Source organism: Triturus cristatus, chromosome 1_1, assembly GCF_964204655.1.
Source record: "Triturus cristatus chromosome 1_1, aTriCri1.1, whole genome shotgun sequence".
NCBI lineage: Eukaryota > Metazoa > Chordata > Amphibia > Caudata > Salamandridae > Triturus > Triturus cristatus.
In genome coordinates, this window is record NC_140579.1 from 108,899,087 (window position 1) to 109,043,265 (window position 144,179).

At 48.4% G+C, this 144,179-nt stretch overlaps 1 protein-coding gene across 1 annotated transcript; it reads right to left on the bottom strand.

Annotated features, from left to right (window-relative positions):
- Positions 1–43,601: 43,601 nt before the first annotated feature.
- On the bottom strand, positions 43,602–112,400 carry LOC146869679 (natural cytotoxicity triggering receptor 3-like). The gene is made up of 3 exons (XM_085640194.1): positions 112,370–112,400; positions 78,081–78,194; positions 43,602–43,993 (listed from the first exon to the last, which is right to left on the bottom strand). Exons 1-3 carry the CDS (start codon positions 112,398–112,400, stop codon positions 43,602–43,604), a joined length of 537 nt encoding a protein of 178 aa, XP_085496320.1.
- Positions 112,401–144,179: the final 31,779 nt, after the last annotated feature.

Consider the following 144,179-nt stretch of genomic DNA (forward strand, 5'->3'; position numbering starts at 1 on the left):
ACCAGCCACTCAACCACCGCCACAACTGTTTCCCTCTGGCAATGAGGATGATTCTGCCTTGGATGAGGACATACATACCACATTCCGGGCTGCTCGCAGTCCATCGGAGCTTTTCATAAAATGTCAAGATTTCGATGATGAGGACCAGGAGGACCATTATTATCAGGAGGAAGAAGAGGAACCTCCTGCGCAGATTCCGATGGCACAGTTGCCATTATCCCTCATTTCTAATCTCCAATTTATGCTGGAGGATTACAACCGCTGTTTCCCATCTTCTTCCCACGGCTCTCCGCGAGAAGCGCCTCCGAATACTCCAGCACTTCCTCTGCCGCCGGCGGCACCAACACCATCCGTCCCTTTACAAGTTCCTCCTACAGAGGGTGACGCTGACGTCCTTCCGGTTACAGAAGAAGGTGAACTCCTGGGTGATGATGATGATACTATGGCTGACTGGGACGATTACCAGATCAATTCGCCGTCTCCGCCTCCGGGGTCACCAGTGAATTCTCCTCCTGTTGATATTACAGGTTTCCATCAATTGATGGAAAGGGCGGCACAGCGTTTTCATCTCCCAATGGTAGTGAGAGAGGAGGATTGCTTTCTATATGATTTTAAAACTCAGCCGCAGAAGCAGGTTCGGGCTGTGCCCATAGTTGAATTCATATGGAACGAGGGTATGAAATTGATGATAACACCAAATTCAATTCCTGCAGTTCTCCCGCGGTTGGAGAAAAAATATAAGGCTCCAGACTCTTCTCCTGTTTGCCTAGTATCCCAGCCAAAGCCGGATTCTGTGATCACCCAGGCGGCACAACGTCACTCAAAGAATCCCTCTTCTCCGCTTACCTCTCCACCTGACCGTGATGGGCGTCGCTTGGATGCCATTGGGAAAAAAATTTCAACCATGGCCTCTACAACTGTCAGAGCAGCGAATTTAGTGGCCATCTGGGTCGCTACGACCACCAAATGTGGTCCGACATGGCTGCTTTCATCAACCTCATCCCGGAGCCCTCTAGAGCGGACGCTCTCAAGATTCTTCAGGAGGGAGAAAGAGCATCTTCAGAGATCATAGATTGCTCTGTGGATATTGCCTCAACTGGTTTTCGCCAGCTAGCTGGGGCAGCTGTTCTAAGGAGGCAAGGGTGGCTTTGCTCTACTTCTTTTCGACAGGAAGTCCAGGTGAAAATCCTTGACATGCCCTTTGATGGGGAGTCGCTGTTTGACCAGCACGTAGATGAGGCGCTCCAAACAATAAAAAATGGCACAGAAACAGCTCGTTCCCTTGGCACGCTGCAGTTTAAAAGACAGCCTTTTCGGGGTGCTCATGGACACAGCACCACCTCCTCCTTTCGTGGCGGATCAACCCAATACCATTCATACCATCAAGGAAATTAGCGTTTTTCCTCCCAGAGTCCACAGTCTTATAGACAACAGACTAACAAGTCCTACAGGGGAAAGTCTAACTATCGAGGAAACACTTCCAAAAAACAATGACTTTCTTTGCTTACACCCCCCTCCTCTCAAGGCCCCCCCCTATCAAAGTTGGAGGACGAATCTCGAAATTCTTTTCAAATTGGTCACTAATAACTTCAGACCGTTGGGTATTGGACATTGTTTCAAAAGGCCACGCTCTGGAATTCGTCAAATTCCCTCGGAACACCCCCAACCAGTCCTCCTCCCGCTCATCTCAAGGAGCTTTTCCAACAGATCAAACTCATGCTCAAAAAAGGGGCCATCGAAGTGGTTCCAAAGACTCAGAAGGGGCTGGGTTTCTATTCCTGTTTTTTCCTCATGCTAAAGAAGTCTGGAGAGTGGCGTCCTATCCTCGACCTGAGGGCTCTGAACACATTTCTAAAGGATCAGACTTTCCGCATGCTAACACTGAGGGAAATTCTTCAGCTCCTCTCTCAAGACGACTTAATGTCGACAATCGATCTACAGGATGCCTATTTCCATGTGCCGATTCTACCACGCCACACAAAATACCTGCGCTTCCGTGTAGGCCAGAGAGACTTTCAATTCAAAGTCCTGCCCTTTGGGCCCTGCTCCGCCCCCCAGGTCTTTACGAAGGTCCTCGCCCCGGTGGTGGCCTATCTACGATTGTGGGGCATTCAAATCTTCCCATATTTGGACGATTGTCTCATCAAGTCTCAGTCTTACCATCAGGCATCCTTAGACACTCAGTTTTGTCGTACTTTGTTCCACTCTCTGGGACTGTCAGTCAACACACAAAAATCTCAGGTCACGCCAGCTCTTCACAGAACTTTCCTAGGCGCTACTCTCCATACCTCCATGGCCATGGCCTTTGTTTCCGACGACCGGCAGAAACAGATCCTGCAGCTCGCAGCTCACATCAGATCAAAACGGTCCATTTCAGTCCGCATCTTGAAGTCCTTTCTGGGGATGGCGTCCTCCTGCATTTCTTTGATCCCACATTGCAGACTGAAGAGTCGTCCAATTCAGGATGAACTGGACAAGCAGTGGCGTCAGGTCTCCGGTTCATTCAGCGACCGGATCTTCGTAACCGCTCGCATGGAACGAGCTCTGCGCTGGTGGACGCAACCTCACAACATCGCAGCCGGCACTTCTTTCTTGGCAAAGGCTCCAGTACTCGTCCTTACCACGGATGCCTCCCTGGAAGGATGGGGCGGTCACCTTCAAGGATTGTCCATCAAAGGCAAGTGGAATCTGTCCCAACTTTCTTGGCACATCAACAGGCTAGAACTGATGGCGATCTTCCTTGTACTCAAATCGTTCCGACTGCTGCTTCAAGGGGAATCAGTGCTCATTCAAACGGACAACACCACCAGCATGCACTATCTAAATAAGCAGGGCGGTACCAAATCTCCGCTGCTTTCCCAGCTAGCTCAGAGGATCTGGGATTGGGCCATGCTCCATCAGATCACGCTCACAGCAGTCCACCTACCAGGCATTTCCAACATTCTGGCGGATTCTCTCAGCCGATCCGCATCATCGACCCACGAGTGGGAGTTGCATCAGCCGACTCTGGACTTCGTCTTCAGCCTCTGGGGTCACCCGGGCTTGAATCTCTTTGCAACTCCACAGAACAGCAAATGCCAGTCTTACGCAAGTTGGCTTCCCCACAGCGGGTCGTGAGGCAATGCCCTTTCGATGGACTGGTGCAAGATATTTGCCTACGCTTTTCCGCCGATCCCGCTGGTACATCGAGTGTTGTGGAAAATGCGGAGACAACCATGTCACATATCTTGATTGCTCCCCGGTGGCCTCGACAGGCATGGTTCTCAGAGTTACTGCTCCTCTCACAATGCGAGCCCATCCTTCTTCGCCCCCGGCCGGACCTTCTCACGATGAACAACGGTCTGATCTGCCATCCGAATCCCAGTTCGCTCAAATTGTCGGCCTGGAACCTGAGCACCTTGAATTTGCTCACTTGAATATTTCGCCTGCCTGCAGAGAGGTTCTTGCCAGGGCGCGAGCGCCTTCCACGGTGAAGACCTACAAACTAAAGTTGAAACGTTTCTGCCATTGGTGTTCGTCTGCTAACATCCACCCAGTGCACGCCTCTCCGGCACAAATTCTGCCTTTCTTTTTGCAGTTGGCAGAGTCAGGACTTTCTCATTCCACTCTAAAAGTCATTTTGGCCGCAATTTATCGTTTTCGCCAGGACGGCTCTTCCTCTCTCTATTCGTCTAGAGTGATTCAGCAGTTCTTTATGGGACTGTTCCAGATGTTTCCACCCATTCGGCGTCCTCCGCCCACATTGCGTCTTAACATCGTATTGGCGCAACTTATGAAGGTGCCCTTTGAGCCAATCCACTCAGCAGATTTTAAATTCTTAACCTGGAAGGTTGCCCTCCTGCTTGCTCTGACTTCCTCACGTCGAGTAAGTGATATTCACGCCTTCACAATCCAGCCTCCTTTCCTCCAATTTAATTCAGACTGTGTTATCTGTGTTATATGTGTTGAACTAACCCAGCTTTCATGCCGAAGGTACCATCCGACTTCCATCTTAACGAGCCTGTGATTTTAAAAACCTTTTTTCCTCATCCGCAATCTCCAGCGGAACAGAGTCTGCATTCTTTGGACTTAAAGAGGTGCCTCAAATTTTATATCAGCAGAACGGCACCCTTTCGCAAATCTGACCAACTGTTCATTGCCTATTGGCGAATATGTAAGGGACATTCTGTTACCAAACCAACAATTGCACATTGGATTTCTTCAGCGATATCGTTCTGCCATCAGAAGGCTGGCAAGCCTCTTCCTTCTGGAGTGCGGGCGCATTCTACAAGGGCAATGTCCTCCTCCATTGCCTTATCGCGGGTGTGCCCATTCATCAGATCTGGCGGGCAGCTACGTGGTCCAGCAGGCACAGCAGTGGGCCAAGCAGTTCTTCGCAATCTTTTCAAATAAGGTGAGCCTCTGTTGCTTCCCTCCTCCTTTGGTTGTTATCAGTTTTGTGATTCTATGATGCTATGTCATTGTATCTCATGCAACTTTGATACTGCCTCTTCAGGCTGCAGAATACTGCTCACTAGTCTATTCAAGCATGTGAATCTATGAAAGACACCCCAATACTGGAGAAGAACAAATGTTACTTACCTGTAAACTATGGTTCTCCAGTATTGGTGACTTGTAAACTTAAGAAACGTGAATTTCAGAAGGAAAACATTAAGGGCATATTTACAAATAACTGGTGAAGCGCATTGTTACCCCAAAATGGGTAACGCTGCACTCCAACAGTTTTAAAATGCAGGGTTGCACCGTATTTACAAAAGTATGGTGGACCCTTGCATTTCCCCTAGCGCTGGCACAAAAAAAGATGCCTAGTGCCAGCGCAGGCACCCTAGCACCATTTTCCTAGGGTGCCTTTGCTGCAGGGGCGATTCCTTCCTGCACATAAACAATCTTAACAGGTAAGCAGCACACATGGAGAGAGCAATATACGAGGAGAAATAAAACATTTCTCTTTGTATCACCTGTTTAAGACCAGGTATTTCCTGGTCTTATTTTTGGTGCTGCCCCAAACCTTGTAAATATGAGACAGCGTCAAAAATCAATAGGTGTTGCAGAGGAACACACACTGCAACACCTATTTCCTTTCATGCTCCTTTCATGCTAAGTGCTACATGAATAGGGGCATTATTTACAAAGCGGCGTTAAGCCACGTTAAGTGGCTTAACCCCGCCTTCTAAATGAGGTGAAGGAGTAAACGCCACCAGAATGTCACTAAAAGTGATATCATGGTGGTGTTAAGTCCTTGTCAATATCCCCTGAGTATTTTGTATTTATATAGAATGCTTCTGGTCTATCTCTCAGTCCAACAAAGATATTAGCTATTTATGATTGCGCTTTATCTACTAATGGTAAGGAGACTCAAAGCTGCCTTAGATTTAAGAATCAATCAATCAATCGATCAGGGTTTGTGAAGCACGGCTACTCACCCGTGAGGATCTCAAGGCACTGGTGGGGGCTGAAAATGGGCTGCTGATCCATCTGAATGCTGGGGTTCAATCGAAGAGCCAGGTCTTGAGGTCCTTCCTGAATTGGGTCAGTGATGAGGATTGTCTGAGGTGGAGAGGCAGGGTGTTCCGGGTCTTGGTGGTAAGGTAGGAGAACGACCTTCCTCTGTTTCTGGACTTGTGGATCCGAGGAAGGGTGGTGAGGACTAGTTGGGTGGAGCGGAGGTGTCTGCTGGGTTCTTGGAATGAGAGGCAGTGGCTCAAGTATGCTGGCCCTGCTTCGTGGAGGGATTTGTAGGCATGAGTGAGGAGCTTGTTAGTGATTCTTTTGTTGACTGAGAGCCAGTGGAGTTCTTGGACGTGTTCGGTGATATGTCTGTGGCTGGGAATGTCAAGGACTAGTCTGGCTGTGGCATTTTGGACGTGCTGTAGTTTTCTCAGGAGTTTCTGGGTGACGCAGGCATAGAGTGCGTTGGCGTTGTCGAGTCTGCTGCTGATGAGTGCGTGGGTGACAGTTTTTCTGGATTCGGTGGGGATCCGTATGAATGTCTTTTGAAGCAGGCAAAGCGTGTGGAAGCATGATGAGGATACAGCGTTGATCTGACAGTTCATTGTGAGCGAGGAGTCCAGTATGATATCGAGGTTTAGTGCATGGTCCGTGGGGGCCGGCAGGGTTCCCAATGCAAAAGGCCACGAGGAGTCGTCCCAAGCTGAGGGGGTGGGTCCCAAGATGAGGACCTCAGTCTTGTCTGAGTAATGTAAAAATGTAATGTAATGATCCATTTATAGAGCGCAAGCTATCACTCCGAGGAGCATCATGGCGCTAAACGGAAACCAGGGATAGGAACGTCGAAACCTGGTTGACTGCTGATGGTTTTGATAGGGACCTCAGATCAGAGTTTTGCAGAGAGAATCAGATGCGCTGAAAATCCACGTTTTCAGAACTTTCCTGAACTGGGACTCGGAAGTAAACTGGCAAAGCTGTGGAGGGAGTTTGTTCCATGCCTTTGAGCCCAGCACTATGAGTCACTTTCCTCCCTTCGTTGCCAGTCTAAAATCCGGTATTTTTAGCAGATTGGCCTTTGATTTTTCTTAAACTTCGGGAAGGAACGTATCGTTTAAAACGTGTGTGAAGGTATTGAGGGCCCGAGGAGTGGAAGGCCATAAAGGTGATGAGGAGGACCATGAAAAGAACACGTGAATTGTCAGCCAATAAAGTGTGTTTAGAGCCGCTGATGCAGATGATTTCCTGGGCCACCTCAGTACTAGTCGTGCTGCAGCATGCTGGACCATTTGTAGCCTGTGCAGGACTGACTTATTGGTACCTGCATAAAGGCTATTACAGTAATCTAGCCTCGATGTAATAAGGGCTACGGCCACTGTTTGCCTTGCTGAAAAGGGGATCAGATCAAAGAATCTCGTTAAAGTTTTAATAATATGGAAGCAAGTTCCAGCAACTGCCAGCGACTGCTGTTTAAATGACAGAGTAGTGTCAAATTTGATTCCCAAATTCCTAACCACATTTACTGTATTTGGAGGAGGGGTGGAGTTTGAGGGATCTGTTTTTCATCCAGGTGGCAATGTCCTTCATCCCGCTGTGGAATTTCTGGCGGTTGTAGGTTCGTTGGTGAGGGAGAGGATCAGTTGGGTGTCGTCGGTGTAGGAGATGATGTTTAGTCCCTAGTTCCTGACAATGGCCGCAAGAGGGGCCATGTAGACATTGAAGAGTGTGGGGCTCAGGGAACAGAGGTAGTCTGACTCGCTGTGTTCAACCGGTGAGGAAGGAGTGGATCCAGTCCACGGCCTTGTCGCAGATGCCAGCATCGTGGAGTCTTGTGATTAGGGTGTGGTTGGAGACAGTGTTGAATGCAGCCGAAAGGTCCAGGAGGATGAGGGCTGCAGTTTCACCCCAGTCTAGTAGGGATCGGATGTCATCGGTGGCAGCGACAAGTGTGGTCTCAGTGCTGTGGTTGCTTCTGTCAGGAGTGGAATACTTACTTTAACTTTATCATAAACATTCATACATGAAAGAAGAACACACCTAAACACGCCTCGGAGGGGTGATTCCCCCACCCTCTGCATCGGGGACTAGTGACATGGCGCTTCTCTCAAACTCTGGAGGTGCCTGGCCCTCGTGGCTGGCTGTGCAAACCATGTTGCGGCACCACAGAGACCACGTAGACGCGTGGCCTTGGAGGGGTGTTTCCCCCACTCCCTGTACTGGGGACTAGCGGAGGAGCACTTCTTTTAGACGTCCTGTGGTGGTTTACGGAGAATGGACCACGGAGCTGGTGCCGCTGACTGGAGAGCGCTAGTTCCTGCTGGCAGGTGAGCGACGCTGGGCTCGGCTGCTCTGCAGTTCTGGGAGGCCGCCTGATCACCCACGGCTGGTTCGCTGCTGTCCTGGGCCGAGGTGGGCTGAAGAGTAGGGACGGGTGAGAGAGAGCCCTTGCTTCTCGGTCTGGGCTCTAAACTCATTACGCGGACTTTGCCCGGGGCTGCCAGCTCGAGTCGGGCCATGCGGTTGTTAGCCGGGGTGTAGGGCTGATGGGGAAGCAGAGCTCCTGCTACCTGTCCATATGTTCGGAGGTGTCTTGCAGCTTTGGAGGTTGACTGTGGGTCTCTGGGGCGGCTTTACTGTTGTCATCTCCACCCCTCCGGGGGGTGTTTATGGCAGGATGGCCATGAGAGGAGCAGCCGGTTGTTGACTGTATCTTATGAGGACCTTCCTCCTGCCTAAACCGACTGCCTGATTGCCTGCTTTGGAGCCATCGTGATTTTACTTATGATGTTGATTCTGGTGTCAGAAATCCCTCTCCATCTGCCTGCTCTACATTTGGCAATGCCCGGTAAGGCTTGAGTGCCTGCAATGAAAGTGTATAAGGCTGCTTGCGGCAGTCTGCCCGCATCGCTGATCTCTGTGACTTGAACTCTTGGGCTCCATTTTAGGGGTCCCTCATTCTGCTCCTTGCTTCCCTGGCCTCCTCAAGAAGTTGATTAAGATGGCCTCCAGGGCAGCCGAAAGGAACATAGGACTCTGTACCTGTGAAGTCCACTACGGAAATAGAAGTAGGACTAAGTCTACCTCTGGCATTCTAGGATCCCAGTGAGGATCCCAGTGAAAATAATAATAGGACTAAGGCTGCCTCAGGCATTCTAGGAACCTTTTTTTAAATTATTAATTCCAACCCTCTGCTCACTTTTAAGTGCTCTCCTTTAATCCAACCCTTTGCTCACTTTTGAGCGCTCTCCTTTAATTTGACCTCTCTTCCTCCTCTTTCTCTGAGTTTTCTCCTCTAACAGGTCCATTTCACCTCCTCTCTCTGTCCACTACCCTCATCATTACCCAACACATCTCTTGCTCCTCTGACCACCTTGCACAAGTAGGTCTGAATTCTTTTAGGATTGTCTACCCCTCCAACTTGTCAAAGAATGCGAAAAAGACCTTCAAACACAAACGATGGCCTAAAAACATTATCTCTGACACATATATCTCTGCTAAGGGCACTGTGGTGACAGACTTCATTTTCTACAGAGCCCAGTGGAGAAAGTCTCTAACTTCTAAGCTTCGATCCAAACAGCAGACCAAAATACCACACAGTTTCCGTTTAACCATACTACCTTCACCTGCCCTTAAAGCTGAATTGACCATTTTTCTTTATAATAATGGGAAAATCCTTATTCAAGCTTCGGACCTGAACCTCAAGCGCTTTGACTCTATCTTTCTGAGGATTAAGAATTCACTTAATAACCACAACCCGGCCACTCTCCATCTTAGCTGTCTACACACATTATCTGCACCCGCTGTGCCTTTCGCCTCTTCTTCACCCAACTCTGGGTCCTCATCTTTGTCTACTCTTTCCAACTCCACGGAGGATGTGTATATAACCCACACACCCATCCCGGATAAACTTGTTAGTCCTAACCTGGACTCTGAGATTTCCTACTTGAGTGACTACCACAAAGTTGCTGTCCCTAATACCTCTCCTCCTTTCCCACTGCTACCGTCAAATCTGACCTCATCCTTGTCTCCCACTGTTCGCTCCGTGATCTCCAACAACAGTGGGTTTGGGCTCTACACCAGCACTAACATCCATGATTACCCTGCTATTGTACCCCTGGGAGCAGATGTTTCCAATTTGTGGGCCTTGGACCCGGTTGCTGTCTCCAGTCCGTCGCCTTGTAATCCACACACTCCCTCCTCTTCCTTCTGTGCATCACCTATCTCCTCTATTAAATCCCCCTTGCCCATCACTACTCCCAATCCTGGAACTGCTCAGCTCGCCTGTGCATCTAATCTTAAACCCCACCAGGCTAATCCTTCTTCCTGAAGGGAGCTCGAAGTCCTTAGCAAGCGGGATTCTATCTTTCCATGTAACTGTGGTTTGGGACGTACTCTACCCTCTAATAACCCTCCCACAGTGGGTTCAGACCCATTGTCTCATTCAGGGTCTGCTGCGAAGCGACTTTCCGCCCTTGCCTTGAGGAAAAGATTGCTGACCTCAAGCAGGATCTCCTTGCTGTAGAAGAGATCATGCAGACCCTTCTGCAGTTCTCCATGAAGATGGAGAAGCACTGGAATACACACCCCTCCCAGTGGACCGATCACCACAAGCCATGGAAAATGTTCTACGCTGATGACAATCAAGCCTCTATCCACTCACCTGTTAGCTCTAGCTGGAGGTCTAGACCTCTCCCTAACCACCATTCAAGGCCCCATAGATTCCAGCCTCAGCTGTCGGAAGAGGACACTCTCGCTCTTTTATTCTCGTAGAGCCACTATAAGATTCTCTCCTCCCCTATCTCTACTATCAACATCCCTACTGTTACCTCGGACCCTGACAGGGAACCTAGTGTCAACCACAGATCGGTTAACAAGGAAAACCTACTTTAAATAACTACCTCTCATCATGAAGTGGTCACTACCAACCCTCACATCAAATCGATGCAACTCAACTGCAGATCGGCTGTGAAACATGCAGCGGATATTTCAGAACTCATCATTTCCCAAGACTTGGATCTACTGATTCTCACTGAAACCTGACTCAATGATGCCTTCTCCCCTGTCCTCGACATCTTAATCCCTCCTGATTACGCCATTATCCGACGCGATCGACTTGCTAAAATGGGTTGAGGGGCATTGCATGCATTCATCGCACTAGCCTCATTATTAAGTAACCGCAAAGTGTTTTGATGTCTACTTTTGAGTAACTAATCGTCGAAATTTGGAATAAGGGCAAGATTGCCTGTGTGCTGCACTCGATTTAACATCCTCCTGGTCATAATCTCATCTTCATAGAACAAATCATAGAGGTCATTAGCTCAAGCTCGGACCAACTCAGCCATATTTTCCTTGGAGACTTTAACCTCTACTGGAATGACACAAATTATTCTTTTGTCTGCTCCTTTAAGGTTTTCCTCTTCGATCTCAACTTCTCACAGGTCTGTAAGGGACAATAGCTCACAACTGGGTGACATCCTACCCTGTGACTGGTCAGATCATCATCAAATTTCCTTCCACATATTGGAAAAGGTATCGTGCAGACAGGGCCAACCTATTAAAGCTAAACAACTGTCTCGCAATTTGAGAGACATCAACATCAATGCTCTAACATCCATCACCAAAAATAGGCTTCAGCCTCCTCCGAACACGACCAACATTGACGATCTCTCTGATCACTACATTAACACTATGGCTAACATTTTTTATACGATTGCACCGAAGAAACTCAAAAAGATTCCAGTCAAACAATCCAAACCTTGGTTTAGTGATACCCTAAATGAGTGACGTATTCTTAGACATGCAGAGAGACGTTGAAGAAACACACCCTCCTCATAAAGCCTCTTTCAGGTAAGGAAGGTGAGAAGTACTTACAACAAACACATCCGCATTACTAAAACAGACTACCTCAGGGCTCAGCTGGATGGCGCCAAGAATAGACCCAAAAAGCTCTTTGAAATCATCAAGCAACAAGCTTGGGTTCCAACTCAATCTTGACTCCCTTCACCCTGCTTTCTAGTGGGGAGGACTTCTCAGTACACTTCGCTCAAAATAATAAGAACATTGAACTGGAGCTGCTTCCTGACATTCCCACTTTGTGACCTCTGAACCTCACTGCATCATCAGCTGAGTGGGCAGAACCTTCAGCAGTGTCCTTACTCATTGGTTGTTCTCTCAAAAACAGCACCGCCTGGAATTCCTTTCTCCTTCCAGATGTCACGGAGCTGCTCCACAACATGGCGTCCCTTAAATCTTCCAACCATTCCACTACCTGCTAAGTTTTTTAAAGATCTCAATTTGGCCATTCTTCCTATGTGATCCCTGATCATTCATGAATCTCTCTTACGGGGAAAGATCCCTGATTGTGCCACAAGATGGGGCAAGCTACTCCCATCCCTAAGAAGCCCAATTCTGATTTATCTAATCATAACAATTTCTGACCTATCACCATCATCATGACTAGCTATATTGCTCGAGAAATGTGTCCATTCACAGTTATGCAACCACATTGAGAAATTTCAACTCCTTGACCTGTACCAGTCGGGTTTCAGAGCAGGGCACAGTACTGAGACAGCACTAACGCACATTGTGGACGACGCCTTAAGATCCCTTGATCAAAATGTCCCTTGTCTCCTGATCCTTCTTGACCTGTCCTCAGCATTTGATACCATCAAACATCAACACTTGATTGATCTTCTTCAACATAGGATGAGTCTCTCTGTCCTAAATTGGTTTGCTTTTTCTTACATAACTGCTCACAAAGGATCAAAGTTAATCATGCCCTTGCAACCAGTACCCCTGTTACGATTGGAGTTCCACAAGGATCCGCACTCTCCCCCACTCTCTTCAACCCTTTTATGGAACCACATACCGTCATTCTGAACCACTCTAACATTCATTACTACATGTATATGGATGACACACAACTGTACTTGACGATCTCCTCTCAAAAGAACATAAAAATGCTAAAGGATGCTCTATCACAAACTCAACAATGGTTATCCCAGAGCTATCTTCTGGTAAATACTCTCAAAACTGAATTCCTTCTGATTGCTCCAGCCAACCACTATGAACCTACCCTGCTCTGGCTTAGTCAACTCACTGCTCTTAACTGCCCCCTCATATGGTTGACTCTGCTAAATCGTTAGGCATCATCTTGGACAAATATCTAAATATGCAAGCGCACATCAGTGCAACTATCAGGGGAGCCAACTTTCAACTCAACACCCTTAGGAAAATCAAGCCTTTCCTGCCTCCCGAAGACATCAGGCCTGCTGAATAATCCCTTGTTATCTGGTGGGCTTCCCAAAACTAGCTTGGCCCCTCTCAGATCATCGGCCAGGCTCATCACTGGCTCTAGAAAACATGACCAAATTTCCATTCTGTCGAGATTGGACTATGCCAGCTCACTCTATCTGGGGTCTGACAAGACTGAAATCTTGAGACTGCAAAGGGTTCAGAATGCTGCGGCCAGAACTCTCCTTGGCCTACCTATGACTTGCTCTGCGTCTAGTGCTATTCGTCGGCTTCATTAGCTGCCTGTGGCCAAACGTATAGAGATAAAGTCCCTCTGTATTTCTTTTAAAATCTTGAACTCCTCTTCCCCAGGTATTCTGGCCAAACTGCTTGCACCATACACCCTTTCCCGTCAACTTCGGTCGATGGGGCAGCATTTGGCAGTTATCCCTCAGGTGAGGAGGATGTGTGCCGGGGGGAGTCCCTTTCGCACTCTGGCAGCCAAACTTTGGAAAGCACTTCTTATTTCCATCCGCAGCTTGAAGAATTATTAGGCATTTCGTAAAGCAATTAAAACGTACCTCTTCCCTCCGTTGTAGGCCTCTTCCCTGTTAGTGGCTGTGCAGTTTTCTGCTATCAGCGCTGGGACGCCCCTTTGCTGGGGCAGCTGTGTGCTTTACAAAACCACATAGCATGACATAACATTTCCCCCGACCTTTTGCAGCTAAATTGGTAACTATCTATCGAAGCTAGAATACATTTCAAGATAGCTTGCTTGACGCATAAAGCCTTACATCACAACAACCCGGTATGCTTGGCAAACAAGCTTGAACTATCGGGCTCTTGTCAGATCTTAAGAAGTACGTCCAACCTACTTTTGAAACCTCCCAAATTCAAAAAGAAAAGATCTTACAACCGGACCTTCACCGGTCTTGCTCCAAGAATATGGAACGCTCTACCTCCTGAGATCAGATCAAATCCTTACATGGCATCTTTCAAGAAACAGGTCAAACTTTCTATCCTTGATTGAACACTGACATCATCATCCTGTTCTCATGCACTGTCTGCAAATGTGACCCTTATTTTACACAGTTGTTTCGATTTATTGTATGCTTGTCAGTTAAATGGGTATCTTGCTCTAGGGCAATTCTGATAATGTTCGGGCGGGCCATCTCTCCAACCCCTGACCTTGATTGTTTTCCCCTTTGATTGTGATTTTGTGAACTCGACTACACCTTTTGTAACATTGTGCTTGGTTTTATTTGTGCTTTCACCACATCTGTACAGCGCTCTGATAGCCGTAAGGGTCTTGTTCGCGCTTTATAAAACTTTTCAAATAAATACATACAAAATTGATGTAATCAAGAGGAATAGTATTAGTAACTTAATACATTTTTCTTTTTACAATTTGCTCTGGTTGTAACGTAGTCAAGCTGTCACAGAAAACAAAACGTTATTGGAAAACAACGCAAACTAAACTAATCTTTGATAAGGTGATCTAGAAGTGACAAAGGGGCATATGCATTAACATTAGCATTTGCGATTCCTTATTAGCGAAAAATAAGGATTCGCTAATAAGGAATAGCAAAAGGCTATGCATGTAGGAATCGCTATTCAAATAGCGATTCCTTAACTTTCCTTAATTGCTACTAGCAAATAGCGAGTAGCAATTAAGGAATGCCGTCCCAATCATTCCTATGGGCCTCCAGGCCCATAGGAATGAATCGGAGATTGCATGAGCAAATAGCGAGTACCAGTAGGTTCTCGCTAATTGCTCATGCAATTTCAAGGGTGCAAGGGTGTCAAAATGACACCCTATAGCACCCCTGAAAATGATATGTGCACATATGTTGCACACACACATGCTCTAAGGGCATGTGTGTGCGCAACATGAAACTTTGAAAAATGCACAAAAGTGCATTTTTCAAAGTTTTTGCAAATTACCATGCAGTTCATCTTCATGGTAATTTGCTCCCCCTATTAGCGAAATCGCTAATTTTTTAACTTTTATGCATTGCATTTAAGGAATCTCACTTTGGGATTCCTTAAATGCAATCGCTATTTAAGGAATCGGTACTTAAGGAATCCCTATTTAAGGAATCGGTATTTAAGGAATCCCTATTTAAAGAATCGCTATTTAAGGATTCCTTAAATAGCGATTTCTGCTTTTGGGTTGATGCATTGGGATTGGGTATTTTTAACTTAATACCGGGAGCTATTAGCGAATCGGTATTTTACCGACTGGATTTTGGGTTGATGCATGAGGCTGAAAGTGCCTTATGTGAATAAACTATGTACAGTGCTGTACAAAACGTATCTAAAATGTTCATTCAGTAAACATCAATCCCTATACACTTGAATCTCCAATCCATACACAGTTCTGCTTTTCACGTGGCGTGGAGAGAGTAGGGAATGGATTGTATAGGCACATCGACGTTTCGACCCAGAAGGTGCATGATTCAAGAGGAGTCACAGCGGGTCTTCTTCAGGACAAGGGGGGACAGCCAGTGAGGATAACAATCAAAGGCCTGATGAGTGCTTTAATTGATCAATCCACCAGGGGTTGGATTCTTGTCAAAGATGATGAACTGTATCAATGTTGAACCATCAGGGGTTGGACTGCGGGAGCATGAGTCAGATTCTTGGAGCAGCAATGTAGGTGAGTCACATCAGCTGCGGCGTGAATCAAAGGGCTGTTCACTCCTTCGCCGGCCATGTATAAATGTTTATGATAAAGTTTAAGTAATTATTCCACTCCCGACCAAACCTACTTTACCTTAGATTTCAGATACCCACATTCTGAGGGTCACTGGGTAACCCCATTATACTTGATGATGCGGTTGCTTCTGAAGCCGGATTGGGAGATGTACAGGATAAGGTTGGCTTCAATGAACTCGGAGAGTTGGGAGTTGGTGGTCTTCTCGATGACCCTGGCTAGGAGACGGAGCAGGGAGATGGGTCTGAAGTTCTTGAAGTCTGTCAGGTCGGCAGATTGTTTCTTTAGCAGAGTATTGATTTTTGTGTGTTTACAGTCTTAGGTGAAGGTGGCGGTGTTGAAGGACCAGTTAATGGTGCAGCCAAGCTCGGGACGATGGCAGTGGATGCTCTATGGAAGATGTGGTATGGGCATTGGTCCGAGGGAGCTCCGAAGTGGATGCTCTTCATGGTCTTCAGAGTGTTGTCTGTGGTGAATGGGGCCAGTTGGGCAGGATCTGTTGGGGTGTGGCATGGTTGGGTGGGGTGGTGTCGGGCTTGTTGGGAGGGTCTTGCGTGTCGAAGCTGTCGTAGATCTGCCTAAGTTTGTAGTGAAAGAAGGTGCCGAGTTTGTTGCAGAGGTCTTGGGAGGGTGAGATGTCCGTGGTCTCACTACTTGGTCTGGCAAACTCCTTAACAATGGCGAAAATTCTTTGCTGTTGTGTGCATTAGCGTTTATTCTGTCCTTGAGGGCCGTTTTCTTTGTCTTTTTTAGGAGGAAGTGGTGTGCGATGATTATGTTTTTCAAGGGCATGTGGGTTTCTGGGGTTTTGTTGTTCCTCCATTTCATCTCCAGTCGTCTGTAGGTGCGTCTGGACTCGTGGAGGGCAGGAGTAAACCAGCTGTCTTTCTTGCAAAGTTGCTTGCCGGGTGCCTTCTTGCGGGTGCCAGAGTGCCCGATTGGTTGCAGATCCATCAGTGGAGGTTGCGTGCTGCGGTATTGGAGTCAGCAGCTGTCGGCAGTGTGGTGATGCTGAGGGATGAGGTGAGCTGGTCTTCGGTGACCTTGTTCCAGCTGCAGCCGGGGGTAAAGAGGCAGGGAGGGTTTTGATTTACACTCTTTTAACATTTTACGTTTTACACCTGCCTTTAGGAGATCCCTCAAACCTGTTCATTCACTAATGGTTGCCTCTGTCATGACCTTTCCTTGTTGCAAGCACCCGTGTGGACATGTGTGTAAATGTTAGCACTATATATATGGAGACATTTCCAAGTGAAGAGTGCATCATAACACATTTGTTCTCTTATTCTTTGTGGCTTTCATCCCACCGTTGTTACAATTATTGTCTCTGATATGTGCTCGTTGCAGTTGGGTCTTTCTGTTGGCTCTACTTCTGTAGACCACTGTTTGGCTCTTTCCTCCTTTCTGATGCGAGAAGGAGTTTGGTGCCTTGTTATTCTCTTCAGTATTAATCTTCATCTTCAATCAAGACATACCTACTACTCTCCTAGCTGGGACCCTCTCAAATAGACATTAGGACTCTGGCTAGGAAGTAGCTATGGTCTTCATGTGATATGTAGTATAATAATAATAATAATCAAATTTATAAAGCGCATGTTTACACTAGACTAGTGTGTCCTCGCGCTGCGGTGCAATCTGAAAGGCACTCATCCCGAAAAAGACAGTAAAGAAGCTGGCCAGTAGACAGGTTAGCTTAATCAGAGGGAAAGAGGTGAGTTTTCAGCTCCTTACGGAAGATAGTCTCAGAAGCCTCCAGCTGGAGCCCCCTTGGGAGTTTATTCCACTGCTGTGCTGTCAGAAAACGAAAGGAACGATCACCAATCCTTGCTCTCCTGATGGTGGGAATGCTCACCTGCCCCGTCCCGCTTGATCTTAGTTGGCGGGTCGGGGAGTAGGGAGTTAGTAGGTCATGCAGGTAGGTGGGCCCCTTCCTTTGTAGGATCTGATGACTAACACAGAGAGCCTTGAACAGAATTCGCTCGATGATCGGAAGCCAGTGAAGGGAGGCTAAGGCCCTCTTAGAAGGGGCTCTCTTTGGTAACATCAGAACGAGGCGCGCTGCTGCGTTCTGGATACGTTGGAGTCTCTGTATAGATTTGACATTCGCTCCCAAATAAAGTACGTTTCCGTAGTCCAGACGCGATGTCACCAGGGCATGGACCATGGTTTTCCTGGCGGTTGCAGGTAGCACATCTAAAGTTTTCCGGAGTCCTCGCAGGACTCCAAAGCATGTACCAGCCACTCACCTGGTATGATGCTCAAATGAGAGCTTGGTGTCCAGCCACACCCCTAAGTTCCTCACCTGTTCACAGGGAGTAGGTCCCAGTGTCTGAGGCCACCAAGTGTAACGCCCTGAACGTCTCAGGATCGTTTAACAGACACGATAATGAGAACGCAACCACTTGTGAAGGTTTAGTTATTTTAATGAAGGCAAAAATAATACAAGGAATAAACAAAGGTTATAGTCACTGGAATCCTCCAGGCTAAGTACGTTACCAGCCCACAGCACGGATGGTCCTAGCCGTCCTCTGCATATACGCCGATCCCGGCGTATGCCAACAGAGGGCAGAAATGAAATGGCCGACAATGCCAATCGGTAGGCTGTGAGGGGCACGAAGAGTGTTGGGGAGAATCGAGGAGTCAGGGAAACACCCAGCCTGGGTCTCTACCTGAAGGGAGCAGCCGCTCAACCTCTTCCTCAGACTGCACCGGGACGCGGAGTCACCTCCTGGTGATGCGTCACCGATACCCCAATCACAAGCAAAGAAGACTGAACCGAGAGCAGCCGCTCGATCGATCCTGTGGACTTCCGAGTCTGTAACGCGGCAAACACCTCCTGGTGTGCGTTACAGCTGGCAGTCCCTGTATCTCTGGTTGGGCTGGGAGTTACGACTCCAACCAGCAAAAGCGCCACTGCGCTTTGACTCAGCCGAGTCAAAAAGCGAAGCTCAATGGTTATCCGGTAGAGCTTCCGGGTCCTTCACAGGTGACGATGGGGCAAGACACGGCCCAGGGAGTAACGACTCGACCTACCTCCGTTCTTGCCTTACTGGAGCACCACTCCGGAACACTGCTCTTCACTAAGCAGGTACGTCGGTGTAAACACAATATCCGACAGCGTTGTACCTCCCGGTTCCTCCCTTTATAGGGCGTGTTTTCCTTGAGTTATGTAACAGCTCTCCTGTTTACATAAGGGCGTGTTTTCCTTGAGTTATGTAACAGCTCTCCTGTTTACATAAGGGCGTGTTTTCCTTGAGTTATGTAACAGCTCTCCTGTTTACATAACCTCTCAACCGCTAAGCATCCTGGGAGATGTAGTCCGTTTTCGCTGGTTACCGTTTTCCTCCCCTCGCATGACAGGAATTCTTGACAGTACATCCTCCCTCTCAGCGGCTCCCCACGGGTCCAGCGCTGGCAGGAAAACGCCGATGGAACAAGGAGACCAAGCGCGGAGCATGAACCCCTTCAGCCGGTTCCCATGACTGCTCCTCCGGGCCATAGCCTTTCCATGCAACCAGGTACCACAGCTTCCCCCTGCGCCATTTGGACGCCCGTATGCCCGACACTTCATACTCCACCTCCGACTCCACGCATACCGGCCTAGGTGTCCCAGACGGCTTGGAGGGCGCTGGTTTGAGCAATGATACATGAAAGACAGGGTGTATCCGCAATGACTGGGGCAAGCACACCTTCACGTTCACGGGACCCATACACTTGGTAATTCGATAGGGGCCCATGTACTTGGGATGGAACACACTGTTCTTTCGAAACCTCATGTTTCTTGTGGATATCCAGACGTAGTCTCCAGTGCGGTACAGTGGCCCGGGCCTTCTCTTCCTGTCTGCCGCAGCCTTGTATTTTCTCTTGGCCTCTATTAGGACAGCCCTTGAGCGCATCAACGTGTCTTTTATGTGTGCCACCCTGTCCGCTGTGGCGGGAATCCTGTCCTCTCTGAACGAATGTAGAAATGGCAAGAACCTGGGATGTTGGCCATAGTTGCTATAGAACGGAGATGCCTGTGTGGAGCTGTGAGTGGCGTTGTTATAGGCTATCTCTGCAACCCATAGCAAGTCGACCCATTCTTCCCTGCCCTGGTCCACAAAACATCGCAGATACTGTTTGAGCGTTTGGTTCAGGCGCTCGGTTTGGCTGTCCGTTTGAGGGTGGTAGCTGGTGGACAGGGCGGTCTTAACATGCAGCGCAGTGCACCAAGTCTTCCAGAATTGCGCAGTAAACTGCGACCCCCGGTCCGACACGATCACCCCAGGTAATCCATGCAGTCGTACCACATTCTTTTGGAGTAGTGACGCCAATTCCCCGGCCGTAGGGACTCTCTTGCAGGGGATGAAGTGCCCCATTTTCGTCAAGTAATCCACCACCACCAGTATTGCCGTCATCCCCTGGTCTACCGGTAGGCCCACCACGAAGTCCAGTGATATGCTATCCCATGGTCTATCCGGGGTCGGAAGTGGATGTAAGAGCCCTTGGGTTCGGCCATGGTCGGCCTTCATGGTAGCACACGTAGGACACTCCTGTCCCCACCTCCTGACATCCACTCTCATGGTTGGCCACCAGAAATGCCGTCCCATGCTAGCCACCGTTTTTTCAAAGCCCAAATGACCTGCGCATGGAGAGTCATGGCACCAGATGAATGCTTGTTTCCTTAGCCTAGGCGTGGGTATCAATAGGCACCTACCCTTCAGGGGTATCCCGTCCTTCAGTTGCCATTCTCTGTGACTGAGGAGCCACCTCCGCCATGCGAATGACCTGATCCCTCTCTTTATTCCCCTCAGGAAAGTATCCGGTTGGATAACCCCCAATACCATCCTCGGGGAAATGATGGAATGCTCGGTCGCAGGCAATGGTTCCTTAACTGCAGATTGACGGGACAGGGCGTCCGCCTTCCGGTTTTCCGTCCCCGGCCGATATGTGATGCGGAAGTTGAACCCCGCAAAGAAGATCATCCACCGCAGCTGTCTGGGAGAAAGGTGTCTTGTGGCCGTCATGAACTGTAGGTTCCGATGGTCCGTGTACACCGATACCACATGTCTTGCCCCCATCAACCAATGCCTCCATTCGGTGAAGGCGTCCTTGATTGCGAGAAGCTCCTTCTCCGCAATATGGTAGTTGCGTTCGGCGTCGTTGAGTTTGCGGGACATGTACGCAACGGGATGAAGCACCCCTGTGTCGTGGTTGCGTTGGGACAAGATAGCCCCCAGCGCCACATCCGATGCGTCCGCTTCCACCACGTAGGGGAGATCCGGATCGGGGTGAGCCAACACCGGCGCCTTACCAAAGGCGCTTTTCAGGGCCTCAAAGGCTTTGTTCGCTTCAGGGGACCAGACAAACTCCTTGGACTTCCTCAGTAGCTGTGTGATTGGGGCCACCAATCCTGAAAATCCATCTATAAACCGCCTGTAAAAGTTGGCGAAGCCAATGAAACTTTGGACGTCCTTCACGCTTTGGGGCACCGGCCATTCTTTCACCGCCTTGATCTTTCGTTCTGCCATCTCCTGTCCCTCTGGACTCAGCATCACTCCGAGGAATTCCACGGATGTGACGTGGAAGTCACACTTGCTGAGTTTACAAAACAGCATGTTTTCCCTCAGCTTTTGGAGCACAGCTTTGACGTGGTGTACGTGCTCCTCCACACTGGACGAATAGATGAGGATGTCGTCGATATATACGACCACGTAGATATCCAACTCCTCTCTGAATACCTCATTCAAAAAGTACTGAAAGGCTGCCGGGGCGTTGCACAGACCGAACGGCATGACGAGGTACTCAAAAAGGCCGAACCTGGTCTTAAAGGCGGTCTTCCACTCGTCTCCGTCCCTCATGCGCACCAGATGGTATGCCCCTTTCAAATCCAACTTGGTGTAGATACGAGCTTTCTTGACCTGTTCCAGAAGTACACTGATGAGAGGCAAGGGGTACCGATTCTTTACGGTTATCGCATTCAATGCCCTAAAGTCCACACAGGCTCTCAGCTCCCCATTAGCCTTCGGGATGAAGAAGAGTGGCGAGGCGGCCGGAGACTTGGACGGGCGGATGAATCCTAGCTTGAGGAGTTTATCCAGGTACCCCCGGAGATGCACGTTTTCAGGCTCCGTCAGGGCATACAGCCTGCCGCTGGGAACGCTGGCCCCTGGCACCAGGTCGATCTGGCAGTCAAACTGTCTATGTGGTGGTAGCACTTCCGCCTTCAACTCATCAAATACATCCTCAAAACTGTGATAAGCCTGGGGGAGAGCCACATCTTTTTCTGCCGCTGTAGCCACCGTCTGACTCCCGCTCTCATCTGCGTCAAGGGATTCCGTTCTTATTCCACAATGCAGGATGCAATACGGTGACGTCAGTTCGATGCGATGTGTTGGCCAATCCACAGAGGGGTTGTGTTTCTGTAGCCACGGTAATCCCAATATGACGCCATATTGGGGCGCTCGGATGATGTTAAAATCGATTTGTTCCAAATGGTTCCTCCCACATCTCATCGGAAGGACCCCCGTGTGCTGCCCGATGGGCCCCGTCACCAATCGCCTTCCGTCTACAGCATAGACGTCTTCGGGTACAGCTTTGGGAAGAAGCACTAGCCCTAGCCTGCATGCCTCGTTGTGGTCCATAAACATGCCAGTGGCCCCTGAATCCACCATGGCCACAACGGGTATCCACTGGTCATGCACTCCCACGTGCACCGTGAGAAACAGGTGTCGTTGTCCCTTAGTGACCGAGTTGGAAAGTGAAGGGATGGATGAGTGACTCCGAGATGCCCCTTCTTTGGTCTGGGAGTCCTATAGTTTTCCGCCGGTACGTCCACCACGGCTGTTACCGACCGGTTGGCCCGATAACGTGACGTCTTCGGTTTGGCAGGGCATTCACGTACGTAGTGGCCTTTTTTGCCACAATATAGGCACAATCCTTGTTTACGGCGTGACTCTTTCTCCGTGGCTGTGAGGCTCGCTCGTATTGCGCCGATGTCCATGGGTTCTCCCTTGGATGCGGTGGAAGTTTCAGGACTTCCCACTGTCACATAGGATGGAAGGGAGTTTCCTTTTCTCCCATGATCCCCCTTTCTTTCACTTAGCCTATGTTCCAGCCGTAATACCAGGTTGATAAGGCCCTCACATGTCTTGGGTTGTGGGTCAATATGAGCCACGGCGTCCTTGAGCTCATCGCACAGCCCGTGATGGAAGAGCGCCGTCTGTTTAGCAACAGGTCACTTGGTTTCCGCAACCAGCCTTCGGAACGCGTTGAGATACTGCACCAGGTCGTTGGATCCCTGTCTCAACTCAAGCATTTCACGGTCCGCCGTGTACGAGTCAGCCCTTCTGTCGAAGACTTTCAGGAATTCCTCGCGAAAAGCACCCCAATCACATAAGATGGGGTCGTCCCTGCTCACCAGAGGTACGGCCCATTGTGCCGCGTTTCCAGCCAAATAGGATATAAGGAAAGCCACACGAGCCTGACTCGTGGGGAACGCCCTTGGTTTGCACGATAAATGTAGCGCCACTTGTGTGAGGAATACCTGCACTGTGTTAGGATCCCCACTGTACCTCTCTGGTGTTGCCAAGGGGACGGCTACCGGCATTTCCACTACTACCGCAGGGGTCTGGTTCGTGAGGGAGGTGCTGGGCGTGAGCGGGTCCAATTGGATAGCATCCAGTCTGGCTTTTACATCGGCTGTTTCTTGCCTGGAGGCAGCCAATTCAATTTGCACGGTCGCTAAAGCAGCCAGCACATCATCAAGTGTTGCCATGTCTGTTATCGACCGGGAGACAGTTAGTGTTATTAAGGTCGGATATTTTGTAACGCCCTGAACGTCTCAGGATCGTTTAACAGACACGATAATGAGAACGCAACCACTTGTGAAGGTTTAGTTATTTTAATGAAGGCAAAAATAATACAAGGAATAAACAAAGGTTATAGTCACTGTAATCCTCCAGGCTAAGTACGTTACCAGCCCACAGCACGGATGGTCCTAGCCGTCCTCTGCATATACGCCGATCCCGGCGTATGCCAACAGAGGGCAGAAATGAAATGGCCGACAATGCCAATCGGTATGCTGTGAGGGGCACGAAGAGTGTTGGGGAGAATCGAGGAGTCAGGGAAACACCCAGCCGGGGTCTCTACCTGAAGGGAGCAGCCGCTCAACCTCTTCCTCAGACTGCACCGGGACGCGGAGTCACCTCCTGGTGATGCGTCACCGATACCCCAATCACAAGCAAAGAAGACTGAACCGAGAGCAGACGCTCGATCGATCCTGTGGACTTCCGAGTCTGTAACGCGGCAAACACCTCCTGGTGTGCGTTACAGCTGGCAGTCCCTGTATCTCTGGTCGGGCTGGGAGTTACGACTCCAACCAGCAAAAGCGCCACTGCGCTTTGACTCAGCCGAGTCAAAAAGCGAAGCTCAATGGTTATCCGGTAGAGCTTCCGGGTCCTTCACAGGTGACGATGGGGCAAGACACGGCCCAGGGAGTAACGACTCGACCTACCTCCGTTCTTGCCTTACTGGAGCACCACTCCGGAACACTGCTCTTCACTAAGCAGGTACGTCGGTGTAAACACAATATCCGACAGCGTTGTACCTCCCGGTTCCTCCCTTTATAGGGCGTGTTTTCCTTGAGTTATGTAACAGCTCTCCTGTTTACATAAGGGCGTGTTTTCCTTGAGTTATGTAACAGCTCTCCTGTTTACATAAGGGCGTGTTTTCCTTGAGTTATGTAACAGCTCTCCTGTTTACATAACCTCTCAACCGCTAAGCATCCTGGGAGATGTAGTCCGTTTTCGCTGGTTACCGTTTTCCTCCCCTCGCATGACAGGAATTCTTGACACCAAGCTGATGACCATACTGATGGTGCAAGCACTTTGGTTTTGTTGCCATTCAATTTGAGGCAGTTATTAGCCATCCAGGACGTCATTTCTTGAAGGCATGTCAGAAAATTGATGGCTGCCATCTCATGTGCTTGTGTTAGGGACACCACCAGTTGAGTGTCGTCAGCATAGGACACGACATTGACCCCAAATTTTTCAGTAATCCCTGCCAAAGGAGTGACATAGAGATTAAACAGGGTCGGGCTGAGGGTGGACCCTTGTGGCACCCCTTGTTTCAGCTTAATATTTTTAGAATGGTAGGGTCCCTGCGCCACCTGGAAACTGCGATCATGCCGAAAGGATTCCAACCATTTCAAAGCACTGCCAGCCACACCTCCCTTTCTGAGACACTGTAGCAAAGTATGATGGGCAACAGTGTCGAATGCGGCACTTAGATCTAATAAAATTAAGGCCGCCGTCTGTCCCTCATCTACATGTTTCCGAATGGTCTCCGTAGAAAGGAGCAGAGCCGATTTGGTAGAGTCAGATGCCCAGAAACCAGACTGGGTAGGATGAAGTAGGCTGTGTTTACTGATGTGGACCATTAGTTGGATATTAACTACCTTCTCTGCAACTTTAGCAAAGTATGGTAGCAATGAAATAGGGCGCAAATTGTCCAGTTGGTCCATACTAACATTAGGCTTCTTTTTTAACGGGAGAACAACCGCCTCTTTCCATTTTTTGGGACCGTTCCTGAGATGAAGGAGAGCTTTAGTCTAATACAGGGCTCGAGGGTCTCGATACTCCCTCTTAGTATTCTTCTTTATGTGTAATAAAGCGCTATTCTTTTTATAAAGTAAAGCACTGGCTGAAGCTGTGAGCTTTTAGCTAGATATTACTGTGTGTGATGAGTTATGAGCATCTAACCCTTATCAGCTCTCCGAGTAAGCCTAGGACTGCCCTCCCGTCACTATTCAGGAAACAAGTGGTCAAGTGCTGTATCTGGTAGTCAGTATGAGGTCCAATAGTAAGGTCGCATTCCGAAAACCCAGATTGCCTAGGGACATCCAGACCAGGTGTTAGAGTTACTAAAACCGCTATCTACAGGAATAGAAAGCTGTGGTGGACAGTTGTCTGACAGCCAGTAAAACGTCCATCACCTCCGATAGAAGTCCCTACTTGGGCAAAGCTTGTTTCTCACGTTCCACATAAACATATTTAATCTCCGGATATTTGAATGCAATATTCAACCTTTTTTCAGAGTTTTTCCATGGGTGGAGAAGAAGAAGGCTCTCGGCTGAGCCATTAAGTGGGTCGCACACCGCTCGTCATACTAGCAAGTAGCCCCATAGGATTCTGGACAATGAAGTAGCAGCGGCGAGTACACCTATGCTACGAGTGTTAAATAAATGCCATCCCTGGACACGTGTTTCGAGGTAGTTGCCTCTCGTCAGCAGGGAGCAGGTCTGTATGTGGGGTGCCGGTAGACTGCCGAATATACAAGGTTAAATACCTTTCACGGCGCGCGGGTGCGGGATCCTGACTCGTCAGCCGTTTAGCTCGAGGGAGCCTTAAATTCAACCATTAAGTGGGTCGCACACCGCTCGTCATACTAGCAAGTAGCCCCATAGGATTCTGGACAATGAAGTAGCAGCGGCGAGTACACCTATGCTACGAGTGTTAAATAAATGCCATCCCTGGACACGTGTTTCGAGGTAGTTGCCTCTCGTCAGCAGGGAGCAGGTCTGTATGTGGGGTGCCGGTAGACTGCCAAATATACAAGGTTAAATACCTTTCACGGCGCGCGGGTGCGGGATCCTGACTCGTCAGCCGTTTAGCTCGAGGGAGCCTTATATTCAACCATTAAGTGGGTCGCACACTGCTCGTCATACTAGCAAGTAGCCCCATAGGATTCTGGACAATGAAGTAGCAGCGGCGAGTACACCTATGCTACGAGTGTTAAATAAATGCCATCCCTGGACACGTGTTTCGAGGTAGTTGCCTCTCGTCAGCAGGGAGCAGGTCTGTATGTGGGGTGCCGGTAGACTGCCAAATATACAAGGTTAAATACCTTTCACGGCGCGCGGGTGCGGGATCCTGACTCGTCAGCCGTTTAGCTCGAGGGAGCCTTAAATTCAACCATTAAGTGGGTCGCACACCGCTCGTCATACTAGCAAGTAGCCCCATAGGATTCTGGACAATGAAGTAGCAGCGGCGAGTACACCTATGCTACGAGTGTTAAATAAATGCCATCCCTGGACACGTGTTTCGAGGTAGTTGCCTCTCGTCAGCAGGGAGCAGGTCTGTATGTGGGGTGCCGGTAGACTGCCAAATATACAAGGTTAAATACCTTTCACGGCGAGCGGGTGCGGGATCCTGACTCGTCAGCCGTTTAGCTCGAGGGAGCCTTAAATTCAACCATTAAGTGGGTCGCACACCGCTCGTCATACTAGCAAGTAGCCCCATAGGATTCTGGACAATGAAGTAGCAGCGGCGAGTACACCTATGCTACGAGTGTTAAATAAATGCCATCCCTGGACACGTGTTTCGAGGTAGTTGCCTCTCGTCAGCAGGGAGCAGGTCTGTATGTGGGGTGCCGGTAGACTGCCAAATATACAAGGTTAAATACCTTTCACGGCGCGCAGGTGCGGGATCCTGACTCGTCAGCCGTTTAGCTCGAGGGAGCCTTAAATTCAACCATTAAGTGGGTCGCACACCGCTCGTCATACTAGCAAGTAGCCCCATAGGATTCTGGACAATGAAGTAGCAGCGGCGAGTACACCTATGCTACGAGTGTTAAATAAATGCCATCCCTGGACACGTGTTTCGAGGTAGTTGCCTCTCATCAGCAGGGAGCAGGTCTGTATGTGGGGTGCCGGTAGACTGCCAAATATACAAGGTTAAATACCTTTCACGGCGCGCGGGTGCGGGATCCTGACTCGTCAGCCGTTTAGCTCGAGGGAGCCTTAAATTCAACTATTAAGTGGGTCGCACACCGCTCGTCATACTAGCAAGTAGCCCCATAGGATTCTGGACAATGAAGTAGCAGCGGCGAGTACACCTATGCTACGAGTGTTAAATAAATGCCATCCCTGGACACGTGTTTCGAGGTAGTTGCCTCTCGTCAGCAGGGAGCAGGTCTGTATGTGGGGTGCCGGTAGACTGCCAAATATACAAGGTTAAATACCTTTCACGGCGCGCGGGTGCGGGATCCTGACTCGTCAGCCGTTTAGCTCGGGGGAGCCTAAATTCAACCATTAAGTGGGTCGCACACCGCTCGTCATACTAGCAAGTAGCCCCATAGGATTCTGGACAATGAAGTAGCAGCGGCGAGTACACCTATGCTACGAGTGTTAAATAAATGCCATCCCTGGACACGTGTTTCGAGGTAGTTGCCTCTCGTCAGCAGGGAGCAGGTCTGTATGTGGGGTGCCGGTAGACTGCCAAATATACAAGGTTAAATACCTTTCACGGCGCGCGGGTGCGGGATCCTGACTCGTCAGCCGTTTAGCTCGAGGGAGCCTTAAATTCAACCATTAAGTGGGTCGCACACCGCTCGTCATACTAGCAAGTAGCCCCATAGGATTCTGGACAATGAAGTAGCAGCGGCGAGTACACCTATGCTACGAGTGTTAAATAAATGCCATCCCTGGACACGTGTTTCGAGGTAGTTGCCTCTCGTCAGCAGGGAGCAGGTCTGTATGTGGGGTGCCGGTAGACTGCCAAATATACAAGGTTAAATACCTTTCACGGCGCGCGGGTGCGGGATCCTGACTCGTCAGCCGTTTAGCTCGAGGGAGCCTTAAATTCAACCATTAAGTGGGTCGCACACCGCTCGTCATACTAGCAAGTAGCCCCATAGGATTCTGGACAATGAAGTAGCAGCGGCGAGTACACCTATGCTACGAGTGTTAAATAAATGCCATCCCTGGACACGTGTTTCGAGGTAGTTGCCTCTCGTCAGCAGGGAGCAGGTCTGTATGTGGGGTGCCGGTAGACTGCCAAATATACAAGGTTAAATACCTTTCACGGCGCGCGGGTGCGGGATCCTGACTCGTCAGCCGTTTAGCTCGAGGGAGCCTTAAATTCAACCATTAAGTGGGTCGCACACCGCTCGTCATACTAGCAAGTAGCCCCATAGGATTCTGGACAATGAAGTAGCAGCGGCGAGTACACCTATGCTACGAGTGTTAAATAAATGCCATCCCTGGACACGTGTTTCGAGGTAGTTGCCTCTCGTCAGCAGGGAGCAGGTCTGTATGTGGGGTGCCGGTAGACTGCCAAATATACAAGGTTAAATACCTTTCACGGCGCGCGGGTGCGGGATCCTGACTCGTCAGCCGTTTAGCTCGAGGGAGCCTTAAATTCAACCATTAAGTGGGGAGCCTTGGTTCCGCACCTGCGCGCCGGTAGAGGTATTTTACCTTTAATATTTTGGCAGTCTACTTGGCACCCCACATACCTACCTGCTCCCTGCTGACGAGAGGCAATTACCTCAAAACACGTGTCCAGGGATGGCATTATAGTGGCATACTCCTGGCATAGGCGTACTCACCGTTGCTACTACATTATCCAGAGTTCTATGGGGCTATTTGCGGGTATGACGAGCAGTGTGCGACCTACTTTGTTAATGTATCTAAGCTCCTTCGAGCGATTTGGGCTGACGAGCCTTGGTTCCGCACCTGCGCGCCGGTAGAGGTATTTTACCTTTAATATTTTGGCAGTCTACTTGGCACCCCACTTACCTACCTGCTCCCTGCTGACGAGAGGCAATTACCTCAAAACACGTGTCCAGGGATGGCATTATAGTGGCATACTCGTGGCATAGGCGTACTCACCGTTGCTACTACATTATCCAGACTTCTATGGGGCTATTTGCGGGTATGACGAGCAGTGTGCGACCTACTTTGTTAATGTATTTAAGCTCCTTCGAGCAATTTGGGCTGACGAGCCTTGGTTCCGCACCTGCGCGCCGGTAGAGGTATTTTACCTTTAATATTTTGGCAGTCTACTTGGCACCCCACATACCTACCTGCTCCCTGCTGACGAGAGGCAATTACCTCAAAACACGTGTCCAGGGATGGCATTACAGTGGCATACTCGTGGCATAGGCGTACTCACCGTTGCTACTACATTATCCAGAGTTCTATGGGGCTATTTGCGGGTATGACGAGCAGTGTGCGACGGGATCGAACGCCAGGGCGCTCGCCGCATGGCTGTCTCACTGGACGCTCACCGACCTGTGGCGGAATGCCCATCCGGGCGACCGAGTGTACTCCTACTACTCCGCGGTCCACGGCCTCCATGTTCGGTTGGATAGGGTGGTGGGCACCCATTTGGTGCTTCCGTGGGTGACCCGGGCGGAATACATGGGTCGGACGCACTCAGACCACAATCCACTTATTCTGGGGCTTCGCTGGAGGCCCGATAGGCCCCCGGTGCCGACGTGGCGTCTTCAGACAGCGGCGCTGGAGGACCCGGAATTTCGGGCCTCCCTGGGCACTGCAATCGAACAGTATTTTGATCTCAATGAGGGCTCCACGGATAGTGAGCTGATAGAGTGGGACGCGCATAAGGTGTACATCAGGGGCCATTGCATAGGTGCGACCTGGAATATTCGGAAGCAGTTGGCGGGGGCTCTCGCCTCCTTGGAATCTCGCCTCCTCTCATGGGAGGTGCGTGGTGAGGGGGGGGGGCTCGGACGCGAGCCATCTATCTGACCTCCGGGCGCAACATGCCGATCTCCTTGAGCGGCTCCGCTGCCTTAATTATGCGGCGCACTCGGCCCGGGTACACGCCACATCAGACAGGGCAGGGAGGCTTCTGGCCTGGCTCATCCGGCAGGATGCGACTCGTACCCCCGTGGGTGCGATCGCGGGGCCGGACGGAGTGCTGGTTCACACGCAGTGGGAAATCCACCGGGCGTTCACGGCACATTACACCTCTCTGTACCGGTCAACGGGCAGGAGGAATGCGTGTGATCTGGATGAGTTCCTGGAAGCGGTGGAATTACCGGTGGTTCCGGAGGAGTACCATGAGAGCCTGGAATGCCCCCCCACGATGGAGGAGATAGGGGACGCTATTTCCTCTTTAGCCTCAGGAAAAATGCCGGGACCGGACGGACTCCCGGCGGAATACTACAAAACTCACCGTGAGTCCCTTATCCCTAAGCTTCATAGTCTCTACTTGGCTGCCCTAGAGGAAGGCACATTGCCAGCGTCGCTGAAGGAGGCTTATCTGATCTCCCTGCTTAAGCCGGGGCGAGACGCCACGCAGCTGGGGTCCTATCGCCCGCTCGCCCTACTCAACACGGACTATAAAATATTGGCGAAGGTGCTGGCGGAGAGACTGGCGCCGGTGGTGCCTACGCTGGTGCACGGCGACCAAAATGGTTTCGTGCCCAAGCGCAGCACTTCGCTTAATTTACGGCGGTTCTTTAGGGTGATGGGGGAGAGCACCCGACCATGGCCCAGGGCGGGCTGTTTGGTCCTGGACCTCGAGAAAGCCTTTGATTGCTTGGAATGGGGATACCTAGTGTCGACACTGTCGAGGTTCGGATTGGGGCTGGGCTTCCTGCAACTTGCGGCTCTGCTGTACAAAGGACCCACGGTGCGGGTGCGCACGGGCCCATATGTCTCGGATCCCATCGTAATTGGCCGGGGCACTAGGCAGGGGTGTCCGTTGTCGCCCCTCCTGTTTGCGCTTGCAATGGAGCCGTTGGCGGCGACGCTCCGTGGGGAACTTGCGGATGGCATCCCGCTGGGGGACGCAACCCATCAGGTGTCCCTTTATGCGGATGACCTCCTAGTATATGTCAGGGATGTATCTTCCATTCCTGAGGGGCTGGATCGCATCCTACACACCTTTGAGCGGCTCTCAGGCCTCCGAGTGAACGCGGCCAAATCCTGTCTGTACGCCTTTGGGGGCGACGTCCAGGACCCCGGCTACTGCCTTGGAGGAGTGCGGGTACAGTGGCAGCCGGACACCTTTCGCTATCTGGGTGTCCAGATCTATCGCCGCCCGGCGGACCTAGTGGAGGGTAATCTGGGACGCGCGGTGACCGCGATCCGGACCCAGATGGCGTTTTGGAGCACGCTTACCCTTTCGGTGACTGGCCGAATAGCGCTCGTTAAAATGGTGGTACTGCCCCGTCTGCTGTACTATTTTGCCAACTTGCCGGTGTACCTACCGGTGTCCTTCTTTGTGCCCCTCACGCGCTCCCTCCGCGACTTCATTTGGGGAACGGCGCGCCACAGAGTTGCGCTGCCAAAATTGTGCCTTCCCGTGGGTGGGGGCGGGCTCGGGATGCCCTGCCTGGAGCATTACTATCTGGCCGCACAGCTGCAGTGGGTGGCTCGCTGGCTGGCTGACAGGTGTCGAGAGGATACGGCGACAGCGGAGAATCCGCCGCTGTCATTGACCGAGCTCCTCAAGATTTTTCACCCGACGACGGGAGCGCTGAAGCCTAAACCGTTGCTGTTAGTGGTGGCTTGTAAAAGCTACCGAAGAAGCCTCCGGCTGACGAGGGCCACGCTCCCATACGCCCCGGCCATCCCACTGGAGGGTTCCCCTTGTGGGCGAGACACGTTGGGAGCTGCGGAGTTACGGGATTGGCATGCGGTTGATATTCACACCATGGAGGACCTATACCATGAAGGGGGCCTCTTGCCGTTTGCGACCCTTGCAGAAGAGACGAGGCTGGCGCAGGGCCAGTTTCTCCGTCACCGGGCCCTGATAGAGACTCTGGTGGGTCACTGGGGGGACCTGCAGGTGGAACCGGAGCAGCATTTAGTGCTGCAGTATCTCCATGTTATGGGCCGAGGAGGACACCTGATTAAGTGGTTCGCTGGGGCCTTGCGGATTCATGCGGCGCCGAGTCTGGAGACATTGCGCGAGAAGTGGGAGGGGGACCTTGCCCGCTCTATGGTAGACAGGGAATGGGAGGGAGCGCTGAGGGGGCCAGGGAGGGTGCCCCGAAATATGAGATTCCGTCAAATACAGTTTTTTGTCCTACACAGGGCCTACCTCACACCGGGCGCCATCAATAAGTATTTTTGCAGAACGGACGCGTGCTGCCCCCGTTGTGCGACGCTTGGCGCCGACCTGATCCACATGCTGTGGGGCTGCCCCACACTGCAGATATACTGGCAGGCGATACATGGGGAACTCCGCAGGTGTACGGGCCGGGAGATTCCAAAGGAGTGGTCCACATACCTGCTGCATCTCTTTCCCCGACCGCCACCGGCTAAGATGGCCTGTCGTTTCCTTGATCTGGGGATAATAGTGGCTAAGCGGCTCATCACCAAGCGCTGGAAGGCAGATAACGCACCGCATGTGCGAGCGTGGCGTAGCTCTTTTATGGTGTGGGCAAAGGCTGAAGAGGTGGCGCTTCGGCGGGAAGAGACACTGGGCCTTAGGACGACGCCCGTCGCCGCCCAGTGGGGGGAAATGAGGCAGCTCCTGTCACAATCGGAGGAGGTGGCCCTGGGGGAGGGCACGGCTGCGCTATAGGAGCCGCGTTAGGCGATGGGGCACTGTTCACTTGACTGGGACTCCGCGCTGGTGGGTGCGACTGGCTGGCTGGCGAAGATAGTGCAAGCCGCAGATAGGATATCAGCGCCTGATTCCCTTTTTGAGTGGTGGGGGCCAGGGAGGGTGGAGCCTGTTGGGAGAGGGGTCAGCGAAGTGGGGGCCGACTAGACTAGAAGACGCAAGCTGCTGTTGTACATTGTTTTAGTTGTTAGATTGTTGGAAGGACAGCTGCCCAGCTACAGAATGGGGAGTATAGCACTGTTTGTATAATTATTCGGGGAAGCACTGAGAATAGCACACAATTGGCATCAACGCTGGTGAGCGGATGCTCTCCACTAGGGCTGGGGCCATAACGATACGAATGGAGATGGATTTACTTATGACCTGACAGGTTATACCTTGGGACACAACCGGTTACAGTACACTTAATGTAACGCACCATGTTTGTATCAGTTATACATTGACGCCTGACTACAAGATTTATGTAACAATGCTATTTGATGAAGTATGATGTATTGTGTGGTTTTACTTGCAACGAAAACTCTAATAAACAGATTTCTAAATAAAAAAATGACGAGCAGTGTGCGACCTACTTTGTTAATGTATTTAAGCTCCTTCGAGCGATTTGGGCTGACGAGCCTTGGTTCCGCACCTGCGCGCCGGTAGAGGTATTTTACCTTTAATATTTTGGCAGTCTACTTGGCACCCCACATACCTACCTGCTCCCTGCTGACGAGAGGCAATTACCTCAAAACACGTGTCCAGGGATGGCATTATAGTGGCATACTCGTGGCATAGGCGTACTCACCGTTGCTACTACATTATCCAGAGTTCTATGGGGCTATTTGCGGGTATGACGAGCAGTGTGCGACCTACTTTGTTAATGTATTTAAGCTCCTTCGAGCGATTTGGGCTGACGAGCCTTGGTTCCGCACCTGCGCGCCGGTAGAGGTATTTTACCTTTAATATTTTGGCAGTCTACTTGGCACCCCACATACCTACCTGCTCCCTGCTGACGAGAGGCAATTACCTCAAAACACGTGTCCAGGGATGGCATTATAGTGGCATACTCGTGGCATAGGCGTACTCACCGTTGCTACTACATTATCCAGAGTTCTATGGGGCTATTTGCGGGTATGACGAGCAGTGTGCGACCTACTTTGTTAATGTATTTAAGCTCCTTCGAGCGATTTGGGCTGACGAGCCTTGGTTCCGCACCTGCGCGCCGGTAGAGGTATTTTACCTTTAATATTTTGGCAGTCTACTTGGCACCCCACATACCTACCTGCTCCCTGCTGACGAGAGGCAATTACCTCAAAACACGTGTCCAGGGATGGCATTATAGTGGCATACTCGTGGCATAGGCGTACTCACCGTTGCTACTACATTATCCAGAGTTCTATGGGGCTATTTGCGGGTATGACGAGCAGTGTGCGACCTACTTTGTTAATGTATTTAAGCTCCTTCGAGCGATTTGGGCTGACGAGCCTTGGTTCCGCACCTGCGCGCCGGTAGAGGTATTTTACCTTTAATATTTTGGCAGTCTACTTGGCACCCCACATACCTACCTGCTCCCTGCTGACGAGAGGCAATTACCTCAAAACACGTGTCCAGGGATGGCATTATAGTGGCATACTTGTGGCATAGGCGTACTCACCGTTGCTACTACATTATCCAGAGTTCTATGGGGCTATTCGCGGGTATGACGAGCAGTGTGCGACCTACTTTGTTAATGTATTTAAGCTCCTTCGAGCGATTTGGGCTGACGAGCCTTGGTTCCGCACCTGCGCGCCGGTAGAGGTATTTTACCTTTAATATTTTGGCAGTCTACTTGGCACCCCACATACCTACCTGCTCCCTGCTGACGAGAGGCAATTACCTCAAAACACGTGTCCAGGGATGGCATTATAGTGGCATACTCGTGGCATAGGCGTACTCACCGTTGCTACTACATTATCCAGAGTTCTATGGGGCTATTTGCGGGTATGACGAGCAGTGTGCGACCTACTTTGTTAATGTATTTAAGCTCCTTCGAGCGATTTGGGCTGACGAGCCTTGGTTCCGCACCTGCGCGCCGGTAGAGGTATTTTACCTTTAATATTTTGGCAGTCTACTTGGCACCCCACATACCTACCTGCTCCCTGCTGACGAGAGGCAATTACCTCAAAACACGTGTCCAGGGATGGCATTATAGTGGCATTCTCGTGGCATAGGCGTACTCACCGTTGCTACTACATTATCCAGAGTTCTATGGGGCTACTTGCGGGTATGACGAGCAGTGTGCGACCTACTTTGTTAATGTATTTAAGCTCCTTCGAGCGATTTGGGCTGACGAGCCTTGGTTCCGCACCTGCGCGCCGGTAGAGGTATTTTACCTTTAATATTTTGGCAGTCTACTTGGCACCCCACATACCTACCTGCTCCCTGCTGACGAGAGGCAATTACCTCAAAACACGTGTCCAGGGATGGCATTATAGTGGCATACTCGTGGCATAGGCGTACTCACCGTTGCTACTACATTATCCAGAGTTCTATGGGGCTATTCGCGGGTATGACGAGCAGTGTGCGACCTACTTTGTTAATGTATTTAAGCTCCTTCGAGCGATTTGGGCTGACGAGCCTTGGTTCCGCACCTGCGCGCCGGGAGAGGTATTTTACCTTTAATATTTTGGCAGTCTACTTGGCACCCCACATACCTACCTGCTCCCTGCTGACGAGAGGCAATTACCTCAAAACACGTGTCCAGGGATGGCATTATAGTGGCATACTCGTGGCATAGGCGTACTCACCGTTGCTACTACATTATCCAGAGTTCTATGGGGCTATTTGCGGGTATGACGAGCAGTGTGCGACCTACTTTGTTAATGTATTTAAGCTCCTTCGAGCGATTTGGGCTGACGAGCCTTGGTTCCGCACCTGCGCGCCGGTAGAGGTATTTTACCTTTAATATTTTGGCAGTCTACTTGGCACCCCACATACCTACCTGCTCCCTGCTGACGAGAGGCAATTACCTCAAAACACGTGTCCAGGGATGGCATTATAGTGGCATACTCGTGGCATAGGCGTACTCACCGTTGCTACTACATTATCCAGAGTTCTATGGGGCTATTTGCGGGTATGACGAGCAGTGTGCGACCTACTTTGTTAATGTATTTAAGCTCCTTCGAGCGATTTGGGCTGACGAGCCTTGGTTCCGCACCTGCGCGCCGGTAGAGGTATTTTTACCTTTAATATTTTGGCAGTCTACTTTGCACCCCACATACCTACCTGCTCCCTGCTGACGAGAGGCAATTACCTCAAAACACGTGTCCAGGGATGGCATTATAGTGGCATACTCGTGGCATAGGCGTACTCACCGTTGCTACTACATTATCCAGAGTTCTATGGGGCTATTTGCGGGTATGACGAGCAGTGTGCGACCTACTTTGTTAATGTATTTAAGCTCCTTCGAGCGATTTGGGCTGACGAGCCTTGGTTCCGCACCTGCGCGCCGGTAGAGGTATTTTACCTTTAATATTTTGGCAGTCTACTTGGCACCCCACATACCTACCTGCTCCCTGCTGACGAGAGGCAATTACCTCAAAACACGTGTCCAGGGATGGCATTATAGTGGCATACTCGTGGCATTGGCGTACTCACCGTTGCTACTACATTATCCAGAGTTCTATGGGGCTATTTGCGGGTATGACGAGCAGTGTGCGACCTACTTTGTTAATGTATTTAAGCTCCTTCGAGCGATTTGGGCTGACGAGCCTTGGTTCCGCACCTGCGCGCCGGTAGAGGTATTTTACCTATAATATTTTGGCAGTCTACTTGGCACCCCACATACCTACCTGCTCCCTGCTGACGAGAGGCAATTACCTCAAAACACGTGTCCAGGGATGGCATTATAGTGGCATACTCGTGGCATAGGCGTACTCACCGTTGCTACTACATTATCCAGAGTTCTATGGGGCTATTTGCGGGTATGACGAGCAGTGTGCGACCTACTTTGTTAATGTATTTAAGCTCCTTCGAGCGATTTGGGCTGACGAGCCTTGGTTCCGCACCTGCGTGCTGGTAGAGGTATTTTACCTTTAAAATTTTGGCAGTCTACTTGGCACCCCACATACCTACCTGCTCCCAGCTGACGAGAGGCAATTACCTCAAAACACGTGTCCAGGGGTGGCATACTCGTGGCATAGGCGTACTCACCGTTGCTACTACATTATCCAGAGTTCTATGGGGCTATTTGCGGGTATGACGAGCAGTGTGCGACCTACTTTGTTAATGTATTTAAGCTCCTTCGAGCGATTTGGGCTGACGAGCCTTGGTTCCGCACCTGCGCGCCGGTAGAGGTATTTTACCTTTAATATTTTGGCAGTCTACTTGGCACCCCACATACCTACCTGCTCCCTGCTGACGAGAGGCAATTACCTCAAAACACGTGTCCAGGGATGGCATTATAGTGGCATACTCGTGGCATAGGCGTACTCACCGTTGCTACTACATTATCCAGAGTTCTATGGGGCTATTTGCGGGTATGACGAGCAGTGTGCGACCTACTTTGTTAATGTATTTAAGCTCCTTCGAGCGATTTGGGCTGACGAGCCTTGGTTCCGCACCTGCACGCCGGTAGAGGTATTTTACCTTTAATATTTTGGCAGTCTACTTGGCACCCCACATACCTACCTGCTCCCTGCTGACGAGAGGCAATTACCTCAAAACACGTGTCCAGGGATGGCATTATAGTGGCATACTCGTGGCATAGGCTTACTCACCGTTGCTACTACATTATCCAGAGTTCTATGGGGCTATTTGCGGGTATGATGAGCAGTGTGCGACCTACTTTGTTAATGTATTTAAGCTCCTTCGAGCGATTTGGGCTGACAAGCCTTGGTTCCGCACCTGCGCACCGGTAGAGGTATTTTACCTTTAATATTTTGGCAGTCTACTTGGCACCCCACATACCTACCTGCTCCCTGCTGACGAGAGGCAATTACCTCAAAACACGTGTCCAGGGATGGCATTATAGTGGCATACTCGTGGCATAGGCGTACTCACCGTTGCTACTACATTATCCAGAGTTCTATGGGGCTATTTGCGGGTATGACGAGCAGTGTGCGACCTACTTTGTTAATGTATTTAAGCTCCTTCGAGCGATTTGGGCTGACGAGTCTTGGTTCCGCACCTGCGCGCCGGTAGAGGTATTTTACCTTTAATACTTTGGCAGTCTACTTGGCACCCCACATACCTACCTGCTCCCTGCTGACGAGAGGCAATTACCTCAAAACACGTGTCCAGGGATGGCATTATAGTGGCATACTCGTGGCATAGGCGTACTCACCGTTGCTACTACATTATCCAGAGTTCTATGGGGCTATTTGCGGGTATGACGAGCAGTGTGCGACCTACTTTGTTAATGTATTTAAGCTCCTTCGAGCGATTTGGGCTGACGAGCCTTGATTCCGCACCTGCGCGCCGGTAGAGGTATTTTACCTTTAATATTTTGGCAGTCTACTTGGTACCCCACATACCTACCTGCTCCCTGCTGACGAGAGGCAATTACCTCAAAACACGTGTCCAGGGATGGCATTATAGTGGCATACTCGTGGCATAGGCGTACTCACCGTTGCTACTACATTATCCAGAGTTCTATGGGGCTATTTGCGGGTATGACGAGCAGTGTGCGACCTACTTTGTTAATGTATTTAAGCTCCTTCGAGCGATTTGGGCTGACGAGCCTTGGTTCCGCACCTGCACGCCGGTAGAGGTATTTTACCTTTAATATTTTGGCAGTCTACTTGGCACCCCACATACCTACCTGCTCCCTGCTGACGAGAGGCAATTACCTCAAAACACGTGTCCAGGGATGGCATTATAGTGGCATACTCGTGGCATAGGCGTACTCACCGTTGCTACTACATTATCCATAGTTCTATGGTTCTATTTGCGGGTATGACGAGCAGTGTGCGACCTACTTTGTTAATGTATTTAAGCTCCTTCGAGCGATTTGGGCTGACGAGCCTTGGTTCCGCACCTGCGCGCCGGTAGAGGTATTTTACCTTTAATATTTTGGCAGTCTACTTGGCACCCCACATACCTACCTGCTCCCTGCTGACGAGAGGCAATTACCTCAAAACACGTGTCCAGGGATGGCATTATAGTGGCATACTCGTGGCATAGGCGTACTCACCGTTGCTACTACATTATCCAGAGTTCTATGGGGCTATTTGCGGGTATGACGAGCAGTGTGCGACCTACTTTGTTAATGTATTTAAGCTCCTTCGAGCGATTTGGGCTGACGAGCCTTGGTTCCGCACCTGCGCACCGGTAGAGGTATTTTACCTTTAATATTTTGGCAGTCTACTTGGCACCCCACATACCTACCTGCTCCCTGGTGACGAGAGGCAATTACCTCAAAACACGTGTCCAGGGATGGCATTATAGTGGCATACTCGTGGCATCGGCGTACTCACCGTTGCTACTACATTATCCAGAGTTCTATGGGGCTATTTGCGGGTATGACGAGCAGTGTGCGACCTACTTTGTTAATGTATTTAAGCTCCTTCGAGCGATTTGGGCTGACGAGCCTTGGTTCCGCACCTGCGCGCCGGTAGAGGTATTTTACCTTTAATATTTTGGCAGTCTACTTGGCACCCCACATACCTACCTGCTCCCTGCTGACGAGAGGCAATTACCTCAAAACACGTGTCCAGGGATGGCATTATAGTGGCATACTCGTGGCATAGGCGTACTCACCGTTGCTACTACATTATCCAGAGTTCTATGGGGCTATTTGCGGGTATGACGAGCAGTGTGCGACCTACTTTGTTAATGGCTCTCAGCTGAGGTTTATCAGGTCCACATGCCCAGTGCATTCATGGCCCGCCCATGGTGATAAGATCGAGTGAGACGACTTTTAGCTGTACCTCAGGGCACCTCCACTATTATTGTTCATGACGAACTGGGTATGGGCTATCTCACTGATTTGTTGGCTTTCCGCTCCTTTTCATTATGGTAAAAAATTTGGACCAGCAATGGGTCGTCATTGAATAAATAGATCTTAAAGGACTGTGTGACCGTTGATCATGCCTCCATATACCGTGGCTCAAATACATCAGGGAGTGTTTAGTGAACCTGGGAAGAGCAGACCTTTTTTTAAATCCAGAACCGTGTAACAAGAAGGACCTGGTCGGTATCAAGGAAGCCTTTGTTAGACAGAAGTCAGCCGACAGGGAAGCTAAGCAGCTATTGAAGCCTAGTGTACGTCGTTTCATTTTGCTAAGAACTACGCAGATGATTGAACCTTATTTACTGGGGTTTGTGAACTCCTACTATCGTTTTTTATTTTCCAGGTTGCAGCTTGAGCTTTTTCATCTTCTTCTTGCCCACCCAAGAGGGCTTTGTAAGGGACAGAGGCAGCTGGCCTGTGCTTGCGACGGTAAGTCTCCACAGGACACTCTTCATTTTTTAATGTTCTGCAGTTTTTATGATTTACCAAGGAGGTGTTTTATCATCCCGATCCTGAAACAAGCTAACTTTAGGCAAGTGCGTCCCTCCTATATCTATTTATTAACGCTTTTGGGTAGTACAGCTTTCCACGTGCTTAGCTTTTTAAAATCTACAGTAAGACTTAGAACTAGCTGTGATTCATTTGTGTGTTTTAACACTCTTTCTTTGGCACGCTGCACTTTGTAAAATTTGGTACATTCTTATTGCTTATTAACTGCCCATATTGTCTTTATATACAGCCTCAGTCACTATTCCAGGAGGCAAGATTTTATTTGAGGTCGTTTTATTTGTATTTATTGTGTGCTTTTATGGTTTTTGTGCAAGAAACCGAATAAAGTTGATTTGATTGATTTTAAGTGAGATTTGTGAAACAATATCTTTTGTATCACTTTTTTGAGTACAAGCACTGGTGAAAAGGCAGTCAGGCACAGAGCCAGTGGAAGGTACCACATATATCTGAGAGACTGTTTCATGTTGAGTGACCCTCTAATCCCTTCAGGGATCATTATCTTTCCACTTACTTACTAGATGAGCTCATCCACCACTATAAGTCTCTGGCAGTAGTTCTTGTCCCAACGCTGTCAAAGTAACCAGCATCGTTAGGCGTGAATGTGGTACCAGAAGACTTCCAGATTCCAATCAGCCTAGTAGCCAGAGAACGACTCTTGCTGACTTGTGGTCAGGCACTGAATTTTGAAACTGTGTTGTTTTTGCCGATCTCTCCTGGGGAACAAACACTGACATGGAATGAGGCATGGCTGCTTTCCATTCAAGAAGAATTCAAGATCTTGTAAAGGTGTGAATATTGCAGAAAGCCACTGCTATCATTGAGGTGGAAAGACTGTTTTAGAAGCCAAACATCCAGGTAGGTGCAAGTGATGTGACCCTGACAGTGAAGATAAGCGACAACACGTGCCCTGTGAATACAGAGGCTCCAACCAGTCCTGCTCTTGAGAGATTGTGGCACTTGATGAATAGTAAGTACATTCAATTTCACCTTAAGAAGAGTGTTCAAGAACCCGAGATCCATGATCCATTCCAAACTGGCCTTTTCCTGCCAATGTGACTGCCTCTACTGGTAGAAGGCCTACATTTTTCATCGTGTGGACGAGTGGAGAAGGGAAAGCATTCTGAAAAATGGTAACAAATAACTTTTCATTAGAATCTGCATGAACCTCTGGTCCTTTGGTATTTAAGACTCTTTCTGTAGGAAGCTCAATTCTCATCCAGTGACTGGTTATTCGTGGGTTGGAAAAACTAGGTTTTGGTGGTGTAAAGTATGAGGAGGAGAAAGAGAAAGATGGCTGCCTACCTTGCCCGCCACCACTGCCTCTGCAGGGGCAAAATATCAGCTTTCGCAGTTGCACCGGGGTTTCGCAGTTTCACACTTTTGTGACTATACTCCCTGAATCTGCATTATTAATAGTGGAGTTTTAGAGAGATACAGAACAAAGATCTTATATCTGTTTCATCAAATAGACATTGATTATCAAAGTGTTTGTCAATCAGTTTGGTCTGCACATTTTTTAAGGATCCTGGAGTACTGTTCCATGCATGTCGGTGGAGGGCAACTCTTGACTCCATTGACCAAGTCACCATGTCAGTCGTATCTAATCTAGGTCACCTAGCGGCTTAGAAGATGCTAAATCATCTTGGACCAACTCTTGAAAGGATAGTCAGTATGTCTCTGAAACATTAGGAGGAGACAGCACAGGTATTTATTGCATGGGTATATCTGCACCAGGGACAGGCGGTGTTAAAGCATGACCCCGTCCATGTATGTAGCTACATAAACTCTTTTTAAATGTATCATGTGTATCATGTTTACTTTATTACATGAAGACACCTGAACTGCCAGACATATAGGCAGGGTCTGATGGTGCCTCCCTATGGGTGGCTGATCTCACCACCGTTGGAACTGGTTGGGACCTTCTCCCAGACTCATTGACACAACCTTTGAGGCCTTATTAAAAGGTAACATAAAAACTAAGGACTGGTTTTCAGGAAGGATCTTTGTGAAGAGCAAGGACTTGGCCTGGACTATAAGGAAAGGAATGGCCAAGGGTTCTGCATCTTCCTTCATGACTGACACAAAGTCCTTCTGAAGATGGAAATCCTCCTCTGGAGAAGTGGCTAAATCTATAGCCTTCTGCAAGTCAGTGATAACGTTGGACATAGTGCACTGTAGAGGGAGTAAATTGTGTCCATGTCTCTCATTGTCATAGTGCTGATAATTGTAGTCTCAGCCCAAACACTCAGATAATCATTGGAATTTGAGGAAGATGTTCGTATCTGAGAAAATTAGATCGCATGCAAATATAAGCGAGTCCCCAAAATAACCTTGTTTTTAGATAAAATGGGCTAGGTGGAACTGGAATCGGTATTACAAGCTTTGACTTCAGTACCACAGACAAGGATCAAGGAATAGACAAGCCATCTTCATGGCAGTCAAAATCTAGCAACAACAGCTGGCAACTCCACTGGAGAAGTGCAAAATAAGCAAATTTACTGCCCTGTAACCTGGGAAGATTGCTTTTTTAAGCGCTTACGTGTTTTAAATCAGGTTCAACCCTTCTGTAAAGTTTGTGCATGGCTGCGCATCTGCAGAATTTAAATCATTGATGTTATTTCTTGCTTTAACACGATTGCCATTTGCTGATGTCAAGATGGCACCCATTTCAGAAGAACGCAAAGTTTTGTACTTCATGATTACACAAGTTTACCCCCAGGTTACCTCCCACTCAGATCTCTGCTTAGAATATGCAGTGCACTGAAACATACATGTAGGGATCAACATACTTGCTAGGAGAATGGCAGACTGTGGCTTTCTTAGGAGGCAGGATGACCATCTTGTGGATTAAGGATAATAGGGTGGATCCTAAAATATGGGAAGAAATCTCCACCCAAGTGTTAGAGAGTGATGGCTACCTGACAACTGAATGTGTTAGACCTTTTTGCTGTTGCTTATGCACTTGAATTCTTTGTGTCTTTGGAAGTCCGGAAGTAAAGAATGGTTAGAAAAAGCAGGAAAGACAGCAGCATAAATGATTTAAGGGCCTGTAGAGTGGAAGTAGAGAGGGTACAGTTGAGGTTCCTGAAGTCAATAACTGATAAAGATGAATGTGTGGTCCTGGAAGCAAATGATAAGAGACCCTGTCAAGTGAAGAAAGGTAAGGTCTACTTGGTGTAGGATGTGAGATGGGATGGGGCAGATAATACTCGAGGACAGATGTCCATGAGAGTATACCAGTCTCTCTGCATCATGGAGTAAACACTGTATAAGTAAGACATGGGAATTACAACACATACATTGCAGCTTCTGAGGTGGATGAATCAGAAATGTCCAAAGTAACCATGAGTGGTTGTCATCATAAGTACCATAAACAGAAAAGCATCTTACTGTCCAGCACCAGCAACCGTGTCCCTTTTCCGCGTCCTTTATCATTCGTGACCGTGAACAGCTCCACCTCGCAGACATATTTTCCTGTGTCGTCATGTTGCACATTGTGAATTTCAATGTTGGCTTCCTGCTGGGATGTGAAGTTGGAATCTTCTGACTTGAAGACCCTCCCGTTAAACTTTTGATTAGTGTTGGATACCTCGATCTCTCTTGAAGAAGAGGATGAGGTGCTGTTGGTGAAAAACCATTTGTAGATGCCCTGGCTAGAGTTTTCCCTGCTGTTGTAGGAGCACGTTAACACCACTGTGTCGCCGACTATCACATTGCTGTAGTTTGGCTGAAAAACCTGTAATGAAACCCCTGCAAAAATCATGGAAATTCTTTAAAACATCTTTATATTGAGAGTTTTAATAACTACTGTTAAAAAATGAACATCTTTAATCACATAGAATTCAGCTTTCCAATGGGTACATTTTCTAAGCATCATCATCAAGCTTTGGTCGGGAAGTTGTCAACATAACTGACCTGTAATCTGTGACATGTATACTTGTAGTTAACACTTTTCTAGAACTGAAATTAGAGGGAACAAAAACTCATGCACCTCATTCACAACTGGATGTGATGCTCCTACCTGGACTCGACCCACCAAGGCAGAATTTCTGTAGTTCACCAAGAACAACAAACAACTAGTTCACACTGGGCTCAATGCCCATAAACTCGACCCCACCAAGACAGAATACCTGTAGTTCACCGGGAGCAACAATAAACTAATCCATACTGGGCTCAATGACATGAACTTGACCCCACCAAGGCAGAATTCCTGTAGGTGACCAGGAACAACAACAAACAACTAGTCCACACTGGGCTCAATGACATGAACTCGACCCCACCAAGACAGAATTCCTGTAGGTGACCGGGAACAACAACAAACAACTAGTCCACACTGGGCTCAATGACATGAACTTGACCCCACCAAGGCAGAATTTGTGTAGTTCACCAGGAAGAAAACAAACAATCTGTCCAAAATGGACTCAATGACATGAACTCGTGCGGGTTTGAAGTGGAGAGGATGTGGTGAAAAGGCCTGAGCTGCCGACTTCGGAGCCAGTGGGAACCAGGTTTGAACCTCGCCGTCAACATTCTCTGATTCTGGGCAAATCACTTGATTGTCCCTTGCCTTTAATTCAGCGCCTTGAGACCCTCAAGGGTGATTTGTTGTTCTTTACAAATCCTGGATTATTATTATAACCCCAACTTTCACCCAATCCTAAATCACTTGGAGTCACCCTGCAATAACAAAATGCCAAAGAAATCTAACTGTTCTGCTACCAGTTCTTTCTACTAAATAATGTGAAACCATTCCTCCCAGAGATCAACTTCAGAGCTGACATTCAGGCCCTTGTCTTCCTGCATTTGGATGGTGGGATTGGATTTCATACTGGCCAATATTAAAGGGCATCCTACATGCCACAGTGTGACGGGGCGGAGGACATACCCGAGTCACCAGAGACGTCATGGAACCATTGGTCAAAAGGCAATCTTTTGCCCCCTTATCTTCCCCTACAGCGACCCGAGGTAACCTGCGCGAAGGACGAGTGGTACCCGTATCAACCGCAAGACTGGGATCAAGAAACGGAACGCGGTTCCTTTAAGTCAGCCTTCCAGCACGACGAAACCCCGCCTCCAGCTGACGTCACGTTGGTGGGTTGTACAAAGCAAGCCGAATCCCGGAAGGAGACGGACGGCGTTTCCCTGGAGGTGGACGGAGTATTGGAGTGGAGGCGAAAGAAGAATCGTGAGGAGTGGATCGGAGGAGTGACCAAAGCGTTCGAAGCGAGGACGACTGGAGAAGACCTCGACAAGCCAGGAGGCGAACGACTCCACGAGCCGCCCAGCCACGTTCCCAGGGGAGGAGCGTGGCTCGAACAGGTACGGGGAGGGGTAGCAGGCTGGGTTGGAAGAAGGACGCCCCCACGAGAGCTCGTACCGGCTTAGCTGTTGTACATATCGTGTGGTCCTGTAACCCCCTCCCATCACTGAGCACTGGAACACGATTACACATAGGAAACTATAGAATCACCTGAGCACTCGGTTTCCCTCACTCCCGGCCCCTTTTTTGGATAGAGTGCAGGACGACCGTCCTAACCCTTAGTTTTTTTTGTTTCATTATCCGTGTGCCTTTGACGTGTGGGTCGCTGGACGACTGCTCCGGAGCCCGTGACGAAGACCCTGAAGACGTGGCACAAAGAGAGACCCAGACGCTGAACTACGACCCCCATCTCAGTCTGGAGTCCTCGAGGCGGGACAAGCCGGACTCTTCCTCCTTTGCAACTTCCCGACGGACATCCCTCCAAAAGAAAGTGTTCTCTAAAATAAAGCCTTCCTTACACCATCCTGGTCTGGTTGCCGACTCTGTCATCGCTACCCCGCCACACACAGCAAGGGCTTGACAAATATAATGTCATTACATGCCACTCTTTCCCCTGGATCCTCTTGCTGCCTGCACCATCGTCGAAACTTGCTGCATCATTTATAGTCATCACAACAGGCACATCTGCATATCGGGCTGATAAGTTCATCTCTTTGGGTGGCCCACCCATGGGCAGCACCGTCAGAAAAAATGAACCAACAGTCTTTGTCCATCTATGCACGCATGGTCTGGAATGACATCCCCATGTCCATCATGGCTGCCCTAATTTGATCCAGTTTAGAAAATCCCTGAAGATTCACCTTTTTAAAGAACATTGCATCACAATAAAGTAAAAGTCCATCTCCACTCTCCAATCCAGGTTCTCTGAGGGTCCAATCGCACGCTATCTGTTAACCATGTACAGCAGTCAGCTGTCTTTTCACTCCATTCACACTATTCAAATACCACACCTTTGCATACACAGAGACTGGAATCTCCTTTCAGAACTTAGAGATGAACCTTCCAGGAGAGGCCAAAGATAGGTATGGGGTCCAAGGAGTGTGGTATGGAAGGAGCTCTGCGTCCATGCATTGAAATGTTAGCATAACCGCTTTAAAAGTTAAATGCCATTTTGTCACTTTTGCTGCTTTTGCGCACGACACTTTAGGTACATTGTTATTGTAGACCGCTTGCCTTTGCTTCTCATGAGATGGGTTTGTTTTTTTCCCTTTTTACGATACACTGTGGTTTCAGTCTGTACACGGTGTTCAGACATCGTCAAGGTCCGAATAACAAATGTATGCTGTAGATCAGGATGATCGGCCCACTCTCTAGACATAACAAGCACACAGCTGCACTCATCTGAAATTCAAGTGCCTTTAATATAGCATTGCATGCATGATTGAGGCACTTGGACGAAATACCGATTCCAGTAGCAGAGAACTGTGCAGATCCTGAGATGTGATTTATCTTGCTGATCATAGAGGTATGGGGTCCCCTGTTCAAGCCTAAGAGACCTTTTATTTTATAATACCTGGATACCGGCATGGGGAGGGTGGTAAATCAGTCCTCATAGACCCTGTTTCCACTATCATTGTAATATGATATCTCCCTTTGTGTTTTGTGGATTGTAACAATGCTAATTGCATTATTTTTAATAATATACTTCCTTATGTTAGCCAAAATACTGCGCCTTAGAGCACGTCGTTAAAATAAAAATGTTAAAGTTTCACGTGTCTCTATTTACTCCAGTGGTGAACTGGTATGAGCATAAAAACGAAAGAGTGTTCTTGATTCCCACCGATCCTGAGAATAATGAGTCGCTTGTTCTTGTTTGTCTAATCATTGGTAGCTTTGCTGTAGCATGGAGCACGAATGAGACACTGATGCTAGTCGGATAAGTGTTCTGGGTACTGAGGTGAGTTTTTTGGTATACTACAATTCACTGAGGTCCTGGTTTCCTGGGCATAGTTCTGTGCATAAGCAGAATCCCCGCAACATGGCGCACCTAACGCGTGGTCGTAAGTTTGAGACGCTCGTGTAGTTCACTGCGCCCTCGCTACTGTTTCCGGTTAACAGTTGTGACGGAATTTAAACCTACCTATATGGATAGATTATATGTTTTTCAAGCTTGAAATTACTAAACGGTTCTTATTTTGAATTACTACCCGTTGTGCTAGATCTTTAGTAGTTTGTTTTTCTATCTTGTGTCCTTATGGCTGTTGATATCGCCGCACACAGTCGGGTGCCCTTTCAGAATCATTTGACAACGCATGGTGGTCCTTTTCATAGTGAGTGCCGATGCAGCGCACCCGTTCAAGCTTTTCTACTCATTGGCTATATTTCCTGCTGCTAATGCGGATGATGGTACTTTCCATACTTACATTCATACTGCCTTGCCTGCCGCGTATGCGCCATATAGGACACAGGAGATTCCTATTTCAGCTTGGCAGCATCATGTTTGGTTTAATGGCGCCCTACGCCACGCTTTGGAAGCGGTTCACCTGGGTCCTTTGTCCATTCCCGCAGCCACATGACCGGTCTTGGCCGGCTTTACACCGCATCCACGTTACAATACTGTGCCCATCGCTGATTTGAGAACCCTTTATGCTTCTGCGGGAGGGCTGTTTTGGGCTCTAGTACAATATGTTACACGCAACATCCAGGTGGGGGCACCTGGTGCTGCGGGTCAACCAGTTGGGCCGGCCGGGATTAAAATTAGTCCCGTCATGGTTAATTCGGTTATGGGCAAGCGCCCCAAGATAAGGACGGTATGCCGTTTTGGCTTGCTGAGAAAGTTGACCAACTGGAAGCTGTGTTTCCTAACATGTGTCCTGTGGAGAAACACAGGATTCTGACAATGAGTTTGCAGAAAGACTTAGTGCCCGAGGTGGCGGATTGTGACAACTGGGGTAAAATATTTGCAGCAGTTTATGCGAAGTGTTTCGGCACACCGTCCATGACAGTTTTGCCCTCCGTGATTAAACGTGTTCAGGATGATCATGGTCCGGAGGCGGCTGTTGGGGTGGGAATGAGACTTGTTGGAGTGTTTGACATAGTTTCAGATCTCGTCCTTGCAAACGTCAAAGGAGACGCGGTTAACTTTCAAGTGTCTAATGCTTTGCGCAATGTCCCTGACGCCGATAAACCCCGACAGTTGCCCAAAATTATTGCGGAGGTATACAAGACCATTGGCCGCAATAGTTTGGGTGTTAAGCCTTTTGCTAAAACAGCGGCTAAACAGCAAACTCCGATGGTTAAGTCTCCTAAAGACGACGTCCAGCTTTCCAAAAGCAAATTTGGAAAGGTAAGAAACAGGGGAAGCAACAACAGAAACAGGAGTCGCCTCCTACATCGACGATACCAGTGTCTACTGAAAGCACGTATAATTTGCGCGATCATGCCAATATTAGGTCTCCTGATCAATTTCAGGTTCCTGATCAACTTTCTCCTCGCTCTTTAAAGGATACATCGGTCTTCCAACCCGGTGGAGGAGAACGCGGATGAGGTCGGGGTGCCCCGCAGGGACGTGAGCAGCCCCGCCCCGCTGAAGGTAAAGGCAAGCAGGATGACTTTCCACGTCAGAGACCCCAGTTTCAGAAGAAGAAGGTTGCTGAGTTACCGGCACAAAATGCTGCAGATAGTGAGAACACAGCTTCGGAACCAGACATGGGCACTAACGCTGCTAGACAGCGTGGTGGAAATTACAGTAGTGCGGGAAGCACTGCGTCCGTATCTGAAGACGACAGCAACTAACACAGCAACTAACACCTTTGTCACCGTGGAAACAGCTGATACAAGGGTGGCTCCCCCTGACTATATGATATAGTCCTTTTAATTGAAGGTGACATACAATGTACAATAAAAGGGAATTTTAGGAATTTTAGGAAAATTTGACCTCTACATACCACATTTTGTTAGCTGAGGCTGATTGGCCCCCGCCTTTCATTTTGGCCGCTCCCAGAGGGGAGGAGTTAATCCTCCCTAGTTTTGCACACACTGTGCCTAAGGAGAAGGTGCATACCTTTGCAGAAGAGTGGGCTCAGGTGCTTGCACTGGCTTTGTACCGTACTCAGGTCGGGTGGGATAAACTTTCGCCCAGTCATAAGATTCCGTTGCGGTCTATGCCACAGCCACAACCCCAATATCCCATGAAGCGAGAAGCGAAGGCTTCCGTAGCAGAAATCCTTGAACAATTAGAGTATCAGGGTTTGATTGAAACGTGTGACTCCCATGAATAATCCCCTTTTTACAGTGAACAAACCTGATGGGTCGTACCGCCTAGTTTTGGATTACTGGCATTTAAATTCACATTGTCGGACCTGTGCGGTGCAGAATACCCACAGTTCAGCCCCGGTCTATAGACTCGTGAGAAAAAGGTTTAAAACCACACTTTCAAATGGCTTTTTTAGTCATAACCTGTCCTCTCTTAGTAGTCAATGGACAGCGTTTACGGGCGGAAACAAAAACAGTTTAAAAGATTAGCCATGGGCTATAAAAACAGCCCGGTGTCTTTGCCGCGTGTGTAGTCTCTCTGTTGGAGAGCATTGATCCAGATGCGTACTCGTATGTTGATGACATTTACCTCACAGACAACGAGTTATGGCCGCATCTGTGTCGCGTTGACCGCATCATTGTTATGTTTGCGGACTTCGGTTACAAATTTAACTTTGCGAAATCCCACATTGCAGAGTACACAATGTTGCTTTTGGGCTATGAGGTCAACAACGAAGGTCGAGGTTTGGCCACTCACTTTCTGGAGAAGTGTGCACTTTTGTGAGCGCCAATGACTCTGAATTACAGTCTTTACTGGGCTTTTTGAATTTCGGGCGTACTTATATACCCTATTATGCCCAGCATATCAAGCCGTTTTATGCCTTTATACAACCTACTTTTACCAAATCTTGCAGGCTGCCTGAGCATTCGGCTATACTGCAGTCTTTGCAGTCTGATCTTCTTGAATCTAAATATTTACTGACTCGTGACAACCACACCAACCTGGTAATACAAATTGTGCCGGGGGCAGTGGGTTTCACGTACTTGACGTTTAATGAAGGAGACACAGTCCCTATTGCTTACAAGTCACACTTGTACACTTCGGCTGAAATGCGCTTTTCAACTGTCGAAAAGGTTTTGACTGCAGTTCAGTTGGCGATTCTTAAAGAAAGAACGCTGTCGCAGGGAAAACGCATGTTGGTTGTTACACCGTATCCAGCCCTCGAGGCTGTAACAAAAGCCAGTGTACCGAATTCTAAAGCTTTGCATCCTCTTTGGATACAGTGGGTAACGTTGTTGACGTCTCCGGATGTCACGTTTATCTTTGATTCCTCATTGCAAACTCAGGAGTTCTTACAGTATGAATTTGTTCATCCTGCTCCTTTGTCTATGCGTCTGCTTGAGGATTACCATTGTATCATTTACACAGACGGTTCGGCACAACCGGCGACAGGATCCAAACATGCTTATTCAGAGGCCTGTGCAATAGTAGTGGGCCCCATGGTGAATGGTGAATTACGTTCTGATGCTGTGCATACACAGTCATTGGGGGATTGCACCGCCCAGTTGGCAGAGCTATGTGCTCTGGTGCTTGCAGTAGAATTTGCTGATCCTCGTCTGACTACTCTCATTGTAAGTGATTCTTACTACTATGTTCAGTCTTTCAATGACAATTTAAACTTTTGGATTCAGAATGAATATAGTGACTCCAAAGGTAGCACAATTAAGCACAAAATGCTTTGGGTTAGAGTGGCAGAACTTAAAGAGCGTCTGCCACTTGTGAATGTAATTCATACTCTTGGTCATCAGCGTGTCGGAGTTCACGCTGTAGGCAACAGTCTTGCTAATGAAGCAGCGAAGACGGCAGCGGTGACATATCAAGTGGCAGCAGTTACAAGATCCAAAAGTAAGATTGATGATGACATCTTGGCGGCTATTGCTGCTACAGAGAAGGGTGGTGTTTACCCTAAGGGTTTCCCTTCTAGGTACTCTTATCATTTAAGTCCTGATAAAGATCCCTATGGGAGAATTAACGACGTTGGTGACAGGTTAAGACCCAACGCGGACCGCAGGCTTTCTTTGATAACAGCCACTCACGAGGTCATGGCCTCGGCGCATGCCGGTGTTTCAGCGACTGTCTCTGTCTTGCAACAGAGGTATTGGTGGCGCGAGTGTATAAACAAACTTGTGATTATGTCCTTACTTGTGACATCTGCCAGCAGATTGAACCTTCTACTGCTGCGCGTCCGCCACAAACGCAGTTGTTCATATCTAATAAACTGTTTGGGTGTGTTTATCTAGATCACTGCGGTCCTTTCTCCTCTGATACTGCGTATAAGTACATCTTAGTTGCAGTGGATTCGTGCAGACATTTTCTATGGGTTTGGCCACAACGGAGTGCTGATGCTCAAACTGTCATCAAGGATTTGCGTGTCTTTGTGGGAATTTTTGCTTGTTGCACCCTCTATTCTGACATGGGCCCGGCGTTTGCCTCTAAGGCGTACAAAGAGACCATGAGGTCTTTGGGAGTGCAGGTTAAATTTTCGACTCCATACCGGCCAGAGGGCAATAGTGTTATGGAGTGAATGAACCGTGACTTAAAGCAATCCTTGACAGCTAGAGTTTTCGCTACTGGCAGGAACTGGTTGGATCATTTGCATAGCGTTAAACGTGCACTTAATAATCCCCCGAGAAGGTCTCTGGGTGGGCAGACCCCGTATGAACTGCTCTTTGGCATTAAGATGTTTGTTCCAAACCTTGCGGGTCTAGACATGGCGGTGTCTGCCGTCCCCTTTGACGTAGATGATCATTCTGCTGTATTACAGAAACTACAAGAGACTCGAGACAGTCTTGCAAAGGAACACTTGCCCTCCACAGCTGATGCTACACTGCAGATTCTGGTAGTCGGCTGGCTACCTTGATTTGGTGATCTGGTCCGTGAGAAAGTGGAGAACAAGAAGGAGTTCGGTCCATCTTATCATGCTCCAGTTCCAGTGCTTGGCGTGCAGGGCACACGTACAGTGATTTTACCTCCACTTCCTCGTCGAAAAGACAACAGGTACATCTCCATTGACAATGTCAAGTTACAACGAGTGGCCGATTCTTCATAGCATGACTTCAGCAGTCTCTTGTTCAGCGATGCTGAGGAATTCTGTTTTGGCCCCTGTGAGTGCCGACAGGCCTGACATTGCCATCGAGATGCCTACCATTTTTAATCCATTATTAAGTCCAACACATTGTAATCCCCTGGTTGACACTGAATATGCCTATCCTGCAGATATGTCATAACCTGGTGGTCTGGCTACCGGTGCTGGTCAGTCACGTTTCTCATTTGACTCTGATTCAACAACATCACATGCCCCGTCGAAAATTTCAATTTTTTCTGTTTGGCTTAAAAGGCATTTTTTGATTCCCCTTTGGACATACATTTGGCTTGTGCTTTTCTCCATTTTTTTGTTCATGTCGATTGGATTTGTGGTTGTATTTTTTCTTCTTATAAATGGACATTATCTTGAAGAAAGATCTTCAATTCGATTGATTGATGGAACTTTGGCACCCCACTCCTCCTCACACAGAATGAAAAGGGACCAGACTTTTGTTAACATTACTGCCTGGCCTGTGTCAGATGGGATAGTTTGGGATGATGTTAAATGTCAAATTCATGGTCTCACAGACGTGATTAATGTCCCTAATGTGCTTTGTATATCGATGGGGGATGTAGTTAAACAAAATATACGCTCTGATGATTGGGATGTCCAGGCCATAGAGGCCCTGTTTTCTGATTTTAAATATTATGCTGCATTTGATTCTGAGGATTTATACACTGATTCTGCTAATTACGCAGGCCTGTTCTGTTAACAACATCAAGGCAATCATTTTCTGCATAAGATGAATACCTTTCGGAATGTAGCTAATTACACTCAGTGGGAGCATTGTCCTGCCCCCATTGAGGGTAGTTCAAAGACACTGTTAGACAAATTTACATATTTCACAGACTTTAGTCACCTTTTATTTTAACTTGGTTTCAAAGACCACTTCCAAGGTTAGACTCACAAATACCAAATTGCTTTATTCCAAGTCCTTTAAGGACCACTTGACTATAGGGGGCTATGAGGTGTGGAAAGATACTATAGATCTTTAAATCTGTTTGGGGTTCGAAAACATGGCAGATGCATCGAGCATGTTTGATACCGAGTCATTTGTTGTTTTTGAACTCTACCATTATGCAAACTACCTGTTTTGGATTGGCTACTTTAATTTAAAATTTAATGCTCCTAATATTCCGAGTCTGGGTGCTTACCCCGGATGGGGTAATCACACGGACATGAATATAGATAAATTACAGTCCCAAATTACTAATGACTCCTTTAACATTTCTGGCTTGGATCCAGAGGGTTGGTTAATTTGGCACAAAAGTTCAGATGCATGCCAACATTGTTTTCTGGGTCTAACTGGGGGCTACACACAGGATAAGGTAGATTCCCGGTTTGATAGCTCACATTCTGTTACTATTACTTATTCTGTAGGTAAATTACGTCAAAATTGGCTTCAACACTTCTCATTGGAATCAGTTAAAAACCATTTATTGCAGTTGACTGACAGAGTAGATTTAAATCATTTTGTTAAAGGCCCTGTGAGAAGGAGGTCCAAACGTTGGTTATATGCTGTTTAGAAGGAAGTTTGGAAAGTTTCCCAGGTTGAAGCTGCTACTATGCTTAGGGCTATTGACAAAGCGAATTTTGAGAAAGTACTGGCTGTCGTTGATAATAGCATTAATACACTTTCTCCCAGAATTTATACCTTAGATAACATTGTGTCATCTGTTGTTGATATTGTGCATGATGAGGTATTAGTTTTGTACCATGGACAGAATCAATTGCGTTCTATAATACAGTTTGCATGGACATTACAAACGTTAAAAGCTGGGAAACTTCCTTGGGATTACATGAACACCACGTCACTATTTTTTCCTTTTAATCTGACTGATAAACAACAATTTATGTCCTTGAAAGATGCTACCTTTTCCTTGTTGTATATTGAAAAACTTGAACCTCTGCCATTTTCAGTAGCTGAATTGAATTCTGCTGTTTGGCTTCTTCATGTGTTAATAACTTTACCGTTCCCCTTGTTTAAATTCAGTTCATGTATGAAACACAATGCCTTAGGCAGATATGAGCCATTAGGTAGTGCCTATCTCCACGAGGTTTGGACACTTTCATTTACATACAGATGCCTAAGGGACGGCAAAGAAGTTTATTTAAATGGTGAGGAGTGTACTGCTCATCCTGATCATTCACTCGTTTGCAGACACATACAATTGCACGGCTCGTGTAATATGCAGGTGCCTAATTTGGCTTGCATCTTAAAAGGAAATCCTGTTCCAATGATTACTCCTACTTTTACCCTTTTAGGTAACGGTAGTTATTTACTTCTGAATAATGAAGTTTGCTGTGGTATGTTAGCAGGGATTCCATACATAGTGACTGTCTCCCAATGTGTAGTCTGCTGCAAAAATGTCCTTTACCCGCCCCCACACGGGAGGCTTGATAGCTCCATCTGGCCTGCGCTTCCAACCTTGAAAGCAGAGTTCAATAAGATGAGCAGAATAAGGGCTTTATTGTCCCAAAGAAAAGTCGCCCTTACTTCTTCCCGTGAAACATTTATCCTTCACGTGGCTAACACCCGCACTGAAGTACATGTGCTTCTGTATACTGACCTCCCACTTCATTTTGGTGCTTTGATACACACTATTTTCAATGCCTCGTCTACAAGTGGCCTGGCTCATTTTTTTTAAATGGTGAGCTCCAGCCTTGTGACCGCATTCCAAACAATATTTGGTGTGATACCGGCATTTTTTCATTCTATTTTTTCCAGCATCTTCAGCAGGTTGCCATTACTTCTCCCTTGGCTGCCGGTGTACTGCTGTTACTTTGCCTCCTCAAACATGGCAGCCCTGCCTGTGCCACTAGACGCCAGGTTCCGGCTGTTCCAGCTTCGAGCCCGGTTGCTTGAGTACTACGGTACACTTCCGCTGGCCACTTTGAGTGCTTCCTACGGATTGTCCTTCCGGTTTTCTTACTTCACTTGCGTGCATCTGGTGTTCCATTACCTAGATTGTAGTTTTGAATGGGCTTTGGATTTGTGCCTTATGAATACGGCCTCTCCTGCTCCGGATTATGATCAACTGATGAGTCCCCTGGTGGCACATGAGTTGCTTTGTTCTGGAATCGGGATTATGGCCCTTGCAGCAGCGCATGCAGTCCTGGGTCATTGGGACATAGGTGCGGCTGCTCTTGACTTCCTGGCACGCAGTTTCCTTGAAGAACACGCAAGTTGCCCTCTGATGGTACTAGAGGCTCCGGCAATCGAAGAACATGTATGTTCCTTTACTTTATTGAATTGGATGGCTAACATGTTCGCAAACGAGAACAATGACTTCCTTTTGGAGGCTGTTGCGACATACTGTGCTTATACGCTGATGGATTGAATTGGCTTTGCACCATCTTCACAGCGTAGTGTTTTCGAATAGCTTTTTTTCTCTACTTTTTCTCTCTTTTTCTTTCTCCATTTTCTTTCTTCTCTATAGTTCACAAACATTGTTTTTGCCCTTTATTCTTTTTGCCCCTCATCCGTCATGAAGAATGGACAATTTATGAAATTTAGATTTTTTAATTCAATTGGACTATTTTTAACTTGGTTCTGTCTCGCTCGCACTTGAACTCTGCGTTCTAAGCAGCTTTCCCTTATGGTTCGTTGTCCAATCATGGGAGGGTGGTATGGAAGGAGCTCTGCATACATGCATTGATATGTTAGCATAACCGCTTTAAAAGTTAAACGCCATTTTGTCACTTTTTCTGCTTTTGCGCACAACACTGTAGGTACATTGTTATTGTAGACTGCTTGCCTTTACTTCTCATGAGATGGGTTTGTTTTTTACCCTTTTTACGATACACAGTGGTTTCAGTCTGTACACGGTGTTCAGACATCGTCAAGGTCAGAATAACAAATGTATGCTGTAGGTCAGGATGATCGGCCCACGCTCCAGACATAACAAGCACACAGCTGTACTCAACTGAAATTCAAGTGCCTTTAATATAGCTTTGCATGCATGATTGAGGCACTTGGACGAAATACCGATTCCAGTAGCAGAGAGCTGTGCAGATCCTGAGATGTGATTTATCTTGCTGATCATAGAGGTAGGGGGTCCCCTGTTCAAGCCTAAGAGACCTTCTATTTTATAATACCTGGATACCGGCATAGGGAGGTTGGTAAATCAGGCCTCATAGACCCTGTTTCCACTATCATTGTAATATGATTTCTCCCTTTGTGTTTTGTGGAATTGTAACAATGCTAATTGTTTTATTTTTAATAATATACTTGCTTATGTTAGCCAAAATACTGCGCCTTAGAGCACGTCATTAAAATAAACATTTTAAACTTTCACGTGTCTCTATTTACTCCAGTGGTGAACTGGTATGAGCATAAAAACAAAAGAGTGTTCTTGATTCCCACCGATCCTGAGAATAATCTAAGTCGCTTGTTCTGGTTTGTCTAATCATTGGTAGCTTCGCTGTAGCACGGAGAACGAATGAGACACTGATGCTAGTCGGATGACGTTTCTGGGTACTGAGGTGAGTTTTTTGGTACACCACAATTCACTGAGGTCCTGGTTTCTGGGGCATAGTTCTGTGCCTGAGCAGAATCCCCGCAACAGGAGCCCTTTTATCCCATGAGTGGTTGTCCTACCAGTAGACAGGGGGCTGAAGATGTGAAGTTGTAAAAAATAGAAATACCAATATGAGGGAACCATCTGCATCATCCAAGCTGTAAACAATGGACTGCAAATGGTAAATCTTTTATATTGAATGTCATCACTTCCCAAGACCAATGTGCACTGGACCTCCAGACCCTGTAGTAAGACTTAGGGGACTGTCCTTAGCAGGTCTGTGGCAGGGGAGCTAAAATAGAGAGATTGAGGGCAAAAATCAACTCGTAAACTAACTATATACAACTGATTAGACGTATTTTTCTGCTCAAAACCATTCCAGAATATCCCCAAAAAAATTTACATTATAATACCGACATAAGAACTTGTCACTTACATTATAATTTTACTACAGATTGCCAAATTAATTCACTAGATACCTATAAGTCTAAAAATTATAGATTGAATTTGTAAGGCGGATTATTTTGCTAAATATTCTTTTTTCCTTGAAGAAAAACTTGTTACATTCAGTTGTTTTCATTTTTGAGATAAAAGCTGAGACTATTAATTTTTACAATAAATTAATTAAAATTATTGTTATTTAGAGAGAAAACCAATTTAAATGAAAACATTTTCCAACTGGCTGCAATAGCTTTTTTCAGTTTTGTAAATTAAATTGGGTTCTAAAGTTGTTAGTTTTGAGTATTTTTATTTATTTAGTCACTCTAAATGTGACTTACTTGTTCTCTTAATTACAAAAAAATTTAAAAATTAATTTTTTTCTGTAAATACGTTATACCACTTTGTAAGTAAACTGAATTATTAGGCAGTATATCCCATACAATGCTATTATTTTCAAATATTAGCCTGCATGATTGTCCTCTATTTCAAGTCTTACAATAGTTCAAACTTGTTATGAGATACTGCATTGAACTTGAATAAAAATCTGACTTTTAGATGTCAACAGTGATGTCCCAAATGATGTCATTTAACATCTCATGATTGATGTAATATGTGAGATCAAAAGCAGTGAACGCCCAACTCCCCATGGGCACCCTACCCATACGAAGTGCATGCCTTTGGCCGTACACTGCTTGGCGTTGCTGCCAGACTCCATGCCCAACCCCCATGGGCACCCTACCCTCTGCAGGGCACGGCCTGCAGCGGAAGACAGACATTTTTTTAATCAAACTTTGGCAAAGTCAATGCCCTGGAGCACTCAGATGTAGCAATATGTTGGGGCCGTGGGGGAGCCCTAGCTTGCTCCCCATCCAGCTCCTATTATGGTGCTGGCAGGAGCTGACTCATTGACTTTGCTCCACCCGTGCAGGATCAGGGTATGTTTCTGCTACTACCCAGGTGGGAGCAAAGTTGTATTTCCTGGCAGGGTGGGCAGGGTTTACCCCCACTCTCCCAGGCAGGGATAACTGGGGGACTGCATGGACCTATCACCCAGGGCCAATCTAGGCTCGGGGAGGGGAGCCTGATGCCCCCATCCCTGTAAAAACACTAGTCCCTGGGACCCCAGAGCCCTACTGTGGCTTGGGGAGGATGCATGCCCCCTAAACTTCAATTGATATCGGCCCTGGTGGATGGGGTCCCCAAGGCCTCATGGAGACTTGGGGAGGGGAGCCGCATCCCCCCTCCCCATCAAAACGTACAAGCCCCAGGGTCGATTATTGGAGTCACTCATACTTATTGTGCTTGGGGCAGAGGCTAGCTGCTCTTCAGGGTGGATTCAGAAACTTTGATCTACTTCCTAATAGAAGTTATAATAATTAATATTTGTAGAGTACATCGCACTCAACTTCATTGCAAATCCTCCCTTGATGGCTGTGTGCACAGAGAGGAAAGGTGCTCCACTGCCAAGATTCACCGATGTGGATCCTGGAGAGCTTGGTTCTGATTGCATCTTCTGAGTCTTTCTATCATTGGTGACCTGGGGACAAGGAGTCCATCTCCCTGTGCCTCCTCTCCCATTTCTGCCTAGACAAGACGTTCTTTGAATGGGCAAAATACTAACAAACCTGATATGAAAATCAGGTCTGTGGTCATTGGCAGGGGTTATTGCTGCCACAGAATTGTTTGTGGTCTTCTAATTTAATATCTTCTTGTAGGAAGCTGGCTCTGTATATGCTATACCAAAGTGAGGTATAGAGTGCACAGAGTCCAGTGGACCCCAAAAGCTAGGCAGAGGTAAAGTATATAGCACCTCACTCTCTATTGGTGGTAGTGTGGTAGAGCAGTAAGGCTGTATCAGAGGATAGTGTTAAGTGCTCGTTGTACACATTCAATCAGCAAATGATTGTCACACACTCAAAGACTGAACTCAGACCAATTTGCTTTTGTATAAAAATATTCTTTTAGTTATTTTATTTCTAGAACCAAGCCTGGCACAGGTAAGCTAACTAAAGGCTTTGCAATGTATTATGCAGTGTTTACAAGTGAATGCAAGTTCAAATGCAGTTGTATGAAATACAGGTAAGTCAAGGTATTGAAATTACTGTACAGATTACTTTTTAGTTACTTTTTAGATTACTTTTTCTACTCAGTGTGATATGCCTGGATATCACACTGGGACATTCCTAGAGAAAAGGTAAGTAAAATACATTTTGCACAATTGTTATTTTTCAGGTTTCCATACAAATCAACTCCCCAAACAACGTTTTTCAGAGAAAAACAGTCAATAGGTTCCAATGGAGAGAAATTAAGTTAACAGTTACCAGGTAAGTAATTGGTGTTTGGGGTTGAGTTTCTGAGGTTAGAACAAGGGTTCCCCCAGGGTCAAGGGTACACCCTTTTTACACCCTCAGCGGCACCAGGGTGACTAGGTGCAGAGTGCTGAAGCCCAATGTTATCCAATGGGGGATAGGGTGTCTCCGGTTGGTGGCTGCTTATGAGCAGGCCACTGAGTTGTGGGAGCAAAGCTCCTGGTGTTAGGCTCAGGGCAAAGGGGGATCCTGTTTAGCACAAAATGTGCACCCGCAGAGGTGGCGCAGGGGCGGCTGGGTGCAGGGTGCCAGGTTGGCGTTGAGTGCCCTGTTGTTTACAATGGGGATTTTCGGTTTTGGTTTTTAGCTGCAGGCTCGGTCCAGGAAGACTTCTGGGAGGAACCAACAGCTGGGCAGGTAAGTTGGAGGGCTCGGGACATAGGTGCTCCTTGGGTTCTCTTCTCTAGGGCGTAGGGCGGCTGGATGCAGGGGTGCCTTTTGAGGTCAGATTTCACCTTACCGGGTCACTCGCGGTTGGGAGGTCTCCGTGCAGAGGCTGCAGGCGACGTCTGGGAGTCCTGGAGGGGTCAACCCATGGTGGACTCAGGCCGTAGGCGACGGGTGCAGTGGTTGATCCAGGCATCGGGTTTCTTTGTCCTCAGCAGGCTCAGAGTCTGTCTTGGGAGTTTTCTTTTTAATGGAGCTGCTGTTCACAGGAGATCCAGTCTTTGTTGAAGGCAGTCAGTCCTCCCAGGGTTCTGGAGGTTGCTGGCTGCAGGACAAGGCGAATTTGGCACAGGATCTCTGGAAACTACAGACGGCCCGGTAGGGCTGGGGCCAAGTCAGTTGTTCTCTGCAGTCTCCTCTGCTGGACGTCTTCTTTTGTCATTTTTCTTCTTAGGTTGCAGGAATCTGTCTTCTTGGTTCAGGGCTGCCCCCCAAAATACTGTATTTAGGGGGCGATTTAGGAGTCTCGAGGTCAGTAGCCAATTGGTGTGCTCACCCCACATGGGGGAATGAGCACAATCCCAAATCCTGATTGAAGAGTGCCTGCCATCTGCAAGATGGCGAGCACTGAAGAGTGGGCTTCATCTCGCCCCCCACCTGAGGGGTGGGGTTGGAAGAGGTGGGCACACCTCAGGTGCGCAACACCCATTGGGCTCAGCGGGCTTCAGCCCCCCCCGTCACGTGTGTCAGCCCGGCTGAGACAGACTCGCGGGCTGGCGTCCGTCTAATTGCAGCCGGACCTGAGTACTTCACAGGTCTTTAAAAGACCATTTACTCGTTAATGAGGCTTTTGTTGTGTTATCACCCCTTCTTACAGCCACTCTGCCTATGGCTGGAAGACTTAGCCCCCCCCGAAATCTTTTTAAGCCCCCCCGAAATTTGGCTCTAGTTGCCCGCCTGGCACACCTTCTGGGCTGGCTAATTCTTCCCGCCTCTCTTCCTGCCAAAAAGAAGGGGAGACAGGAAGGGCGCCTGCTCCCAATAGCAGGAGAGGCTAGGAGTCGCATTACAAAGGCTGCAGGGCCTTTGTAGCACCCCTACTGAAGGACTGGGTTATTCTTAAGACCCAGCGGTGCCAGGGAACAACACCTGAAACCTTCGTGGGTTACCTGTTCTGGCGTACTAAACACAGAGACACGAAACACTTCCAGCGACGTCAGAGATCAGCGTTTATTTACTGCAGGGATACAGAGGTCACAAGAAGTACACAACGTGTAGGTTCTCGGAGACTGCTTCAAATTCGTAGAAGTGGGTCGGTCCTTTTATACAGGTTTTTGCCATAGCGCAGTATGGCGAACAAAGGTTACAACTCAGTTCCCACAATAAACTTCAAAAAGGGTCGCGTTCATGTCTCAGGAGGCCGGAACATAATTACGACAGTCTTGCCGGTTCCCAACTGTAAAAACATATTTCCTCCGCAATAAACACATTCCATCCTAACCATAAACACATTAAGAGGAAGGACGGAAAAACAGATGCAAGGAAAGGACAAGGATGCACAACAGGTTAGAAAAGAGTGTTGGGGGCAATAAAGGAAACTTGATAGAGGGGTCAAAGACCTCATGTCTAATGTATGCATGGCTGAAACAATAGACCGGCGCGGCAAGATGAGCCTCGAGCGGGGCCATCTGCCTTAGTCGTGTCGTTTCCCTCATCGTAAAAGTCACCTCAAAGAAACACGTGTCCTTCGTGTAAGCTTGAGAGTCCCAGGGTCACGGAGCGGACAAGAAGCCCGTTCGCTGGCTACCTGAGGGCAAGAAACAAAATGGATGCTGTATCTAAAATGGAACCCGAGGGTCCAGATGAACGAACCCAAAAATGAGACGAACCATACGTGGCTGCATAGCGAAACTGCGTTCACCCATTATACTCGTCATTTGCGGTTCGTAGATACCAAACTCATCCATATTCGTTACCACTCAAAACTGCGGTCCCGTGTCATACGGAACCTCAGACCCTCCTTTTGCCCTCATGTAGGCAAGCACTAGTCAAGATCTGAATCTATGTCAATATTCATCAGATCGTTCAGCTGCTGCTGGAACATCATCCTATTCATCAATGTCTCCTTGGTAACAGATGGCCGCCTTATACACGTCGCAGCACATAGGCCACATAAGGCAGGACCACACTGTACACAAAGACAACACGTGAACAGAAACGTTACAACAGCCCCTACGATCATTAGAATCTTCCAACCCCAGGTTGACATTAGGCCCCACAACCATCCTAGGAGCGTCCAATTACCTTCGTCCACGTGTATGGACTTGGAAATCTTGTGCAACTTCGAGATGGCTTGGTATACAGTTGGAGCATTGTCAGGAATAAAAATGCAACAACTCGAATGGATAATTTTACACACACCCCCTCTATCTGCAAGAACAACGTCTAGAACCATACGGTTCTGCAACGTCATGAGTCTATCCGCCTGTAGTTCAGCTGTTAGATTACCAAGGGCATTTGCAGTAATATTAGCAGTCGACTCAACTACACGGGTCAACTGTCTTAGGTTCCTACTATTAACCATAGGTCCCCAAAACGGCAAGAAACCTTTAAAGAAGTCTCCTGCTTCTTGACCAGCAGTGTCCTCTTTGCTAATAACGCCTCTCACGACTCTAGTTCTGTGGTAGTCTGAAGCAACTGTGAAAGTCGGAGGTAAAAGATTCGCAATATAACAGGTACCCGAAAAGTCGCGGGGTAACCATGTATATGCGCGTTCATAACATACAAAATAGGTGCCCTTAGCAGTCAGAAAAACAGGGGAGGAGAGCATGGGTAGAACATACGTATCAGTGCAAGCACTGTTCCCAAGTTGTGCTCTCGGATTTCGACCCAAACCTTTCAAGCAGAAATTACCAAGGTGCGGTACAATCCATATCGGGGACGAGCTCTTAAGCTGTCTATCACCCACTGACGTACTATATTCAGTCTCACTCAGATCCTTATAGGCCTGCACTTCTTCATCTGGAATGAGTGATGCATCAAAAACATCTCTATCCAGATCTGCTATGGCTATCGCCAAAGGCTTGTGGTACGGCCCAGGACCAAAATTGACAGACCGTGGCTCTCGACTAGGGTAGGAATCTAGTGCACTACGGAACATAGTTTGGAATGCTCGAGCTGAACCCTGGGAGCTGTAAGGAAGGACCAAATACGGAATACCCCTATCCATAGTGTGTGGCATTAAACCACATACCCAACAATTGGTAGTATTCACCACCAACTGATGCTGATGTAGAAGTTGAACAAAGGAATTATTCATGAATTCCGCACGTCTAACCTGCTCATGCTGAGGCAAAGGATGAAAGGAATGTGGGGAGACAGTGGTGAGGGAACTTAGGTTAGGAGAAAAGGTAGGTGAAACAGAAGGCAAGAACAACGATACTCCAAAATACACTCCACCCACCAATAGCATAGATAAAGTCAGAAACAGTAGAAACACCTGAAACAAAAAACATTTTGTTCGTACAACCCTCCATAACTCTAATCTCTGTGCCGACACCCTTTCTTCTTCCAACAGCTTAGAGAATGCCATCCTCTACAAACCGTCCGTGACGTACTTGACGCACTTCGTTCTGAATAGCGATTATCAATCCCCAGGAGTTCCCAGAGATCGACAAAAGTAACCGACCTAGCGTCAGAAACCTGCTAAACAGAAAGAAGTACCCGCACGGCCCTACGGTAACCCGGATGGAGAGGTTTCCTCGAGACTTTCAAATTTATTACAAATCTCTTAGCAGTGGAAAGGCACATAAAAACTCAAAAAGAAAGGAGGTAATTGTCCATAATATTCGTAACGTCAAAAACCATCATACTATTAATTTTTATTAGTCCTTGAACGAAGAAAGTATCGATTTCTTCCTGGTCGAGTTTGCTCTACAAACAATTGTTCAGCTGGCGCAACAGGATTCGATGAAGTGGACAACGAGTCAGACCTTGGGTTTTCTGCTACTGATGATTCCACATATGGGTTTGGCAGTGACGAATCCTCATCCACAAGTTGAGCATCACTAAACGGCACAAAGTGCAAAGGAGTCTCAGTTTCTGTGGCCGAAATCCCAGTCCTCACCCAACCGTCAGTTGGTAAAGGGATCGGTACCTTCTTTGTGTGGCTGGCATGGACCCAGTTTTTCCGGCCCTCCAGTCGAACCGCTGTCCTCGTCGTCAACAAAACTTGAAAGGGTCCAACGAATCTTGGTTCCAAGTTACGTTTCCGACCAAAATTTCGGGTAACCACCCAGTCCCCTGGCCGGAGCTGGTGTCCAGAACCCTCTGTCTGCGCCGGTAGAGCTTCAAAGACCTGTTGATGGATTAACCGTAGTTTAGTGGTCAAATCATGCAGATAATCAATCAACATTGGATACTCAAGACTATCAAAAGCCCTGGGCCTCGGGACTCCCCAAATATTCGCAGGGCGACCGAACACAATCTCATATGGGCTAAGCCCTACTCGAGAGTGTACGGTTGCTCTGGTCGATAGGAGAGCCAGAGGCAAGGCATCAGGCCATGACAGACCAGTCGTAGCTTGAATCTTAGCGAGTTTCAGCTTCAGGGTACCATTGTACCCTTCAACCAAACCCGCTGCCTGAGGATGATTAGCACTGTGGAATTTCTGCCGAATTCCAAGGCCCTTACACACACTCTGCATCACACTTCCCACAAACTCGCTTCCATTATCCGACCACACAATCCGTGGCATTCCGTACCTAGGAAAGTACTCCTTCAGCAGGATTTTTGCTGTGGACAGGGCAGTATTATCCTTAAGAGGATAGGCCTCAATCCATCTGGAGAACGCGCAAACCACAACCAAAACATACTTCAGGTTATTGCATCTCTCCATATGGATAAAATCCAACTGGATAACCTCAAAGGGACAAGCAGGAGGAGCGAAATGACCAGGCGGAGTGGGGGTACCTTTTCCGGGATTGTGCATCAAACACACCATACAATTCTTAACCACTCTTTCGGCACACTTAGCAATACCCTCATTCCTCCATACAGGGGACAAGAACTTACATATTCCTTTCGCACTAATATGTGACAACCCATGAGCCATCGTCACAACAGCTAATACATACGCATCTGGTAACATCCACCTCTGACATTCCGTCAGGTCAACCCAACATCCATGCATATCCAATTTTCCTGTACTTTCTTCCCACTTGGTCTTTTCAGCTTCAGTAGCTTCGTTCTGAATTGCTTTCACACTCTCAACAGTATTCTCACACATACCAGTCTCCGTCGGCCACCTCACTGAACTCGTGGCATACATTCGAGTCGCAAGATTCTTCGCCGTTTCCTTAGCAATCTCATCCGCAAACGCATTACCACGACCAACATCATCCGTCACTTTCCGATGTGCACTACATTTAACGATCGCCACTTGTTTAGGCAATGTAAGTGCATCCAAAAGATCATTCACAAGCTGCCCGTGTTGGATCTTCGTACCATGCGATGTCATAAATCCTCTTTCTCTCCACAACCTTCCAAAATTATGCGCAACACCAAACGCGTACTGACTGTCAGTAAACACATTCACTCGCTTTCCCTTCGACAAAACACATGCTCTTGTTAATGCAATTAACTCTGCCGCTTGTGCGGAATTCTGATTCAATCTCGCAGTTTCCACAACCGTGCTCAACGTCACTACAGCATACGCAGTCGTCACATCGCCATTCGGCAATTTGAAGCAAGAACCATCCACATACAAAGTACCATCGGGATCTGCCAAGGGAGTGTTTTTCAGGTCCACACGACCTTTTGTTTCTTCCTCAGTCCGTAAATAACAATCATGTGGCAGCACATCATCTGATTCCATATTAATCGGCAACAATGTCGCCGGATTCAGTACATTACAACGTTTAATCTGTATATGACTTGCCAAAAGGGTCAGCTCGTACCCAGACAACCTTGCACTCGTCAGATGTTGAGTCTTTGTCCGATTCAAGAGCGTATCAACTGCATGCGGAACCATTACTATGAGCATATTATCCATGACCAGGCCTGCGGACTGTCGAATAGACGCCGCCGCTGCCGCTGTCGCCCTCAAGCAACTCGGCAACGCTCTAGCTACCGGGTCTAAGGTCGAGGAAAAATATGCACACGGACGCTGTTTATCACCAAATTGTTGCGTTAAAACACTCAACGCACAACCGTCCCTCTCATGGACGTATAATGTGAAAGGCTTACTGTAATCAGGAGTACCTAACACAGGAGCCGAACACAATGAATCACGTAATTCAGAAAAACTTTTCTGACATTCCTCCGTCCAAGGCAAAGGAGTCGAAACGTCCTTGCACGTGAGAGCTACCAATGGCTTCGCTAACAGTGAAAAGTTCGGGATCCACTGTCTGCAGTATGACGTGATACCTAGAAAGGCACGCACATCTCTCTGAGTTGTTGGCACAGACATTCGAGCAATTGCTGCAATTCTTTCAGGGGTCAACCTTCTTCCCGCCTTTGACAATAAGTGACCTAGATAGGTTACTTCTTGACAACAATATTGCAGTTTGGAAGGTGACACTTTATGATGTAAGTCACAAAGATGCTGTAACAGTGACACTGTAGCAGTCCTACAAAGCTGTTCGGTGTCAGCAGCGATCAACAGATCGTCAACGTACTGAATCAAGGCTGCACCAGCCGGTAACACAAACGCATCAAGTTGGCTCTTAAGAGCTTGGCTGTAGATTGATGGACTCTCACAGTAGCCCTGTGGTGCGCGTTTGAATCTGAAGCTGCGACCACCTAATGAGAAACCGAACAAGTCTCTGCTTTCCTCAGCAATCGGAATGCTAAAGAACGCATTCTTCAGATCGAGGACCGAGAACCATGACGCAGTGGCTGGAATCAGAGTCAGTAAGGCTGTAATGTCTGGCACCACAGGAAACTGCGGAACAACGACCTTATTCACCTCCCGTAAGTCGATAACTAGACGGTACACAGGAGGCTTGGAGGGATCCGTTCGTTTCAGAATAGGCAACACGGGACTATTGCACACATTACCCCGTGTCTCCTCAATAACATCTTTACCGATCAAGTCGTAAATGATCGCTAATAGTGCCCTTTCACCATCAAGGGAAATACGATACTGGGGTATGCGTGGCAAACGCGCACCAACTTTCAGTTGGACAACATAAGGTGGTATATCCAACAGGCCCACGTCATTGGGACCTGTCGCCCACAAGGAGTCCGGAAGAGATCTCAATTCTGGTGGGAGCTTGTCGATCGATAAATACATAGGGGAAATCACGCTCTTACCCAACGTAAGCTCCACACCCGTAGGAGAACAGTACAAAGTCGCATGTAACCTTTTCAACAAATCCAGACCCAAAAGATTCTCACCACAACCAGTAGTCAAAATCAAAGGAGCTTCTAGCTCATAAGACCCAATTGTAAGGGGCAAAGGGCTAGAAACTGGATTGCTAACGGGGGCGCCAGAAAATCCAACGGAAACATTCGTTAAGCCAGACAAAGGCGCGCCAGGGAGTTTCGAATGCATGATGGAACTTTTTGCTGCACCAGTGTCCAACAGAAAAGGCTCAACGACGCCCAAAGTGGCTACTGCAACATAAGGCCCTCTCTGATCAACCGGAACTGATACTTCTCCCTTCCTTTGTCTATGGCTGTCCTAGTAGATACCATCCGTATCAACATCACACTCAACATAACAGTCATCCACATGATACTGTGCAGACCGACCGGACGATGGTTCGCGCCTATCGAAACAATTCTGCGAGTCCGAAGACGTTGCAAAGCGTTCGGCCTGATTCTGGGTAACTCCACGACCTCTACCACGGGAAGCCTGTTGAGGGCCACTACGTCCTCCTCGAGCCGACACACCATTGTTCCTATCACGGAGAACCGGACAATCAAACTTCAGATGGCCCTCCCCACGACAATATGCGCATTGATTATATCCCAGCACAAAACGAGGTGCGGGAGAAGCATTTCGCGTCTGCGATCTGGAGAACTGTGATTGTGATCTATTTTGCTGTTGTGTATCACTGAAATGCGAACGCGGAGGATAGGCTTGCTGCAATAAGACCTTAGTTTTAAGATCCTTCGTTTTCTTATCTGCACGCTCACTTTCCTCTTTTTCTCTGTTTTCGTAATATTGGGCCGTAGCCAATATTTGGGCAGTGGTAGAAACAGCCCACGAACTCTCAGAATTCTTCAACTTGTTGCTAAGGTCGGGCAGCAAGTTCGATACAAACTTATCAACAAACAGCCGCTGACCACCCTCAGATCCCATGTCCTGACCACTATGATCAACAAACGCTTCCTCGAATCTCGTAAAGAAATCAGAAACGCTTTCATCCCTCTTTTGCTTGCATGCTGATAATTTGTCCCAATTGACGCGCATCGCTGGCATAAGCGTTTTCATGAGGGTAATTATCCTCTGAGGCAAAGCCACAATAAGCTGTTCAGGTTTAGCCCCACCGACCTGCTGGGCATCTGCCGCCGTAAGGGCAGCCCAGTCACCGCCTAACTCGGCTGCGTGATTCTCGTGACGAATTTTTGCCCAAATCGGCTGAGGCACCACATTGCCAAACAACATATCAATATCGGCTAGGTTCATAACAGTAGCATCCACCAATTGGGACAGCTCCTTATAATAACCTGCAGGATTCTTACGGGGATCGGGCAAAGATTGCTTCACTTGTAAAACTTCCGATCGTTTCCAAGGGAGGTGTATCCACACTCTCTGGAAACGGCCTGGAACAGGAGGGTTAGCAGCAGGATCACCTGGCATCCATACCGGAGGAACTTCTCGCATAGGATATTGACCAGGTTGTGCCATCCATTCTGCAGTCTCGTCCTTAAACAACGCACGAGGTTGCACTGTACATCGAAAGGATAACAAGCGCTCTAAAGCCTCTCGAACTTTGTCGCCTACGATTACACCCGAGGCAAACCGATGCTGCAGCTCAGAAACCTCTGACGGTACATTATCTGTCACATCATCGTCCCACTCCTCCTTCAACGAGTTACATAGTTCTTCAAACACAAATCGTTGCGTAGGCACATTAAACTGGGAGAACGTTTCAAACACTACACGTGAGGTGTATTTAACAGGGTTACGAATCCATCTACGTGCCGTTTTCACCAACGATTCACGTTCCCTACCATCAGGAAGCTGACTGCGCCTTTGAGCGACATCTGAAAGAGTCGAGCCAAGTATCGGCCCAAAAAGCGGAGAATAAAGAGAAGCAACAGCAGTCAAAAGACGACTACGAACAGAAGGAGAAGAGGAAGAAGATGCGGGCGCAACAACAATAGGGGTGGAAACAGTAGAAGTAGACGCAGCAGCAGGAGCAACGGGAACAACAGGCTGAGGAGGGACTTGGAAAAGTGCAGTAGGGAGAGAAGCCGGAACAAGAGGATGTACGATCTGGGTCCCAAGGGGATTCGGGAGTACGAGAGGAACGGCGGGCTGACCAGCAGCCGCCAAAACAGCGGGTTGAGGAAGAGGTGGACGCACGGGACCCATAACATCGGGAGCATAGGGAGGTGGCGATTTCATCAGATAAGACAAGAGCGGATCCTCCATCGCTTCGTCTCCTGTCTTATCGATATGAGAAGGTAGCACCGGATAACACTTATCCACTGCCATATGGTGTAGCCGAGCACTAACTTCCTGCTCTTTCTCATCTTTGTCTAATTGATATTGTTCGGCATTTCGCATCACTGCAATAACACCTTCTCTTTTATTTTTCTTATTCTGTTTGATTTCTTTCTGCTTGGCCTCTTTCCGCCACAACCGGAAGGAATCAAACATGGCCGGCCTAGCTTTCTTTTTAAACAATTTAGCTTCCAAATTATCTAAAACGGCAGTCTCGAAACTACCATGAGATGGCCAACTGAGGACGCCATCCTTTTTAGTGTAGCGGACCCAATATTCATTATATACGATAGGACCCACGCCATGACGACTATAGAGCTCGTAAATCGGAGTTCCAACCGGAGGTATCGGACATGAATCCTCCTGCCGGGAATCCATGCTGCAACATTTGAGAAACCCAAACAAAGTACTACGGCCAGGCATCGTGCACACCAACCGAGTTTACAAACTTCAAGGGTTATCGAATTACGATGTCCTCACAAAAATGCAAGACCCTCGGTTTTGGCAATTGCAATCGTCAAATAAAACCCAACTACTAAGAACCACGAATGCTATGGAACCATGCAAACAACAAAGCAACACTGGGAGCGACCCACAAATACTTAACTGAGAGAACAATGGCGTCACCAGGAAGGTCCGTCGATCGTCTCGCCGTACAAAGGACTACGCCAGGCGCCAAAACAGGTCGACAGTCAGGGCATCGGTCCGTCGCAGCCGTCAGGAGGCGGGGATCTTCGCGGGAAAAGACGTCGGGCCACTTATTTCGACAACTGGATCGATGAAGCGGGGTGCACCTTCCCTCGGAGATTTCACACGAAGTTCCTCACGATCGTCGGGCTTTGGACCGGTACCGTTGATGTCGCCCCACGTTGGGCGCCAACTGAAGGACTGGGTTATTCTTAAGACCCAGCGGTGCCAGGGAACAACACCTGAAACCTTCGTGGGTTACCTGTTCTGGCGTACTAAACACAGAGACACGAAACACTTCCAGCGACGTCAGAGATCAGCGTTTATTTACTGCAGGGATACAGAGGTCACAAGAAGTACACAACGTGTAGGTTCTCGGAGACTGCTTCAAATTCGTAGAAGTGGGTCGGTCCTTTTATACAGGTTTTTGCCATAGCGCAGTATGGCGAACAAAGGTTACAACTCAGTTCCCACAATAAACTTCAAAAAGGGTCGCGTTCATGTCTCAGGAGGCCGGAACATAATTACGACAGTCTTGCCGGTTCCCAACTGTAAAAACATATTTCCTCCGCAATAAACACATTCCATCCTAACCATAAACACATTAAGAGGAAGGACGGAAAAACAGATGCAAGGAAAGGACAAGGATGCACAACAGGTTAGAAAAGAGTGTTGGGGGCAATAAAGGAAACTTGATAGAGGGGTCAAAGACCTCATGTCTAATGTATGCATGGCTGAAACAATAGACCGGCGCGGCAAGATGAGCCTCGAGCGGGGCCATCTGCCTTAGTCGTGTCGTTTCCCTCATCGTAAAAGTCACCTCAAAGAAACACGTGTCCTTCGTGTAAGCTTGAGAGTCCCAGGGTCACGGAGCGGACAAGAAGCCCGTTCGCTGGCTACCTGAGGGCAAGAAACAAAATGGATGCTGTATCTAAAATGGAACCCGAGGGTCCAGATGAACGAACCCAAAAATGAGACGAACCATACGTGGCTGCATAGCGAAACTGCGTTCACCCATTATACTCGTCATTTGCGGTTCGTAGATACCAAACTCATCCATATTCGTTACCACTCAAAACTGCGGTCCCGTGTCATACGGAACCTCACTACCACAGATAGCTCCACCTGGCCTGGGGGAGGTATGAACGCCTCCGCCCAGGAAAGGCTTTGTTTCTCAATCATTCAATCAGGGGTTTATATAGCGCGCTACTCACCCGGGAGGGTCTTAAGGCGCTGAGGGGGAGGGTGGACAGCTCCGGATCAGTCGACGAGAAAGGTCGTGAGGTCCTTCCTGAACGTGTGCAGGGTCGGGGAGCGTCTGATGTTCACGGGGAGTTCGTTCTAGGTTTTGGCCGTGATGTGGGAAAAAGCTCTTCTGCCGATTCTGTTCCTGCGTATGTGGGGGACCTCTGCCAGGGCGAGGTCGGTGGAGCGGAGGTTCTTCTTGGGTACGTGGAAGGATACTCTCTTGTTGAGGTATTTTGGTCCGATATTGTGGAGGGATTTGTAGGCGTGGATGAGGAGTTTGAAGGTGACCCTCTTCTCGACGGGGAGCCAGTGTAGGCCTCATAGGTGCTGGGTCATGTGTTCATGGCGTGGAGTACCGAGGACGAGTCTGGCTGTGGCGTTCTGGATGGTCTGGAGTCTGTGTAGAAGAGTTTTGTTGATACCGGCGTAGAGTGCATTGCCGTAATCCAGTCTGCTGGTAATGAGTGCGTGGGTGATGGTCCTTCTGCAGTCGGAGGGGATCTACTTGAAGGTCTTACGGAGGATGCGAAGACAGTTGAAACTGGTGGAGGCGATGGCGTTGATCTGGCAGTTCATGGAGAGGGAGGAGTCCAGGATGATGCTGAGGTTCCGAGCGTGGTCTGTGGGGGATGGTGGAATCCCGAGGGCGGATGACCACCAGGTGTTGTCCCAGGTGGAGGTGCAGGGGCCGATGATAAGGACCTCTGTCTTCTCTGAGTTTAGCTTCAGGCAGCTGTCCTTCATCCAGGCTGAAACGTTCTTCATACCTATCTGGAAACAGAGGATAAGGGCCGCGGTGTGTCCCTGGTCAAGTAGCATGCAGATGTCATCCGTGGCGGCAAGGAGGGCTGTCTCGGTGTTGTGGTTGCTGCGGAATCTAGACTGGGAGGCATCCAGGATGGAGTTCTCTTCTATGAAGGCGGTCAGCTGTGCGTTTACGAGTCTCTCGGTTACTTTGACCGCAAACGGGAGGAGAGAGATGGGCCGGTAGTTTTTCAGGTCCGTTGGGTCGGCGGCTGGCTTCTTGAGGAGGAGTTTTACCTCCGCCTGTTTCCAGTTGTATGGGCATATTGCCTGATCTGAGGGAGGCGTTGATGGTGTGTCCTAGTTCAGGTGCGATGACGGTGGTGGCCCTGTGGAAGATATGTGGTGGGCAGGGGTCCGTTGGGGCTCCTGAGTGAGTTTTCTTCATGGTCGCTGTGATGAGTTTCGCAGACGCGGGATCCCAGGATGTGATAGTCAGCTTGTTGGCGGTGGAGGGTAGGTGGGTGGTGCTCATCGTTGGTTCGCTATCGTTGGTTCGCTGAAGTTGTTGTAGAGGGCCTTGATCTGTTGATGGAAGTAGGAGCTGAGCTTGTCGCAGAGTTCCTAGGAAGGTGTGACGTCCGTGGCTTCGTATGTGGGTTTTGCAAACTGCTGTATGATGTTGAACAGTTCCTTGGCGTTGGTTGCGTTGGTCTGGACTTTGTCTCTTATGAACGTCCGTTTGGTGTCTCTTATGTGCTGGAGGTATTACTTCACGGTGCTTCCGTGGTTTTCAGGTTTCGCCAGGTTTTCTCTAGGCGTCTGCAGGAGAATATGGCTTCTTGACGTTCTGTGGTGAACCAGGCGGCTTTCAGCGGGCATTGTTTGTCATAGGGGCGGAGGGGTGCGAGCTTGTTGGCACAGCGGGAGATCCAGTGGTGAAGCTCTCTGGCTGCGGCGTTGGTTTTGGTTGCGGCGATGGGGGGGGTCTTGGAGGAGGGTGGTGTTTAGGTACTCCTCTGTGACTTTGCTGCGGGTTTGGGTGCGCTGGTGGTATTGAAGGTGAAATGTACGCAGTGGTGGTCAGTCCAGAGGGGCTGGGTGGTGTGGCTGAAGCAGATTTTTGATCCTCCTGTGGAGATGAGGTTGAGGGTGTGACCCGCTCTGTGGGTGGGCATGTTGACAAGCTGCTTCAACCCTAGGTTGGCGAGGTTGGTGAGGAGGGTGGTGGAGTCGGGTCGTTGCCGTTGTCAAGGTGGAAGTTCAGGTCACCGAGTAGAATGCAGTCCGTGGAGGAGATGGCGTGGGGTGCAGCGATCTCGGTGATGGTGGTTGCGTGGTGGGTGCGAGGTCCTGGCGGTCTGTAGATGAGGATGCCACATAGCGTGGCCCTGGGGCTGGTCTGGATCAGGAAGTGGAGGTGTTCTGTGTTGGAGTGGGGGTCACTCGTGCTGGAAGTGGAGAGGCGGAGGGAGTCTTGTGTGCGATTGCGAGTCCTCCTCCTGGGTGGTGAGGGCGGTCCTTTCTCTGGATATTGTAACCGTCAGGGATGGCGGTGGCTTGGTCGGAACCGGAGGTGGCGTTGGTCCATGTTTCCGTGAAGAAGGCGACGTCGGGCGAGAGGGTGTCGAGCAGGTCCCAGATCTCGGTGGTGTGTCGGTGCAGGAAATGTATGTTGAGCAGGATACCGGTCAAGGTTTCGGTGGTGTGTGAGTCGGACGTTCCTTTGGCGGTTGCGGAGGCTGTGCCGATGTGAAGGATTTCTGGCAGGGTCTGCATGAGAACTGCCCGTGAGTGGTGTTCGGCGAGGCTCTTGCGCAGTCGGCGTGTCTTCCGGGGTTGAGTGCGTGGAGGGTGGTTGAGTCGCAGCGGTGAGGCCTAGGAGAACTAGGGATCCTGGAGCTGGCCGCAGTCAGGTAGCGGACGGGCACAGACGGGTTTGCCTTAGGTGCGCCTTTGGTGCACCAGCGGTGCGCGTGTCTGCTGCGTGACCATGCAGCGGCTGCCATTATGTAGCGGAGGGGGGAGGGACGTGAAGCTGGGAGGCAGGAGCGGTCGGTCAAGGGAAGGGGTCATAGGAGAAGCTGCGGCACGAGTGGCGTGAAAGGCGGGAAGAACGAGTGGAAGAGGGGAGGAGAACGGGCACGACAGTGAGGCGCAAAAGGCACCAACAGGCACACTGGAACAATACCAAGAGACACAGCAGTAAGGCACAATAGGTAGAATCAGTGTCATAGCGAGGAAAAGGAAACAAGTTAAACAGCGGTCAAGCACAAGAAATGAAAATAAGGGCACAGAGTGGACAACAAGTTACACAGCAGTCAGGCTCAGGAAATGAAATTAAGGGCACAGAGCGAAAAAACAAAAATTTAACAGTAGTCGGTGAAAGAGGTAAAATCAGGAGGAATAGAGTGGCAAAAACAAAACCAGAATCAGGGTGGCTTCAAACCCTGCAACGGTGACGCACAGAACAGGGAGACGGATGCTCCTCTGTTCGCTCAACTCTGGGGGAGCCGACATATGACACATTTCCACATTTGTAACAATGCGCTATTAGCGTTCACATTGAGCAACATCCGGAAGAGCCCCTCACTGTATTTGAGTGAAGCCCTGCTCCCTCGCACATGGAGCATTACCAAACGCACACTGTGCCTCACTCCTCTACACATCCAGTGCTTGTACAATCGCCGAGACTTGTTCCGGCCCCATCATTTCTTCTGCCTGCCTATCACTACTCTCACATGGGCACCCGGCTGGGTACCCTGTGAGTTTATTTATTTCACTACATTCACGGTGCCACTACTCCTCATCCTATGCAGTGCAGGCTTCGCTTCAGGTGTCACGACATTTCTAGGTCCTGAAGAGACCCTACATCCTAAACTTGGTCGAAATGCCGTCGACAGTTTACAAAGGCGAACCATTACCCAGCACTTATGATTGTATAACGTGTTCGACACTTGGCAAATTTTTAGATGGTCGCCTAATGTTGTATAGTGAAACCTTGCACATATGTCACGATTAGATTAGGTTCCATATGTTTTTTTCACTGGGACATCTCTCACTATTGTTTATTTACTGTTTGCTTAAAAATTCTTTTTATTGCCAAACATCATGTATGTAATGTTTACTTTACCTGCTTATTATATAAACCACTGCACAAATTGACTACATCCTCGGTGTGTATGGTCAGCTTTCTTTTTGACATCAATTCAACCCTGTACATTGCCATTGTGCACACTTCATTAAAAAAGACCCTTATCTATTCACAGGAGCCACTGTTTCCGCATACGATGGCAGGCGACGCACAGCACAGCGGAGCTGTCAGGGAGAGTGCGACACTGAGACCGAAGTCGGAGGTCTCACTCCGGGCCCAGGCAGCGGAGTCTCCCACCCCAGGGGTCCAGACACATGTCTCGTGGTGGCAGGCTGGTGTATACCAGTCAGGAAGCCCACCAGAGGCTGGTCGTTTTTCGGGGGGCATCTCTAAGATGCCCTCTAAGTGCATTTTCTATTAAAACCCACACTGGCATCAGTGTGGGTTTAATGTGCTGAGAAGTTTGATACCAAACTTCCCAGTTTTCAGTAAAGCCTTTATGGTGTTGTGGAGTTCGTAATGACAAACTCCCTGCATCATATACTCTTAATGGCATTACTGCACTTACAATGTCTAAGAATGGACTTAGACAATGTAGGGGTACAGGGCTCATGCACGTGTACCCTCACCACTGGTATAGTGCACCCAGCTAGAGGGGTGGCTGACCTATGCCAGGGCAGTGGGTTGTGGGCATGGCACACAGGGATGTGTGCCATGTCGACTCTTCACTTTGTTCTGCACCAAAACACACAGCTTGCAATGGCAGTGTGTGTGTGTGTAAAGGTACAGGGCCTCTAAGGGTGGCACAATAAGTGTTGCAGCCCTTCGAGGCCTTCCCTGTCCACAGTACCCTTGGTACCCATGGTATCTTTTACAAGGGACTGACATGTGGCCAGAGAGGTCCAATTGAGGGTACAAGGTACAGTTTTGGGAAAGAACACAGGCCCGAGGCACCTGATTGGCAGAGACCCAGGGCACATAAAGTCAAAGTGCCTCAGTAGTCTGGCAAAACGTGGGGGGGTTACTGCAACAGACACCCAGCTTCCTACACTTCTCTTTTTATGAGTAGTAGTCTTTCTAAGTATGACAGGCGTATGAGTATGCAGCTCTCAGGGTGGTATCTTACATCACTGGCTAGTCATGCAAGCCCTTTCTCTGCATCAGAGGGAGTTTCCTGCAAATGATGTCTGTAGATAGATCTTAAACAATGTAATATTCACTCATGAGACAGAGAGAAATTATATTGATGGGAACATAATCCAGTGGGGGTGTAACTAAATATAAGATGTGACGGTTGAAAATGTGTAAATAAATAGAACTAGAGATTAATAACTGTAAATACATTGCTTTTTATTCACTCCTTTATAATGCTATTTAACCTATTCCTATGTGTGTCAAATAAAAACAAATGGTAGAAGGAGCTGTTTGCCTAAACATGCAGAGTTTGGACAATTGGGAAGCCTGAATCACAATCTTGTAAGGTTCACTAAACCTTTTTGATGGAATGAGAGCACGTCATGGCCTTCCCTCTGATCGGCTTCCTTCTGAGATGCTAAATTTAAATACTTATATTAATACAATTTACCCAAAAATGTACCACTGCCCCATACTGTTGAGCCAATTTTGGATTTTGGATTCATGACTCCCTTTCTATTATCCTCCTCAGCAATCTTTAAACTGTATCACTCTACTATAATCTCTGTTTCTCTTGTACTATTATATCTATTTCTTTTCTTCTAAAATCCTTTTATTTTCTACTATAATCTCTGTTTCTCTTTTACAAAAATCTGTTTCTCTTCTACTATAATCTGTTTCTCTTCAACTATAATCAGTTTCTCTACTATAAACTCTGTTTCTCTTGGCCAAGGTCATCTCAGTCCCACAGAGCGGCATCATTCGTGGAGTCCCATAGTCCCAGATTTGCAGACACACTCCCATCCTGCTTTCTAAACTGGCTAGAGAAGCCTCATATTTTATCCTTTGGAGGTTTCCAGTTGGGTTTCTAGCCCACATCATTCTTTTTAGTACAACTCCCACTGGTAGTTTGATGTTAGACCTGGATTCAGCTAGGAAGGTCAGTGCTACCAGTCTGATGCCTACCTAGGACTCTGTTTCCTATTTTCAAATGCCCGGCCCATGAATCCTGCATTTACCTCCTCTGGAAACCAATGAATCCTACTTCGTAAACTCCTGCAGCAGACCCTGTATGTCGTCACTTCACACTTACCAACCGGCTGCTGTTTGAGAGACTTCAGTTTGGAAATCCAGGATTGCCGATTTCTAGCAGTACTGAGTTCTTGATTGCCTTGGCTTCTGTTGCCAACCTCCAGAACATGTTGATCTTAAACGAGAAATGAAATGTGATTGGAAGGTTAATGACTGTTTTTTAATGGTAAAGGGTTAACATACATATTCAGATTCCCATTCTACTAATTTCTCACTTAACATTAACTCTTCACTCCACATGGTCTCTCTATTGAAGAACCCCAAGTGTCCCCCCAGATGTTCAGATGCAGCTTTGTGGTCTTCCTAAATGTCTGAGATACTCTGAAGTGAGTGAATGAGTGTGAAGTTGTCAGAGTGTCTCAAATTTTAGATGTCTTTACCAAACATTGCCTAGGAAATGGCCTCCTCAGGGGGATGACTTCCACTTCTGCTGTGTAGCCAGGGACTGTTTTTGCTGATAGACATTAGCTCACTGACCTTCAATGTCTTGACCCTGTTAGCTGGACTCTTTTCTGACTGGGTGCATCTGGATTCCAGAAGATCTAACCAACAGCCCGCACATTCCCATGGAGCTAAAAGAAACCTAGCCGATGTGTCATGAGTAAGAATTCAAACCCTCAAATAAAGTGTAGGAGATTGGGCAGCCCATGGGTATTTGGGAAAGTAAAAGGAAACCTCCATGGAAATTCCCAGTGGATAATCACTCTCTTGGTTAAATGGTCATAATCTCAAAGCGGGGGGCGGGGGTCGGACTGACAGCAAGCTGTCCGAGGAGCTGGGTTGAAGGTGATTGGAGCCTTTTCTGTCCCTGAGGCTTTGATCAGGAGACCACCAAACTAACCCTTTGAGTCACTCTGTAGTCGTGGTTTCAAGATGCCTGTCCAGTCCTTCTCACTTAGGCAGCAGAGTAGCAGAGTAACAGGGGTGCAGAGTAGCAGTCCTTCTTGCAGAGCAGTCCTTCTTCTGAGCCTCCACAGGTCCAAAAGTATACTGAGGGATTGGGTCTGAGGGTCTAATATTTATACTTGGGCTAGCTTTCAAGTAGAAATTTTTAGAGGTTTCCACCCCTAAGCTGACTATGGCTTCCTCCCTCTCTGCCCCGGTCCCTCTTGTCTATGGGCACAAAACACTAGTGTGAAACTATTTGTAAATGTGCTGGGGCAGGGTCTTTGTGATGTGCAAGTGTGGTAGGTGACAGCTCCTCCACATCATCCTGACAGAGATGGCCCATCCTGACAACACCTATACTGCTTTGTCTTATTGTCTGGGAGGAATGCACAAACACCAACTGCTATCTGCACCTAGTCATGGGACCCAGGATATAGGCTGCACCCACCAAATGGTTTGGACAAGAAAAAAACAACTTTCTAAAAGTAACTTTAGCAGAATTGTGACTTAAAATCCAGCTTTACTATTAAAGAGGGTTTTAAATTTCAATTGTTTGGACACCAAACTCAAGCTTCCCACTTGAAAGTTATCACTTATTAAATGTAGTAAGGTAACCTGATGCTAAGCTATGGGAGAGGCAAGCCTTGCAGTAGTGAAAAACAAATGTAAGAGTTTTTTACTACCAGGATATGTCCTACTTTTTAAATACATGTTGCCCTGCCTTCTTGAGTGACCTAGGAAAGGTTTAAGTCTGGCAAAAGGGTACAATAGCAGGCATGAGGCATGTTTAAAAGGCTGCATTAAGTAGGTACAAAAAGAACTATAGATGGACAGAATGCAGAACAATGTCACACATTCACCCCAGTACAGAGATCTGGGCCTAAATCCATTGTTTTTTTGCTCACCATGCCAGTACAGTTTGGACCCAGCCATATGCAAATCAGCCTTGACCCTGTGCCCAATGGGAACAGTCCAGCCCGAACTGCCAGGCCAGGTCCTCCCTGGACTGGAAACAAGCATCCTAGGACCGGTTTCGGGGTTTCATCCCTCTTCAGCCAGGATAGCTTGATTCCAGTGCCATGGAGAGCACGGATTCATGTCTGAGCATACCCGTCCCACTCGGGGTGACAAATGCAAAAAGAACTATTGATGGACAGAATGCAGAACAATGTGATACATTCACCCCAATACAGAGATCTGGACCTAAATCCATCGTTTTTTTGACTCACCAGGCCATTCCATTTGGACCCAGCCATATGCAAATCAGTCTTGACCCTGTGCCCAATGGGAACAGTCCAGCCCGAACTGCCAGGCCAGGTCCTCCCTGGACTGGAAACAAGCATCCTAGGACTGACTTTGGAGTTTCACCCCTCTTCAGCCAGGATAGCTTGATTCCAGTGGCATGGAGAGCACGGGACTCACGTCTGAGCATACCCGTCCCACTCGGGGTGACAAATGCAAAAAGAACTATTAATGGACAGAATGCAGAACAATGTCATACATTCACCCCAGTACAGCGATCTGGGCCTAAATCCATTGTTATTTTGCTCACCATGCCATTCCAGTTTGGACCCAGCTATATGCAAATCAGTCTTGACCCTTGTGTCTTTTGCTTTCTCGCCCTAAGTGCGCCAGGTATGCCCAGACGTGGGTCCTGGGCTCACTGTGCCACTGGAATCAAGCTATCCTGGCTGAAGAGGATCTGAGGCTGGATTTACAATAGGCAGGTGCAAGAGTCAGAGGGAATTAAACAGCCCATTTCTTACTTCCAGGGTCAAGGGTTCACAAGTTAGCCTCACACATTCAGAAAAGAGAAGGGAGGTGGGAAAGGGGACAAACATAGGTATAGCTGGTTTAATACGGGTAGCTAAGCAGAAAAAAATTAGTTAGGCCAAGGTAATCACTGAGTGATCTTCTTTTAGAAAATTCAAGCCTGTTGCAACTGACTGGTGAGCATCTAACGCTGACGCTATCCACAGAACTGGGCTTTGCGACAATGACATCTCTCTTTCTCTCATCAGATCCCCCTTCCCCCTGACTGTCTCCGCACTAGACACGTTCCCCTATGGGTAACTGGACACAATATCGAAAAAAAATATAGAATGGACATAATATAGAGTACAAAATATAGAATGGACATAATATCGAATGGACATAATATAGTGGTTAATAATATAGAAATGCAAGTAAGTAATATCGACTGTCAAAATATAGAAGTACATAATATAGGCATTATAATATATCGAATTTTTAATAATATTGAAATTTTGTAAGTGTTTTGTATGTTAGTATATGTGTTAAAAGTGTATATTAGTTTTTGTAATGTATGTTTAATTTTTTTTAATTAATGATTTTTATGTTATTTAATTTTTGCATAATTTAATTCCGTAGCGGGTTGTGGGTTTATAGGGGAATAGGGTGGGAAGTAATTTAATTATAGTAAATTAAATAGTAATTTTTAGGAATTATTAATTATTTTTAATTTAATTTTGCGTTTTAGTTCTGTAGCGGGTTGTGGGTTTATAGGGGAATAGGGTGGGAAGTAATTTAATTGTAATTAAGAAAATATTTATTTTTATTTATTGGTATTGCTAATTAATTTATTGTTAGTTAATTATTAATTGGTAATTAATTATTATTAATTGGTAATTAATTTTTATTAATTGATTAATTGCTAATTATGTTAATTGTATTAATTTATTATTCATAGCAAGTTGTGGGTTTATAGGGGAATAGGGTGGGAAGTAATTTAATTGTAATTAATTAATTATTGAAAATATTTTTGTATATCGATAATTAATTTACTGTCAATTATTTTTTTTTTTTTATTATTTAGTAATTTTTGGTATTGAAAAGTAATTGATTGTTAATTAACTATTAATAGGTAATTCGTTTTTAATAAATAATATTTATTGGTATTTATAATTAATTATTAAATATTTTGTAATTGTAATTACATTTTTTTTATTGGGATTGATAATTAAAAAATATATATATATATATATTAATTCATTAGTAATTTTTACCCCTATGCTATCCAACGCTTTCCCTACTGTTGCACTCACTGGAGTGGGAATAGTAATTTTTACCCCTACGCTATCCAACACTTTCTCTACTGTTACACTCTCTGGAGTGGGAATAGTAATTTTTAACCTCCCGCTATCCAACGTTTTCCCTACTGTTGCACTCTTTGGAATGGGGATTGTAATTTTTACCCCTACCCTATCCAACGCTTTCCCTACTGTTGCACTCTCTAGAGTGGGAATAGTAAATTTTACACTCCTGCTATCCTACGCTAAAAATATTGAATATTTTTTATTAATATTACGTTAATATATATATGTAATAAAAAATTTAAACTTATGTTTATTTTTTTAACTTACATTAATTATTTATTAATTTTAAAGTTATTTAAGTATTTTTAAGTATGTTTTACTTAATTATATTTAATATTTCATTTATTTTAAATTACTTTTAAGACATTTAAAAAATGCGATATTTTAACAAACTATATTTATTACAACAATATTTTGGATTCGATATTTTTGTACTTACCTGTTTGTAGAAAGGAATTCGATATTTTGGCATTCTATATTCTGTCAGTGATCCCCCACTATGAATAGGATTTTGGCATCCTGGTGGAATTGAGAACTAACAAACTGAGTCGCTGTGGTGTCTCAGCGGGACAAACAGGTCCATGCTTGACAGCAGCACACCTGGAACAAAATGCCTGCATCAAGTGCACCTGCTTTCTACTTTCTAGGATTGTTTGATACAAACATGTATCAAACATAATAAACAAGGTGACATGATTGTTGTTTATTCTCTTTTATGAGTTTATCACATCTTGTTATCTAAAAGATCAAAGTCTGTAAATTCAGTGATCATTCTTTAATATTTGGAATAACAATCTCACAGCTATAATTTATAATTTTAAATACATCGAGCAGTGACCTCGACTAGATCCTACAAAACCCAGGTTTAACCCCTTCAGTGCCCATGATGAGATAGTCTCGTCATGGAGCGCGGTTGCGCTGTGCCCATGACGTCTCGTCATGAACCCCGCCCGCTAATGAAAGGCCCGGCACAGGGCGGGGAAAGGGCGGGGCACTGAAGAGGTTAAGGCTATAGGTGAGAAAGGGACCTCGTGACGGGTATATCGCAGGTGTGGGCACGCCTACTGCGGGACCTGCCTTAGTCGAAGGTGACGGCAAAAAGAAGGGGCTTTCACTGTTCGCTATTTATGACAGGGAATACCCGGCTACCAACTTCACAATGAGAACAGGAACGTTGTGTGCACCCCTCGAGCACAGGCTTATTGTTCACTGCTAAAACTAGCATAGCGCCTAGAAGTAGCAGAATGAGGGTGCTAGGGCTACAGAAATAAAATAGCAATGCTAGAATTGTTCTGTCTGTGTTCGTTTTCCATGACCTGCTTGGCTTCATTATTTTTCATGTTTTGCGTGGTGACCAATCACATTGTATGGGCTAGGCCTGGATTTTAAAATATTCATTTTAAAATACATATTCTGGTGCCGATTCCGATCCGTTAAAAATATTCCCCGTACGAATCGTATCCGGAATTTTTTACGTACGAATCGTACAAGTCCCGTCCAAACTGGCAAGTACGATTCGTATGTGAAAAAATACATACGAATCGCATTGGGAAAATTCCCCGACACGTCCTTGGGTCGGGAAAAGTGTCCGACACGTCCCCGGACAGTTTTATGTACGAATCGGAAAACTGAAGTCCGAGCGCGCAAGTACGATCCGTCCCTTCCGTCCGAATGTACAAAAGTATGGAAAAAACACCGTACGGAGCGAACTTCAATAGCAACCATGGAGACGTCCAAACATGTGCCCGCATACGCGACGTACCCCCATCCCTGCACATCCGCACCGTACCCCCAGCCCCCCATGTACGCACCGTACCCCAGCACCCATATGTACACGCGCCGTACCCCCACCACCCATATGTACACGCGCCGTACCCCCACCCCCGTATGTACGGAGCGTACCCCCACCCCCGTGTATGTATGGAGTGTACCCCCACCCCCGTATGTACGGAGCGTACCCCCACCCCCGTGTATATACGGAGCGTACCCCCACCCCCGTATGTACGGAGCGTACCCTCACCCCCGTATGTACGGAGCATACCCCCACCCCCGTATGTACGGAGCATACCCCCACCCCCGTATGTATGGAGCGTACCCCCACCCCGTGTATGTACGGAGCATACCCCCACCCCCGTATGTACGGAGCGTACCCCCACCCCCGTATGTACGGAGCGTACCCCCACCCCCGTGTATGTACGGAGCGTACCCCCACCCCCGTATGTACGGAGCGTACCCCCACCCCCGTGTATGTACGGAGCGTACCCCCACCCCGTGTATGTACGGAGCGTACCCCCACCCCCATATGTACGGAGCGTACCCGCACCCCCGTATGTACGGAGCGTACCCCCACCCCCGTATGTACGGAGCATACCCCCACCCCCGTGTATGTACAGAGCGTACCCCCACCCCCGTATGTACGGAGCGTACCCCCACCCCCGTATGTACAGAGTGTACCCCCTCCCCCCGTGTATGTACAGAGCGTACCCCCACCCCCGTATGTACGGAGCGTACCCCCACCCCCGTATGTACGGAGCGTACCCCCACCCCTGTATGTACGGAGCGTACCCCCACCCCTGTGTATGTACGGAGCGTACCCCCACCCCCGTATGTACGGAGCAGACCCCCACCCCCGTATGTACGGAGTGTACCCCCACCCCCGTATGTACAGAGCGTACCCCCACCCTGTGTATGTACGGAGTGTACCCCCACCCCCGTATGTACAGAGCATGTACATATGGGTGCTGGGGTACGGTGCGTACATGGGGGGGGTGGGGGTACGGTGCGGACGTGTAGGGATGGGGGTACGGCGCGTACCGGGCCCCCTTTTCCTCACGCTTCGCGGCGTCCTTAGCTTTTCCGGCACTTTTTGGGTCCCGTAAAAAAATGTTGCCGTCCGGAGTGCTGTCGGTACGAATCGTACTTGCTGGTACGTAAAAATCTGCCTAACTCGCGTATGCGCTGTCCCGGATCACATTCGTATGTATTTTTAAGTCGGTCGGTGTTTTTTCCGATTCGTACGGAAATTGTGTTTCCGTACGAATCATACTTGCATGTTTTGTACGGTGTTTTTCCCGGGTACGAGTCGAACGGAGAAAACGCTCCGTCCGACGATTCGTACCCGGTTTTTCCAGGATCGGAATCGCCACCTCTGTGTCATTCATTAACAAAACAGGGTTTGAAGTTCCACTGTGGCCTTGAACCCATCTCATGGGACTGATAGTTAACAGGAAACACTTCCTACAAAATATTGCTCAGTGGGTTGCGTATGGGTTGCGCACAACTGAATTTCTAATTCAGAATGGCTTAATGACTGAATCCCTGTGCCAGAGGGTTGGAATTCTGACCCAGGCGACTGTAGGGGGACCCTATAGAACACATCAGTTTGTTTTGCTGATTTGTATGTGTTTGAACTCTGCATAATGTGTCACTGCTCTCCAGGTCTCGGTGTATGTACGCTGACTCCTAAAACATGGCACAATTGGGTAACTATGAATTCACATATTTAACTTTCCAGTAAGCCCTCATTATTTGGTGAGCGTGTAAAGGATTTTTGTGCATTTATATTTTTGGGCATCATTAATAGCATGCAGAATGTATTTTCACATTTGATTATACATGTATACATTGATATTGCACACTTGTCTTTTCCTCTATGATGTGTAGAAGTGCATTTCCTGACTCTTGTTAACTTGGCCTCGGTTTCGGCCATTTTGTCCAAGATGGAAGTCATCCTTGTCATTCATGTTGTCCCGCTGCATCCCACTGCCGTTCGTTTCTGCGACACGAAGTCAAGCAAATGATAAATATTCTTTCATTTATTTCTCCAAGGTCTATCCGATGGATTACAGTGCCCTAATCAACCATATCACACACTGTTGTTTATGTATCTAGTTAGATATGCTACATCTGCTAAAAACACAGAGGGCCTGATTCATAAACGTAAAGTTAGACATTTGGGTGCCGATTCCGATCGGGTAAAATATTTTTCCGTACGACTCGTATCCGTATTTTTTTACGTACGAATCGTACAAGTCCCGTCCCACCGGTGAAGTACGATTCGAACGTGAAAAATACATGCAAATCGTATCGGGAAAAGGTCTACGAGACGTACCCGGACTGTTTTACGTACAAATCGTAAAACTGAAGTCCGAGCGCACAAGTACGATCCGTACCGCCCTCCCGAATACACAAGCGTATGTAAAACGTCCCGTACGGAGCGAACTCTGTACCACTCGTATCCCGTGTAAACTTGTGGCCGGGATACGAGTCGTACAGACCCCCCTCCCCCCGCGTATGTCCGCATGTACCCCCGTATGTCATCACCGTCCCCCCGTATGTCAACACAGTCCCCCCCATGTCCGCACCGTACCCCAGCCCCATACCCCAACCCCGTACTTTGACGCACCGTACCCCAGCCCCGTACTTGGACGCACTGTACCCCAGCACCGTACCCCAACCTCATACTTGGACGCACCGTACCCCAGCCCCGTACTTGGACGCACCGTACCCCAGCACCGTACTTGGACACACCGTACCCCAGCACCATACCCCAGCACCGGACTTGGACGCACCGTACCCCAGCACCGTACCCCAGCCGTACTTGGACGCACTGTGCCCCAGCTCCGTACCCCAGCCCCGTACTTGGACGCACCGAACCCCAGCACCGTACTTGGACGCACCGTACCCCAGCCCCGTACTTGGATGCACCGTACCTCAGCACCGTACCCCAGCTCCGTACTTGGAGGCACTGTACCCCAGCCCTGTACTTGGACGCACCGTACCCCAGCACCGTACCCCAGCACCGTACTTGGACGCACCATACCCCAACACCGTACCCCAGCCCGTACTTGGACGCACCGTACCCCAGCACCGTACTTGGACGCACCGTACCCCAGCACCGTACCCCAGCACCGTACTTGGACGCACCATACCCCAGCACCATACCCCAGCCGTACTTGGACGCACCGTACCCCAGCACCGTACTTGGACGCACCGTACCCCAGCCCTGTACTTGGACGCACCGTACCCCAGCACCGTACCCCAGCTCCGTACCTGTATGCACCATATCCCAGCACCGTACCCCAGCCGTACTTGGACGCACCGTGCCCCAGCTCCGTACCCCAGCCCCGTACTTGGACGCACCGAACCCCAGCAACGTACTTGGACGCACCGTACCCCAGCCCCGTACTTGGATGCACCGTACCCCAGCACCGTACCCCAGCTCCGTACTTGGAGGCACCGTACCCCAGCCCTGTACTTGGACGCACCGTACCCCAGCACCGTACTTGGACGCACCATACCCCAGCACCGTACCCCAGCCCGTACTTGGACGCACCGTACCCCAGCACCGTACTTGGACGCACCGTACCCCAGCACCGTACCCCAGCACCGTACCCCAGCACCGTACCCCAGCTCCGTACCCCAGCCCCGTACTTGGACGCACCGTACCCCAGCACCGTACTTGGACGCACCGTACCCCAGCCCTGTACTTGGACGCACCGTACCCCAGCACCGTACCCCAGCTCCGTACCTGTATGCACCGTACCCCAGCACCGTACCCCAGCCGTACTTGGACGCACCGTGCCCCAGCTCCGTACCCCAGCCCCGTACTTGGACGCACCGTACCCCAGCACTGTACTTGGACGCACCGTACCACAGCACCGTCCCCCAGCATCGTGTATGTACGGACCTCACAACAACATAGCGTATGCGAGCACGGTACAACAACCTCGTGTATGTACGCACCTTACATATGCGAAAACGACTCGTACTGAACAAGGACACGGTAAAACAGCACAAGGAGGGTCAATTCGACTCGCACAACACCACAAAACACGTCTACAGTAGAAAATACATCAAAATGACTGACCTGGCACATCCAAACAGGCAAACAGAGGCCCAAACTGACAACCACCTCTTATAACACACCCACCAAAATTTCAAACTCAGGCACACCCACAAATTGACCAATAAAAAGGGCCCACACACACAAACCATGAGCCTTTGCAACAGACTCACTGCAGCTACAGAGCACACCACAACAACTCCACCCATACACCTCAACATATACACCTTCACACAAACTCATTCACACATACCCCCTCTTCACATTCCCACACACACCTTCACATTCACACCCACACACCCACAACCATCCACACCCTCACCCCACACCATGCCCACAGACAAGAATCCATAGTTCACAAGGAAGGAGCTGGACATCGTTGTCAACGAAGTCATCAGAGTCGAGCCACAGCTCTTTGGAACATTGGTCAGACAGACCAGCATAGCCGAAAAATCACGCCTGTGGCAGAGGATCGTCGATAGGGTGAATGCTGTTGCACCCATCAGAAGGACCAGGAATGAATGCCAAGCCAGGTGGTACGATCTGCAGAGGGCAGTCAAGCGGAAAATGAACGAGGACTATGCCCAGAGCAACATCACTGGAGGTGGGCTGCCCCGCATACCGGTACATTAACATCTCTGGGAGGAGAAGGTGATGGCCATGCTTCCGCCGGTTGGAGTACACGGACTGCAAGGACTTCCAGAGCCTGGTGAGTACACAAACAACTCATGGAACATGGGGGGAATGGCATCCACACCCCAACTACACAAAATGCACGCAACTACCCCCAAGCCCTCACCGGACACAACCACACTCAAAAACAACGCTCATGCCACTAACATGTGTATGCTCCATTCACAAAGCAAGGCCATGCTATGTCCCAGCCTACACGAAGCACTAACCCAAGACTGGATGTCCGGGATGCTGGGAGGGGGGTGCTCACAAAACGCATTGTTCTACTCTGAATCAGACAACATTGCCCTCAGCCTATATGGCCCAGGTACATACCCATGCACCATGCTCAATGCACAGGGACTGGCAAAGTACTGACAAGGTAGCTGACACTTCGCTCTGCTGTAGGCAGCACAAGGCCCTCCTGTGACCACTGCAAACTCAAACACCAACACAACAAGCTCAAATATCTAGGACAGGAACTCACACTCACTGACATGGCAGCATGCTCCATGGGGGGACAGATACATCACCTGGGAGACCACTGCCAAATCACACTACACCCACCAGCAGGCCCCGTCACACACACCCCTTACACAAGCACACACCCCCGGGGCAGCCAATGGATTTACCCACCCTCACAATGGACATGTGACACAACAAGATCAATCCCTAGCCAAAGAAGCATCCAAGACAAAAATCTACATGTCTAACACTCAGGAGAACATATCAATCTGTCCCCCGCAACATACCCATCCACAAGTGAACTTTGAGGAGAATGCTAGGCACATACAACTACCTGGAGGAACTGTGTTAACTTGAATATGTATGAAACATGGATGTCGCATGAAACAGCAAAACATTGTCTCTCTCTCACACACAGGGCAACCTCATGGATCTCCCCCCAACAATGGGGGGTAAGAATCACAGTCCCAGGATCGGGAGGAACCTGAGCCCACCGGCAGCGACGCCTCTCAACACTCCGCGGATGACCCCAACCCGCCTGGACCCTATGGTGTCCAAGCCCCTGCAGCACCTGCGCCAGGAACATCTGTGCCAACCACCACCCCCATTCCTCCCACATCCCAGGAGACACCCAGGAGCCCTGCCCGCACTGAACTACTGAGCCAGTCTGACCTGGAGGGACAAGGTTCGCCGGGCACCCAGGAGGAGGCAGACAACCCCGCAACTGCCATCCCTCAGGGGTCCCGTAGACCCGATGTGCCCACAACGGCAGGTCAGGCTCGTGTGGGCAGGGGTGGTGGGAGTGGAGGCAGGCGGAGGAGAGAACCTGACCAGCCAGCTGAAGGGACCGGTATGTCACACATACGCAACATCATGGACGCATACCGGTGTGACACCAGGGCCATGATCCAGGTAGTGGAGACCCTCACAGAGATTAAGAACCAGCAGGCCGAGCAACACGCCAGTCAACAACAACACCAAGGACGGATGGAGGCAAGACTGGCTGAGCTCCTGGCAGTGCAAACGGACATAAGCCGTTCACTCCGTCGGATCGCCGACAACATGGGCAACCCTCCCTGTGCCACCAGGCGAAGACCAACACCATCCACAGGGAGGGAGGAGGAGGAGGATTCGTCCGACAGAGCCTCCCAAGCATCGGCCTGCATCTAAGGGTCCCCCAAGGAAGGTGGGTCGTCCACGGAAAAGACCGTGAGAGGCAGCGGGCCATCCACATCTCCCAGGTCACCTGGCCTGGCACCTGGCCTTCATGCGCAACAGCATCACTTCATTCACTGACATTCTCTGCCACATGGACTTGCTGGTCACAGTCTGACCAATGATGACAAACACTGTGTACTGGACTCTGATGACTTCAAATGCCAAGGATCTCATCCCCCCCTGTGAACTTTGGATTCTAGGCACACTGTATAGCACCTACTGTTTTTTCCTACAAAACATGCCCCCCACCGAGAATAAAACTTATTATTATTAATTAGATGTTGCAGTCATTTTGCATCAGTCCACAACATACGTGTGGGGAAATGTCAAACTATGCCTGATTTTTTAACTAAGTCCAGCCATCCATACCCTGGGATCTGAGTTCGGTACAGGACACACATGGGTCACAATGTATCATCCAATACAGACATGGAGCCCACTACTCACCCGTGATGGCCTCAAGCTGCTGAGGGGGTGCTTGCAATACTGTGCGGACAGACCTATTTGGAAGAGTATCATTAAGGCGTAGAGGCGTCGAGGCCCATGTGGATTTTTCCGGGGAGGGAGTCCCAGGTATGTATGGCCAGGTGGGAGAACCATCTCCTGCATGATGGAGTTCGGTGGATGTGAAGAATGTTGGCCAGGGCAAGGTTGGATGCACGGAGTTGAGCCAGCTGTAAGGGGACAATCCTCAGATGATTACCTCAGTCCTGGCCAAGTCCAGCCTCAGGTGGCTGATGTTCAGCCATTCATCAACGGACCTCATGCCTTCTTGAAGGTTTGAACTGGCAATGGCTGTGTCTTTGGTAAGGGTGAGGAGCAGCTGTCTGTCAATGGCATACGAGATGATGATGAGGTTGTGTGTGCATGTGATGGTGGAGAGGAGGGTCATGGACACATTGAAGATTGACACGCTGAGAGATGAGCCCTGGGCCATGTGCCAGATGACGCCACTGTACTACATGCTTAAGGCTTGAGTCCGACTCCCATGGCCTTGCTGGTGAGCTACTTGGTGATTTCATCCTGGTCCATCCTCTGGATACCAGTGTTGGAGATGTGTGAGCTGACAGTGTGTGAGCACATTGTGTCTAATGCTGTGGAGAGGTCAATGGGGGTGGCCTCACCATTTTTTAGCAGGGCAAAGTTGCCGTGGTTGGTGGCAATGATGACGGTTGCAGTGGTGTGATTACGTTGGAAGATGGTCTTGTGCAGGTTGCCTGGAGATCTTTGCCTGGAGGAAGTTTGTCAGGTGCTCATTGAATGTCTTCCTGATGACATTTGCTGGCTAGGGAAGCACGGTGATGTTCTTTGAGAGCCTGCGTTCCTGCTGTCCATTGTCTAAGAAGGGCCAGGGTCACTGCATGCCTCTATCTACCATGGAATGTGGCTAACTCCAACGATACATCCATGACGTGCTGGACGGGGGCTACAGGGATGGGGAATGATGTGGTTGAGATGTTGTGTGGGAAGGGGCCTGATGGAGGTCACCAGTGGATGTTCCACATGAGCCGGGTGTTGTATTTCCTGCAGATGGTCCAAAAAGTGAGGTCCAAAAAGTCCAAAAAGTGAGGGGGGTTGGTCCCGCGTATAATTGTGCTGTCTGCTTCTGTGTGCCAAGGCTGGCGTGTATGTCCATGAGCTTGCAGTGGTAGAAAGTTGCAAGGGATTGTCTCAGCCTTGCAAGGGTGGGGTGTCTTTTGGATGGAGAGCTGATGTCAGTGCACTCACAATGCTGATGAGCTCCTTGATGTCGTGCGTTTTTTGGCCTCGGCCCCATCTGAAGGATCTCCAATGGTCCTTGCTGATGATATGTTGATGGCTGTGTGTGCCGTTTTCCAGGGTTGTAAGGCCACTGATGGTTATTTGTGTTGCAAGCTGTGCACAAGAGTCTGGCTAGACGTGCATGAGTCCAGTAGGCCTGCCTTGTCCCAGGTGGCTTAATTGTTGTTGTGCGTCACAGGAAAGTCCGTCAATGTGGCTAGATTGTTGGATCAGTTGCTGATCCAGTGTGTGAGGTTGCAGGGTGTGGCGGTGGTGTTGGTTCCAGTGTCACATACAGCATGTCTGTGTTGACTTACATCAAGCATCGTTAGGGAATTGGTAGCGGGGTGTGTGGCAGTGTGTTGCATGTCGTAGACGTGGGTGCTAATGTGGATGGACCAGTTATGGATGCTGGTGTGGTTCTCATCCAGCCAGAAGTTCCTGTGCAACAGCCACATGTATCCTGTGGATGTGAGAGCATGCGTGAAGATGGACGTGTTGATGGCTTAGCGAAATTGTGGATGTAGTCCTAGAGATCTGTAGAGGAGTGTTACTCAGCGGGTTTGCAGGGGTTTTGTGCCAAACCGGATTTGTAACCCTGAGTGCGTACTTGTGAATTGATATCAATTCATCCTCCGTGATTGTTAGTGCCATCCCTGCGGGTGCTCTTGTATCCGTTTGAGATGGCAATGAGGAAGTTGTGTGCTGAGGATTCTTTCATCCAGGTCACTGTCATGAAGGTGATGTGTGGGCCTGTTGTGTTGAGGAGGTAACAGAGTCCAATGGCGTGCTTTTGGACGGAGCCTGTGTGGAGTAGGAGGGACATGACCTGGTTGGTGTGACAGGGCCTGGGAGGCGGGGCAGCGCTGTATAGGCAGTTGGAGTTGCACACTCAGCATGCGAAGGTGTTGTGTGTGCGCTTAGGGTATGCCTGGGAGCAGGAGGTTGATTTTCAGTTGGACATTGCTTGGAGGGTGACAGCAACATGAGACTGTTGTGTGATGTGGGTCATGCAAGGACATGAGGCTTGTGCGATGTTCCCGGTGCATGCGCTGACGTTCCAGCCTTTGGCACGGCGTGACCGCAATAGTGGCACAGACAAGCTGATGACAGCCAAATGAATGGGTGGAGGGAGGAAGGGAGGAGCATCTTGGAGGTGTGTGGGTTGCAGAATACAGGAACTTGGTGGGCCCTTGCCGCAGGGGCCGCAGCAGCAGGCGGCATGTACTGGAAACTAGGTAGCACACAAAGACAAGGAGGTCAGAAAGGACAACTGTAACATGCGTACATAAAGGAAGGGGTGTCAGGTGACTCATGGCTGACCCCGAGCAAATGGGGAAAACTTAAATCTAAATCGGACGAAGCGTGGCTGCCTAACCTGTGGGGATCCTCGTTGCTGCCCTGCTCTGACCGCACTCCCAGCGCTGCTCCTGTGTGCCTTCCGCTGTGGGTCTCCCCTGCCGCCGCCGTCACTCCATCTTGCGGCCGTTAGCAGGGGGAGACTACAGCTCCCAGGAGTCTCTGCGCCTGCTGACGCTGCCCACGCGCCCGGAGGCGCACAAAAGGTCGCGGCTCCCTCCGCGTCGCGGGACGCGCGCGGGCGACGCCGGGCTAAGCCCGGGCAAAGGGCGGGCCCTCTGTAGCCCTTAGGAGCCGAAGGAGGCCGAGGCTGGGCCCACCCCCTTGACTTTGGATTGTACTGTTCTTGCTTGGCTGTTACTATTAGCGGACTATTTTTAGCTTAGTGTTCTTTTATATTATTTCACTGACGCGTCCTAGTATTGGTGACTGCTGTTGCTCGGGGTTGGGTCACTAGTCTCACCATCATGGCTAATTACTCTAACAAGGGTACCCTTGACAGTTATTTACTGAAATTAACCCAGTGTCAGATCGAGAAGCCACTCTTACAGAACTAAGGGCGAGGCGTCGTAACTCTATAGAGCATATTAAAAACATGTCTTTAATTTCATCCTCTCCTTATGAAGCAACTCCTTCAGATAAGAGTGCCCCTTCCCACCAAGAAACTTTACATCTCCCGGATAATAACGACTTCCTAATATCCCCTGGTAACCCAATCACGGTTGATTTATCTAAAGACCCGCCTTTAACTATTTTATCTTCTCCCATTGATGTAATTAGTGAACCAGTTGCACCGATTGATACATTATCGCAAGCCACGGAGCCTTTATCCCAAAAAGTCATCTCCCCTAGGACATCTAAATCGTCAGACTCGTTGTCCAGGAAAAGGAGGAAGATAGACTCTGCTCCACATAAAAGTAAAAATAAATCCAGCTATAACTCTACACTGGCTCATACTGATACAGGCCTTACTCCCTGTACCGACAGTATATCTCTTCCTGGTACCTCTGTATCCTGTTCTGTAAATGACATCACTATCGCGGAATTAATGGGTAACATAGATAAAGTATTTAAATCTCTTATGCTACCCATTGTCGACAGTTTAAAAACTATCGAAAAAAGGCTGGAGAAAGTGGAATCTCTAATGGGTGGCAAATGGGACTCATCTGTGAGTTCTGTAAAGCCAACAATGGCGTTCTCTACTGTCTCAGCTTCTGCTGTACCACCTCCCACTCTACCATCATCACATGAGACAGTTTCTCAAGCTGATTGTAGTACAAATAATGCAACCAATAACTATGCTAGAAGAACTACCATTCCTAAGTCAATTCATTTAAACAAAGACAGAGATTGCCGGGGGGGAAATATCCCATTACAAGGTGGGTTCAATGACTGTTAGTAAAAGTTGCAACTTGATTCCCATGGCTAAGACACGAGGGCCTTTTTCTATCGACCTTCCACCGGAAGCTGTCCCTCTTGTAGTGGTGCTTGCGGGTGTCCCCACTCTAACGGACGATGCCACAGAAGGATATCCACAATTAAAAAATAAGGTTATCCATTGGCTAGGACAAAACCGCCCTCTCCCTTCGTACATCAATGGGGAAATTTTACATGTTAGGCGTCTACCTTGGTTGGGTAATACACCAAAAAATATAAATGGGGACATTATCTTAATTAATTTTAGGGACTCCAGAGCTGTTAGCCACATCCTAAATTGGCATACAAATCATAGGAGGTCTTCCATCACTACTTGGGAATTAACCTATTTTTTCTCTAGATCCAGGCCAGGCTCCACATCCAACTTTGGGGCTCCACTTTGTATACAACCTAACTTTCCGATCCGGTCGAGTAATCGATATGAGGTGTTAGCAAACCTTGAAGATGTAGATTGACTCAACAACAACAAGGCAATGATAGTGAGTCTTGATGAGCCATCATCTGACTAATTTTTTCTTTGTAATGAGTTAAGAAACACACTATTGGAAGTAGGTACAGATGTTTGTTCTGATCATCACACTGTTTTTGATCCTCTACCTCTAGTTAATTGCCCGACCAACTTTCAGGGAATTATGGGGAACTTATTCTCCTGGAATATTGCTGGGTTGACCTCCAAATTGGAATCTATGGAGTGGACATGTTTTGTCAATAAACTCGACCTATGCATATTCCAGGAGACTTGGACATGTGAACCCTGTTTTGCTCAGGGTTATCTGAATTATTCTGTGCCCGCTTCAAAGGGCCCTAGGGGTAGACCCATGGGAGGCCTAACAATATGGGTTCGCCAGTGTTTAAAGCTAGTTATTAAAGTTGTTGATACCAAAAATCATGACATCCAACTAATTAGATTGGATTTAGATAAACTGGGTTGCCTGGATATTTACAACGTTTATGTCTGGAGTAATAGGGGCGGGAGGTCCGAGGTTTTAGTTGCCTTGGATAGTCTTCTCGACATCCATTCCCCGAACAACAATATCGTCATTGCGGGTGATTTTAATAGAACATTTGAACCCCTAATTAACGAAGATGACTTATTTGGTGATGAGGAGGATCGACAATGGGGCATTCCTAAACTAGAGCTCCCTCCGGTTGTGCGTTGGACCGCCGATGTTATTGGTCTAAACACTCTATGTTATGAAAAGGGTCTAAGAGCCCTTAATGGTAGGACTAGTGGTGATAGGAATGGGACAAGTACATTCGATAATGGCCGACATAACAGTAGAATTGATTACGTGTTATGTAGTCCAAAATTATGGCCTTTGATTTGTGATATGGAGGTTGTAGAAAGGATCGAGAGTGATCACAACCCCCTGTGCACAACTCACAAATGGTGGTCCCACACTACCCCGCCTTCAGGCTCTCCTGTGACTGCCCTTCCCCGGATTATTCCCACAAATGATATGCGGAGATTAAAGTGGGAAAGCGTAGTAATCAACCACCAGGCTATTGCTAACATTAAGGATCAGGTTGATATAGCAATATCAGCTATTGAGCAGTTCAACTCACTTGGCACTGGCTTAGATAAGGTCGAGGAATTACATAACTCCCTTTTTTGTGCAATCAAAAAGTATTTCCTCAAACCTGTGAAAAACAAAGGTAACAGAGCCTTTGAGCCTGCTAAGTGGTATAATGAACAGTGCAGGGTTACACGATTAGCTCTAAGTAAAGCTATTAAGGGGGGGCAATCTGCTTTAATCCAAGCCGCCAGAAAGAACTATAAAACTAGCATATCCAAGGCTAAAAAAGCTTGGGACGAACACCACTGGTCCGAGTTAAAGGCAGCTAGTGATAGCAGGGATTCTCGGTTATTCTGGCACATTGTCAGGTGGGGAAAATCGGGTTTTCCCGAGTCCCCACATAACAATGTCCCTGAAGAAGAATGGATAAAATTCTTCAAAAATCAGTACGCTGCACCAAACAATGATAACTTGGCCCAGGAAACTAGTGTAGATCTTCCCAAAGCAAACCCCTTTGGAATAGTTGAAATTATGCTGGCCCTTAATACGGTCGCTTGTGGACGTGCCCCTGGTCTTGATGGAGTGCCAGCTGATCTATTTGTAAATGATAAAGAGCGCTGGTGTCAGTATATTCACCTTCTTATTAATGCTATTGCTCTAGGTGCAGCAGTACCAAAATCTTGGCAGGGTGCAGTAATCATTCCTGTCTTTAAGAAAGGTGATCGATCCCTCCCGGGTAATTATAGGCCAATAAGCCTTATAGATACCATTCAAAAGGTCGTGGGACGTGTGATCATCAACAGGCTCCTGGATTGGGTAGAAGAGACTAATGCTCTCTCACCATTTCAGGCTGGCTTTCGACGATCCACAAGCACGGTGGATCAGGTTTTCCGTTTTACCTTATTACAATGGAAGACGGTTGTGCTGGGTAAAGGAAGCCTGTATGCGGCCTTTGTCGATCTACGGGCCGCTTTTGACCTTGTCCCCCGATCTAAGTTATGGTCGGTTCTCAAAAAGCAGGGTCTTCCTAGCGACCTATTATCTTTAATAATGAGGCTACACGAATCTACTTATGCTAGAATTCAGTGGGGGGGATTAGGTTCGGTAACCTCGGACTTCCCTGTTGAGAGGGGAGTCCGACAGGGATGTTCAATGGCTTCCGTCCTTTTTACCTTATATATTAATGACGTTGTTGCTCACATGACTTCTGCACAAGTGGACGCCCCTTTTTTAGCTGGGACTAAAATCCCTATTTTAATGTTTGCAGACGACACGCTCATCCTATCTAAAACTCCAAGTGGATTGCAGTCTGCCTTGTCTATCTTTGACCATTTCTGTGGGGAATATGGCCTAGAGGTCAATACTGCCAAAACAAAGCTTATGACTTTTAACCCCCACCGTAGCTTTAAATCCAAAATCATTTTAAATGACCGTCCGCTAGAAGTAGTGAATACCTTTACATTTTTGGGCATGCATATATCTAGCGAGAAGAGTTGGCGGCATCATATTGATATCGCTACACTGAGACACAGGCAACTGGCCGGTGCTATTTGCATAGAGCACAGAAAATCACTGACCAAACCTGTAAAACCTGCCCTATAGGTTTACAAAGCAAAAGCTCTAGGCTCCGCTCTCGATGGTGCTGAGCTCTGGGGCTTTGAGAAGGTTGTTGCTCTTCAATCCTCAGAGAATAAATTCTTTAGGGCAATAACAGGTGTTCCTAAAAGCACCCCATTGTTGCCCCTCAAATATGACCTGGGTAGAAGAGCAATTTCAGATTTGGTCCAACTTCGTCCGATCCTGTATTGGCGCAGGCTATGGACGACTCCTGTGCTTTCCCACTATGCAGAGGGCTTTCTAGATATCATACGATCCGATGTTTACCACAAAATAGGATGGTTAAAATCGCTTAGGACATCCCTCTCTGAGCTCGGCTTGTGCACACTCTGGGACGATCCGGCGAGAGCCATTTTTCCATCAAAAAGCACTCTAAAGATTACTTACTGGGAAATGGTTGCCCGCCGGCATTGGAGTAGCTCCAGTGCTGGCTCTATGACCGGAGAGTTCCTAGAGGCCAAGATGTATCCCTGTTTAGAACCATATTGGGACATCATAACAAGACCCAGAGAAAGGAAGCTCCTTTTTCAATTGAGAGCAGGTGCACTTCCCCTCAAATTTTTGTTATCAAAGTGGGAAGAGGGATCCTGTGATAGATGTCCTGCCTGTGGTATTAGTAAAGAAACCATCGGTCATTTTCTATTTGCTTGAAAGTTTTACGCGGCCCCGCGGCGTATCTGGCTGTCCCCAATGTGTAAAAACCTGGGAACAGCCAGTGGTACCGCGGCCCTGCGTATTATATGTACTAGCACTTTGCCCTGGATTTCAGTAGCCACTGCAAAATACTTAGGCTGGGCGTGGTTGATCAGACAGAGACTGCTAGTCATTTGACTATTCTCTTGTTTTGGGAGAGACTGCTAGTCTTTCGACTATTTTCTGCCATGTCATTTTCTTCTGCATTTAAATTTTCCATATCATGGTTTTTAATCTATTTTTATCTAATCATTTTACCTTTTCTTAAAAAAACCACTTACCGCCAATAGTACAGTATGTTTTTCTAGGGTATCATCAAGTCAGTAATTTGTAGAAGTACGCTTTGTATCTGTTGTCCTGATTGTAATTTAATCGTATTTTAATCTATTGTATGTAACTGTTATTGTAATTGTGTTCTGCTTTTATGAATGAAATTCGAATAAAGCATACTTTGACTTGGATGAACAATCACCAAAGATGACTGACACAGGATCAGGAAAAAGAAGGGCAAGCTGCGCACAGGAGACACACCCTCAGCAGGCGTTGAGGGCCCGTTGTGGGGAGCAACCTGCCAAAATACATACACAACCATGGACTCCATGCTAAATAGAGATCATTATCCATGAAGAACTGCATGCATGTTTCCAAACTACACATACACTCATATGCACAATCTTTGACAACTATGCCAGAGATGACGCATGCAAAGTGGCAAGAGACCTGCATTGACAGAGCTGAGGCACTTTTAAGGGTGAGGAACACCTATATTACTCAAACTCACACTAAGGGAAATGCATCAATATGAACACACACACAGGTCATTTGACAGAAACATGTGGGACCTACGCTGGACACCCCCTTCACAACACGGATGTTGTAAATCCCAATGAACTGGCACACAAGTTAAGGCGATGAGCCAAACACCTCCTGCCGCACATGGAGAGGCTTCAATTCCCCATTGAGCCTGTTATGGGGATGTCCCACACTATGTCCACACGTAGCATCCCGTATGTTTCAGAGGGAAGTTTTACCCACATTGATGCCTTCATCAGAATCAAAAATCCATGACAGATGACTGTCACGAAGGGTGACTATCAATTCATGGGAGTCATCAGAGCGTGTGTACGGCCCGTATCACTGTGGTAGTGGTGCCGTAGGAGTACGCGTGGTACGGCCCGTACACATGCTCAATGATCGTGTGTATGGTGCGTATCACTATTGTGGTGCCATAGGAGTACGCGTGGTACGGACCGTACACATGTGTACTCCTAAGGCACCACTACAATAGTGATACGGACCGTACACACGCTCTCAGAGCGTGTGTACGGTGCGTATCACTATTGTGGTGCCGTAGGAGTACGCGTGGTATGGACCGTACACAAACGTACTCCTACGGCACCACTACAATAGTGATACGAACCGTACACACGCTCTCAGAGCGTGTGTATGGTGCGTATCACTATTGTAGTGGTGCCGTATGTGTACGGGTACGTGTGAAACGCACCGTACATGTTTTTTGGATTCAAAAATTATATAGGGGGACAAGTATTAGGCCCAAAATGCATGCTGGTTGTCATGGATACAGAGATTTCAGTTGCAATGTGGCCATCAGGTGGGCTTGAAAAGTCAGTTGGGCCAAAAATTACAATGTTGCAAAGTGGTGTTTGCCTTGCTATGATGCTCAAAATTTGAACCATGCCAATTTGTGTCATTGGTGTATGTTTAAAGGGATTGGATGAAACGTAGGATGCAAATGAGCCTGACCAATCACTCTGTACTCCTGTAAATGTAAGCCCCCAGCAAGACAGATATAAGTCAGCCAGAACCCATGAGAGGGCACTTGCCTGCACAACTTTCCTGTCGACCACACTGCTGCTGTCTGTGCTTCCTCTGGCACCATGTCGCGGACTGTGGAGAGGGCCCAGTCATTCACACTTGAGGAGAATGAGGCATTGCTGAATGTCCTCCTTCCACAGTACCCCAGCCTTTACGGGAGACCAGGGGAGCAGGTGAGTGCTGACTCCACTAACTTTGACTGTGCGTCTTTTTTGTGACTGTCACTTCTGGCATTGTGTCCAGGTGTGACAGACATGCAATGTTGTTTAGAGTGGGTCCCGGGGGGGGGGAAAGGCTTATGTCTCCCATACAGAGCATGTTGTAGTTCCTGTGTGCACTCCTCACTTGCATTGTGCTTACTGTGACATTCACTGCATAGTGCATGACACATTCAGCCTGGCAAATTCTTGGTGGCATATTTGTGGCTATTGTCCTGAGGTGATTCAGTGGTCCCCCCGGTGTGACAGGTGACTGTACCAACAGATGTGTGTGAGTTGAGTGGACCTGTGGTGAGAGTGTCCAAGTGATGTGTACGCACTCCTGGACATTGAGGTGTGTGAATGTCCCTTGTCATGTGGGTGAGTGTCTAGGTGAAGTGTTGCACCACAGCTGCATGGAGGAGGCAACAGCTCTACCCATCTGATGTGAGAAGTAAGCCGTGCTGTGTGTCTGACTTGCTGAGCTAGCCCGACACCTGTGACACCCCACAGGCAAGTGGCACATGTTTCCGCTGTTGCCAATGGCAGGTGATTGATCTGTGCCTGTGTGTGTATGTGTACTCTGCTGATGTTGTGTCAGTGGCCTGGAGCATGTAACTGCTTGGAGGTGATGTCCATCAGCCTGGTGTTGCATGTGATGCACAGTGTATTGCATGATCAGGGATTGTGTCGCACCCTCCTGCCACCTGTGTACTTTCAATGCCATGTAGTGCATTGGGGCTTCCACAGAGGCCATTGTCTATATGAGTAAGATGCACTTCCTTGGCAGCATCCTATTCCCTGTTCAACATATCAAAGATGTTCAAATGTGTGTCTCTGTGACATGGAGCAGGTGTAGTGATGTTGTCTCACTTTGTCAACCTCACAGGTAACTGCCTACGAGAAGGGGGGGAACTGGAAGGAGATCGTCAGGGCCGTGAGATCGGCGGGGGATCGCAGTCGGCACCTAGCCCAAGTCCGAAAATGGTGGCAGGACATCCGGTGCTGGACCCGGCGGATCGCCCGGGTCCAGCTGGAGCTCCCACCTCCACGCCCCCACGGTGGGTGGCGACGCCTGACCCCCCACATGAAGCGTGTCCTGGCGGTGGTCTTCCCTGACCTGGATAGGCAGTTACAGGAGAGACTGCAGCAAGGAGGGGGTAGGTACATGTCTGTTTTATGTGTTGTGTGTCACCATCTTTTGGAAGTGCTCTGTAGCCTGGATACACTGCCAGGGTTTATATGTGCAGTGCATATTCTGTTCCCCGAAGTCAACAGATGCTCTTATTCATCCCTTCCCCTCCTTGACATGTGTCCCCTGGTCTGTGTGTAATCACAATTGCACATGGTCATCTAGGCTGCCAGTTACTCCAAGTGCACATTGCTTTCTGCATCATGTGGGAGGGTGGTCTGTGACATGTGTTGGTACCTTGCCTGTGCCCTGTCCTGTTCGGATGTATGACGTTACAACGCACACTTTTACAACGCATGCACTTACAACGCATTTTTTACAACGCATAATCCATTACAACGCATGACATTACAACGCAGGACACTACAACGCATTTTTAAAAAATACCTTTACAACGCATTACCATTACAACGCATACTACCTTTACAACGCATACCATTACAACGCATAATATTAAATTACATTTAAGGTAAGTATTAGATAGTATAGGGGTAAAAATTACTATTCTAACTCCAGGGGGTGCAACAGTAGGGTAAGTGTTGGATAGTGTAGGGGTAAAAATTACTATTCTAACTCCAGGGGGTGCATCAGTAGGGTAAGTGTTGGATAGTATAGGGGTAAAAATTACTATTCTAACTCCAGGGGGTGCATCAGTAGGGTAAGTGTTGGATAGTATAGGAGTAAAAATTACTATTCTAACTCCAGGGGGTGCATCAGTAGGGTAAGTGTTGGATAGTATAGGGGTAAAAATTACTATTCTAACTCCAGGGGGTGCATCAGTAGGGTAAGTGTTGGATAGTATAGGGGTAAAAATTACTATTCTAACTCCAGGGGGTGCATCAGTAGGGTAAGTGTTGGATAGTATAGGGGTAAAAATTACTATTCTAACTCCAGGGGGTGCATCAGTAGGGTAAGTGTTGGATAGTATAGGGGTAAAAATTACTATTCTAACTCCAGGGGGTGCAACAGTAGGGTAAGTGTTGGATAGTGTAGGGGTAAAAATTACTATTCTAACTCCAGGGGGTGCAACAGTAGGGTAAGTGTTGGATAGTGTAGGGGTAAAACTTACTATTCTAACTCCAGGGGGTGCAACAGTAGGGTAAGTGTTGGATAGTTTAGGGGTAAAAATTACTATTCTAACTCCAGGGGGTGCATCAGTAGGGTAAGTGTTGGATAGTATAGTGTAATATTATGCGTTGTAATGGTATGCGTTGTAATGGTAGTATGCGTTGTAATGGAATGCGTTGTAAAGGTAGTTTTTAAAAATGCGTTGTAGTGTCATGCGTTGTAATGTCATGCGTTGTAATGGATTATGCGTTGTAAAAAATGCGTTGTAATGGTAGTGCGTTGTAAAAGTTGCGTTGTAAAGGTTGTTCCCCGTCCTGTTCACTCTGCTGGGGGTCCATATTTGTTGGCACTGATGATGAGTCTCAACATAGGATTGTGAGGTTTAAAATGAACACACTTGCAGCATGCATGACCAATGTTGTGGCCTCAGACATGATGTGTGAGCGGAAGGTTACCCCTAAGTACGTTTAGGTCTAAGAGGAGGGGAAAACAACAAATAAAGAAAAAAGACCTCTTATCTGACCTGTCTTATTCATATGGGATTAATCTCTTATATGCTACACAAACCCCCAATAAGTGCAAAGTTACTCACAAAACATTTTGATTTCTTTATATAGAATATTTATTATTTACTTTTTTTTTAAAAAATGGAGACAAAGATATACATGACAGTGTATTCATGGTTATCAAGTAAACATCTGATTCATATGTTAAACATACACTTTGTTTCCTCATAAATTAGAATAAGTGCTTATAAACATGAGTCAAAAATTATATAGAGACAAACTTTTATGTAGAGACCCCAAAGGAGAAAAAAAAATTTCAGAAAAACCGTCACATCCACATTCTCACCTCTCATTCACTCCTGCATACTAACAGACATTCTCCATAAATCAATTTTCATTAAAAACCAACAAACCATCTCTAGAAAAAAGATCCTACTACAGTTCTACTGCAAGCAGAACTAATGTCTATCCATAAGATTTTGACAGTTATTGTTATATCCTAAAATTCTGAAATCATGACTTTTAACACAGGTTCTTCTGAGGATCTCCCAGAGTATGGTTGTTTTTTCTGGTCGACGTACGTTTCGAAAACACAACGTGAACGATTAATTCCACTGTGTTTGGTGGTTTATTTCAATTTCATCCAAATTCAGTAGTTCAATCTCCTAGCTAGCGTCGCTTGTCTTATTCTTCATCGCCGAGTTTTCAAACTCGACTGACACGCAGTATATCTGTCTAAGGTCTCATGCACCGTAACAATTTGGATGAAATTGAAATAAACCACCAAACACAGTGGAATTAATCGTTCACGTTGTGTTTTCGAACATACAACATGCAAGAATGAGCAATGGCCTCACGTGCTAAGATAGACGTAATATACTCATATAGGACTGTTAGAATATTTCCGTACCCATCATATCAGTGGCAGCCCGGAACAGATGTCGGGATAAAGGAGGCATAGTCAACCAATACACAGAGAACCCCTATCTTTCACCGTTCAGATATTATGTGATATCTGGAAGAATACATTGGTCCTGAAGAAGGAGACGTGGTACTCATAGTCAGTCTCCGAAACGTACGTCGACCAGAAAAAACAACCATACTCTGGGAGATCCTCAGAAGAACCTGTGTTAAAAGTCATGATTTCAGAATTTTAGGATATAACAATAACTGTCAAAATCTTATGGATAGACATTAGTTCTGCTTGCAGTAGAACTGTAGTAGGATCTTTTTTCTAGAGATGGTTTGTTGGTTTTTAATGAAAATTGATTTATGGAGAATGTCTGTTAGTATGCAGGAGTGAATGAGAGGTGAGAATGTGGATGTGACGGTTTTTCTGAAATTTTTTTTTCTCTTTTGGGGTCTCTACACAAAAGTTTGTCTCTATATAATTTTTGACTCATGTTTATAAGCACTTATTCTAATTTATGAGGAAACAAAGTGTATGTTTAACATATGAATCAGATGTTTACTTGATAACCATGAATACACTGTCATGTATATCTTTGTCTCCATTTTTTTAAAAAAAAGTAAATAATAAATATTCTATATAAAGAAATGAAAATGTTTTGTGAGTAACTTTGCACTTATTGGGGGTTTGTGTAGCATATAAGAGATTAATCCCATATGAATAAGACAGGTCAGATAAGAGGTCTTTTTTCTTTATTTGCCTCAGACATGATGTGCAAGAGTGGGAGATATGCATAGTGCCAGGACGGTTGCTCATGTTACAGTCAGATCATTCCAGGAACAAGGAGCAGTGTGCCCCCTACAGTCCCCTGAGACACCCTTGCCCCGTAATCATGTGTGTCATCCAACACTGTGCCCATTCTCTGTGTGTTCAGCAGAGGTTGGCCTCTGTGGCATTGTTCCCTGGCCTCATTTGTACTTATCCAAAGTGTGCTACATGTGTCCACTGGACAGGGAGACCCCATTTGACTTGTGCATACTCACACTGGGCAGTGTCTGTGTGTCTATTCACAACTATCTGTGGATGGTTGTTTGTCACAAATATGTGTTGCCAGCCTCACAAGGTGATGTTGAGTACATTTGGGAATTCAAGCTGCACATTTTTGTTAATCCTGATTAAGAGGTGTAACTTCTTGATCTGTCTCAATCACATTGTCTCAGGTATGGGGGGTTTGTGCGTGTGAGGCCTACATGGCCATACCTTATGTCTCCTTGCCAGGTCTGACCTGTGTGTGATAATTGGCTGGACAGAGACTCAACGTGCAGTGACCCAGTGATGTTGTGCAGGGTTTAATGTTTGTGCTTTGCAGCATGTGTCAATTGTTTAAATACATGATTCCTGCTCATACATATTTTTGCACCAGTGTGTGCTCCAGATGCTACGTAGTTTTGTCTGTGTGTGCTGACATCTGTGTGGACATTCTGGCTTGCCATGAGGGTGTCTCCTCAGTGCAGGTATGCCTTTTTACAACACAATTGCAGGCACATTAGCTTATGCATTATCCTGGTTTTGGACATGTGTGCCACTCCAGCATGACAGGCAGTGGGTCAGATGTGTTGCCAACTGTGTCATCAGGTAACGGATGGCCATGTGACAACTGACATAATTCAAGTTGTTAGTCTAAAAGTATAGTACCTTGGCACTCACAACACTTGTCAACAGGTCTAAATGTTTTAAATGCTTTAGCTTGAGGTTTTGTTGTTAAGAACAATAATGTGCCTGCATGACAGATGTCTCCCAAGGAAGTGCACAACAAACCACCTTTACACTTTCAGGGAACACGCTGGCACATTTTAAAAGAAGACACTGTTCTAACATGACTTTTTCAGATTCGACATATACATGTTCCCACAGTGTTCTGGAATTTGGGTAAGTCGTTAGTTGTTGGTGATGCCAACTTACGAGTGTCAAGTCATCAAGACCTCCGTGGGCCCATGTATATGTACTTTCTGCAACACCATTTCTTTCTAACAGTGGCTTCTTTAAATAAGGCTGCCAGCTTCTTCAATGACTGGGTAAATGTAGTTTTGTGTGCACCTCCTTGGGAGACATCTTTAATACAGGCACATGTGTGCTCTGTTCACAAAATGGCACATTCCCACATTCTGAACATGTGTTTTGTGTAAAGTATTGTGATTCACAAGGGACCATATATTTCCGTTTTGTGTTCCAAAGTACTTACAGGTCTCTGAGTGTGAGGACACCTTTAGTATTGAGGTCTGTTAGTTTGCCTTGGGTGCACCACTACTGTTTCTTTCAGGGTAAACAAGAGGTGGCATGACTTCATTGTATTGCTGTGCTCACCTGTTCCCAGACACTAGCTTCTCATTGTATTTCTCATTCAAATTTTGGGCTGGTGTGTCCTGTTTTTCCTTGTGTCCAAGTGGCATGGTGGGTCTACCAACTGGGGAGTACAGGGCTTACATATGTGCGGAGTAATCTAGCTGTTACTCATGATGCATTGCCTGATATGCACTGTGACCTATTGTTTTTGGACTCATGTGTCAGATGTATACAGGTGACTGATGTTTTTCTGTATCTTCACCTTGCCCACAGCATCATCATTGGAAGCCGAGGGAGAAACCAGCACGGACCTTGAGGCGGGACCCAGCACCAGTGCCACCAGTGCTGCCGAGTCTGCGGGAGCCAGTGGCACAGAGGGCGAGGGGAGTCAGTCAGAGGACCTGTCTGGTGGCGAGACCAACTACGACGCAGACGGGTCGGAGGCTGACCTCATCGAGGGGGCGGAGGCTGCTACAACACCTGGCAGCAGCCCAACATCTGTCACCGCCTCCTCCATTCCCATCACCGCCCTCCCAGTTGCTACGGTCCCTTCTGTCCGTGCTGAGCACCACCATGTCTCCTTCGTGCCAGGTACCGCACCCCCTGCCCCTGTCACCCCTGCTGCCCTCAGTGAAGAATCTGTGGACATACTGCGGCAGTTGCAGGTTGGGCAGGCATCGGTGCTGAATGTCCTCCATGGCCATACCACACTGCTGACACAGATGGTGTCGTTCATGGAGGGCATGTCAGCAGCGATGTCTGACCAACGCAGGTTTCTGCGGTCCATGGACTCTTCCCTGACGGCAGCAGTGACTCTCCTGCAGCGCTTCCCCACCCTACCCCATCCACACTTCCCTCTCCCATACCTGTCCCATGCACACCCAGAAATTCCCAAGCATGCACCCCACCAGACACAGGCAGCACACCACCAAGGAAGGGCAAATGCACACCTCCTGGCACGCACACTGCGGGGGAAGTAGGCACACCCACTGGGTCTGGGGAAAAGAGACATACACGCAGCCACAGTCTGAGTCCGCAGGCCTCACAACCCAGTCCCTCCAAAAGCACTCCCCTTGGCTCCCCTGCCAAACTGTCACCCAAAGAGGTCTACATGGCTGAGCTGGCCTCACCCCCAATGTGACACCACCCCGCAAGTGGGCGAGGAAGTCCCCGGGCAGGGGAGTTGAGTCCCCCCCCATGTCCACCCCCTCCCCCAAGAGCACTGCACCCCATCCCTCGGCCCACCCCCCCTCCGTTGGCCCTGGGGTTTCTTCCGGTGCAGGGGTTACTCGGGACGCCCTGGCAGAAGTGTGCAGCGCCAAGCTCACCTGCACCTTTGGCGCTGCCCCACCCCTTGTGGTGGAGACGTCCAGCCCTGCACCCACCACACCTACCCTTCCCCCTCCTGTCCCTGCGGTGTCTGGTCCTTCCCCACATGATGCCCCCCCCCCGTTCGACGAACCTGAGGGTTCCACTGGGCAGGCAAGCTAGGGGAGACGTGTGCCCATGTGTCCCCCCAAGGACTTCTAGTATGGACTGGCCATTGGCCTTTGTAAATACTGTTCTTTTACAAACTTTGGTTTATGCTGAATACAGCCATTTATTTTTTGTTTGAACACTATTGCATTTCAGGTATTGATGTTGGTGCTGAGGGTCCAGGAGTTGGTGTTGTGGTAAGGGGTTATGGTTCTGGGAAATGTTCTAGTCTGCTGGTCATGAGGTGGACCATGGTATCTGCGTGCCATCACAAGGTCTCTGCAAAGAATCATTGGTAGTGTGTGTTATTTTTGTTTTGAGACATTGTCCCAAGCAGTGTTCCTTCCTGTGTGGCACCTGACATCTTCCCTGCAAAGAGTTGCACAATTGTTGTGCTGACCTGTGTCTACATTTCATTTGTTGGTGACGGATCCCTTCAACTATGGCCATGCCTGCTCAGCAATGTCTCCAGCTGCATCGTCTGTGCCATCCTTGCTAGTCACTGTACTTGTGTATTGAGTATGTTGAAATGCCTTCATTGGATAAATTCTCCTTTTTCAGCACTATGCATGTGTGGAATCCCAGCCTAGCACGCATATGGTACTTGTTCTGCAGGGAATTTGATCACCTGACTCACAATTGTGGGCATTGTATCTGTGGGAACTCAACCCTATTCCTTCCATGAGAGACAACATCTTTGTGGCTGGCCAAGCACCTGTACATTCCTCTCAGTCCGGGGAGGTGCGTGACAGTGTGTGTTCCCTTTGGCTCTCTTGGTTTAGTCGGCAGTGACATGACTATACAGTCTTGTGGCATGATCTCAGTGTGTGTATTGTGCTGCATCCGCCAGGGGTGGGTATGCATGTGTTATTTGTCCTCACACCCACATGTGGTGTGTCATGCAGTGGGGGAAGGACATCCATCCTCCTGGGAGTGGGACACTGCTGTCAGTGATGTGTTGTTATGGCACTATCATTATAGTCCAAAGTTAGGGATGCGTACATACACACATGGAGTTGTGGTCATCTGATGATGATGTACACCCACCATGTCTCTGTCCACTGCTGGGAGTCCTTTGCACCCACCCCATGTCTCTGTCCACTGCTGGGAGTCCTCTGCACCCACCCCTCACATGTCTGTCCACTGCTGGGAGTGATATGCACCCACCCCTCACATGTCTGACCACTGCTGGGAGTCCTCTGCACCCACCCCTCATATGTCTGACCACTGCTGGGAGTGATATGCACCCACCCCTCACATGTCTGACCACTGCTGGGAGTCCTCTGCACGCACCCCTAACATGTCTGACCACTGCTGGGAGTCCTCAGCACCCACCCCCATGTCTCTGTCCACTGCTGGGAGTCCTCTGCACCCACCCCTCACATGTCTGTCCACTGCTGGGAGTCCTCTGCACCCACCCCTCACATGTCTGTCCACTGCTGGGAGTCCTCTGCACCCACCCCCATGTCTCTGTCCACTGCTGGGAGCCCTCTGCACCCACCCCTCATATGTCTGGACACTGCTGGTAGTGATATGCACCCACCCCTCACATGTCTGACCACTGCTGGGAGTCCTCTGCACCCACCCCTCATATGTCTGACCACTGCTGGGAGTGATATGCACCCACCCCTCACATGTCTGACCACTGATGGGAGTCCTCTGCAACCACCCCTCACATTTCTGACCACTGCTGGGAGTCCTCTGCACCCACCCCCATGTCTATGTCCACTGCTGGGAGTCCTCTGCACCCACCCCTCACATGTCTGTCCACTGCTGGGAGTGATATGCACCCACCCCTCACATGTCTGTCCACTGCTGGGAGTCCTCTGCACCCACCCCCATGTCTCTGTCCACTGTTGGGAGTCCTCTGCACCCACCCCTCATATGTCTGGACACTGCTGGGAGTCATATGCACCCACTCCCATATGTCTGGACACTGCTGGTAGTGATATGCACCCACCCCCATGTCTCTGTCCACTGCTGGGAGTCCTCTGCACCCACCCCTCACATGTCTATCCACTGCTGGGAGTCCTCTGCACCCACCCCCATGTCTCTGTCCACTGCTGGGAGTCCTCTGCACCCACCCCCATATGTCTGTCCACTGCTGGGAGTCCTCTGCACCCACCCCTCACATGTCTGACCACTGCTGGGAGTGATATGCACCCACCCCTCACATGTCTGACCACTGCTGGGAGTCCTCTGCACCCACCCCTCACATGTCTGACCACTGCTGGGAGTCCTCTGCACCCACCCCCATGTCTCTGTCCACTGCTGGGAGTCCTCTGCACCCACCCCTCACATGTCTGTCCACTGCTGGGAGTCATATGCACCCACCCCTCACATGTCTGTCCACTGCTGGGAGTCCTCTGCACCCACCCCATGTCTCTGTCCACTGCTGGGAGTCCTCTGCACCCACCCCTCACATGTCTGTCCACTGCTGGGAGTCCTCTGCACCCCCCCATGTCTCTGTCCACTGCTGGGAGTCCTCTGCACCCACCCCTCATATGTCTGTACACTGCTGGTAGTGATATGCACCCACCCCCATGTCTCTGTCCACTGCTGGGAGTCCTCTGCACCCACCCCTCATATGTCTGGACACTGCTGGGAGTCATATGCACCCACGCCCATATGTCTGGACACTGCTGGTAGTGATATGCACCCACCCCCATGTCTCTGTCCACTGCTGGGAGTCCTCTGCACCCACCCCTCACATGTCTGTCCACTGCTGGGAGTCCTCTGCACCCACCCCATGTCTCTGTCCAATGCTGGGAGTCGTCTGCACCTACCCCCGTATGTCCGGAAACTGCTGGTAGTTATATGCACCCACCCCCATGTCTCTGTCCACTGCTGGGAGTCCTCTGCACCCCCCTCACATGTCTGTCCACTGATGGGAGTCCTCTGCACCCACCCCCATGTCTCTGTCCACTGCTGGGAGTCCTCTGCACCCACCCCCATATGTCTGTCCACTGCTGGGAGTCCTCTGCACCCACCCCTCACATGTCTGACCACTGCTGGGAGTGATATGCACCCACCCCTCACATGTCTGACCACTGCTGGGAGTCTTCTGCACCCACCCCTCACATGTCTGACCACTGCTGGGAGTCCTCTGCACCCACCCCCATATGTCTGTCCACTGCTGGGAATCCTATGCAGTCACCCACCCACCCCCTTGGTGCAGTACACTGCTGTCCTGGGCCTACACACACACCAATATGACGGTAATACAAGGGTGTTACTCTTCCAAGCTCCGAGTCACCATCCTCCAGGAAGACGGCAAGCCCCTGGCAGACATCCTCACTTTAGGCCGTTCAAAGGAGCTGTCGCAGGCGAGGGCCTCGCACATGGAAGCAGCCCTCCATCGCCCCGTAATGACAGAACAAGTCCAGGTGGTGGAAAAGGTGAATGTGGTGCGGCCCAAGGTGAGACCAGCCGGAGGAAAGAGACAACCGGACACAAACTGAGAACTGGTGAGCTCCTGAGGCGGATAGCCGGGAGATTTTGTGAAAACCGATTTGTGTTTTATTTCTTTTAACATTTGTGTGATACTGTGTGCTGAAAACCTAAAATCCTACCTGCCACTCGCCCAGTGTACCCCCAGGGCAGCAGACCTTAGCGCTGAGAGGGGAAAACCTTCCACGGCTGACGCCATTGACTGGAAGCACTGCGGCCACGCCCACCACCCTTAGGCCACGCCCCCCTTACTCGGTATTTAGGCGCGCTGATGTACGAGCGCGACTAGAGAACTGGTGAGCTCCTGAGGCGGATAGCCGGGAGATTTTGTGAAAACCGATTTGTGTTTTATTTCTTTTAACATTTGTGTGATACTGTGTGCTGAAAACCTAAAATCCTACCTGCCACTCGCCCAGTGTACCCCCAGGGCAGCAGACCTTAGCGCTGAGAGGGGAAAACCTTCCACGGCTGACGCCATTGACTGGAAGCACTGCGGCCACGCCCACCACCCTTAGGCCACGCCCCCCTCATTCTATAAAAATGTGCTTCCCCCGGAAGCGCAGCGGACGAGCGCAGCGGGCGCGCCGTTTGCGCGCCGAAGGCGCGCCTAAGGCAAGCCCGTCTGCGCCCGTCCGCGGCCGAACGGGGCCTGGGGCCACAGATCTTGGTTCATCCACACCAACCACTATAAGGTATGGCAGACATGCTTTGCTTGATCTCCAACCTGACATGCCTGCAGCTTGTAAGCACGCCATGACCGCCCAGTCGTTAAGTAAATGTACAGGGTGTAGCTTTGAACCCATGATCCACATTCCAACAACAAGCATGGGTCACTCCCTGAAAGCAGCTCTACTCAATTGTAGATCTCTCCGCAAGCACGCCCTCGAAATATTTCATCTACTCGAGGATCAAAATCTTAACATTCTATTCTTGACGGAGACCTGGTTAGATGAATATTCAGACCCTGACATTATCCAGGCCATGCCCCATGGCTACTCCCTCTCTAGATTGGACAGGAAAGACGGAAGGGGGGGAGGCATAGCCATAGCCACGAAAGCCCCTCTAGTCTGCTCCTTAGCTCCTATACAGATCGATCACAGTGAAGCTGGATCCTTCACAATTAATACCGGCCCCAACCACTCCGTATCGGGCATCCTGATTTATCGCCCACCTGGCAGAATGTATGACTTTACTTCCACTTTAATGGAAGCCATTACTCACTTAGCACTTAGAAAGTCCAGACTTCTAGTGCTAGGTGATCTCAATGCTCATTTTGAAGATCCACTAGACAATGCTGCCTTTGAGATTCAAACGGAGCTTCTTTCGGTTCAACTTGAAATGAAAAACAAGGAACCGTCTCATCAATTAGGTCACCTACTGGATCCTATCTTTGGGAACTGGCAGGGAGTTCACACCTTAGAGTCTATACCCATCCCTTGGTCGGATCACTACATTATCCCGATCACGATTCAACTGGACAGAACTGAGCATTTCCAACACCAATCTCTGCGGTATAAACGCAGAAAATGGAAGAGCTTTTCTATAGAATCTTTTATTAAAATTACTCAGGAGGAGGGCCCTCCTAAAGGGGAAGACTGTGAAGCAGCTAACAATAATCTAAATAATATCGTTATCAAGGCCCTCGATATCACTGCCCCCAGTCGTATCATGACTAATGCCAGGAGACTAAAAAAAGCTGCTCCCTGGTTTAGCCAAGAACTGCAGACCTTGAAAACAACCTGCAAAAAACTTGAGAGAGCTTGGCGCCAGAATTTCTGCGCAGAAACTAAAATAAAGTATAAAAACTCTCAAAGAGTGTACTACAAATCTGTACGTTTGGCTAAGGCAGAGCACTATCATTCCCGTATCATGGAAGCAGGCAATTCCTCGAAGGAATTATTTCAGATTTACAAAGAAATATCTGTAGTAGATACTAACTCCTCCATTCAAAATGATTCTGTGGAATCATGTAATGAAGTTGCACAGTACTTCTCAGGTAAAATTAATAAAATATATACAAGCTTCGCCAATCATGTAGAGTCGGCTTCTGACTTCACAGAAAATGACAGTCTTATTAAGACTCTAAAGTGCCTCAAATCTTTTGAAGTTCCCTCGTACGAAGTCCTGTCTAAACTGTGTAACAAAATCAAATCGGGCTCTCCCCGAGACCCGGCGCCTCCGAAAATTTTAGCTGAAGCCTTCCCTGCTCTAGAACCTCATTATAGACATCTCCTTCAGATCTCATTCTCCACAGCTTGCCTGCCGGCGGACTGGAAACAGGCAGTTGTACTACCAATCAAGAAAAAGCCGAATGTCAGCCAAGACATTATGGACAACCTTCGGCCAATTTCCCTGCTACCTTACTTAGCTAAGCTAGCCGAGAAAATTGCCAACATCCAACTCATGGAACATCTTGAAGAACACGATGTTTTCCATAAATCCCAGTCGGGTTTCAGATCCAACTTCTCAACGGAAACGGCTCTCCTCAGTGCCACTGAAACCCTACGCAAGGGAGCAGATGAGGGCAAGACCATGGCCCTCATCATGCTCGACCTCAGTGCCGCGTTTGACACTGTAGCACACTCCATCTTGCTACAGTGTCTAAACAAAGCTGGAGTAACCAACAGGGCATTGGGATGGCTGAAAGCCTTTCTGATCGATAGAAGCTTCCAAGTCCAAAGAGGGACTTCCCTCTCAGACAGTGTGCGGCTTGAACAGGGGGTGCCTCAGGGCTCGGCCCTGAGTCCCACCCTGTTTAATCTATACATGGCCCCCCTGGCAGAGGTGGTGCAATCGTTCGGCGTGGAGCTTGTCTCTTACGCCGACGATACGCAACTTCTAATATCTTTGACGCAAGCCCCATCCACGGAAGCCGTTAACTTTAACAACTGTATGAGCAGGCTGGCATCTTGGATGACAGAGCACTGTCTAAAACTGAACGGAACCAAAACAGAGGTCATCATCATTGGAGGTAATGAGACCAATTGGACTAAAGAATGGTGGCCCATCTGTTTGGGTCCTTTGCCCCCTCCCAGCCGGGAGGCGAAGAATTTAGGAGTCTGGGTTGACAATAAGCTATCTTTTGATAGCCATATAAAGAGAACTGTAGGCAAGTGCTTCGGAGTGATGAAGACTCTCAACCGTACCCTTGACTTGCTGCCTCTCAACTCCAGACGGACTATGACGCAGGCACTAATAACTTCCCGGATTGATTACGGGAATGTTTTACTCTTAGGCACTTCAGAGAAAAATATAAAGAAACTACAGGTCATACAAAATTCGGCAGCACGCCTAGTATTAAGACTGCCCCGCAGAGCCCCTTCCCGACCCTCTCTGGCAACTCTCCATTGGCTGCCTGTCAAGAAGAGGATCATTTTTAAAGCTCTGCTATGGTGTCACAAGATCCTCCATAACAAGGCACCTGCCTATATGTCGGATCTGGCTTCGCCATATGAACCCAACAGAACCCTTAGATCCAAAGGTACAGGTCTGCTCAGAATTGCCCGTCCTAAAAAGGCCAGAATGGGAGGCAGATCCTTCCGCACAGTGGCAGCGAAGCACTGGAACCTCCTGCCCATGGACATCAGGTTAGAGGTGAATGAGACCTCTTTTAGGAAGAAATTGAAAACTTGCCTCTTTAATCCGTGATAGGTCCTCTTTTTCCACATAACTCACTCTCTCCACAGCGCGGGGACACGCCGGGAGGCGTCACCAGGCGCTTTTACAAGCTCCTTTAAACTAAACTTAAACTAAAAAAGAAAGAGTGCGGGTATTGCGGAGGCCAGCCTCACCGCATACAAGATTGCCCGGCAAGAGGGAAAAAATGCAGCGCATGCGGATGGATGAACCACTTCGCTGCGGTGTGCAGATCCACAAGAGTCAAGAAAGAAGCGGCACATGCGGTGCCAGAAGAGGCGGATAGCAAAGACATGGACGACGACACCGAGGAGTACCCAGTCCACTACGTATTCACTATCAACCAGCCGCAAAGGAAGAAGCGCCGACTCCCAAAGTGTCGCATCTTAATCCACCAACAGGAAGTAAAAGCGACTATTGACACATGGGCATCCATTGAGCTGATGGCCGCCAACGTCTATCACCAACTATGCAACAAACCCCTGCTACGAGAAGGGAAAGTTCGGGTGTTTGCATACGGCCAAAAGACGCCCATCCCACTCAGCGGGTGTTTCAAGACGGAACTGCAACACGGGGAGGTGAAGATAGGCACCACTATCTATGTCACGGAAGAAGGCAGTGGGATGCTGTTGAGCGGGCAATCGGCCGAAGAGCTGAGACTGATATCGTTTGCCATGGCGGTCCTAGAGGAGGAGCTGGATACCATCATGGAGGAGTTCGGGGAAGTGTTCAAAGGAATCGGGTGCCTGAAAGGGAAGGAGGTGTCCTTACATATTGATCCATCTATCCAACCGGTGGCGCTGAGGCACAGGCGAATTGCATTCCATCTGAGGCAAAAGGTCGAAGAGGAGCTGGAGGCTCTGGATAAACAAGGCATCATAGAGAAGGTCAGCGGACCAACCCCATGGGTGTCCCCGATCGTCATTGCCAGGAAGCCGAAACAGCCCGGACAGGTCCGCATCTGCGTGGATATGCGCCTCCCCAATGCCGCCGTAAAAAGGGAACGACACCTGACACCCACCATTGATGACATCTTAGGAGAGTTGAATGGGGCCAGGTGGTTCTCAAAAATGGACCTCCGATCAGGCTACCACCAGCTGCCACTCCATCCAGACTCAAGGTACATAACCACCTTCTCCACCCATGTAGGCCTCATACGGTATCGGCGCCTAAACTTCGGCATCTCGAGTGCCGCTGAGGTATTCCAAAATACCATTAGAGAAGTCCTCAGCGGGCTCCCCGGAGTGCTGAATGTAAGCGATGATCTGCTGAACTATGCGTCAACTATAGAGGAACACCATCAGAGGTTGAGGGGAGTCCTCAAGAGAATCCAGGAGTCAGGCCTGACTCTGCACCGGGAGAAATGCCAATTTTTGCAGAACAAGATTAGTTTATTTGGATACACGTTCTCGGATCAAGGAGTGGCCCCAGACCCGGACAAGGTGAAGGACGTGCAAGAAGCCCCAGCCCCAACAACCATCTCAGAAGCAAGAAGTTTCCTGGGCATGGTAAATTTCTGCGGGCGCTTCATCCCCGATCTCTCCAACCTCACCAAACCCCTCAGGGAATTGACAAAATCTACGACCACATGGCAATGGGGCCCCGAACAAGAGCAAGCTTTTCAAGCAACGAAAGCAGCCCTTTCGACGGACACCACCTTATCGTACTTCGATCCGGCGAAGCCCACCAACGTGGCGGTGGACGCAAGCCCCTATGGTCTGGGAGCGGTGTTGGCTCAACTGCAAAGCAATGGAGAGTGGGCCCCCATCGCCTACGCAAGCCGGTCTTTGACCGAGACAGAACAACGATACTCGCAAATTGAGCGAGAGGCCATCGCCATCCACTGGGCCTGTAGACATTTTCACGTATACGTGTATGGCCACCACTTCACGGTTGCGACTGATCACAAGCCCCTCATACCTCTCTTCCAAGGGTCAGCATCAAAACCACCACCCAGAATCGAAAAATGGATACTCCAACTTCAAGGATACGATTACCGGGTAGAGTACAAACCGGGGGCCACAAATCCGGCGGATTACCTGTCGAGGCACCCGCGGAAAGCCACCAGAGAGGAAAGGGAAGAGGCGGAAGACACAGAAGAATATGTCCGGTTAGTGACGGAGCGATCACGACCCCTCCCGATGAGTCTAGCTGCAATCATCGAAGCGTCAAGAAGAGACGAATGTCTGCAAGCAGTGGCGGATGCCGTCAGGTCAGGGGATTGGAAGGCCATCCAAGAATCGCTAAACAGGAGGGCACCCCAAGCCAAAATGACACTGGAATCCATCCTGAGGGTAAAGGGGGAACCGTGCATTGACGGCCAAGGATGCCTTCTACGAGGCCCCAGACTGGTCATGCCGGCCAGCCTCGCCCAGCAGGCGGTAGACCTAGCCCATAGAGGACACCAAGGAATGGTGAAAACCAAGGGCAGGCTCAGAGCCAAGGTGTGGTTCCCTGGCATGGATGCGATGGTAGAGCAGACCGTGAGAACCTGTAATTGGTGCCAAGCGGCAGGACAGCTGGACCGCCCTCACCCAGTGGTGACAGAAGAAAATCCCCAGAGGCCGTGGGAGTGTGTGAGTGCCGACTTCGGACACCTCCCAGATGGGCGTTATGCACTAGTCATCATCGATGATTTCACCAAGTATCCAGAGGTCGAAATAGTGGGGAGCCAGACAGCCGCGGAGGTGATTGCAAAGTTTGAGAAAACCATCGCCATTCATGGCATATTTGAAGTGGTCAAGACTGACAACGGACCCCCCTTCCAGGGGCAAGAGTTCGCAGAGTACCTCAGGAGTTGGGGGATCCACCATCGCAAGGTGACACCTCGCTGGCCCCAAGCCAACAGAGAGGTGGAAAGGTTTATGCGCACCCTTAATAAGACAATATGCATAGCCATGGCGGACGGATCCCCGTTGGAAAGAGCGATCTACAGTTTTCTGAGGGAGTACAGAATGACCCCCCACGTCACAACAGAGGCGGCACCAGGAACGGCAACCATGGGCCGAATAGACACGCTGCCCCACCACCCGACCTGGGTTCCGGTACAGGCCAGCAACGAGAAGACTGTGGCCAATCGGACTTGCTCGAACGATCAAGCCAGCCGGCGGAGAGGAGCTAAGGAGTCAACGATCCAGATGCAAGATCAAGTGTATGTCAAGGACCGATACCCGGGAAGCAAATTCCGACTTCCTTTTGAACCACGTCCATGGACTGTCAAGAGAGTCCATCCTGGAACACCTCCCTGTCCCGGGGTCGAGCCAGAAGGACGGAGCCCGAACCAACTGAGCGGAGACCAGGAGGGGGAGGAAGACCCGGATGGCGATTACAGTTCCAGAGATTGTGACCCCCAGTCCCTGCCAGCCACGCCCGGGGGTAACCTGCCCAGCTGCTCCCCGGCCCGGGAGGAGCGCAACACCCCAAGGTGCAGGACCCCAGAGGTGGCCCTGTCCAGAGGCGGCCAATCCCACTATAGCCTGCGGAGGAATCCCGCATCGTCTTCCCAACTGGCTGACTATCTGGTGTAACCCGAAAGGACTGGCAGACTGGTAACAGATCCATCGTTCATTTGCATATTGTGTTAACTGTTTGTTGTTTTGATAAAGTTTGGAAGGAGTGTAATGTCCGGCGCGCGATGTAGCGTTCTAGACTACAGCGCGGCCGGGCTGCGTTAGCGCTGACGCGTGACGTCAGACGCTAGCGAGTATTTAATAAAGAGGCGTGGCCTCGGACGACAGTCGGAGCCGCGTGTGTAAACCAGATCACCGGCTCCTGTGTTGATTTAGCGCGAGCGCGCTAGTATGATAATGAGCGCGAATAGCAACGCTACAAAGAGGTTGCGCCAATGGGCGTCCTGTGGCTGGGTGGCGGTGACCTGCTGTGAGGGCGAGAGAAGGCACCCCGAGCTGACCCAGCGTGGCCCCGAACCAATGACGAGAGGCGGACCTGGCGAGGCCCAAGGCTGATGGAGTAGAGCAACCACATGGGGAGCCCCAAGAGCCTGCCGGCCCACCTGCAGAATCGGCGCGGGCCGAGGCCTCGGCAGATGACAGTGGTACTGGAGCCAACGACCTAAAACGGCAGAGAGCACTGGCGGAGGAGCACTCCTGCACTGCAGCAGAATGGGGTGGCAAGGAGGCCTCTAGCTGTGGACTACTCCAGAGAGAACTGCGGGGCCTCTGGGGCCCCTGAGCCGCTGCTGCGAGGCCCCCGGCAGGCCACCCATGCTGCCTCTGATGAGCACTGAGGAGTGAGTGGCACGGAAACATAGGAGACGTCGAGGTGAGAGGCAGCAGCGGCGGGGAGGCCGAAAATGGGCCCAGAGTTTGTGGCATGGCCTTGGGATCTGATATTTATTGCAGAGGTCCCTTCCCCCCCCCCCCCACTGAGGACACCCCTATCAGCCCCCAGCAAGCAAGGAAAGGCCTGTGAGGTAAAAAGCAATAGCGGCAGGGGGTGTAAACTACTCAAACTGCCAGACTGTATCAAAAGAGGCCCCGGGGGAGCTGCAGACTGGCAGAGAAGCGCACAGAGAGGTAAGCTCCCTGAGTATATATTTGAGAATGGGTCTGTTCCCCCCACTGCCCCACCTTCCTTCCTTCTTCTGATCTCAGGTCAGGCCTGGCCGGGCTCGATGGTGTCGACGGGACTGGGGAACCCCTCCCCTTGCCTGAAACAATCAGTAACCTCGCCGGGGCAACTGAGTCTGGAGATCTCGGGCCAGTTTGGTGGTCTGGAGCCGGGGGCAAGCTAGGAGCCTTGAAGTAGAAGAACAAGTGGTCATGGTGAATCTGGTCCCAGAGGCCTAGGGCCCATGTTCAGGAACCCCCTACACCCAGGTGGGGAAAGCAAAGCATCGTCGGTGGTGCTGGTGGCAGGCCCGGAGCCCCGCTAGCTAGGCACTACATGGGACGGATCTGCCCCTCATTGCTGAAGATCAAGGGTGCGCTGGGAGCAAACTGAGACATGGAAGATTCCATTGCCCTACTGGACGGCCACAGTGATCTGCCTCAAACTACGGGGAATAATACCCTGGAAATGGCCTCTGGTAAGGGGAGGATAGACAGATCAGTGAAAGATATGCTCCTCAAGACACCTAACCTGCAGGCCGGAGGCCCAACTCCTAAGAAGACCACGGAAGAGATTGAGGGAGGGGATGGAATAGAGGCTCCAATCAGTCGCACTTTCCTTGAGTCACTCTTCTCCTCCCTTCAAGAGGATCTCTCATCTATGAAACGCGAACAATCGGCTGATCTCAGGGAGGTTCGCCGAGACCTGGACTCCCTAGGAGAGAGGATTAATACGTTGGAGGACCATGAATCCAGCAGCGATGAGGAGATAGAATGTCTCCAACAAGAGGTCATCAGACTACGCAAGCAGAACCTCGACCTCCAGGCTCACACGGAGGATTTGGAAAACCGGACCCAGTGCAATAACATCCGCATCCGAGGTATTGCGACCAAGAGGGAGGACACAAACATAGAGGCCTTGGTGACTTATCTTTTGCACTCAATTTTAGGTGAGGCATCAGACTTCCACATCATGCTTGATCGCACACACAGAGTAGGGCCCCCCTAAGGCCGCCCCGGCCCCGCTGACAGATATATTAACATGTGTACATGATTTTCAGCTTAAGAAGAGCATACTCTGTGCTGCCAAAGATGACCCTGCATTCCAGTACAAGGGCCAAGAAACCACACTGTATCAAGACTTAGCCTCATCCACGTTACTGAAACGCAAAGCATTTTGGCCTATCACTACGCATCTACGGGCAGCTGGCATCTCATACTCATGGGGACTCCCAGTGGAGTGGTGTGGCTCACTGGTTAGAGGCGGCAGACCCGGAAGCAGAGGTCGGCCCGGGTTCGATTCCCGACGCGGCAGGGTCTTGGGCCAAGGTCAGCGGACTCGATAATTCTCTCCTCGGTGCCTACTCTAACCATGGATCCCACTCAGCAACTCTGGGCAATAGCTTGCTTAATCTCCACTTACGGCCCCATCAGCGCCGGGGATGCTTGTCTTCACCTTGGAGATGCCCAGTAGGGACCATCTCACAGGGAAAGCCAGGATGGATTCCCCAGCGGTATACAGCGCCGGGACGCCCCGTTGCTGGGGCAGCTGTGCGCTTTACAAGTATACAACATTTACAACATTTACATTTGGATTGATTTTCCCCCTCAATGGTGAGCTCCGGCAACTACGTTCAGTACTGAGACCTGCAAGCTATTGGGTATTGAAGCCCCTACGGCAGAGGAGCCACAACAAGGCAACACGAGTAAGAACCGTCGGAGTGCCACGGGCGGACAACAATCAAGTCTCCAACTCATAATCTGCGTCCTGATGTGGACACCATGGCCAATGAAAGGCAAGCAGTCCTGGTGACCCTGGCCTGGCACTCCCCTGGAACATTGACACCATGATATTTGGGAGAACATAGTGGACAATCTGCTGGTCCCTTTTCTTGCTTCTCGATCCATTTTGACAAACACACAGGGCTAGGCCTGGGCAGGGAGACATAGGCCATTACTACCCTTTTACTGACTCGCTAGAAGCGTTGCTCCGGACTTCAGGCAGCTGCAAGATGACTGTTCATTGGTTCATAGTTTCACTTGTTGCGGTTGTCTTATTTTTGTTGACCCTCCTGGGCCCCCCCGAATGTTTGGCTCCAAGCGCAGGTAACTGCTCTTCGCCGGGTACATACATTTGGCATCCTGGGGACATCTGAGGGCGGGGATCTTCTGGTATGCACTGGCTCCTTGTTTAGCCCCAGTCTTGGTCCTGACCCATATGCTAGCGAACTCTAAAATTCTTACATTAAATGTGAAGGGGTTAAATAATCCAATTAAAAGAAGAGCTATTTTATCCTACCTCGAGCAGTCGGGTGCACACATATGCCTGTTACAGGAAACCCACCTCCTCTCCAGAGACACACACAGACTTCGATAGAGGGCATTCCCGCACCAATACTTCTCCTCACATACAACCAAAATGGCCGGAGTCGCCATTCTAATCTCTTGCACCTTTGGAGGGAAGGTGGGTTGAAACTTAGCCAAAATTACGCACAATTCACTCTTGGTTCTGTATATGCGCCCAATGAGGGACAGGAGGCATTCCTCCGCAGAGCAGTGATGGAACTATCAACCTCTCTGGATAGGCAAATAATGCTGGGGGGAGATATAAACATGGTATTTGAAAACCAGCAGGATTATTCAGCCCAATGGCAGCGACAGACAGGGGCCCTTTCAATGAATGGGAGGGAGTGCTACACGACCTAGGGCTGGTGGACATCTGGCACTCCCTACACCCCTACACTACAGATTACATGTTCTATTCTCATGTACACAAAACTTACGCTAGAATTGACTACTTCATTGGGTTTCAATCTCTGCTTTCTATGGCGCTCGTCTCGGATATCGAACCCTAATCACTCCCAGACCATGCTGCACTGACACTTACTCTAGCAATCCCTCCTTCGGATAGGCCACCATATTCTTGCAAGCTATGCGATACACTCCTACATCGCCCGGCAGTGGTTCAACGCCTAACCAAGTCATTAGAGAAGTTCCTGGCCTTCAATGACACGCCAAATAACCTCAATCACTACCTTATGGGAAACACTCAAGCTAGTTGTGAGAGGGGAACTCATCGCCACTTCCTCTGTGGGTAACAAGCTTCATAGGGACAAGAGAGAGGGACTTACAAAACAAACACAGGAGTTAGAGAGCATCCATAAGCGGACAGGGGCTCCTCTGGTATGGCGGCAATTCGAGGCAGTGCATTTGCAGCTCGCCGGCTTTGACTTGGACACGGCGGAGTATGCCACCCTAAGACTGAGACACTCATTCTATGTGGGAGGGGACAGGTGAAGGCGCCTTTTGGCCCATAAATTAGGTGCCCAACGCCAAACAGCTACCATCCACACAGTCCAAGATGCAACCGGCTCTGAATGCGCGAACGACGCAGCTATAACCCATGCATTTCACTACTTCTATGCTAAACTTTACACAGATCAACATCTCCCAGAGTAGGCTTCCCTAAACTATCTACAAGGGAAAACCCACTTTAAATTGACCCCAGAGCAAGTATTTTGCCTGGACAGCCCAATCAGTATCGAGGAAGTGATCTTGGCCATAGCTCAACTTAAACATCTTAAATTCCCCAGTCCTGATGGGTTCTCCACAATTTTTTTACATAGTTTCTTGCACTACCCTAGCACCCATTTAACTAGACTTTTTAATGCAATAGACAACACTTCTGACATCCCCCCTATAAAGTTCCTGGCATCGCTTGTTGTACTCCCAAAGCCCGGGAAAGATGGCTGATTCTGTGCTTCCTGCAGACCGATATCCCACTTAAATATCGACCTAAAGCTTTTTACGGGGATCCTGGCAGCCAGACTTGGGCCAATGATACCGGGCCTGGTGGATCCGGGTCCGTTGGGGTTTGTAGCTAATGGCAATGCACTGATAATACGCAGTGACTACTCCATCTCATTGATAAGGCTCAGCATCAAGGGGTGGAGCGGGTGGTGCTGTCCGTTGATGCTAAAAAATCATTCGACTGGTTGCATTGGATATACCTGGAAGCCACACTAGCGCAGTTTGGAAAAGGGGACTGCTTTCAAAAATGGGTATTAAGCAGCTACAGTCACCCCACAGCCATGGTACAGGTGAACAGGCACACCTCGAACCCCTTCCCGATCGCTCGCGGCACGAAACAGGGGTGCCTGCTCTCCCCGCTGCTGTTTGCTCTTTATATGGAGCCTATGGCCCAGAGTGTGTGGGAGAACCCACTGATCTCAGGGGTTTGGTTTGGTGGGAGTGCCATACCATAAGCCTTTATGTGGATGATGTTGTCGCCACACTGGAGGACCCCTGGATCTCCATCCCATTGTTTTTTACTGAGCTCGAGAGCTTCACAGAAGCTTCAAGTTTCTAAATCACAATCCCTTGGGGTATCCCTCCAGTCCTCCACTAAGGACAACCTAAGACAGCTATGCCTGAATCAATGGGCGACGGAATCGATTCCGTATCTAGACATTAGATTGGCAACATCCACTTAGGCCACTGTCACCTTGAACTATAATCACCTCCTTTCCCAAACTCGAGATCTGAGCTGCTGGAGGCCATTTGGCCTCTTGTGGCTAGGTTGTGTGGCGGCACTTAAAATGAACATGCTACCAAAAATAGTGTACCTCTTTCAGACACACCCCGTGGAGCCCTCTCCAGTATCTTAAACTTGCTCCAACAGGAATTCCTCTCATGTGTCTGGCCGACAAGAAAAGTAGGATGAATAGGGAACTAAGCTACAGACTCCTACCTCTGTGACCGATTTCAAGCAGTTCGCCTCACCAGTTTCTCTTCTCACAAACAGAAATTAACTTGTGGGGTTCCCCAAGGGTCCTCCCTTTCGCCCCTTTTGTTTAACTTGTACCTCTAACCTATGATCCAGTCTTTACGTGGAATGATGGTCAAAACCTTCAACTATGCTGACGACTTACAGTTAGTGTTCGACATCAATTCTTCCGCCTCCTCAGTGCTTAATTTTCAATCCACCATGAGTTTTATCAGCGACTGGATGAATGATAATCACTTGAAATTAAATCCTGACAAAACTGAGCTTATTCTTACAGGTGGAATTGCAAATCCGTGGAATTCCAATTTTTGGCCTCCTATGCTGGGCAGCCCTCCTCTTCCAGGAAGCTCTGTTAAGAGCTTGGGGGTCCTGATTAGGAGAGACTTATCCATGAAGGCCCAGATCAGCTCAGTGGTTTCCGCTTGTTTTTACCATCTACGCAGAATCCGTAAGATCGGCAAATTCTTGACCACTGAAGCCTTGATTCTGGTTTTCTTAGCTTTAGTAATCTCACCCATTGACTATGCAAACTCACTATATGCCTGTATTCCGGCTTACCAACTGCATTGTTTACAGTTGGTGCAAAATCATTCAGCAAGGCTGATCGCACGCCAGCGTATACGACATCATGTTAAACCTCTGATGAAGAGTTTGCACTGGCTTCCAGTGGCCAAACGTTGTGCCTTCAAGCTTGGATGAACCATTTTTAAAGCCTTAGCCGGGAACAGCCCAGACTTTATTTCCTCGAGGATCCAGCTCTACATCCCTTCTTGGCTCCGCAATTCTGGAACTCGCTCCCTGTGGCAATGAGGTTGGCAACCCCCTGCATGCAGTTCAGGAAACTGCTAAAGACTTTTCTATTTTCTAAGTCATATCAGTAAAGTCAACTGTGTTGTTAATACCGCTTTCTCTCTTGTTCTCAGGGCCATGAAACCGCTTGGTGTATGTGCGCTTTATAAGCATTTTTAACATAACATAACTGTTGGACTTGGCCCTTTTTGCAGTGTCATCCATGAACTTTTTGACTTCCTCCTGTATTTGTTCTGACCTGTTGTTGGCTGCTTTATGACGCTGGGCACTTTACCACTGCTGATCAGTGCTAAAGTGCATATGCTCTCCCTATGGTAAATTGATGTATGGATTAGTGATTCCATGATTGGCTGGTTTGGTTTACTTGTCAGACCCTAGTACAGTGCACTGAGTGTGCCCAGGGCTTGTAAACCAAATGCTGCTAGTGGGCTTGCAGCACTGGTTGTGCCACCCACAGGAGCAGCCTGTAAAAGTGTGTCTCAGGTCTGCCATCGCAGAGCCTGTGTGCAGTCTGGTACTGCCATGTTGACTGGGCAAGTGCACCCACTTGCCAGTCCCTAAACCTTCCCTTTTCTGCATATTAGTCACCCCTATGGTAGACCCAAGGGCAGGGTGCATTGTAGGTAAAAGGTAGGACATGCCCTGGTGTGTGTGGCATGTCCTAATAGTGAATTAGAGCCATTTTCGTTTTTCACTATTGCAAGGCTACCTGTTCCTCATAGGCGAGAATGGGCAGTTTGATTATAACATCTTATAATCCTAACTGACTAAGGGAACCAGGTGGAAATTTGAGTTTAGTATGCCTGAACTCAGAATGATAAGCTACTTCTTTTAGTGAAGGTGGTTTTAACATTCTGTGTTTAGAAAGTAGGTATTTTCTTGCCTAACTGTCCAAGCCTGCCTCTGCTAGGTTGTGTTTTCCTTGTCTGTAGTTTGAGTGACAGGAGCTGGGGGATTCCGGGAGACAGGGTGAGTCAGCACAGGGCTGAATAGAACTATCTGCATGTAGATGGGTGGGAGGAGTGCACCTGGGACCTGATTAGGGCTGTGCCTGCCTTCCACAATGCTGGCTCCACCTCCTGTGGTGCGTCTGATGTCCCTGGCCTACACTGTCAAAGGAAAGAAGGAGTCTTGTCACCAAAGTGCTCCAGGACTGCACATAACTGGTTTGGACTGGGTACAGGACCCTCTGCCTTCAGAGGACAAAGGATTTGCTAGTATAAATATTAGGACCCAGACCAAGAACTTTAGATCACTTTTGGGAAGCAAGAAGAACCTTTGCTGAGGATAGGAACCAGAGAAACTGAGGAGGAGACTATCCCTAAGCTGAATGCTGTTTAGGGGATTGGCCTGCTGTGGTTGCCTGACTGCCAAAGAAAGGAGAAAGGACGTTGTGCTACTTTCAAATCAACTTGTAAAGGATCTCCAAGGGCTTGAGATAGAGCTTGCCTCCTGCTGAAGTCTCAGGGACAATAGACTTCACCAACCTGCTCCCCTGCCTTCCCTTACTGGGAATTGAAGTGCCTGCTGTTGAGCTGGGCCTTCTGAGAAACGCTGTGTCGCTAGGAGCTGGAAACGCGACTCAAGACCGAGAAGAGTGTCGGCGTCGCAGCAGATGCCGTCGTATCACCGGAGAAGCGTACCACCGCTGCCACTGTCGTCATCGCATCACCTGAAGCTCCTCGCATCACCGGAGAAGAGTGTTGCTGTCGCAGCAGATGCAGTCGTATCACCGGAGAAGCGCGTCGCAGGTTCTGTCACGGCTCAGAAGAATCGTTGAGTCGCCGCACGGCCGTCGGGCGTGCACGCATCATTGTCGCGTCAAGAAGAAGACGGCAGTTTGTTTCATTGCTCCGGATCTTCATCGCATCGCGGCGCTGCTGGTCGCATCGCCACGAAAACGCAGTAAGAAACCGGCGCATCACCTCCCCACGCCGAGAAGAACCGACGCATCTCCATCCCCTACGCAGCAGTAGGGAACGACGCATCACCGTTCTTGCGTGTAAGGAACCAACGCATCACCTTCCCTGCAACACTTTTGTTGTATAGCGTTACGCATCCAAAGGGAACATTGAACTTAAAGTGTCGCATTTTACATCTAAAGAGAGAACTAAGCTATTTCTACCACTTTTGAATTACAGTATTGTGGATTTTTGTCGTTTGTGATCTTGTGTTAAGTCTAACAAAAATACTTATTTTTATACTACAACTTGTGTGGTGTCCATCTGTAGTGTTGTCACTGGGTTACTGTATGTGTTCCCAAATGCTTTACACACCGCCTCTGAGATAAGCCTGCCTGCTCGTACCAAGCTACCAAAGGGCTGAGCAGGGGTTATTTTAGGAATGTACCCCTTACCCTGACTAGACGCAAGGTTCCCTATTTGGTCAAAGGTACCTACCTCTGCCAACTAGAGACCCCCAAATCTAACATTGGTGGTCAGCAGTGAGGATTCAGGACTTGTATTTGTGACTCATATACAGTGATTGGTGAACACTACTAGTGAGTGCAGACCAAACACGACCACATACATTTTGGTAGATTGTTTTTCCAGGGATTTTCTATTTTTGCCAAGAACTGCCAAGTTTAACCACCATTGATAAAGCAGCATCCATCACATCTGTTGATTTTGATTGGGAAGAGGAGAAACTAGAAGGCTACAATGTGAAACAGCTGAAGCACTTCTGCAGGAGCTTTAAAGTTGCTATGACTGGTCTCTCCAAGAAGGAGGAGCTCCAAAAGGTGCTGAGGGCCTGGGTCAAAGCATGGAATACCCCTGAGAATGGGGAGGGGGCTGAAATGCAGAGGAGCAGCTGGAAGGGCCATTGGGTCCAGGGGGAGGAGAGCACCTTCCCCAGCAGGTAGCAGTGTTTCTGCCAAGGGCCTGTCCTCAGAAAAGCTGGAGGACACGGAGTAGAGTAGGATGCATGAGATGGAGCTGACCAAGCTCAAGTTGAGTGGGCGTTAGAATTGAAGTTGCAAACTAGGAAATTGGCCCTAGAGGAAAAGAGGATGCAGTTTGATCATGAGTTGAGAATGAGGGAGCTCGATTTAGAGCTCGAGAGGCTTGAGGCCATGAGAGTCTCAGACCAGAAAAAAGAAATGTGTGTAGCTCGGGAAGTGAGCTTTGCTGAGTTGGAGGTGGAACCCAGCTCAGATGGTGGCAGCAAAATTGGGTTATCTAGTGCTGAGGGAGCAGTACATATACCCAGAGATGTGGGGCCTGACTTGAAGGAGGGGGTTAACATACACTAATCAATCAATCAATCATATCACTTGTAAAGCGCACTACTTACCCGTGAGGGTCTCAAGGCGCTGGGGGCGGGGGGTGCTGCTACTGCTCGAAGAGCCAGATCTTGAGGAGTCTTCTGAAGGTCAGCAGGTCTTGGGTCTGCCGTAGGTGGGTGGGGAGGGTATTCCAGGTCTTGGCGGCGAGGTGGGAGAAAGATCTGCCACCGGCAGTCGTTCTTTGGATGCGGGGGACTGCAGTGAGGGCGAGGCCGCTGGAGCGGAGCTGGCGGGTGGGGGTGTAGAAGCTGAGTCATCTGTTGAGGTATTCTGGTGTTGTGGAGTGCTTTGTGTGCATGGGTGAGGAGCTTGAAGGTTATCCTCTTGTTGACGGGGAGCAAGTGCAGGTCTCTCAGGTGGGATGTGATGTGGCTGTGGCGGGGGATGTCGAGGATTAGACGTGCAGAGGCATTCTGGATGCGTTTCAGGAGTTTGGCCGATGTTTCTGCGTAGAGGGCGTTACCGTAGTCCAACCTGCTGCTGACGAGGGCCTGGGTGACCGTTCTTCTTGTTTTGGTGGGGATCCACTTGTAGATCCTGCGGAGCATGCGGAGGTTGTTGAAGCAGGAGGAGGAGACGGCGTTGACCTGCTTAGTCATGGAGGTTCAAGGACATGAGGTAGCTCCAGTAGTGCGCAGTGTCCCTGAGGAGAATGGGGAAACTGACGCAGGGGTTCATGGTCCTTGTGTTGGGAGGGACACTCTACTGACTCTAGATGAGAGGTGCAGGGAGAGGGGTTCCCCCAAGGTTGAAGTCCTGGTATGTGAGTGTGAAGACCGCCCAGAAGAGTGTGGGTTGAGTGACAGAGACAGTCAGATACTGTCTTGCCAATCGCAAGAGAGTGGTGTGGAGTACGACAGACGGTGACATCACTTTAAGAACACAGTGTGTCAGACTATGACATCACTATAGGAACCTGAGGACAGACTGTGACATCACTTCAGGAACATAGTGGCAGACTATGACATCATTGTAGGAACTGGAGGACAAACCGTGACATCACTTCAGGAACACAGTGTGTCAGACTACGATGTCACTGTAGGAACATGAGGACAGACTGTGACATCACTGTAGGAACCTGAGGACATAGTGTGACATCACTTCATGTACACAGTGTCAGACTATGACATCACTGTAGGAACCTGATGACAGACGGTGACATCACTTCAAGAACACAGTGTCAGACTATGGCATCAGCATAAGAACCTGAGGACAGACCGTGACTTCACTTAAGGAATGATAAAAATGGAATTTGTATGATTTTAAATTTATTTTTATAACACTGAATGTATTCATAACAGCCTTTTAAAACAAACACTTCAGGGCACAAAAACTTCCAGTCTAATTGTTGGCTGGTGAGTTCAGCTGCTGCACAGCAGGGCTGATTGGTGGGGCGGGGTGAGGGAGTACTCTTAATTGGACAGGAGCGGACGCACGCAGCCGGTGCGCCGACGGCGCGCCAAAGGCAAACCGGTCTGTGCCCGTCCACATCCGAACGGGTCTAGGGGCGAGAACCCCATGTCAAATCCAGGCATACTCAGCGAAGGAACTATGGGCACTGGAAAGCGGGGACTATCCACTGAATAAATTGGTGGAAGGAAATATAAGGTCAGAGAACCTGCTACTTAAAAAAGGGTGGCTGAGAGAAGAGTCACGCAGTCCCAAACTCCAAAGGGTGGAGGGAAGGGAGACCCCCCGGGACTAACGGTCTTAGTATTAAACACACAGTCCCTCCAAAAACACAACCTGAAGAAGCTCCAGACATCCTAGCAGTAACAGAAACCTGGCTAGATATAGTAGGAGCCCTCCCCACGGACTATGATGTCTTGACCTATTGTAGGCAGGGTGGGAAAAGGAGAGGGGTTGGCACTGTTTTGCCACAGGCAGGTAGTACTAAAAGGGCTTATAGCAGAGAGCCTGGATGGTGTGGAACTTCTCGGAGCAAAGATACGCTCAAAATCTTCCTGCCTGGCAATGGTGGTGGTGGTATACCGCTCCCCCGGCCGACCCCTTTGTTTAATGAGCTATTCACCGAAGTGCTCAACGACCTATGCTCTAGGTATCTACAGCTCCTGTTGGTGGGGTTTTCAACTACCATTGGGATCAGGTGCCAAGAGAGTCACAGGCCATCCAGCTGAAAGAGGCCATGATTACGCTGGGGCTACAACAACTCCTGGAGTCCCCCACCCATGATAGGGGACACACCCTAGATCTCATTTGGAGTACTCGACCCCCGACTAATCTGACAGATATTAGACCTTGCAGTTGGTCAGACCACTACTTGATCAGCCTCTTGGTCACAATGGCTAGTCGGCCCACGCACTTACCCCTGGAATGGAGGATAGTACGAATGTGGAGCAAAATTGAGGAAGGCAGCCTAGGGGAAGTTCTGAAAGAGACTTCGCCTATGGGGAGACAGCCTGAGGACCTCGACCAGGGAAGTGAGAGGCTTACAAATAGGCTGAGAGACGCCATCAACAAGGTGGCACCTGCATGGAAGAAAAAGGGTGAGGAGCAAGGGAAAGGGTGCCCCCTGGTTCACGGAGGAACTAAGGGGAAAGAAACAAACACTATGCCAGTATGAAAGGCAGTGGCAAAAATCGTACGATCCAGAGGCGTTCAAGGACTATAAAGCCATGTCAGCTATTTACAAAAAAGCCATCACTACAAGAAAGGCGGAGTTCAAAGCTGTGTTGGATAGGGGTGACAGTGCAGTTCTGGTGCTGCTCGATCTCTCCGCGGCCTTCGATACTGTCCCTCATAAACCTTTATTACAAAGGTTGGAGAGGGGCGGAATTGGAGGCCTGGTGTGGAAATGGATGAGATCCTTTCTCAGTAACCGTTCCCAAATGGTGTGGACACCCCCTTTCTCAGCTGAAATTCCTGCCCTGAATGTCGGGGTTCCTCAGGGATCTATCCTTAGCCCTACGCTATTTAATCTGTACATTGCCCCACCTCGCCCTTCTGGCGGAAAAACATGGAGCCAAAATAGTGTCATACGCGGACGACACTCAGTTGTTGTTCACCAGTGAGAAGGGTTCGGAGTTTGATGGGGAATGTATAAGAAACTACCTTGGGAAGATTTTTACATGGTTTAATGATAACCAATTAAAATGTAACTCCGATATATCGAAGATTATTTTTTTTTGCTCGCAAGCCCATGAAGCTTGGCTTTCCTGGTGGCCACAGGATATGTCTCCCCCGCTCTCGGAAGTGACACTTGTAAAGAATCTGGGGGTTAAATTGGACTCTGCTCTCTCTATGAAGACGCAAGTCCAATCTGTCACTGGTACTTGTTTCTGGATTTGGAAGATGTTAAAAAACTTTCTTCCACTTCTCCCTGTATCGCATCGAAAAACAGTGGTACAGACTCTGGTGTTGTCAAGACTCAACTATGTGAACTCTTTATACTTGGGTCTTCCCGAGTATTTATTAAGTCGGCTACAAACTATCTAGAATGTTTCAGCCAGGGCTATTTTTCTAACTAAGCCCAGAACTCATACCTCTCAATTGCTGTCTTCACTCCACTGGCTCCCAGTGAAAAAAAGAATTTACTTTAAGGCTATGGTTTTGTTTTTTAAATCCCTTCATGGGATTGGGGCTCCGTACCTACGGGAAAGACTTCAGCCTTACACTCCTCAACGTTCTTTAAGATCCTCCTCCCAGTCCCTAACCTTAATCCCTAAATTTAGGCTTTCACAGGTTGGAGGAAGATCTTTCCAGGTCACGGCCTCTCGCTTCTGGTATGGCCTCCCCATTTCACTACGTCAAAACTCTGATTTTTTGTCCTTTAGACGAAACCTGAAGACGTGGCTTTTTCAGCTCTAGTTCTCCTTCCCCTTTATTTTTAGGGTGGCATCTATGGGCGTCTATTTTGCTTTTGTTGGTTTGTCTGTGGTCACCTGTAGCGCCGGGACACTCTTTGGAGTAGCCGTGCACTGTATAAATCACAAATAACATAACAGTTCTTGTACGATTTCTTTCCACACCGCGTTTTGCGAAAGCAAGAATGGGAGGCAGAACATTTGAGGTGGGTACCACCAAATGCTGGAATAATCTCCCCCTTCATTTATGCATGATGCAGTCCAAACAGGAATTCAAAAAGGCCTTGAAGACCTGGCTTTTTAGTCAGAATGACTAGTTTTGTGCTGTCCTCAACCTTGTTCACTGTCTGTTATAGCGCCAGGACACCCCATCTGGGCTAGCTGCGTGCTCTACAAAGGCCCTTATTATTATTATTATTTTATTATTCTATGAGACCAGGATTAGGAAGGTGAATAGGACGCAGAAGGAGACATATAGTTTACTGAAGGAATTAAGTCAAAAGCAGGAGCAAAAGGCTACTGCCAACTTAGAGGTCTGCAACAGGTTTCAGAATTTTTTTCTACATAAATCAGGGACATTCTAACCGACATAAGTAATACCCCTACAAGTCACAGAACCTTGGTTGTAGAAGTACCATCAGATGGCCAAGGTGAGAAACTCTCCACTATTTCGACGCCTGACCTAGACTTAATGTCTCACATTATGGCCAGAGTTAAGTTTGGGTTGCCAGTGGACTCCGGCCCACCTAGGGTGCTTAAAAAAATGACTCTCCCAGTGATGGGGAGGGATAATCTCTCCCTGATTAATCAATCTCTGACAACTAGGCGAACGCCACCCAACTTCAAGGAAGCTAGGGTAACCCCTTCTTGGCCAAAGTAGTGGAACAAAACGTACTTAGAACCCTCTCACTATTCATCGAGAAACACCAGCTACTTCAGGTGCGGCAGGCAGGCTTTAGGGCCCACCACAGCACAGAGTTGGTGATGCTGTTGGTGCTGGATGAGCTCAGGCTTACGGCCGACAAGAAGAAACCTTGTGCCTTGATTCTGCTAGACCTAAACAGCCGCATTTGACACGGTGAACTATGGCCAACTGCTGGCTCGTATTCAGGATATGTGACTCTGTGGTGTGGTGCATCAATTGATCTCCTCCTTTCTGAAGGACCAGATACAAAGGATTCAGCTAGAGGACCACATGTCCAGTAAAGGTGCACGGACCTGTGGAGTTCCGCAAGGCTCTGCACTGTCCCCACTTCTCCAGCCATTGGTGGCAGCTTTCGTGATTGCGGTCAGGTGATCGGGACCATGTGGCGCTAGGATAGCGTAAGTGGGGAGAAGACATCACTGTGTTTAGACAGTAGTGAGGCAGGCTGCTTGTTCAGAATGAAAGAAACTCATCCAACCAGTGCCTGGGGCGATTGATGCCATAGTGCCTGCTATAAGAGTTATCTTGGGTGAGCGGAACGTGAGCTGCTGGCACTGCAATCGTGTGTTTGCTGGCCCGGGAGTGCTGCGTGCACGCAGGCGGCTCTTTTTGGAAGCACATACTCGTGGTGTGGCGCGCCCCTGCGCGCTCCCGCAAGGTGGATGCTGCCACAAGCATGAGTATGTGCTTCCAAAAAGAGCAGAGCGACGGCTAAAGGTCCTCCTATGTAGCGCATGCGTGCTGCATAGGCGATACCTAAAAAAGCTTAAGACCCTATTGTTCACGGAGGCTTGGGAACAAAACATGCTCCGACTGGGCACACTGACAGATAACCGCTGGTAGGGTTTAGCTACTCTCTCACAAGCGCTAAGAGACCGTTGGTGATTATGCGCAATACAAACATCAATTAACATAACATAACAGAGTGTGTCAGACTATGACATCACTGTAGGAACCCGAAGCCAGACCGTGATATCACTTCAGGAACAGAGTGTCAGACTATGACATCACTGTAGGAACCTGAGGACCGAGTGTGACATCACTTCAGGAACACAGTGTCAGACTATGACATCATTGTAGGAACCTGGGAACAAGCTGTGACATCGCCCCGGGAACTCAGTGTATCACACACCCTTTGTCCTGCCAGCCCAAAAATGAAAGAATCCCTACAAGATGATGGGGAGACAGCCTGCTGAAGCGTGTGAGACACACCTAGAAAACTATACAATACAAACATTCAACACAAAAAGACCGATCTAAAATACACCCATAAACATGCAAAATTGTATACTAGAAAAGAACACACTAAAAACCGTAAAATGGCTCATCTCATATGTAGAAGAAGAAACAAGAAGGAAGGTATTTAAGGACCCACCTGACAACACGCTTAGAGCAGCCAACACAAACAGACAATTCATCTTCAGCTCTTCACACTTCGACCAAGCCAGGAGTGCACGAGTCTTTGAGCTGTGAGTGCTGTCTGTGAGCAGACCTGGGCAGGAAGTGCGGTCCCATAAGGCACAGTACTGCCAGACGATGGGCCAGGATATGAATGCGGTTAACCACATATATTTTTTAAAATACACTAACATTGACAATGCCAAGAAATCCAAATTTATGAGAATGATGTCTGTTAAAGTGAAGTCTTCATAGCAGATAGGATGAAAAATGGGCTGTTGGTCTATGAGGACAATAAAGTTTAAAGTCTGTTTCGAATTGATTTATTTAAAGTTTACAAACAAATGTTGTAGGAAAAAATTAGAATGGAGTAGACGTCAAATGTGATAGCTTAAACATTAAAATTATTTCTGAAAGAGATAAAAGGCAGGGCAGTCTGGCAATTAGTGATTCAGTAAGTGAGAAATGAAAGTGCTAATACTAAAGACGTGTACTTGTGAAATGGAGGAGAGTTTGTTCGAAAGGGAAAGTCGATGGGGAAGAGGAGCGAAGCACAGGGTGGTGTGCAGTGTGTGTTTGTGTATCGGTGTGGTGTGTCTTTGCACTTATGCGTGTTTGTGTATGTAAAGGAGCGGGGAAATCAACAGCGTGCATTTACCAGTGGATGAATGACAAGAAACCCCAGCAGGCTTACAAGGACGCAACTGCATGCAGTGCAGCAGGTGCAGTGGCACCGGGGTAAAAGGGCCCACTGCATGAGGTAACAGATGATTTTCACTACCACCTACTGTGCAGGGGTATCATTGAGTTAGCTCCTCTAGGCCTCCTGGCACCCTTAATAAATGTTTAGTGTAAGTGAGGGTGGTGAGTAGAAAGAGTAGGGGCAGGAGATATGGTGTGTGAATGATGACGTACATTTTCTGTGCGTGGGTGTTTTTGTGGTACACACATGCACTTGCGTTGATTTGTGTGTATGTTTTTACAGGTGTGTATGTATGTGCCCCTGTAAACTGTAATCCTAGATTACAGGCCTGTGAAGAGGAGAGGGGTTGGGGGGTGGGGGAGGGAGCGAGATAGAAAAGATGGACAAGTGAGGCGGTGTATGGAGGCTGTAATACACCCTGAAGGAGCAGCGTAAGGTTTGGGGGTGGGAAAGGAGAGAGGGGTGAGTACAGGAGAGAAGCGTGGAATGTCAAGGGGTGGAGAACAGCACGGAGTGCGATAAAGGGCTCCTATAGCTGTTTTAGCTACAAACCATGATGTAGCTTTCCCATTTTAGATCTGCGTTAGTCAAGGCCTTGTGATTGTACAAAAGTATACATCTAATTATTTGTTACTGAGAGGAGCTATCTGAGAGCCTGCTGAGGCCATTGGTCTGTTATTGTGTCACTCACATTTGCTTCCGCCCACAAAAACATAAAGCGTGGGGCAGTGGGTCCGCCCACTTCAGCCATTGGTCCCTTGGCCAAGTGTAATGTCATCATCCTCATGCATAGCACTTCTTGCCACTTCCAGGGACTAGTGGATGAGTTTGCTTTAAAAATCTCCTTTTTTTAGGTCTCGCCTGGTGACACAGCGTGAAAGCGTTGTCGCCAGCGAGATCTATTGTTACTGACTTGCTTCAGAAGGGAGACTGGAGATGTGCACGAGCAGAACGGACTGGAATTGTGAACGCGCTCATGAACACGCGCCACCATAAACTGCGAGTCGTTAGTTTACTTTCAGTTTAGAAGATCTGCAGGTGTACAGCTGGCGCCTGGTGCCGTGTTAATGAGCCCCCTGCTTTGTTGTGCACCAATTAAGGCCTCTGCTTTGTAGTGCAACAACTCCCAGGAGAGGAAATAGGTGGCCGTCTCCCTGGCGCCATGTGGGCATAATTAACAAAGACGCGAGAAATGCAGGCTCGCTTTAGCGGTGTGCTGTTGTAATACGCCTTCTCTGTTTTTCTTTGCTGCGTACTGTTTCCCTGTTTAGCAAATTAATAAATTAGACAAATGCATACAATAGCTTATGCACACGTTGTGCTTTTGCTTATGAACATACAGGGACGTTATAGTCTTCACTTAAAATAACCACATTCTTTTTATTAGCGACAAGGCAGTAGCAAAAACTGTATGCAGGCAGGTTGCGGTGGATTGGTTGGTAAAATCGGGTTATTGGGCAGGTTGTGGTGGATTAGCTGCTAAAAGCGGGTTATTGTTCTATATCTACATGCCGTGAAGTGTTCCTTCATGTAAAAGTTTCAACAAGTTGCAAACATCGACACAGCTAGATTGAAACGCGCCTTTATGGCATCTCTCATCAGTTTGCTGCTAAAAGCAGCTTTCAGTGGTATATATCACATGCTGCAATTTTCATTGCTCAAACGCATTAAAAAAAAAATGGTGGCTTGAATGTATAGTGCAACAGTTTTTTTATATGTATTTTGCATTACTCATTTTTGAGTAATTACATTTAGGTAAGTTTGCATCGGAGTACATTTATATTAATCTTATTTTCCATTCACATCAATTACTCCTCCGCTTACTGGCTCATAAAGTCGCTCCCTTATTAGCTCACCTCGCATTCAATAACCCATTTTTATCTAGCGTAACAGGGCAGTAGCAATAGCTATATGTGTACGAGTATGGTGCATTCACAGCACAAAGTCACTTCGGGTACATTCATAGTATATGTATTTGCGATTGCCATTACCTACTCCTCTGCTTACTGGCTCACCAAGTCCCTCTCCCATGAGCTAATCTATGTAAAATAACACATTCTCATCTATCGTAGCAGGGCAGTAGCAATAGCTATATCTCTACGAGTGTGGCCAGTTAATAGATTGGAGTCGCTTTGGAGTATATTTATATTACTTCTATTGTTCATTCACATCAACCATACCTTTGCTTACTGGCTCCATAAAGTCGCTTTTCCATTAGCTCACCTCGCGTATAATACCACATGTTCATCTATTGTAACAGGGCAGTAGCAATAGCTATATGCGTACAGGTGTGGCGGTTTAGCATACTGAAGTCGTTTTTTAGCATGCGTATATACGTAAAACTTGCACATAAAATAGTTTAAAAGTTTTGTCACGCTTTTAGGCATCGCATTAACATAGCGCTGTATAATTAAACACAAGTATCTAACTGCGTCTTTGGTGCACATTGTAACATATCATGCATTACTTCATATTACTTTACTTTATAACAAGCTCTTAGTATTATAGTTATGTCCTGTAAAGCTGTTTACTATTTCTTTCACAAATGCCTAACGGTAATCTGTCGCACGATCTAAAGGCAACCTTATTAGCTGCTAAAAGTGGGTTATTGTGGCCTATATACCACATGCTGTGAAGTGTCCCTTCCGTGAAAGGTTGAACAACTTGCAAACACAGACACAGCCAGACTAATAGGCGCCTTCATTGTATCCCTTATCAGTTGGCTGCTAAAAGCAGATTCGGGTGGTATATACCACATGTTGCAATTTTGTCCTGTTCACAATAGCTTACAGATATTTTGCAAACACATCCCAAAGAATTGCAACCTAAATGTGTTCACCGAAACACTTTTTACGTTTATTTTGCATTTATAATTTAGCTTTTTTTATCCACTCTCTCACTGACTGCCATCTTTTAACATACCATTAAAAGGTATCTGCACGCACAGTCTTATCACACACTGCACTTTAACTGGTTCCATGTCCTACTCATGCTATAAAAAAACAGGCCTACCTACATGTCTTTAAAATACACCTTCGTAGCAAATTACATTCTACCTACGCTGGTTATATTAGCTGCTCTTAAACCACTGTGCAGTGACAATGTGTCTTAGGATAGCGCTGCTAAGCGTAGTTGCTGGGCATAACTGTCGTATTGGAGACAGTGCTTGTCATTGCGTGGGTGGCAAAAAGAGTTCGCTCCAATTTAAAGTACAGTTGACTGGCCGCTGCTTGTGAAGCCAGAGAATTGTAATGTTTGTTAATTCCTGCTGTGTGGACTGCTTAGCTTTTTTAATGCACTCTCTGAATGCACCCAGTGAGATAGGACCAATGGACTCATGGTCTGAGTCCATATTGGGTCCAATATTTAAAAAGGGGGATCGCAACAGCCCGACTTGCTACCGACCCATCTCGTTGCTTGATTCTCTCGGCAAAGTGGCGGGTCGTGTTTTACTTGACCGGCTACAATACTGGACAGACCACAACAGCATCATCTCTGATCTACAATACGGCTTTAGAGAGGGTTTGGGAACAATCGACCAGGTCCTGAACCTAGTATTGATAAGAGGAAAATATGTGAACGCAAAGGGAGGCAATTTCCACATGGCCTATGTCGACCTTTCCGCAGTGTTCAACTGCGTTTCACACGCAAAACTATGGTCAATTATGTTGGACATAGGGGTGGATAAGACCATAGTCAATTACATCCGAGAACTTTACTCTGGCGCTACTGCCAGAGTAAGGTTCGGCACAGGGGGCCAACTCTCCTCATCTTTTAAGGTAGAACGGGGAGTAAGACAGGGATACGTCCTGGCCCCCTTCCTTTTCACCATCTATACAAACGGCTTGGAGGCACCCATGCTGGAAGGGAGCCAGGACCTACCCCTGATCAAAAACCGCCCAATTCCCGCATTATTATATGCCGATGATGCGATAATTCTCGCCCGTACCCCACTAGAACTCCAACGCTCCCTGACCCGTTATCACAACTTCATGTTCAATCTTGATCTAAAAATCAATCCACACAAAACTTTCATCATGTCCTCTGGCAAAACATCACTAAAGGGCCCAGGTATCTTTATCACCACTACCAAGATAGAAAACACAACAACCCACCCCTATTTAGGTGTGGTGATAGACAATAAGGAGACCTGGAAAAGGGCAATCGAGTCGAGAAACCATCAGTTTTTAAAGGCCACAATGGCTCTAGTGTCCTTTACCCAGAGACTCGGAAAGAGATCCCCGAAGGAAATCCTGGAAATCTACCGCCCAAAATGTATCATAACTGCCATCTACGGTGCGGGTATCTGGGGTCATGCCCAAGTAGATTCCATCCAAAAAACAGAAAACTCCTTTCTGAGATATTTACTATCACTCCCCCATTCCTCATCTACCTATGCCTGCCACCAAGAACTCGGCATGCCATTCATTACCGACCTCATCCGACTGCAACCAATTCTCCTGTGGCACCGCATCTGGACCTCAGACAAGACGTCCTTAACCAAAGAAATCATTACTGATTGTCAAAAGTTGGACCATTCTGAAAAAATTCCCTGGCTAAATTACGTCCGCAACTTCCTCAATGACTTGGGTTACCCGAATTTCTATTCCGCACCACATGACATGCTAAGAATATCCCGCAAATCATTCAAGGCGGAAAGTCTAAAACATCTTGACAATCTCCGGTTAACAACAGGAGCCAACAAACCTTCTGTCCAGCATTCCTTATTAATTCAAAGTTCTTTTAAAATTGAGCCTTGGGGGAGGAGCCAAGATGGCGACCGGGACGGCAGCGTAGACTCCCGGCTCCGTGAACCTCCGCATCCCGCACGGATATCCTGCAAGAGTTCCTCAGTCTGCGCTATGTGATCGTGTTTGTGAATGAGAGTGGCACCCGATCGTGTGACTCCGAGGTTTCTGGCGGCGGTACCGCCGGAGAAATGTGCATTTGAACTTTGCGGCCCGTGCAGCCCTGGAGCCTGGACCTCGAGTGGACGCCTTGGCCGGGTGGCAGTTCAACAACAGCGGCCTGTGGTGACTGGGTGGAGTCGGTCCACCGGAGCGGTGCTAACCTCGGCCTGCATTTCGCCGTGGTCGCTCCCACTGCTAAGCGTAGCGGCCCGAGGGCATGCCCGGGGGTGCAATTCTCAGATTCTCCGGTGATTGCCCCTGCCTTTGACGGTGAGCTGCCCGGACACCGCCCGTAGCTCGCCCTGATCCTTGCGGGCTGGCCCGTGGTGGGGACGACTGTTGCCCGTGACCACGCAACGGATACATTTTTGCCTGCCCCCGGAACCCTGTCTCCAGCGACGTGGACCTCGAGGCGCTTGTCCCTGGGTCCCGGCCCCAATACGGGTCGGGCCTCTCCGGCGGCCATCTTGTTGCGATGCAGCCTACCATCCTGTCCATTGGGTCGCAGCAGGACTGGGAGTGTGGGACTTTTGGGAGTGTGGCGGAGCGCCCGCGGAGAGCTGTGCTGGGGTACGGCGACCTCCTAGAGGCCCTTGGTGCCCTTCATTTCTCCTTGGTTCGTGGCGTCGGGGTCTTGGGGAGTAAGCTCGACGGTGTGGCATCAGCGTTGGGACAGTGGCGGCCTGCCTGTCCTCAGGTACGCAGGGACTTCCCACACTGCACACAGGAGGACAATGTCGCGGCCACCCCTGCGATTAGTGCACAGCTGGACACTCCGGACAGTATGCTACCGTGTGATCGGCTGGCTGAGGGTTTGATCTGTTCCGGAGGTATTGGACCTGAGTGGGAGGTGGTGGCCTCGTCCCGTGCACGGCCTCCGGCGACCCAGGGACAATTCCAGCAACAGTTGTCTACTTTGGCTGATTCCGCCTTCCTGGACCTTGTGTGCAGTGCAGCACTGGGAAAGACGTCCCTCCATGATGCGGACTGTGTTGGTACTCAGAGACTTCCACCCCACCTGTGTGCGTCGCTTCCCGGTCGTTTTTGGACACTTCTTTACCTGGGAACATCGGACATGGCGCTGGGTCGAGGGGTAGGCATGGGCAGAATTGCAAAGAGAGGTCAAGGATAAGGCTGATCCTTCGGGGGTGGTCATCTAGTAGACGGGCGGACTCAGGGGTTGCGTACTCTCATGACATAGCTATTAGCATATTAGGTGCATATATGCTCCCCATCTCTCTTTGATATGGTCGCTTTTGTGCTGCTTATTGTTTGCTGTGGGGAGACCTCACCGTGCGGGAGGGAGAAGCCGGGGGTATGTTTTGAAGGCCCTCCTCCAGTTTATTATACTTTCTCTACCCCCCCGTCTGGTGGGGTTCTTTTCTTACTCCTTTTTCCCTGTTTCTTCTATATTTCGGGTCTAGTTCCAGGGCGACAGGCACACTGCTGGGGGGGGGGCCGTACTCATTTGCAGAGGTGCAGGGTGGGGGGTTGGGGGAGGGGATTCTTTAGTCTTTCATCTCTTTTTCCATGGCCTCCTTTTTCTTCTCTGCTTCTTCTTGTTTTTTCTTTTCTGGGATCAGCGTGGTACACTTCCTTTGTTGTGAATCGTTGCCTTTTCATCTGTGCCACAGTTTCCGGGGTGTTCTCCGGACGTTAGGGCGGGGGCCTGCAGGCGCAATTGTTTATGATATTCTTCCCCATCCTGAATTTCCTGGGTCTGCGCCATTGATCCAATAGATTGCTGTTTATTGCTTACGTCTATTATTCTGCCTGCCTCTTATCGCTGTTGGGAAATTGTTTGGCACCTGATCCTACTGTCTCGTTCCATTATAAAATGAAAAACCCTTTTTCTCCTGGTGTCCTACCTGTGCTGCTCACTGGCCGGACTATACTAGCATGAAGATTCTGCTCTCCGATGTGCCGCCTGTGTTCACATTTGATTTTTTTTTTTATTGTTCTGATTGCTTAGCGGCCGGCCCCGGGGGGTTGTAGGCCCATACTTGTTATTGATTGAAATGTCAATAAAGGTTTTTCAAAAAAAATAAATAAATAAAAAAAATAAAATTGAGCCTTATTTGTCCTCTTGTTTTCCAATTCATGATGTTTTCCTACTTACCAGATTCAGATTTAACAATTTCCACCGATTAATTACTTTTCCCAACCCAAACGACTGGTCAAGGGTTCTCTCCACATGTCCCTGTGACGATCTTTCTTTACAGTCCCTCTTACACGTTACTTTCTTTTGTAAATATTTTACTGAACCCAGAAAACGGTGGCTGAAACCTGTTCTGAAACAATTGTCAATGCGCGAATGCCGTCCAGCATTATTGGTACTTCAAATGCTGGAGTCTCCTGCAATTTGTTTTAATATTGCTATGTTCTTAAAACTTTGCATGAGGCACAGATCAAATCTTTAAGCATTAAACATCTAGTCGTTCTGATTGTTAGCTATACGTCAACAAATCTCACAAAAACACAAAAATCAACGCTACAAATTACTTTTCATATTTTTTACATAAATTTTGCTGATAATTAAGTTCACATTTATCTCTGACACGTTTTGATTTTCCAGTGATTAACTATTTTTATTCCGAAAGAGACTGGTTCGTCAGATTTTTGTATGCATTGTCATTACATGAATTTTTATTAACTTGTATTTGTTGTACTTGTACCTTGCTTTTATGGATGTGCCTTGCTTCCGAATAAAGCTTTTATTGAATTGAATTGAATAATGCACTCTCTCACTGACTGCCATCTTTTAACTATACATTAAAAGGTATCTGCATGCACAGTCTTATCACACACATCGCTTTAACTATGTGTGCTAAATCCATGTCCTACTCATGCTATTAAAAAACGGGCCTACCTACATGTCTTTAAAATACACCTTCGTAGCAAATTACATTTACATTAAAAGGTATCTGCACGCACAGTCTTATCACGCACGTCGCTTTAACTATGTGTGCTGGTTCCATGTCCTACTCATGCTATTAAAAAACGGGCCTACCTACATGTCTTTAAAATACACCTTCGTAGCAAATTACATTTCCATTAAAAGGTACCTGCACGCACAGTCTTATCACACACGTCGCTTTAACTATGTGTGCTGGTTCCATGTCCTACTCATGCTATAGAAAAACGGGGCCTACCTACATGTCTTTAAAATACACCTTCGTAGCAAATTACATTTACATTAAAAGGTATCTGCACGCACAGTCTTATCACACACGTCGCTTTAACTATGTGTGCTGGTTTCATGTCCTACTCATGCTATAGAAAAACGGGGCCTACCTACATGTCTTTAAAATACACCTTCGTAGCAAATTACATTTACATTAAAAGGTACCTGCACGAACAGTCTTATCACACACGTCGCTTTAACTATGTGTGCTGGTTCCATGTCCTACTCATGCTATAGAAAAACGGGGTCTACCTACATGTCTTTAAAATACACCTTCGTAGCAAATTACATTTACATTAAAAGGTACCTGCACGCACAGTCTTATCACACACGTCGCTTTAACTATGTGTGCTGGTTCCATGTCCTACTCATGCTATAGAAAAACGGGGCCTACCTACATGTCTTTAAAATACACCTTCGTAGCAAATTACATTTACATTAAAAGGTACCTGCACGCACAGTCTTATCACACACGTCGCTTTAACTATGTGTGCTGGTTCCATG

Bases quoted from the DNA above. Each gene is read 5' to 3' on its own strand.
- LOC146869679 (XM_085640194.1), bottom strand. From the start codon at position 112,400: ATGGCGTGCTTACAAGCTGCAGGCATGTCAG. The intron at 78,195-112,369 runs GTTGGAGATCAA...TTCTCGTTTAAG, and splicing joins ACAAGCTGCAGGCATGTCAG to ATCAACATGTTCTGGAGGTT. The intron at 43,994-78,080 runs GTAAGTGTGAAG...TGATTTTTGCAG, and splicing joins TCTCAAACAGCAGCCGGTTG to GGGTTTCATTACAGGTTTTT.